This window comes from Oryza brachyantha, chromosome 3 (assembly GCF_000231095.2).
Source record: "Oryza brachyantha chromosome 3, ObraRS2, whole genome shotgun sequence".
Lineage (NCBI taxonomy): Eukaryota > Viridiplantae > Streptophyta > Magnoliopsida > Poales > Poaceae > Oryza > Oryza brachyantha.
Window position 1 is genome coordinate 12,415,888 of NC_023165.2, and position 141,124 is coordinate 12,557,011.

The following is a 141,124-nucleotide window of genomic DNA, read 5'->3' on the forward strand; positions in this document are numbered from 1 at the left end:
ACTTATTTTATATCTCTCTGTTCTAAAAATAACTTTACTTTTTTTCATTTTTGCCCCCACAAATACCTTATTTTTGATTAATCATTGCATTGGAATTTAAGAGAGTGGGGGATAAGTTCATTGGAGTTTGAGAAATCAGTTCACAAGTTCATTGCAGTTTGGAAAGTGGAGGATAAGTTCATTGGAGTTTGAGAAAATAGTTGACAAGTTCATTGCAGTTTGGGAAGTGGGGGACAAATACATTATAGTTTGATAAAGTGAAGTGTATTTTATTCTTTGATTGTATATATGGTGGTATGTGTGGGATGAAGAAAATATGAATCATTAGTTACCTCCTTGATTTCCTTGGCTACGAAATTCCAGTTATAACCAATGAGGCCAGTATCCTATCCTATATTGATTTGAACTCTTGCAGTTTGAAGCTCTGCTCTGTGGCCATTTGGCAACAGGTCTATGACTTTGAGGAGCCTTCCCAAGCTAAAACCTTCTTTGAAGGAAAATATAGTGATAATAGAGGATTTTTTTTAAAGAAAATAATCCTATGATGGCCGTGTTTGGCAACCGGCGTAAGATATCTAACCCTCTCGTTTTTCGCACGCACACTTCCCGAACTGCTAAACGGTGTATTTTTTTGCAAAAGTTTTCTATAGGAAAGTTGTTTTAAAAAATTATATCAATCTATTTTATATTTTTTAATAATTAATAATTAATTAATCATGTACTAATCTATTAGTACGTTTTCCGTCCCGGATAACTAAACCACTGCCCCCTCCTAAAGAACACGGCCGAAGTATTTTAGATCAAAGGATTGATTTCTACCGATTCCCTTGAAATTCTTATGGAATAAGCTATTCTAGAGAGATTTTGGAGAAAAATAAACATGATGTCTCATCTCATATTTTGGTTTTCATGTATCTTGAATTCCTCTATTTTTTCTATATGCCAAGCAAACAATATTCTTGAAGTTTTCCTGTGTTTGAAATCACGTAAATTCAATTTTTGTGTCATATTAGTTCCTACGTTTTCTTTTATTCATGTGATTTCACAACCGTGCGTTTGAAAGAGACATAAGTGTTCGTGTAGCCATCTCAAGGTTGTCCTTGTTACAAGATATGAAGGGTTCATAGGACAACTCGAATTTTTTGTCCAAGTGGCTGAAAACACCCACGGGGCTGGGAGCTAGGGGGTGATTGTCATGAAAAATGGCATATTTGTATTGAAAAAATAATTTGTAAATAAAACTTTTATATATGAATGGTTAGCGAGAGTTGGAAAATAAACTGCGGTGAAAAAACTCAAAATCAACTCTAAATTTAAGATTAAAAATTTAAATTTTGGCTTATAACATAACTAGAAGTGAATAGGTGGAGGTGATGAACGGTTGATATAGCTCAAGCACCGTGGAATGGCACATTTAATCTGCATATGAATCGAATGGCAGATTAGTGCACCATGTTCTTCATCCATTTACCTTCGCGAGAGGATTCCACCAACAACAAAGCTCTGCGTGACCTAATGGTCTCTTTGGTAGTGAGAGATGGAGGTTAACCAAACGGTTTCAACTCCAATAAAAAATATTGGATTGGAGTGATTAAAAAATAAAGTAGATAGTTAAGTAGGGTTCAAGCTGCTCCATAGTTTTATTTTTAGAGTTACATTTTAGGAGTTCTACAAAATACATATCCAAGATTTACGTTCTCTTACTCCAAACAGAGAGATGTTGTTTCGTGTCTGTCTTTTTTAACCTCACGGCTGTTTACACAACTATTAAGAAAAGGACGGTGGCTAGGGATGGATCCAGCCAAGGGAAGGAGAAGGCTAACTAAGAGCATCCCCAACAGCTCATCTATCCTATCCTTTATCCTGAAAATAGAAGATGAAGACTACAAATTGAGCTCCAACAGAACGGCTATCCTATCATCTATTTTTAAATGTCATCCATATTAGGAGAGAAAACTTTTATATTTGGATGATCTCTCTCCATCTTCTAAAGAGATATAGAGGATGTCATATATGAATGATCTAGTAGAGTGTATAAAGATATGAAAGATGAAACTAGTTTAGATGATCATCCAAATAAAGATATGGATGATTAAATTTGGATGAACGACTAAGGATGCTCTAACTTCTTCCTTCTTCAAACCCCTACTGTTCTTATTTCCCATCTTTTTTTTTCTCTCTCTTTGTTATCTTTCATGGTGATCTAGTAGGTAGGGAGCTTGAGCCTTTAGCATCCACGTTGGATCCGCATCTGACGGTGGCTAGTCAAGGGTGTTATATACCGACAGTCTTGAGATTTGGAATTTAGTTCGTCAGAGGCGTATTTACTTATTCGTTGATGATCTTATCGTCACTGTTAGCACTAATCATGACTTGTACCTATTTTAGAATATTTGCATTAGTTAATTGTGTTCGTGTGTCATGCACGTAGTAGAGTAAATGCATATATGTTGCACGGGTTTGGGCAGAGCGTGATGTGTTCATGCTAATTCCTTGGTTAGTGGCTGCTTGCATGGGCCAATTAGTTAGCTAGTTAGTTAACACATGCATGTGTTGTGTGTGGTAGTGGAGTAGTGAGTCTCCTAGTTATGCTAATTGCATGCAAGTAGGCTGGTGCATGTGCATGTAGGTGATTAGTGGGTGAGTGACGTGAGGGTCACGTATGCATGCGCATGAGACTCGGCCAGCAGCGTGTAAGTCACGTCGCTCGAGGCTTATAAAGCCATGTAATCATCTGTTGATCAGTAGAGAGAAAATAAGAGAATGGTGTTCGTCGCCGAAAACTTGTTGTGCGTGTGTGTCCACTCCAACTCTTCTCTCTCGCCTGTGTTGTGTGCTCGCGCAAGTTCATCATTTTCTTGGGCCAAAGCCAACAGTCACAGCTTCTGATTTAGTGTTGTGTCGAGAGAAAGATCATCTACGTTCTGGATTTACTGTTATGAACTTATGATTAGTTTCTGAGATAGCACTAAGTGGATTGATGAACTTGCATTCTATTTTACTACACATATATTAAGTTGAGGAATACATTAGCTCCCAAACTATTTAGGTCCCTGCCGAAAGAAAAAGAAATTATTCAACTCTAAAGGGCATTTTTTTATATACTTACTCTCACTACTAGAAAACTCATTTTCCGCATCGTAGGGGTTCGATTTTCGTAGACGGACATGACCTTCAGAGCCAAAACCCCGCTAGTAAAAAATGTATCCGGGGTGGAGGGGGCGGTCCGCCTGTCGTTCGCCTGCGAAGATCGATCTTCGCAGGCGCTGCTTATATGGCCCACCCGCAAAGATGCCCCCACATAGTCTTCTTTCTCCCCGAGTCAAGTTTATTCTCCCCGAAGTTTCTCTCTCCTAATATGACTTAAATATAGGGGGTTTTGAACTTCAAATCTTCGGGGGATGTTTCTGCGGTGCTTAGATCTACTCATTTCCACACTAGGTATGTAAATTTCAAGCTTATAGACCTCAATTTGTGATGGATTATGCATGCAAATATGCAAAGGAAAAGCTCCATGTTTTTTAATTTACTTTCTTTTGATATGTTGATGTTAGATGTATGTGTAATACTTGATGTCTCTTGTTGCAGTGGTTTAATGTGGTAACATAAATTCTCATCTTTTTTATTTTGCTATCACATCCACCTCCTAGTTCTAGATCTAGATCTTGTTATATAAATATGAGAGAGAATAAAATTTTTAATGTCTATTTATTTGGTGCAATCAAATAATAATTATATTAGTTTGTAATATGTCGACGATATGATTTGATTAGATTTTCCTAATATACTAATTTGGCATGTCCGTGTAAAAAAAATTAAACTAATAATATTAAGGTTATATATTTGTATGTACAATTACTATTTTTATTATAACTACTGTAGACATTTTCAAATAACAAAAATAAACTAAAAAATATTTTGAAATAAATATATTCACATCTATAACAATCTTCGCAGGCGGATGGACCGTTTGTGAAGATAGTTATGCTGTGTAGTGGTTACATCTTCGCAGGCGGACGGACCGCTTGCGAAGATAGTAAAAACGGTTTTCGCAGGCGGGTGGTCCGCCTGTGAAGATGATCTTCACAGGCGGACCACCCGCCTGCAAAGATACTTTCCCTATATAAGGCCTCGCCCGCGGCACCAAATTTCTAAGTCCAGGTGAGAACCCTAAAAATTTTGGCACCGTCAGGCTGCCAATTTTTTCGTCACACGCCATCCTCTGCCGCCACCCGCCTGCGCCATCGCCCTCCGACCGTCGTCCTCCGCTGCCATCCTCAGTGCACGCCGACCTTCGACCTCCGGCCGCCGCCACCGGCCCATCCACCGTCGCCGGGCTCCACCGTGTGCGAGCTGGGGGGAGGAGGAGGCGGCGGCGGCGTCGGGCTGAGGGAAGGAGGCTCTCTGCTTCTCCTACTACTCCCGCCGCCGCCACCGGCCCATCCACCGTCGCCGGGCTCCACCATGTGCGAGCTGGGGGAGGATGAGGCGGCGGCGTCGTCGGGCTGAGGGAAGGAGGCTCTCTGCTTCTCCTACTGCTCCCGCCGACGGCACGAGGAAGAGGACAGCGGCGCAGCCACGACGCCACTGTTTCTCATGACGCCCCACCTCCTGGCTGCATCCGCCGCCGTCGGGCTCATGACCGGCCTCGACGACCTCCTCTACGCCTACGGCCTGGTCTACCTCCCGGTGTCCACCTCCTCCATCCTCATCTCCACGCAGCTGGCCTTCACGGCCGCGTTCGCGCTGCTGCTCGTGCGCCAGAGGTTCACAGCGTTCTCGGTGAACGCCGTCGTGTTGCTCAGCATCGGCGCCGCCATGCTGGGGATGAACGTCGGGGAGGGGGGGACCGGCTGGCGGGGGTGTCGTGCGCAGTACTGCGCCGGGTTCGCCGTGACGCTCGGTGCCGTGGTGCTGTACGCGCTGGTGCTCCCCGTCATGGAGCTCAGCCAAGCACTGTACGGTTTAACTCCAATTTAATCACAAGCCTACAATACTTAGAACTAAAAAACAATGGTGGTGGGGAATTGAACTATAAAATATCTAGATTTGTTTTAACTTAACTTTTAAATATGTAGTTTTGCGATACTTCACATTAAATTCATAGTATTATTGTAAAATTGATGTTAGTTTCGTAGTTCTGTGATTTAACACTTTAAGCGTGTAGTTTTCTGATAATTTGGTTTAATTACGTACAGCAACAGCAGCCGTAGCCGGTAGCCGCAGCGGTGATGGAGGTCGACTCGTTTCTGGTGGTCAAGGGGTGGGTGACGGTGCTACGGGTGCTGACGCACCGGGGAGAGGCGGCCAAGGTGTGCCGCGTCGGCGTCTCGCCAATGGACGACAAGGTGCTCGGCTTTCGGTGCTCCAAGGTCCAAACTGGTCTTGCTGTTGGATATGTTAATTGTGAATGTGAATTTGGGAATATGAGTGATATCTGAATGAAATTGGGGGTTATATATGTGCATGTGGGGGTTATATGTTAATTGTGAATGTGATTTTGGGAAGTGGATAATATGTGAATGAAATTAGGAGGGTATGTTCAGTTTTTGCAGGATATGTGAATTTGTTAGAAAATTTTAATAACATTTGGGAGGGTATGTTCAATTTTTTTATAACATGTGGAGGATATGGTCACCTTATTAATTTTTAGCAAATTAGTTTGTACTAATTTTAGTTTGTACTAATTTATCAAATTTGTTCGTACTAATTTAGCCAATTAGTTTGTACTTATTTATTACAATTTACAATTATGTACACAAGTTTTTATTAAAACATTCTACAATTATGCATGTACTCGTCGCCAAGCTATCCTTGTCCAAGCCCAAGCCCGAAGAGAAGGAGAAAGGGCGACGGTGAAGAAGATGACAAAAACTACATTCCTCCTAAAGAAGGGGTAAGTGAACTTCATATGTAAACTGATCACCGTGATAACTATTAGCCGAGCTAATTCGAAACTTTATATATCTTCTCGTAGGAAACGGCGCCACGACGATCAAAACGGTAGCCGAAGATAAAAGATCCTTCAAAGACGACAAGGTCCCAGCTGACATAAGCGGTTTCAAGAAAAGCGAATAGTCAGCAAAGACGAAGAAAAGGAAGGGCGAGAGAAGCGTGAATAAAAAGGATGAAGGGTTCCATGTTGTTACACATGTATTTAAAGCAACAATGTACAAAAATATTGTAATATATATATTTTGGCAACACTTTTGAGTTATGCAATATATGTAAATTTCTCAGTACCAAATGCTTGATAATCTTTCAATATATGTACATAATAATCTACTTGCAAGAATTTCTATTAACGGACAAACTATTATTAAATATCAAAAATTTCTACCTATCTTCATAGGCGGTAGTTTCCTATTTTTACAGGCGGACCAACGCCTGCCTGCGAAAATTATCTTCGCAGGCGGATGGCTGCCCCGCCTGTGAGGATCGGTGATTTTCACAGTCCTTTTCGTACAGGCGGACGGCCGCTCCACCTGCGAAGATCATTTTCGGCCACTTACGATAATGCTTTTCCCAATAATGTCTATACTTTCCCAATACTTGTCAGCTTACACTATTTTAATTTTAACCATCAATAACTTTTAAATTGTTAGGTTGCAATGAATGGCAGTGGTTATACTTATCATGCCACATAATTCAATAACATAGTATACTTATAATACTTGTAGATTTATTAACCACAAAAGTGGTCAAACTTTGAGTGTGATTAGCATCCAGTGAGGACAATATTGGGAACAGATGTAGTACCCCTTTTTTAAATAAAAAAATGTTTCAAATTTAAGATAATTGTTTTAAAACAAAGTTTGTAAGTTGACACCGACTAATGATTATAGCAAGAGAGCTATGCCTTGTCAGACATCACGAATAACATCATTAGAGAGGAATGATTAGCTACGATGTCACCACCATCAGGAAATTAAAAGCGCTTTATACAACTTCTGCCTGGAAAAAAAAGTGAAAGTGGTACTTTTCCAATAAAAGCAGTAATTTTCACTAATAATGACCATACAAGAATTTGAGCTAGCTGAGGTAAGTCAAGCGTCAATGTGTACATAAATTATCTATTCGGTCCCTGTCCCCAAATCTGGACAACTAATGGTTCACACGTAAGCAAGCAAAAGCATAATCCAATCTAGCTTGCGTTCATGTGACTATGCGTTTGGCATCATCAATTTTCTTGAGATGTTTCCGTGAAACATGCATATTGTGAGCTTTTCCGTCAGCGTTCATGATGATACATCTTCACATGCATATATGTAGACTTTGTTAGTTAGAGATGAAGAATAGTAGACCGGCTTGTCATGTGATTATGTGAAGTCAAGTCCTAATATTAGCATCAAAAGATAAAGTGCAGGTAAACAACTAATGGAAAAGAATAATAAATAAATGTTATAAACAAAAGACTACGATGTCATTTAATAAACGAGGAATAGATGAGGATGGAAGGATAGCTTGTGAAAAATAGGAAGAATCTTAGGCCTTGTTTAGTTAGCAAATTTTTTTCCAAAAACATCATATCGAATCTTTGGACATCTAAATGAAGCATTAAACATAGATGAACCAAAAAACTAATTACACAGTTATGGGAGAAATCATGAGACGGATTTTTAAGACTAATTAATCCATGATTAACTATAAGTGCTACAGTAACAAATATGTGCTAATGACGGTATAATTAGGCTCAAAAGATTCGCTCACGGTTTCCAGGCGAGCTATGAAATTCGTTTTTTCATTCATGTCCGAAAACCCCTTTCGACATATGGTCAAACGTTCAATGTGACATTTTTACCAAAAACTTTTGCCATCTAAACAATGATTAATGGGTATATAGTATTATTAATAGTGCTACAAATACTCATAATTTAGGAGAAGATTTAAATGATAGATATGCTTATATGTTAAAATATATTGAGTATTTAGTTTGACAACAGGATAATACTTACGGATGAGTCTTGAAAAAATATTTTAATAAAACTAAATGCTTGTTTATTTTTTCAGATAATACGATAGAAAATTATAGTTAAAGATATGTTTTCGAGATCATGTCATTAGAATCATCAAACATTGGTATAAATTTTTATTTTCGTATAACCGCTTGTCAATCTGTTTTGCTCCTTCTAAGGCTATTCCTAGTGGTCTATTTTATTTCACAGTTTTCAAGCGTGATATGTTAGCATTTTATTTTTGTTCCATGAAATGAAAGGTCATCTATCAGTGTTTTCTTTTTTTACAGGTTCATAGACTCGATACATTATTAAATTCATGTATGAGAGTATGATCAAATGATTCAAACATACCATACAAATTGCTGCATAAGAGAAAAATAGAAGGTGGACCCGCACGGAATATAAATGGAATAAAGGTTTGGCCTAAATGGACTTTATTCGGCTTTCATTTGCTTGGAAACAACGCCACGAGTCTTTCACAAGGATGAAAAGATTCTCTTCTCTTTACTAATTAAATTCTTTTCATGTCATAAAAAAATCTAATATTAAATCCCGTCATGTTATAAAAAATCTAATGTGATAAAAAAGAGCCACTGAGAATTGAGTAAGATAAATAGAACGCTAGCTGGCTTTTTGAAAAAAGAAACGTATGTTTTGTTTACCAGCAGCGTCACACGCAACTTCACATAAAAATTGACAAAAGGGAGGCCAATTCGGATACCATCTCCGGCCAAACACGTCTTAATGTGACCGGTCATCGGGATTGCCAGCAACTCTTTTTATGAGCCAATATAAATTAAAAGAAATATACCTTACACAAATTTTTCATGGAATTATTCTATGCACGAATATTCATTCCTATCACATACTCTACTTTTTTTTTTATCTAAAGTCTTTGACTTTTGAATCCACGACTTGATTATTTGTTTTATATGAAGTTTTTACATAACTATAAATTATTTTATTATAGTTTTATTTTTTCACTTAACATACTTTATGTCTGACTTATAATTTTTCATATTTTAAAAATTAAATAAAGCAAACAGTCAACAAGTAGATTAAAAACCAATAACATCAAATAAAAAAAAGGTGAGTACCACATAAATTCTAGATAAAAAAATGTAACTATTTTAGTCCAAGGTAGTACTATCGTTATTCACATGATAAACCAGTGGGTCATCAAATTTAGCAGGAGATCGCGGGGAGCCGATTGATCGAATTGGAATCGGTTGCAAAAAAGGCTATCGTAATCGTATCCTTTCTGCGTGCGACGTGACATTGACACGTGACGTGGCGACCCTTGTGGGCTGTGTGGCCTCGCCCCGCCACCGACGGGAAGGGAAAAACAAGCAGCTGCGTCCACGGTTTAGGACCGGCCAGTCCGACGTGGCATGGGCCATCCGTCCGAGTCACCCCGCATAATCCAACACCCCCCCCCCCCCCCAAAACAAGTGCCAGGTGGAGTGCATGCATCTACATGTTGTTAGTGTATCCTCGACAACTCATCTATTCCATTCTCTATCTGAAAATAAAGGATAAAAAGTATAAATTGAGCTCTAACAGAACGACTGTCATATCATCTATTTTTCGATATCATTCATATTGGGATTCATATTAGGAGAGAACCTTCATATTTGGATGATCTCTTTTCATTCTCCAAAGAGATATAGAGAATGTCAGATATGGATGATCTAGTGGTGTACATAAAAATATGAAGAATGAAACTAATTTAGATGATCATCCAAATGAAGATATGAATGACGAAATTTAAATAAGTTGTTGGCGATGCTCTTATGAACCTGGTAGTCTGGAAAACAGAATAGCAAAAACAAGTCTCCCTTCTAATAAAGACACATCTGGTATCATAGGTTTCATACAGCGAGGACAGTACGGAGGGCACAAACGAAGATCAGCATCGACACATGGGTAGACCTGCTAATGGGTTGGATGAAAATGGGTTAAATGAGTTGGTTTTAATTTGAATTGTGTTTAGTTGGGTGCAAATGGATTGTAACTTCAAATGGTCTGGATTGGATTGGGTAATAGAGACAAATGGATTGGTATGGACTAGATTTGGTTAGGTTATTTTAGTTTCTGAATTTAACCCGTGGAGGGTAAATTGATCCTTTAATTGGATAGCTAATGGATAAGATAATAGACGTACGTGGGGCCCACATGTAGAAATCGACCAAAATTTGCATAAAGTTGTTTTTATACATAACAGATCATCCTACTAAATTTAGTCAAATTTGATAAACTTTTATGGTGTGAACGTGAGTTTTAAAATTTTAGGTCCGAGTTTATACATACAAATGGTGCATCCATTTTGCAAGAGTGGGTTGAATCCATTTTAACCAAATAGGTTGGTGCAGGTTGGGCTAAAATCAAAGTTGGATTGGTTTGGATTGGATCCCAATGAAAAATAATTGGTACAGGTTTGGTTGACTAATTAGCAAAGAAATGGATTAAAACGGATTTGGATTGGATTACGATCCTACACACGAGGCAGCATTGAGGACCGGTGTTGGCGTGCGAGGTAGCACTAAAAAGCGTCACCGGTCAGCAGCATGGAGTAGTGGTGCCGTAGCATAGAAGAGTGGTGCTGGCGAGCAGCGTGGAGAAGCGCAAAGGAAACGATACTGGCGAGTAGCATGTGGCGCCAGCGAGTGAGGAGAAAACCTGCGTAAGTCCAAACAGGAGTCCGTTCTCTAGGTTTCCGACAAAAGTAACATGGGTATTTGTTTTACTTCTGTTTATAGTTATAAGATAACATAAAATTTAAAACTTAATTTAAGTTGAATACTATGGTTTTTATAGTTTATTTACTGTATTTGTTTTTAAATTATTACGAGGATGTATATATGAAAGTTTTACTTATAAATTATTCTACCGAAATATCTTCAAAAAGAGGAACCATAGGAGCCGTACTGTTTTCGATGTGGGACTAGCTAACTATAATTGTATTTCCGAAGACGGGGAAGAACACTGTTTTAGTCCTTATAAAATGTGTCAAAGAAAATAGTCTGAACTATTATAGTAGTAACAGAGCTATACTGCATCCTGTTATTTCGCTTATATTTATATTAATCCACACAGTTTGTTAGTAATAAAATGATTTATAGTAAAACTATATTATTCATATACTTAATCATACAAAAGCAAATGATATAAAAATTATAACAACAAACTACAAAATTAATTCTAAAATGAGATATTACAATTTAAATTTTGGATTATATAAGTATAAATATAAGTGAAATGGGTAGGACATTGTCAATTTAAATTCAGGTTGTGTTCTTTTGGTGATGAAAGATGAAAGATTATTTGATTTTATGATAACTATTTAATGATATAAATAATGAAATCAACTACTATAAAATTAAAAAAATTCTAATTTAGAATTAAAAGTTGATGAATTTTTCTATATAAATAATTTAAAGAGATAGAACGTGCAAAAGTTAAGAAAAAATGTAAGAAAATCCTGTAAAAGAACGCTGCAAGAGCGAGATTTTGTCAAGACGGCACACCGCACACCCTGTCCAACTCATTTGGCCCATGTCGTTTGGCTTGTACCGATATTTATAAGCAAAGTTTTAAAATTTAGAACTTGATTTATGTTTTTTTTCGATCATGATTTATCTTACAGGAACCGATTTGATCAGTACTAGTAATATACTACGTCCGTCCTGAAATAAGATTATTTTTTTATTTTTTAATATAATGTTTTGACTCTTTATCTTATTTGAAATATTTTTACGATTAATATTTTTTTCTTACTAGATAATAAAACATGAATAATATTTTTTGCGTGACTAATTTTTTAAAGTTTTTTTAATAATATTTTTTAAATAAAATGAATGGTCAAACGTTGGACAACTTAAAAACAAAAAATAAAATTATTACAGGAGGTAGTACTTGTATAAAAGTTATCCCAACCCCACCTGTCAGCGACATAGACGTCCCGTCGCGAGATCTCGTACCGCCCACCCGGCCCCACACCCCTCCCAAGAATCCTATCCCCGGGCCCACCTCCTCTCCACGTCCCCACCTGTCAGTCACACATGCGAGGACCGGTCGGGCGGGTCGGTTACCCCCACGCGCCAGCAGTAGCCTCCTCGTCCTCGGCGCGTCCCACGCCGGCGGAGGTGGGCCCCACTCCCCTCCTCCCTGTGGCAGGTGGGCCCCACCTGGCCTTTTTAGTACTAGTACTAGGCTCAGCTGCTTCTCCGCCGCACGCCCTCGTGCCCCTCCCGCTTTGGCAGTTTCGTTCTCTCCCTCGCCCTTTCGTCACGACGCCGGCCGATGCGCCGCCGTGGGGCGCCGGGCCGCCGTTTTTGTTGTTGTCGTTCTAGGTAGGTTGGGGGGTGGGGGGGGGATTGATGGCGTCGGAGCCGGTGGCGCGGGCGGTGGCGGAGGAGGTGGCGAGGTGGGGAGGGATGAGGCAGACCGGGGTGACGCTGCGCTACATGATGGAGTTCGGGGCGCGCCCCACGGAGAGGAACCTGCTCCGCTCCGCGCAGTTCCTGCGCAAGGAGCTCCCCATCCGCATCGCCCGCCGCGCGCTCGACCTCGACTCCCTCCCCTTCGGCCTCTCCACCAAGCCCGCCATCCTCAAGGTTTTCCTTCTCTTCTCTTCTCTAGCGGAGGGAGGATGAGAGGAGTGTGTGATTTGGGCGGACGAAACAAAAACAAAATGGATCGATTTGTTTCGCGGTACGATTTTCTTCTTTTTTATGACAATCCGGAGATATTTCAGCGTAGATTTTGCTACTGTTTGGAGTAATTTGATCTGTCGTTTTTTGTGGATTCTGGAGTAGTAAATTTTTTTTCTTCAATTTTGCGGATATTAAATTAGTAGTTTATCTCCTGGTATGTTTATTTGGGGAGTTGGGACCATTTTTCTTTTTAAAAAAACTGTTCTTCGAGGATTGAGTGCTATGTCCTTAAGCTCGATTTTTTTTAAAAAAAAAAACATTTATCTCCCCGTTCTATTCCTCTTTTTGATGAGTCTTTGGGGAAGAGGAACAAGGGGCCAGTACTGTGACGGTCCTATTTGCCGGGGGAATAGCAAATTAAATTGGTCATTCTAAATTATTATATCTTTTGTGTTGCTTTTGTTTCATTACATAGATTTTTCTGAGTGGTAACCTTGTCAATTCTCGCTAACGTTGTAGAGTAGTTTAAATGCCGTATTCTTTCGTATCGTTTGCCTGAAATACATCACACAACCCAACCAAGTTTCAAAATTTTGCAAAATCTTTGATGCACTTCCTTGTTAGTTCGGTTCTTCGAAAGTAGTGTAGAATAGCTGTATTTTAGGATAAACAGGAATTTGGTATATTCCTTCTCGCCAACTTTCTTAAATTGATTTTTTTTTTTTGAAAGACAGATTGACTCCTCGAACTTATCAGCTCGAGCAATCAAGAGAGCCTGAACGTGTCAAATTGCAAATATTCTAGGAAGGACATGCTAAATATCGAGTCATTATATTCTTGTCCGGGAAAGATCCATTTGCAGGACTAACTTTTATTCTATTTCCACTGTGAAGGTGAGAGATTGGTACTTGGACTCATTTCGTGATATCCGCTACTTCCCAGAGGTGAGGAACCGGGATGATGAACTTGCATTCACCGAGATGATCAAGATGATCCGAGTGCGGCACACTAATGTGGTGCCCGCCATGGCACTAGGTGTGCAGCAGCTGAAGAAAGACCTTGGTGGCACAAAGGGCTTTCCCCCTGGCATTGATGAGATCCATCAGTTCCTTGACCGCTTCTACATGTCAAGGATTGGGATCCGCATGCTGATAGGTTAGCAGACTCAGCACTAATTCTATAGTATCTTACAAATGTCATCGCTCTTGGCACATTCAATGACATACTATCCTGGAGTTTTTTAAGTCCCCTTGCTGGCTCCTAAAGTGTGTTACTTAATTGATGATGGAAAGGGGATCTATGTACTGATTAATGGTCCTACTTAGCCCACTGATATTGCCTTGCTTCGTGGGTAGAACTGTCTAAAAGACCTTGACAATACTCAATAGCTTGGAAAATATAGCTTTTCTTCACTCTTCATACTTGGGGTATTTTATTTATTATGGTATATCATGTTGGATGCATTAGAATAGAAGACATTGTAATTTTCAATAAGTGTGTTTTTCCTTGGAATGTTTGGTTAGAGGGCACCCAATCATATCATATTTATCTTCCTGTCAGAAAATACAGTTACCACAGGACAAATATCAACCATTTATATGGTTACAGGTCAGAAAGATGAATGATTTTTCACTTTCTTTATTTTTATAATGGAAGAATTGTTCTTTTTTTCTTGATGTGCAAGTGATGTTAACATAACAAATTAATGACAATTCTCACTGGACTGTTTGTTTTTTTTCTAAGTTTTACTGACTTGCTTGATTTCAGGGCAGCATGTTGCATTGCATGAACCTGATCCAGAACCTGGTGTTATAGGACTCATAAGCACAAGATTATCCCCCATGCTGGCGGCTCAACATGCCAGTGAAGATGCACGCGCTATTTGCATGAGGGAATATGGGTCAGCCCCTGATGTGAACATATATGGAGACCCGAATCTCACATTTCCGTAAATCCCTGATTTAATGCCTGATACATGCTTCTGTTTTGATTTGATTTAATGAAATTTCAATGTTACCTATTTTTTGCCGTTAAAAATATCAGCTGACTTGCTGGTCACCTAGATTCTGTTGTCACTAAATCTTCTATGCCTTCAACTCTAATCCAATAGTCAACTAAACTGCTCTATTTGTTCAGGTGTGAATCACCCATTTGGCCTTTTTAGGGGGGCTTATTTCTGTTTGTCAGAAACCACTCTAGTTCAACTCTGACCTCCATACTGAATTAATCAGAATATGGATGTGTATTAAAACTGCTCTCCTTAGCTGCTTTGCCTTCTTGATTGCAGATATGTTAAACCACATCTACATCTCATGATGTTTGAGTTGGTGAAGAATTCCCTTCGTGCAGTACAGGAACGCTATATGAACTCTGATAAGCATGCACCTCCTGTTAGAATTATAGTTGCTGATGGAGCAGAGGATGTAACAATCAAGGTATGACTCCTTCCCAAGAATTATGTTGACTCTGAAGTGTTTTCTAGACTCAAGCGTGCTAGCAAATAGTACCAGTTTTTGCAATTTTTATTAGTATAGGAAAATTGAAGTTTAGAGCACAATAGTGATTTGACACTGTAAGTTAATTTTAAATATGCTTTTGAGTTATTTTAAATAGTATGGTCACAACTTTGGTCTTGCAGTTCTGTTCAAAGAAAAAACTGTTGCAATAGCATACTAAGCCGTGCTACATCTTCTAAAGTGATTATTTTTCTGTGCTGACAGTAATAAAGTCATAACTGTTACAGGAAATTGACGCAGTTTTTATGTGTAAAGCATCATCCACTTCTACCTTTTTTCGTTTTCTTTTTCTTTACATAGTTTCTTTGTGTGTGATAGCTTTGTTGAACCTTTTTATTTAACAATCCCTATATGTGAGATTGCAAAAAATATATTATGTATTTATCTAAATATAATAGTTTGTGTTTGTAGTTACCCAGTAAGGTATTTATGTATGCCTATTTCAGCTACTAAAACATTTTTTATGCAGATTAGTGATGAAGGTGGCGGAATACCAAGAAGTGGTCTCTCAAGAATTTTCACTTATCTCTATAGCACAGCAGAAAACCCACCCGATCTAGATGGCCATAATGAAGGAGTAACCATGGCTGGGTATGGCTATGGAATTCCGATTAGCCGTCTTTATGCTCGATATTTTGGTGGGGACCTACAGATCATTTCTATGGAAGGATATGGTATGTCCACAGTTCACTTCCTATGTCCCTGTATGAATTATTGAAGATTGTGCAACATTTTGCTCTTATTTTTATTTGGTAAAGAGAGTGATGGTTAACACCTTAGGACTTGGAGGCTTTCATCTTCTACCATGCCTTATGCCTTTTCTCTGTATCAATCTTAATAATCTATTGTGCAGAACCTACCACTTTTCACTCATGAAACATGATGCAGTGATGTTCCATACCTATCATCATTACCAGATTTATTACGATTTGCAGAAATAGGACGGTTTTATCATTCAATTGATCGGCCTTACTGTTGCCCTTGTTTTTTCTTTTCAGGAACTGATGCTTACCTCCACCTATCACGGCTAGGAGATTCAGAGGAGCCCTTGCATTAAGGGATCTGGAGGAACCCTTGCCTGAGATGTGGAAGGAAGTCAGGGACCCTTGCCTCAGTTGACCTTGCTCCAGTTCTGGTACCACTGCTGTAATTAAGATGCTATTTGATTTTTGTCATTTGCTGTGCTGGTATGCAAATATATATAGTTCCCAAGGCCAGCCAACTGTATGTGCTTCAGCTTGCTGGAGCGTGATCATAATTCAGAATCCTCTGGTTTACATTGCCATTAGAACACTCTTTCTAGAGTACTTGGATGGAGCTCAGTGATTGCATGGAAAATGTGATGTTGAATTGTCAGTTTTCACTTCTTTTCAGTGCAGCGGCTTATTTCCAGCCTCATCATTTCACTTATAATAAGCATAAGTGAAATGACATATTTATAAGTAGAAAATAATTTATGGGTAAAACTTTTGCATATGTGCTCATATCATTTTAAGAGCAAATACTATAAAATAAATTATGATTAGAAAACAATCCTAAAATCTGCATTAAAGTTAAGATTTAAAATTCCACTACAAGGTCCAACTGTCCAACATGCGTTTCCTCCTGCGTATTGGCATGTGGGAAGTTTTGCATGTGGAGCATCCGCATATTTTGGGAGTTATACACTTTGGGTGGCACGTTAGAAAATTTAGTCGAAGTCAACCGTGTCAACTTGGTTGGAATCATGCGTACTCGTCTTTTTATTTCTGCTTATGCTTACAAACTAAAATTTAAATTTGTAACGTTAAATTTGGAGTTGATTTTGAGTTTTTTATCGTATTTTATTTTGTAGCATTGTCTTTTATATTAGTAAAGACAAGTATATAATTATTTTTTATTTGTAAATGTATCGTTTGGTTTTAGCCTTTTTTTTGCCCCATGATTGTTTATGAATGGAGTTTGGTCGAAGATAAGGTTTCTCTGAGTATCGGTTGCCGTTGCCGGGGTAACTGGCTTTGCTGGGCCTGCTGGGGTGTGGTAACAGAAATTAACATGCGTATCAACCAAGTTAAAAGAAAATAAACAAAATTGATTTTTTTCAGCAAAATTTGTCTGATTTTCATCGATTTGCTCGGTAACCACGGTTACCTCTCCCAGAACGGTTAGGATATTCTCGGTAGTTTATTCTCTCTTTTTTTCTACGCCTCTCTATTATGCTTTCCAAGTCACTAAACGGAGGGTTTTTTTATAAAAGTTTTCTGTACATAATTTTATCGTCTGATATTTCAAAGTAGATTAAGTAATTAATTTTATTGCTTATATCATTAAATAGCTGTAAAAATCATATAATCTTTCTTAATTTATCCTTCAACAAAAGAACACAAACACGGTAAAAGCTGTTTAATAATATAACCTACTACTTGCTTAAAAAATGCCACATCAATAAAAACTATTATTTAAATTGCTTTTACAATATTTGCTTAAATATTAGATTGCGAATAACATTTATAATAAGAATAACCAAAACAATGAGGTTGTTTGTACGCCAACATTATCACTGTTACTGTTTCAATCTGAACCATTACTACATAAGCACCGAGGAATAAAATATGCACATTCAACAAGAACTAAACATATAAACGAGTTCATTTAGAACAAACCAAAATAATAAAAAAATGTTTTACGAATTAAAAATGGAGGATTTTCAATAGGAACTTTTCTTCATGTTTTAGAGATTGTCCCCCATCTTTTTACTTCTGTTTATGTCTTATAAGCCAAAATTTAAATTTTCAACTTTAAATTTAAAAGTTAATTTTATGATTTTTTTCACCAAAGTTTATTTTTTTTGTCAAGGCTTTTATATCGTTAAGAATATGTATAAAGTTTTGTTTACAAATTATTTCTCGTTTGCAAATATGTAGTTGGTTTTTTTCTAAACAATCACCCCCCTAACATTATCATGCCTATTGAGAGTTGTATGTCTACGCTTATTTTTCATATAATTACATGGTTATATGGTGCATCGGCTATAAGAGCCATCATTGTAAGCACGCCCCAAATTTCATGAATGAATTTCTGCAGCTTGTTTCAATTCAGCTAGAATGCAGTGAAATTACTCTTTAAGTTTTATTATCGCGGATTCACGGATCGTGGTAGCATGATGCAGGGCTAAATTTTTTTTAGCCACGGCAAGTTCATGATTTGTCGATCATTCAAGCGGCATTTTATGTTTGTGAAAATTGTTACTACAACACTAAGATACGGCTTTGTCTTAGGCGTTCCTTTCCTCGCGGAGAAGGGGTGAGGCAAAGAGTTTAAACCTTGTATTTTTTCATAATTAGTTCACCGAATTACTGAAACGGATTGTTTGTTTTACACTTGAGATAATATATATGCTTAAAAAATCGTTTACTGCATTGCTTATAACACTTAAATAACCCATGAGGACAATCCACTTAAATAGTCTAAATCAAACAAGCCACCTGTTTGGTTTTGATCAAGTTTATTTCTCAAAACAATGTTCTTTTAAAAAGGTCAAATAATCTGTTACAATAATCTAATAAATATATTGATTTGTTTCCACCTAGAATTACTATAATCTAGATTATTGCACCGGATGATTATAAATTAGATTATTATAAGCTAAAATATATAATTGACGATAGGGTAGATAATTACTTCAAACTAATGTAGGGTGGTGGGTTTTTAGAGCAAGTTCAATAGTATAGCCAACTACTAACTTCAATTCATCTATAGTTAATCTTATAGTCAATTTATATGATAGCTATCTACAAAACATAAATTTATGGTCTCACATGTCATACACGCATTTTGTCTTAAAGCCCGTGTGCAGCTAGCTATAAATTAGTAGTTCATATCTCTTCTCTCTCATCTTATCTCTTTAAAAATATACTTCGAGCTTACCTGCTCTTATTCACCCAATAATCTAAAAGGTACACCTATGATCTAAATTACAATAAGCTGTTGGTTCAGATTATTTTATTAGTCTAGATTTCGATTATTCTAATTCGAAGACGAAACTGAGACCTTTAAAAAAAGTGTATAGCCTTCATCTTAACCACTTGTTTTCCTATCAAACGGCCGAAAACAAAACAAATAAAAAGCGGCTACAGGCTAGGCGTAGACTATACGGGCTTCTGCTTCGCTCTGGTGCGTCTCCGATTCCTTTTCCGCGGCTGCGGATGGATAATGAGCTAGCTCGATTTAGCTCGGTTCGGTTTGTTATAAAGCTCGAGCTGGCTCGTTAGGCTCGTGAGTCATGCATAAAAAGTTAACCTAAATAATTTTTTAATAGGTTATACCAACAAAATTTTATTTCAAACATATAAATTATATGAAATTGTATTTAAATATTAAAGTTTGAACCAACAAATCATATGGTGAACCTATGAAGTACTAAACACATGTATTCCAGGGTGAAATCAATGAACACCGGAGAATCTTGTGTCTTTGGTCTAACTCGTTAGACTCGCGAGCAGCTCACGAGCCAACTCAAGCTTACTCGTTATCTCTAACGAGCTGAAATACTAGCTCGGGTAGAAAAATTAAACGAGCCGAGCCGAGTTTATCACGAGTCAAGTGAGCTAACGAGTCACGAGCTTCCTGTCCACCCGCGGACAGCGCACCAATATAAAAAGTCCACCCCGCCTCCCCCTCCTCCTCCGACCAACCTCCCCGGCGCCGGCGAAACCCTAGCAACCCCCCGCGTGCTGCCGCAATGGGGCGCTGCGCTGAGGCGAGGACGTCGGTGTGGTGGGACATCGACGGGTGCGGGGTGCCCGCGTGCTGCTGCGACCCGCACCGCGTCGCACACAACGTCGCCGCCGCGCTCGCCGCGGCGGGCTACGCGGGCCCCGTCTCGATCGCCGCCTACGGCGACGCCACCCGCGTCGACCCTCCCGTCCTGGCGGCGCTCTCCTCCACCGGCGTCTCCCTCAACCACGTCCCCGCCGGTACGAATGCGTGTTCCCCCTCCCCTCCCGCCCCTTCCATTGCCGCCGAAACTAGCAGCGTTTAGCTCGCCGCGTGCTACTGGCGAAGAAATCCTCGTCGTCTTATGAAGCTTATGGAGTTTTTTTTTTTTTACCCCAATTGTTGCAGGAACTAAGGATGGAACTGACAAGAGGATGCTCGTCGACATGCTGTTCTGGGCGATCGACAACCCGCCGCCGGGCAACTACCTGCTTATTTCAGGCGATCAGGACTTCTCCGATCTGCTTCACAGGCTCGGGATGAAGCGATACGGTATCCTACTAGCGCAGCCCTCAAATGCATCATCACAAGTGCTTGCTGCTGCAGCCAAGGTTGTGTGGTCATGGGAAAGACTTGTGGCTGGAGAGTTGCTCGCAAACACGCATAGCGTGTTGGATTGCAATCCCAAATTAAATGGCTTGGATGTATCGAAGTGCTCGCAGAGTAAAGCTTCTGCTGTGTGTCATAATGGTGCCAGTAATGTGAAGGCATGTAATCAATATAAGGTGAAGCCTGTTCAAAAGTATGTAAAGAAGAATAATGCAATATCGAATTCTGCAAATAATCAAGATCAAGTAATTTCGGTCGATGGGTTTTCTGATGATTTTGCTGGAAGCACTGGTAGTGATCAAGATAAGAGTTCTGTTTCATCGTCTACGTCAAGTTCTGAATCATTGGAGGTGGATCTCCCAAGTCTGCTAGAAACTCCTTTGGCAGAGTCATCAGCTCAAGAGCCTGGAGTGTCTACTAGTTCTCAACAAGTTGGACCATTGAGCAAATCCATCATTGCTGAGAAGCCTAGAACGTCAGCTGAATTTGTACCAAGAAAGGGAACTCTTGATTTCGGTCTCAGTAATGAACATAATCACCAAATGTTTATGCAATCACAACCATCTGAAGCAAAGAATAAGCTTCATTCGGAGTATGATATGGCTGAAAAGAATGCAAAGAAGACAGATATTAAATTTAGTCCTGCAAGGAATCAATTCCAGTCAAAGCCAATTCAAAGGTACGTAAAGAAGACAAGCATTACATCTAGTCCTGCAAGCAATCAGCTTGATTCAGATGGAATGCCTGACTGTTCTATGGGGAACACTCCAACTAAACTGAATCAGTTACCTGTCTTATCACCACCCAATTGTGAGTTACTGGAGGGAATAAAGGTGGATCACTCGAGTTTGCTAGGTACTTTTAATTTGTCCCAGCCATCATCTCAAGCACCAGTGGTGTCTACTCATTTTCAAGTGAAAGCACCACATGAACTGATCTTTGGCAAGAAGACACTTTGCACATCAACTGAGCATGCGTCCAGAGATGAAACTAGTAATATGGGTGATAATGTTGGCAAAGCAAAGACAAGAAATCAGCATAAGGTGACACAGCGTCAACACTACGTAAAGAAGACAAATACTGTATCTAGTTCTGCACAAAATAAAATAGATTTGGTTAAAGGATTACCTGTTAATTCTAAAGGAAACACCTTGAGTGATCCAAATAAGTCTATGTTATCAGCATCAAATTCTGAATCTCTTTTGGGGGCAAAGGTTAATTGTTCAACTCCACTAAAAAATTCTGCTCCCTCCCTGTCAGCAGTTCATAAACCTTTCACACATGATTTGCAGCCTGTGGGATCAGAATTCAGCTTTGGTAAGAATCCTAGCTTGTCAATTGACTGCATGCCAAAAGATGGGACCTTCCATTTTGGTGCCACTAATGGTCATAACAGTCCAGCATGTCAGCAAGCCCAGTCTTTGCCAGAACAACATGAATCAGTTCCTCCTAGTTCAGTTGGCCATTCTAATTCAGCAAATCCAGATGTTGGCAGTTCAGAAGCCGCATCAACTGGTTTTAATGGTGTTCCTTCTGCTCAAAGACAAATATCACCAAGTAGCTCAACCTTTCAAAACCTACTTGATATTTGCTCTGATTTCAGTAGATTGACAATTTCTCAGTGCCCTCCAGGAAGGTGTGAGAACGGACCCACTTTTCAGAGCATGCATGCTAATCCTGCTTTTAGTATGCAAAATATTTCTGGACATCCTAGAGGTCCTCATGAGATTGGGTCCATCTTTCATCCTGGTTCTGGCGTCTCTAGTGCTCTTCAGACCGTCCAATCTCCTTCCAATAATTGTACTTTGAAACCTCACTCACCTAACCTATCCTGCAACATTAAAAATCCTTGCAGTCATGGAGAGACGCAAGGCTATCCACCAAGTTCTTCTGAGCCTGAAGTTACTATAAGAAATATATTACATGCTTTGCACATACTGAAGGCTGAGAAGGTATTCCCAACGGAATCAAATATTGCAGACTGTATACGTTACAGTGAGATGAATATGTCAGGTTTTGATGTTAAGAAGGCTCTTGAGCTTAGCATTCGACATCAAGCTGTTGTCATGAAAAAGTTAGTAAACGATATGCCTTTGTTTGTTGCCAAAGATGAAAGCATTTGGAAATGTGTTAATGTGACAAATAGAAAAGCAAAGCATCCAAAAGAGACTCTAGACACAGTTCATAAGTACATATCATCCACTGATGGTTGGTCAGAAATAAAGAATTCTCAGTCAAGGTGAGGCTTTGTAGAATTCATACCTTCCTTTTGTGTTAATCATTTCATCTTATGTTCTTTGACACGCCATTACATGTTCTCCCTTTCTTGATAGGTACCAAGCTGCAACTATTTTAAAGAAAACATGCTTGCAGCAACATGCCCTTGGTGATGTCCTCCAGATTTTGCATATCATAATTGTTAGAAAGAAATGGATTTTGCCTCACTCTTCAGGTTGGCAGCCGTTGTCCATAAACACAACAGTGGTCGATGCAACTGCTGTTGCTGTTGGAGAATCTAGATCTTGATTACTTTCCCTCTGCTGATGTTGGATGGATGTTTTGATGCGCTGGTGAATAGCGACTACAAAATATCTTCAGCATCTGCGTCTTAAGGTTATCTGGATGCCGTTTAATCGTCCATCTATGCTATGGTAAGCAGTTGGACGGCACCAGAAGCTGCTAAGACTAGTCCCTTACTGGAAGATTATGCCCCAAATCTAAGGACTGCGAAGATGCTGGTTTTCCAATACAGCTATCAAATTGGGTTCTATGCCGTATCAACAAGATACACAATACACGAGGTTATCTTTCTTGCTAGTTGTGTAGAATTTCCTTCTAGTACTTGTATAGCGTATAGCAGGGCTGGGACTCTGAAGTCAAGTGGAAAAGGCCTTCTTTTCTGTTAGGTGGTTGGCTGTTTGCAGAACTCCATGCTGCTATGATATTCAGTGGAGTGGCAGTGCTTGGAACAGCAAGATTCCATTGATTCTATTCCCAGGAACTGGTGTTCTCTTAGCATGAGGCAAGCTTCTGAGACGCTCGATTGTTCTTGCTCAGAGCTGGCCGAGATGAGATTCGTTTGCCTCTGCAAGACTGCAACTGCAAGAAGTCAGGTCGGCAGCTTGGAACCGGATGGGTATATTTCAGTTTCCTCTCCTACTTTTGCTATGCTGAAAGGCTGTCGCTGGTGCTAGGTGTTGGCGGTGAAACTGTTCAAATGTTACTTTTTTTTTGTCGTGAGTTTCTCTTATATAAATAATGTATATATAATGTCAGTATCTTGGTGGTTTTTGTTTTAATGCTTTTGGGGTCTGATCGATGCACATTGCAAGTGTGCTCCTTTCTGTCTGTTCTTGGCTTGCAATCGCTTGCCCTGATTCGTTCTATCGTTCTACACATCACATCATAATTCAGCATCACATTCACAGATGTTCCATGTGCAGTAACTGATGAGAAGGGCCCAGCAGATAATCAAAATCATTTATTGATAATCTTATGTAAAAATGCGGAAGAAGCAGACAATCTAACGGGAGACTGAATATTTAGCGAGAGGAATTAATAGGCCCTACTGTCCAACCCTGCTAATCCTATCTGCAAAACACCTTGCTGTCAGGCTAAGTGACAAATGTACTGCTGCTGCTGCTGCTTGCTATGATAGCGCTGAGAGGCTGACGTCACTGCGTCGCCGGCGTCGACTTGAGCTCCTCCAGCGCCGACCTCACCTGGTCCTGCAGCAGGTCGATGCGCCGGAGGTACACCTCCAGCTCCAGGATCCGCTGCTGCCTCCACTTCTCCCCTTCCATCGGGATCCCCAGCGCCGGCGGCTCCGGCACGCCCAGCGGCGGCGCCATCCCGGCGGTCAGCATCGCGCGGACCATCTCCTTGAACAGCGGCGCCAGGATGCCGCCCTCCGCGTTCGCCGCCGCGGCGGGATCCACGCCGTGGGCGTGCGCGGCGGCGGTGGGAGTGACCGCTCCCGCTCCCCCCTGGGGGAAGAAGTGCGGGAGCGGGAGCGCGTCCTCCGCCTTGACAGGTCCCGGACCCGGCGCCGGCGCCGGCACCTGCGGGTAAGGCTGCGGCGCCTCGGATGCGTCGGCGGCGTTGACGTCGGCCGTGCGCCTGCGGCGGCCGCGGCGCTGCGCTCTCGAGGAGGAAGGGGACTTGACCTCCCCGTTGGCCGGCGCGGGGACGGCGACGGCCGCGGCGTCGGGGACCGCGTCGTCGTCGGAGTCGGCGGCGGATGGGTCGCGGCCGTGCTTGTCGGAGCTCGGGCGCCAGATGCCGCGCGCGATCTCGAAGATGGCCTGCTCGTGCGGCGAGCGGAAGGAGAAGGACTGTCCGGTGGCGCGGAGGCGGTCGACGCAGTTGCGGTACTTGCGCTTGAGGCGGCGGAGCTTCTCCACGAGCTGGCTCTTGGAGAAGTCGAGCTGGAGGCGCCGCCGCATCTCCTCGTAGAAGGGGTCCGTGTCGTACTGGTGCGACGCGAACGCCGTCCCGCGCTGCGCCGTGAACTCCGCGAACGCGCGCAGGATCACGATCTCGTCCTCCTCCGTCCACAGCCGCTGGAACAGGGGCCGCCGCTCCCCGGCCCCGGCCCCACCCGCGCCGGCGCCGCCCCCTCCCACGCCGGCCGCCGCGGTGGCCGAGGAGAAGGCCTGGGTGGTGGTGTGGTTCGGGTCGGAGGGGAAATCGATGTCGTCGGAATCCCCGTTGCCATACACGTCGGCGTCGGGGAAGGAGGAGGAGGCGGCTGCCCCGACGGCCGCGGCGGCGGCGGCGGAGGGGTCGTCGACGACGGGGAGCATCGGATTGGGAATTGGGATCGGATCGGATCGGAGATGGGGGTGGGGATCGGTCGCGGCTCGAGTCGGGATTAGGGTTTGGGCTCGATGGGGATTTGGGTTGTCCCGCCCCGCGCGCTTCACGTGACCAACCCAAGGGGGGAAAAAAATCGTACGAACGACCTGGTCCTATTCTCATCGGGATGATCTCGCCCCTCCGTTAGACGACTTGTGTGTTTAAGCACAAATCTTGGAGCAAACATATCTAAAATTAGATAGTACTAGGGTTTTCAAGAGGGAAATGCTATGGGAGGGGTTATATGTTTGGTTCGTGGATAAGGTGAGTTGGGTTGACTCTATTCCTAGATTGTAGGATGGGTTGGTTCTATTTTTCTGTTTAGTTGGATGGATGGGTTGGACTCTATTTTTTGTTTGGTGGAAGGGATAAAATGAAATGTGTTGGAACTATTTTTTTTTGGTGGAAGGGATGAGACGAGATAAAGGTTACCTCTAGTAAAATATTAAATACTAGGATTAATATATGAATAAACTAAAGTAATTGAATGTATATTTATACCTGTAATATATTTTAAATAAATTTAATAAATAAAATGAACACTCATCTGTGTGTCGTAATCATCCTGGGATGGATCCGTCCCACCGTTTTGGTGGGATGGGTTAGACCTGGAACTAGGAGGAATATTTCTCTCTTGTGTCCAACTCATCTCATCCATCCACCAACCAAACAGGGTCAGGGATGGATTGACTCTGTCCCAACCCATCCCATCCCTGGAACCAAACACATCCTAAGTGGGCATATGAGCTATGAGTATTTTCAGGGTCCTTCCACAATATATCTTCGTTGGTGCCACACCTCTTATCATGCATGTGTCCCGCGATGACTTGCCGTTGTCGGTTGCTAGCGGCTCCATCGTTGTCGTCATTGACAGCGTAGAGAAAGAGACTTGGAGAGGGAAGGGAGTTAAACAACAGAAAAAGTTTATTGTTATGTCCATTCCGCAGCACCAACGGTAAGGCCACCACGCATTTCACTCCATAGCGTAGAGAAAGAGACTTGGAGAGTGAAGGGAGTTAAACAGCAGAAAAGATCTATTGTTAACTTGTTATGTCCATTCCGTAGCACCGACGGCGAGGCCACCATGCATATCACTCCATGGTGTTCTGTTGCAGTGCGTCATTAGCACCCTCACGTGCATGCCTTTTCAATGTTTTGTATTTGTAGTTGGATTTGATTGGTGGTTAGACTTGTGGGATGTCTATGCATGCGGCTAGTTCTTCCTAATACGACTATCTTGCCACGTGTCCTTCATAGTAGCATAGGCCATGTGTTGTTCAAGAGGGCAGGCAAAAGTCGTTGTGATGGATTAGGCACGGATGAACCATATCAGCCTTCTGCTAAGTGTCGCCACATATCAAATGGTGCAGGTGAGTCTCGACCTGATACCGACAAAGTGCTTTATGATACTGACAAGATACCAGATGATGCCAACAAGTATCATATCTCGTAGACATATGATATTACTCCATTACAGAATAGGACATTGTACAATAGCAAACTCCTTTTCAAAAACATGATGATTTTGTTTGTAATACCGGGAATACTAGACTACGTTTGGAAATAAAATTTTGCTATAGTATGAACCAAAATAATACATCAAGCCTATTCTCCTAAAATTAAACCTTGGTAATACTTACATTTATGGCTTGCTCTTTTGTCTACTTTTTCAACTTTTATTTTTTGGCATGCTTTCCAAAAAACTAAACGATATATTTGTTGCAAAACATTTATATAGGAAAGTTGTTTTAAAATTATATTCGTCCATTTTTTAAGTTAAGGTAATATTTAATTAATCATCTGGTTATGAGTACTTGTGTGTTTCGAAGAGTAGTTGCTTTGAACATAAGGTTGGAATGCAACCTTAGGATTCTTTGGAACGCAAAATTTTCTAAGGATTTTTCATATGAATAAGTTCAATTCCCCTAAAATTACTTTAAAGTTTCTACATTTTCATGGTGGCCTTATCTAATATTCTTATATTCTAAAAAAATTAGGGGAGTTGAACTTATTCCTGTGAAAAAATTGATAAAATCATTGACCAAATCTATAGTTAAACCTCCAAAAATACTGTGACCTCATCACCAAAGGTCACCTCTATTCATATTCTCAGTATGCCCTCACTCACCATTGGAGCCCGAGGGCCCCATATATGAGTTTTTATTTTTACCAACAAACTCTATGCATAGGCAACACATGCAAAGCAAAATTTTGGTAGCCATATGCTACATAAGTTTGTGCAATATCCATACAAAAAGATACCGGAGAAAGAATCCATTTACTAAAAGAATTCATTTACTAAGTTGACATCACAATTACCGAAACCAAAAAGGAAATAAATTGAGTTCCCTCCTGCATTGACACATTGATGTACGAGGTCATGCATGAGGCAACATCTTTAGGGCATTGATGTAAAGCAAGGTAGCATTATAGTAAGCAATGAACAACGCTATGAAATTAATATTGTTGATTTGGATAGGCATCATGAGTGGATTTAGGTGTGGACATGGGTGAGATGGCATTAGGTGTTGCATAATGGATCAAAGACTGTGATTGAGGGCAGAGTCACCAAGGTGTAGGGGACACAACTTTGCGATTGAGGGAGATGAGCAGAGGAATTGGTGTTGATACAACAATGGTGATGTCACCCACATATAGAAGGATTGGATAAAAGGACTAAGTTGAGGGAGCGAGAGTAGTGACACCTAGTGGTCAAGATGGGGTGGAAAGTTGGTGTAGTGGACTAGAGATTGCAATTTTTTGATATAAAATATCGTCTGGTCTTGTGTGTAACTTAAAACTCAGAACTATACAACTTTTATTTTGAAGATTCAAAACATTTTATTAAAAGAAGATAAAGTTCGAAAGATTAAATACAAGTACATCGCTAGACAAATACTCTTAAAGCGTGAAACAATCCTTATTAGAAGAGAAGCTAATTAAACTAAGGAAGCATCATTTGAAAAACTAACAACAATAGAGGAGCAAATGGTAGGGCGGTATGATTTTGCTACAATGATCGCATCCTTGGTCTCTTTTGGAGTTGCGCACATCGAACCGATGAACCTTGCTTGGTTACTGCTGATAAGAAAAAAAAAAGGTGATTCCAAAATCCAATCAACCATAATCAAAAGAGAATTCAGATGGTGACGAAGAAACTTTATTTTCCCTAGATCGTCGATGGAGGTTGAGGAAGAGGTGACCATCCCTTTTGCCTCACACGAGCTTCCCAACCAAAGAAGTACTTGGGGCCACTGATTAGGAGGGATTGAATACCAACGACAATCATCATCCATCGCCATGGTAGATCTAGCTAGAGGTGAAAAAACTAAAATCCCTCTCAACCGCTACCGAAAGGGTTGGTAGAGGAAGAAGCTTGAGTATACGTTCGAGGCATTCTTTTAGATAATGGGAGTTGGATGCAAGTTTTATGTTATGGAAAATAAATTAAGAGGATGCATGTTTGAAATTTGCAAAAGCATGCATCAGCCATGCTCGCAAGAAGATGCATTTCACTAATCACTATGGCTATGGTAGAAAGGAGTATAGATGGCTACATGGACCGCTCGGATCGGCACGGCCCAAGCCTAGGCCCGTGAAAAATCAGTCGGGTCGGCACGGCCCCTATCGAGTGAGGGCAGCACAGGCCCAACACCAATCATGCAGTGCCGTGCTTGGCGCGGGCCAAATAGTTGTTCGGTGCGCTAGGGTGTTGGGCCTCGGTCCTTATGACCATCTATCTAGAAGGAGATGTGTGCAAAAGCACATCACATACAACACCTGCACCAAAGCGGGCGACACTCATCGCTGCCCCCCAACTCCAACTCCGCGACAGCTGACGCATACGGCATATATATCTTCCAAACAAATCAAGCCACGCCAAACCTGCCATCCTCTCTTCAGCCTTCGCATGGCATGCCCAAGCCAAAAAAAAAAAAAAAAAAACATTTCCAGTGATTTCCTCCGCCACAAAACCGGAAAACGAGAGACGTTAATCGATCGAGCAATGGCGCCCTCCAAGTACTCCCAGCTTGAAGCATGCAAAAAGGTCTCGAGATCTCGATATCGATATGATATCCACATCACCCCAGCAGTGCAAGCAAACCAATCCAAAACCCCCCAAAAGAAATCCTTCCAAGCAACCGTTTCAATTCCATCCCATCCCGCCATGTCCGCATGCAGCGCAAGCAACCAGCCACAGCAGCGGCCGGCTCGTACACCTATAAAACCGTCGTCGTCGTCGTCGCCGATCAGTCTCCCACATTCTGCTCAGCAGTGCAAAGAAGCCGGCCAAGAACTGATCGGCTTAGCTAGCTAGCTCGAAGTGTTTGTGGTGGTCATGGAGATGGCGGCGCCGAGGTCGAGGTCGTCGTCGTCGGTGAGCGTGGCGGACAGGGCGCTGCGCGGGGTGGCGGACCTGATCAAGCTGCTGCCGAGCGGGACGGTGTTCATGTTCCAGTTCCTGAGCCCGCTGGTGACCAACAACGGCCACTGCGCCGCCTACAACAAGGCGCTCAGCGGCGCGCTGCTGGCGCTCTGCGGCGGCTTCTGCGCCTTCTCCTCCTTCACCGACAGCTACGTCGGCTCCGACGGCCGCGTCTACTACGGCGTCGTCACCGCCCGGGGGCTCCGCACCTTCGCCTCCGACCCGGACGCCGCCGGCCGCGACCTGTCGGGCTACAGGCTCCGCGCCGGCGACTTCGTCCACGCCGCGCTGTCGCTGCTCGTGTTCGCCACCATCGCGCTGCTCGACGCCGACACCGTCGCCTGCCTCTACCCGGCGCTGGAGGTCAGCGAGCGCACCATGATGGCCGTGCTCCCGCCCGTCGTCGGCGGCGTCGCCAGCTACGCCTTCATGGTCTTCCCCAACAACCGCCACGGCATCGGCTACCAACCCACGCGCGCCACCGAGGACTTCCAGCGCAAGAACTAGCTGACCGACACGAAGACGACGAATTATTTATAACTATTTATATATTCAAGATTACGACTAAATTAATTATTTAATTGATTTGGGGTGCGCTTTAATTAATTGCTTGCAAATTCAGTTTAAATTTTTAAATTTTTACATGGGCACGGTTTGCTTGATTGGAGTTAGACACGAGTCAAAAGTGTGCAGTGGCTGTGTATGCATCATGTCAATGTGTGTTTGACTGCTTTTCATATATTATGTGCTACTTCCACTGAACATAATGAAGTCTTTTTCGAACTAAGCTTTGGTTGTAAATAAACTGTTGCTCAACAGTGTTTCCTCTTTGCTTGTAGTAAAATCGAATTAATTGCTTGTAAGCTGTGGCAACTCGTGTGATGCTTGCTTCTACTCAACAGCATATATCTGTCGCCGTCGATCAGTGACACCACGGCGGACTGGCTTGTCGACCACTGTCTGACTTGTCCGGATCTAAATATTTCTGATATCTAAATCTTATATAAAAACTATAAGTATTTATGTTACTGTTCACAGTGCTGCCTGTTTTATTAATCATTTCTCTTCAAAATTCTTACTAATTTATCCCTACATATCCTTTAATCTACATAGATTCCTCAATAATGAGTATCCTAGTCTTTTCGTCTCAACCTTAATCTATGCTAAACCATCCGAGTATATTTATATTTTGGAATAGAGATGGGACGAATTGTTTTGGGTAAAATTGGGCTTAACAATTTCCTTACGTAAAATAGGAAAAGTTATTAGTGCACGATTAATTAGGTCTTTGTAAAAAAAATCTATAGAAAAGTTATTTAAACCACAAATAAACCAATGTTCAAGTTCGAAATAGTTCATACGCAATTAGCCTTGCACTAATAACTTATCATAATTTACGCGAGTAAATTGGTTTAGTCATACAAAAGAACTCACCCTGATCATTTCGTTCGTTTACGTTGCTGCCACGCCACACCCATTTCGATGTGCTAATACATGTCAACTTTTTTTTGCCGATACTAACCATAAATCACTTTCACACTTTTTTAAAAGTTTGGAACACCTGAAACCATAAATCACTTTCACACTTAAAAAAACACTCTAATCAATCAAAACGTGAACTTTGTATTCTTGTCTCCGTGGACTGATACTGCTGTAACTTTGACCAGTAATATTTTTTAATGGTTATATTATAATAAATAAAGTGAGTTGAGTTTAATATTTAGATAAAATATGTAATATGCTTTCATATTATGACATCTATTGAAGTATTTAGAAAAGCTTTAAAAGATGAGAGATAATTAAAGTTTACACACGAATAGTGCTTGGCCACAAGTATTCAACCGGAGGGAGTAGATATGTTGCCATTATGGGCTGGGCCAACAGATAAGCCCACCAAGGCGGGGCCCAACAACCCAAGCCCACATTGCCACCCTCCTCTTCCCGAATCGCCGCTAAACCCTCTCCCCCTCTAAAACCCTCCTCCCTTCTCGCGCCGCCACCATTCGCCTCCCGCGAAAACCCTAGCCGCCTCCGCGCCCCCAAAATGTCCACGCCGCCGCCCGCCGCCGCCGCCTCCCCGGCCACCGTAGGCAAGACCAAGTCGAAGAAGAAGAGCAAGAAGCATCAGGATGAACCCCCCTCCTCATTGGCCGTCGCCGCGCCGTCGCCGGCCGAGGCCGAAGCGGAGGCGGCGGCCAAGTCCGACGGCTACCTGATCAAGCCGCAGTCGCTGGTGCCGCCGCTGGACACCTCGGCGTGGCCGCTCCTGCTCAAGAACTACGACCGCCTCAACGTCCGCACCGGCCACTACACCCCGCTCCCCGCCGGCCACTCCCCGCTCAAGAGGCCCATCGCCGAGTACCTCCGCTACGGCGTCATCAACCTCGACAAGCCCTCCAACCCCTCCTCCCACGAGGTCGTCGCCTGGATCAAGCGCCTCCTCCGCGTCGAGAAGACCGGCCACAGCGGCACGCTCGACCCCAAGGTCACCGGCAACCTCATCGTCTGCGTCGACCGCGCCACCCGCCTCGTCAAGTCCCAGCAGGGCGCCGGCAAGGAGTACGTCTGCGTCGCGCGCTTCCACGCCGCCGTGCCCGACACTGCCCGCGTCGCGCGCGCGCTCGAGGCGCTCACCGGCGCCGTCTTCCAGCGCCCGCCGCTCATCTCCGCCGTCAAGCGCCAGCTCCGGGTGCGCACCATCTACGAGAGCAAGCTTCTCGAGCATGACGCCGAGCGCCACCTCGCCGTGTTCTGGATCTCCTGCGAGGCGGGCACGTACGTCCGGACGCTCTGCGTGCACCTCGGCCTCCTGCTTGGGGTCGGCGCGCATATGCAGGAGCTCCGCCGTGTCCGGTCGGGGATCCTCGGCGAGAGCGACAACATGGTGACTATGCACGATGTCATGGACGCGAGGTGGGCAATGGACAACTTCAACGACGAGTCCTACCTGAGGCGTATCGTCATGCCGCTGGAGGTCCTGCTCACTAGCTACAAGAGGCTTGTTGTGAAGGATTCAGCTGTGAATGCTATTTGCTATGGCGCGAAGCTCATGATCCCCGGGCTGCTCCGATTTGAGAATGACGTTGAAGTAGGGGAGGAGGTGGTTCTCATGACAACCAAGGGGGAAGCGATTGCGATTGGCATTGCTGAGATGACCACGGCTGTTATGGCTACTTGTGACCATGGTGCGGTTGCCAAGATCAAAAGGGTGGTGATGGACAGGGACACATACCCGAGGAAGTGGGGGCTTGGGCCGGTGGCACTCAAGAAGAAAAAGATGGTTGCTGAAGGCCTTCTTGACAAACATGGGAAGCCAAATGAGAAGACACCAAGTGAGTGGATTCGGAATGTTGTGCTTCCATCTGGTGGTGATGCTATGATTGCCAGCATTGCTGCAACACCTGAGCCAGAGAAGCCAAAGGTCGAAGAGGAGGCAGATGTGGCTGTAGAGACCAAGGAGAAGAAAAAGAAGAAACATAAGGATGAGGCAGGTGACAATGCTGATGAGGGGAGGAAGAGGAAGCTGGGAGATGATCATCTCTCTGCTTCTGTGAGTGCAAAGAAGATTAAGGTTGAGGAAGATGCTGATGCAGTGGAAGGAGATAAGAGTGAGAAGAAGAAGAAGAAAAAGAAGGACAAGGCTGAATCTGCATCTGCCGATGGAGAGGAAGTGAAGGTGAAGGTTGAATTGTCTGATGGGGAGAAGGGTGGCAGTGAGAAGAAGAAAAAGAAGAAGACGAACAAGGAAGGAGAAGCTGGGGATGACGAAGCTGAGAAAAGCGAGAAGAAAAAGGAGAAGAAAAAGAAGAATCGGGATGCAGAGGAGACACAATAGTTGGAGATTGTAATTTTAGCCAGATCATTGACTTTGTAGGTTGCAGAATGGAGGTGTTTTCAGTGACTTCTGGCTTGTTGTTCACTTGCAAACAATAATCATTTGAGGCCTAGTTTAGCGTTTCTATATCACTATATCCATTTACTGCTTTGAACTTGAAATGCAAATTAGCAGCTAGGTCAGATTTTAAGTTTCCCATATCATGATGGGTGACTGTCTTGCTGCTGCAGATATCACTTGGTTGTGATGAATATTGTTGATCTGCTACTGTTTTTGGTCTTCTGCTTTAGCAAATGCTGCTGCTTGTTATTCATGAAAATATCTGCCTTGGTGAATGCTATTCATCTTCATTTAGTAGCTCTAGTTTTGTCGGTTGTGTTTTATTATGTTACCGATATGGTGATTGACGTTAATCTTGGAAATATAAGAGCTTTAAAATGCTAGTTTTGTTGATATTAATCTTATAATATGGAGCATATTTTTCTTAAATCTGATGAAATGCTAGGTTGTCTGTCTGCATTTCTGCAAGTGCTTTTAAGGTTATTTCATCATTGTTGGTCATTGTGTTTTATCCATTGTATTGAAACTTACAGTAGCTAAGATTGGTAGACTTTAATCGGCATTACATGTGTTCTATGACCTCTGAAACTGGCATTTCCAGATACATTGTTTCGTTCTACAACACTATCAGTTGGCTTGCAACTTTTATGTTTGCCCAACCTGTGATTCTATGTTGTTAGCTGGAGCCTCTGAGGCAATTGATTTGTGTTCCCCATCATCACAGCACGGCGCATCCAGTTTTGCTCGGCCAAGGACTGGTATTCTCCTTCTCCATTTCTGCACATTAGAGGTAATTTTACATCTGTAACAATGTTGTCTAGTTGATATTTAGAAATGGCTATTTCCTTTGATGTTTATTGAATATGTATCTGTGATCTGTACTACATCTGGTCACAAAATTCATGCAATGTACATACAAGTGACAGGACGATCAGACTGGTACAAACAAAAGAAATGACATGCTATCTGATCTTGCAGGAACAAAACTGCACTTTATTATTGCTAGTTTAGCTGAACCTTTTTCTATCAATCTGCCCTGTTTTCAGACAAGACAAGAAACAACCCTATTCTCTGCAGCAGTAAAACAATCTACAGGAACACATATTAGCTTGTTGTTGGCGCCATTTCAGTTTCCTCCCAGAACTAAGTGCCTCTGCCATTGCAGGTCCTCCAGGAAGGAGCCGAAGAAGAAGGCAGTGCAGTGCGGTTGCCGAAACGCATGTTGTGCTGCTGCTGCTGGCCGTGCCTCTTAGTTTGTGATGATTACCCAGACGGCGTAGATGATCCCCGGCAGGTAGCCAAAGAAGGAGAGCAGGAGGCAGATCCAGAACTCTTTCTGTTACACATATTAACGCGTCGTCGTCGTCAATGCAGGATTTTGCAGAGAATTGCAGAGGCGGTCGGTGGCGATGATTGGGTACTACACCTCGCAGCCGACCTTGAGGAAGACGCCGAGGGGAGGCAGGATGATGGCGATGACGAGGTCCACGAACGTCGCCGTCCTGTCCGACATCGCCGGCCTTTCCGCCATCGCCGGCCGATCACCACGAGAGAGAGAGAGAGAGAGAGCGTGGGAGAGAGAGAGAGAGGATGGGCGACGAGACGCGACGCGCGGCGCCAGCGGGGGAGCATTCGCCAGGTTTAGGACACGGTGCAACCCGATCCGATCGGTTACTGCATGGCGTTTTAGGCCTCCAGTAATTTTTTTTTTTTTTTTGCTCCTGAATCATCTCCCGATGCTGATAAAAGTTTAGTTGCGAAGTGCTACGTTTATAGGCCAAAATCTCCAATTTTCTCTTTACACGTAAAACGATCGACAGCACAGATGACCAGGGTTGGCAATACCCAGCGGGACGCGCCCTACGGGGACAGGGTTTGGGTCATTTTTTTCCATGCAGGGATTTGGGGCTAGGGTCATGAAATTTTCGGTGACGGGAACGGAGGAGAAAAACACCAGTAGAAACCCGTGGGGCCACGGTTTCATATATACTATCTCTATTTCATAATATAAGAATAAGACTTTGTATCCTTTCCTAAATTCATCAATCGATGAATATGCATGATTTATATATATGTCTAGATTCATTGGTATCTATATGAATCTAGATAATATTAGAATGTAAACGGAAGGAGTAAAATGATGGGCCAGTGACACTGAATCTTTTGGACCAAAGGTTCATTTAACAGGTAAAAGAGTAAACCTAGACCACACAAACTAACTTCCTAAGTCATTCACCATCGCAGACCAGCCAGTCCTGGACTTCCGGGCATGATGCCACCGTGTCGTTGCCCCGGCGCGTTGCCCTTGCGCGCCACTGCCTAGGTGCGTCGCCATCCTCCTCCACCTCCATTCGAGGCCCCGTTCAGGGCCAGGGATTACTTTCACCCCGTGTTTGATTTCAGGGCTAGGGCCGAGGTTTCAATTAGGAACCGAGACTATTCTTATCATACCCCATTGACAAGTCTAGACGACGACGGCGACAGATCAATAACCATCACCACAGTTTCACTTATGCTGATATATGCTTGATTCCTCAGCTTAGCTAGTGGAGAGATTAGTGCCCGCTACTGTACCGACATGCATTTCTGTCCCGAACTCTCGATTTGACACTTGGGAAATGCAGCACCTCACCTCGCTTACATCGCCATTTCTGTTCGTCCACTGCATTTGGCAAAGCAGATGCAGACACTATACTACATAGACACACAGTGTCTCCTCGCATAGAACAATTACAGCAAAAGTCTTTTGTCAGCATGGCATAAGGGTCTTGTTGTCTTTATTGCAAGGTGGATGGGCGAATGCTTAGAGAAATTTTAGTTTTAAAAAAAAACGTCGAGAGAAAAACTGGCTACTACTACCTTTATTTTGATTTATATTATAAGTTTTTCTAGCCATGTCTAAATTTTTTAATTGATGAATGTATATAATTTATATATATATATATATATGTCTAGATTCATTAGTATTCATATGAATCTAATTAAGGCTAAAAAAATATTATACTGTGAAATGGATGGAGTAATTTATAACAAGCCATACATTTGTGATAAGACAGAAGATTAGTGCCAACTAACTTCTGCTCCAGAGAGACTTTCACCCCCATTTTTCATTTATACCTGTGCTTCTTGAGTCAAAAATTGAAATTTTAACCTTAAATGTGGTGTTGATTTTAGTTTTTTTTATCGTGATTTATTTTACAACATTGACTTTTAATCACTAAGAACACATATATAAAAGTTTTATTCACAAATTTTAGTTTATAAATATATCGTTTTACTTTTTTCCATTAAAAATACTAAAAGATGACCTCCTTTTGCTATACTTACATACAAAGTTGTGTTTTATATGCTTGTATGATGTAACTATTAAAGTTGACTATTGGGAATACGATAATTTTTATAGCTAGTAACTACCTCTGTTCCAAACGTAAGTATTCATGGGCCAAATTTTGTACCGTAATACTAACTATCATGATTACAATCATTTTAATGTTTGCCAAGCCAGTGAGGTGTTTCCAAAAGGAATATACTCCACTCAAAATCCAAAAAGAAAAAGAGAGCACTTAAGTAACTAAAAGATAATATTTTGCTTTAATCTTAGTGTTTGGTAAATAAACTAAAACTATTAATATTTAGTAACGGAGCGAGTGCTATTTAACCATGTGTATCAAGTGTTATTACATCCACTAATATGTGAGGTCTCACTCTTCTACGAACCTACTTTGCCTTAAAATATAAGTTTTTTCTATAATTTAAATCTGATATGGAAATATAAATATATATATATAAGTAATATTCACATTATCACTTGTCTCATCAATTATTCCTAACTTTTTTCACATTTATCCCCACCTACCCTATCCATTTATTACTCACTCGGCTCCATAGTTCTTATCGCTTTGGATAAAAGTATGATTAACTTTTTAAAACTTTATTATTAGTGACTTGAAATTTTAGTTTGAAAACACTATTACAGTAGATGAGTCATAAAAAATATTTTAACAAAAGTAAACATTTATTTATTTTTTATATTTTAATAGAAAAAGACAACCAAAAGTAAATTTAGAAAATCGTGTCATTATCTAAATCGTGTCTTTTCTTTACTATATTAATCCCTACTAAGCAATGCTTATATTTATAATAGAATCAGTATACGGTAATGACAAGTGAACCCTGTCTCTTTCTTGCTCCAAAAGCGGCTTTGCCTTGTTTCTATCGCTCCTTCCTTTTCTCTCTTGTCAATAATAACCTTTTTGACAATATATGGCGCGCACATCAGTGACACCACACGCATCTCCTCGCTTTCCACGGCTCGCGGCAAGCATCACTTGTTAGCCGGCGAGCTCAAGAAGCTCCAGCTCCGACATTGTAGTTGTCACCTGTCACTTTGTCCGTGTTCGCAATGGCCATGCCGATGCCGATGCCGATGCCGCCGCCGGGGCCGGGCGGCGACACGCCACCGGCGGCGCCGCCGATGATGCCGATGCGGATGGGCGGCGGCATGTCCTTCACCTGGGGACACCGCGCGGTGGTGCTCTTCTCGGGGTGGCCGGGCGACCGCGCCGGCGTCGGGATGTACGTCCTCTGCCTCCTCGTCGTGCTCGCGCTCGCCGCGCTCGTCGAGGCCCTCTCCGCCACGGCGTCCCGCCGGCGGCGGCAGCAGCAGCCGGCGCTGCTCGCCGCGGGTGCCCACGCGGCCAAGATGGCGCTGGCGTACCTGGTGATGCTCGCCGTCATGTCCTTCAACGTCGGCGTGCTCCTGGCGGCCGTCGCTGGCCACGCCGCCGGCTTCCTCCTCGCCCGGAGCGGCCTGCTCGGTTCTCGCGCCGCCGCGCCCGACACCGATGGCGCCGCCGCCGCCGCCACGTCGAATGGTTCTTCTCTCCATCCATCGTCGTCAGAGCCGAAACCTTGATCATATCTTGTCCCGTAAATTCCCAGAAAAAACAAAGCTGTAACTCAAGGAGATTACATAAAACAAAATGCGAAATTGTACTGTGCAAAATTTGTCCGAGAGGAGCATCAAAATGGTTTCTTGATCGATCGTCTCTCTTTCGGTTTTCAATTCTGGAATCCAAGAACTTGTGGTTAGTGAGGCCTTGGCCTGTCTGCTTCAGTTTTGAGTGACCTCTCGACCAGTTAAGAACACTGACGTGCAGTCTCTACTCCCCCTCCTAATAATTGGCTTCGAGTCACTGTTGCTCGAGCTGCAGCCTGCAGCATCCATGGCGTCCTTGTTGGTGGCGGCCTCGCTGCTGCTGCTGCTGCTGCTGCTGCTCGCGGCGGCGGCGGCGGCGTGGGGACGGTACGCGTGGCGGGCGCGGGCGGTGGCGAGGAGGCTCGCGGCGCAGGGGGTGCGGGGCCCGCGCCGGGGCGGGTTGCTGCGGGGGTGCAACGACGAGGTGCGGAGGTTGAAGGCGGAGGCGGAAGGGGCGGCCATGGACGTCGGCGACCACGACTACCTCCGCCGGATCTTCCCCCACTTCGTCGCCTGGAAGGAGCAGTACGGTACGCACCCACCACCACCATGCTCGCTCGCTGCTCTTCCCTTATCCGCCGCCCTGTAGCTCAAACAAGAAGTCAGAAGAAGAAAAATATAATCTTTAGCTCAACGAAGAAAAAAAAAATCTGTAGCTCAAAGAAGAAGAGAAAATCTCTAGCTCAACGAAGGAAAAAAATCTGTAGCTCAAAGAAGAAGAAGAAAAAATCTGTAGCTCAAAGAAGAAGAAGAGAAAATCTGTAGCTCAATGAAGAAGGGGAGAAAATATTGTAGTAGCTCAAAGAAGAAAGGGAGAAAGAAAATATCTGTGGTTAACTGAATGAATGAATGGTTAAATTCTAGGGCAAGACATTCTGATGTTGAAAAGGGAGGAAGAAAATTTTTGAAGTTTCTGATGCTTCCATGGCTTCTTGCTAGATTAAGCCTCGAGCCATGGGGATAGGCACATAATTTGGTCTTTAGCTGATTGGTTGGTGGGGGTAAATGGACATAGTGTAAGTGTAAATTATTTAGCACTAATTATTTGTACCCCTTTTCAGTTTACAATATGTTTTGGTTTTCCTTAGGTTTATCTAGGAACGTATGTATATGTTTTGTATAGTATATATATGTCTAGATTTATTTATATCCATATAAATTTAGTGAAAGTTAAAATATAGTTGTAAATGAAAAATAATTTATGAATAAAACATTTAAAAACATACTCTTAGTGATCTAAAAACAAATGTTGAAAAATAAATTACGACAGAAAACCTTAAAATTAACTCTAAATTTAGTATTAAAAATTTTAATTTTTGGTTCATAAGTATAAGCATAAGAGAAAAAACGAGATATCTTATAACTTGAAAAGAAAAGATAATAACATAATAGGTCAAAGGGGAATACAGAGTGTTACAAAGTAGCCTGCTAGCAATAAGTACCAAGACGGCAATAAATGCAAGATGGAGAATTTTAGGCGGTAATACTTGGTCCATGGCAACAGAGCAGATATATGTGGATTAGAGCAGGTACAATAGCAGGCTATAAGCCAGCTATAAGTATATTTTAAATAGATAAGAGGGGAGAGAAAAGAGAGATGTGCTACTAATTTATAGCCAGCTGCACACGGGGTCTAAGACAAAATATACGTATGACACGTGGGATCATGTATTAATGTTTTATAGATAACTATTATATGAGTTGGCTATTAGATTGGCTATAGATGAATTGGAGCTAGTAGTTACTTATACTATTGAACTTGCTCTTAGTCGCAGCTGTTTTCTGCTCGATGACTATGAGTTCATTCGAAGTCCAATTACTACACTTTTAGATTTTGGAAATAACTAAGAACTGAGAATAGTACTAAAATGGGGAGACAATAATCCTAGCAGAAATGACCATACCAAGAAGAGAAAAAGAAAGTGGCCACCAAAGACTCCCTGTTCAATGCAGGAAAATAGCCTGAAACTGCATCTTGTAAAATAAATTTGGGTGGTTTATACGAATCTCTCTATCCTCACCACACTCAAATTCTCCGAGCTGTCTGCATGTTCTCATCTGAATGGTGTTGTAGGAGGGCCATTTCTGTTCTGGCTTGGCACTCAACCCCGGATATGCATCTCCGATTACGACTCGGTTAAGCAAATCCTTTCAAACAAATACGGGCATTTCGTGAAGAACGACGCACACCCGGCTATTCTGTCGATGATTGGCAAGGGGCTGGTGCTGGTGGATGGCAAAGATTGGGTGCGGCATCGCAGGGTGCTCACTCCAGCTTTTTCCATGGACAAGCTAAAGGTAATTAATGGTCTGCTAGTTTCTAACACGGCTTCAATTTCTGACAATTGGGACTCGAGCATCTCCTAGAGAATATTAATATTTTGTTTTCTAAAAAATTGTACTGGGTTCATCTTAAAAAAATATTGGGCATAAAAATTACACATAAAAATCTAAAAATGAATAACTTGTATTATGAACAAGTATTCTTGCCCCAAAATTTAGGACACAAGTGAGCTAATTTTAGGCATGAGTAAATATTATAAATGTATTTGGTAATCTATTGAAGACATATTTTCTAGCTCAATTCGCAAAATTTAGTTTTATGGATCAATTTTAGACATCTCTTGGAGATGCTCTAAATTTCAAAAAGTTGTAACTGCTATGTCAGAACAATCAATCTGCTACAACTTTAGCTAGGTATTTCAGAGAGCTGCAACAATAGCTATAGATTTTATCAAAAAGTTACAACTTTATCCTTGTATATGTGTGTGACATATAGGCCCAACTTGCAACAAAAGACAAGTATTGCATATGTGCCTGATCTTGGGGGGGGGGGGGGGGGGGGGGGGGACAAACTTGTCAGACAAATAAAGTTACGGCTTTCTGATAAAATCATGCATTATTCTTGCAGTTTTCTGAAGTAGCTAGCTAAAGTTGCAACAAACTGATAGTTTTGACAAGATAGTTGGAGCCTTATGAAATTCACTCTAATTTCTTTAGTAATCTACTCAACTGCTATATATTCCTAATGCCAATAATTCCTGAAATTTACTTTACTGTTCTGCATTTAGATGATGACAGAAACAATTACCAGCTGTGCTGAATGCTTGATCAAGGAGTGGGAAGATCAGGCATCTAACAGCAAGAACAAAGAAACAGAAGTGGAATTCAGCAAACAGTTCCAAGAGTTGACAGCAGATGTTATATGCCGTACTGCTTTTGGAAGTGGTTGCAAGGAGGGAAAAGAAGTATTCCATGCACAGAAACAGCTCCAGGCAATCGCCATAGCAACACTACTCAATATGCAACTACCAGGATTCAAGTAATTCTATTCTCAAGTCAGCATAAACCTTTTTTATTTTCGATTGTCACAAACTTTACTGCTTAAGAATGATTTCTTTGATTTTAGGTATCTCCCCACTAAAATGAACAGATGCAAGTGGATGCTTGAAAAGAAGCTAAAGAACATGGTAATGCAAATTATACGGTCCCGAATTGCCTCCGAAGGAAACGGATATGGCGATGATCTGCTCGGTGTGATGCTCGACGCTTGCTACCCAACAGAGCAAGGAAAAAAACGCGATGAGCTGACTCTGAATCTGAGCGTGGATGAGATCATAGATGAATGCAAGACGTTCTTCTTTGCAGGGCATGAAACCACATCGCATCTGCTTACATGGACAATGTTCTTGCTCAGCGTGTACCCAGAATGGCAGGATCGGCTGAGAGAGGAGGTTCTGAGGGAATGTGGAAAGGAAAATCCAAATGCAGACATGCTTAGCAAGTTGAAAACGGTAAGAAGCATATTATTTGCAGTTGTCCGAAACATCATACGTTTTGGAGAAGGATACGGTTTTGACCAGTGCTTCTAGCTTCTATTGTTGCAGCATGTTAGTCAGATTATTATTCGCAGTATCTCATATTGCAAGTTTGTAGTTGCAGCTAACATTGAGCTTCTATATATTGCAGATGACAATGGTGTTGCTTGAGACACTGAGACTCTACTCCCCAGTCATGTTCATGTATAGGAAACCTATCACCAACATACAACTGGGAAGACTCCAACTACCTGGAGGCACCACACTTGTGATACCCATTCCAATGCTGCACCGAGACAAGGAGGTTTGGGGTGACGATGCCGATCAGTTCGACCCACTGAGATTTCAGAATGGGGTCACAAAAGCCGCGAAGATCCCACATGCTCTCATGGGGTTCTCCATAGGGCCAAGATCTTGCATCGGTCAAAGCTTCGCGATATTAGAAGCAAAGTCGGTGATGGCCATGATCCTGCGGAAGTTCTCCTTCACTCTTTCGCCGAAATATATCCATGCACCTGCGGATATGATAACACTTCAGCCGAAGTTTGGTCTGCCCATACTTCTGAGGGCGCTGGAAGCATGAGAGAGTAGTTCTGTGTGTAGCTACCGTAGGCATAATTTACAAAAATGTGTATATACAGATGGGATTGCTAGTCCTTAATTTGGGCTTTCTGTCTCTTATCCACTAAAAGGTACACCGTAATAGGTAAGTTGTTGAAGAAAGTTGCACTGTTCAGTCTATTCTGACTCCCAGTCTCAAATTCTCTATAAAATTAATCTGGGGTGTGCCCAGATTATGTACGGAATATTTGAAACATTTGTAACAAATATGAATTTTGGCTGAACAACCTGATAACTTGTTGGTCCAGCAATCAAGCAGACAAAGATGGAAGCCCAGTAAATGCCAGATTTGGAAGTCTCTATATTGGCCTGTAGAAACGACTGAACAAGTGGACAAGAAGAGATTGTGCACTCAATGGGATTGATCCAGTAGCCCCAAATTGTCCCTTTCAGCTTTAGATGCTCAATTGGTTGCCGCAAGTCATTTTTAATCTTCAATTCGTCTGTATGTGAACAACAGATTTTTGTGGTGTGAAAATACATGTTATGCACATCTGAGATGGATGATCCCTGTATGATTGGATAGCACATCAATAATCCAGCAACTATGACCATCAAACTGATCCGCTCGGAACTAATCCCTCCGGTCATAATATTTGACGTAGGATAAAATTTAATCAAACTTTTGAAACCACCCATAGTTTCTCAGATGCTTAGATAAAAAGCGAAAAAATGTTATGCATCCGTTATTCCGTTTACCTTGAAAAATACTATCATTATACCATAAATCTATCATATTTTACAAATTTGTTTTAATGTAAAATTGATTATCGATGTTTTAAAGGTTTTACGGTTTGAAGAGTTCAGGGACCAAAAGTAAACAATTTTACAGTTGAGAGACCAAAATCAAACCAATGTCATAGATGAGAGACCAAATATGGATTTTTTTTTTCTCAATCCAGGAGGAGTAATAAAAGAACAATCATAGCTGACAACAAATGCAGGATTACTCCATTGTTAACACACTAAGAAACTCTGGAAACGGGAGAATCAAAACGCATCTGTCTCAACCAACTGGTTTGAACACTGAAGATAAAGATGGAGTGCCAGCATCACAAGTAAATGAAGATGAATAAGGGTGATAGGTTGAGCGCTAGAGGAATTCTATTACAAGTTGTTGACAGCTACAGTACTCAACCTGAGTCACTCAGCAGAATCCAATTATATTTCTAGTGCAGTCACAATGAATGAAAGAGATGCACACAATGCATCAACAGAGCCCAATCGATGCATTACCTTCTTTGCTGAGCTCCTTTTTTTTTTTTTGCCAAGTACACTTAAGATCAAGCACAAGATTGGTGGCTGTTATTTTCATTCACATTAATGTAGTATCCCCTTCAGTTCATCAAGGGGCAGAGTATAGCACACCTTGATTTGCTACTTGATGTTGATTTACCAGGATGTCCTACTATCTTCGTGGAATCATGCATGACCTCACCAATTTGCATCTCCTGTATGATTTCAATTGCATAAATACAAGCTAAAAAAATGTCTTTACTCTGAAAGTGACTGCACAATGCAAACAGACCATCTAAATGCATGCTAGAAATTTGAAATAAAGAATTCTCTGTGTCATTATTTTCCTTCTAGAAAAAGGAAGAAGTATCCCTGCCCCAATATTTGAGAAAGAAACAGCATGGCTCTAGAACATAGGCCGTGTTTGGCCACCTCAGTTAGATACCTAACCTCCTAATTTTTCCGCGCGCACGCTTTCCGAACTGCTAAACGGTGTATTTTTTACGAAAATTTTCTATAGGAAAGTTGTTTTAAAAAATCATATTAATATATTTTATATTTTTTTAATAATTAATAATTAATTAATAATATACTAATCTATTACTACATTTTTCGCACCGGATAACTTACCCTCTTCCCCTCGAGCCGAACGTGGCCATATGATAACTATGCAGGTAGGAACTACTGTAGCACGCCAGATAAAAAAACACAATAAACAAGAGGACACAATTTAAAGCTAGAAGGATGTGCAAAATGGCAACACCTGGTTCTGATGTTTCCATGTAGCAATCCTTCGTATCACACTCACAATTTCATCTTCTTTTTCTCTTAGCCTCAAAGGTTGGATCTACTCTTTCACACTATGGATAAGAGAACCCATTTCATGTATACAGTATACTTCAGTAACTAATATACAGATGATTATAAGATCAATGTTTCCGCTCAAAGTCTTTTCTTTTACATTTCCAATCACCTACTAGAATAGTCTACAAAGAGAACCAGGGTGTGGAGCTACATAGAGTGTGGACTCCTAGGAACCGGTCTAAAAAAAATTAGCTAGAGTTTATATATTTTTACCATATAGGCATTACTTTTTATCTAAACTTAAGCACCTGTAGTAACCTAAACTCAATTCTAAGCATTAAAAAGCAAATGAGTGATATTCCTATATTTCGCTGTAGATCTGCCCATGGAGAGAATAAAATAAGTTTTATAAGGACCACCTTCAGACCTTGAACAGACACCTGTATGGACCAGCCTTTCCTCCTGCCTTCTTTTATATTGATTTTAAGACAAAAACTAAATACACCATAAAAATTATAAATACTAGAAGATATGCAAATATATAAATAAATAACCCCATTTTTCTTGAAAAAACCATACACCTATAAATAATGTACCATCTTCCTTTGCACCTCTCTCCATAGTCCACCAACCTCTTCGCCATGGCTTCCCTTGGCCTGTTCTTCCTTGCGCTCTTCTTGCTTGCCATCTCATGGCTATGGGACTACATTGTTTTGCGCCACATATGGAGACCTTACATGGCAGCCAAGAAGCTCAGGGAGCAAGGAATCCATGGACCACGCTACAAGTTCTTGCAAGGCTGCAATGAGGATGTGAAGAGAATGAAGGCTGCTGCAGATGGCCTGGTGCTAGATGTTCATGACCACAATTACCTCCCAAGGGTCATGCCACAGTATCTCACATGGAGATCTCAATATGGTACTAGTTCTGCTTATATATATATATATTTTTTTTTCTCAACATGCTATTGTTCTAGTGCCTGATTGGCCATGTTTCATGGTAGCTAAGCAACCTGACTGACAATATCCAAAGCTAAATGCTCATCCTTAGCAATTTTTTTTTGATAATGGATAACATTTTGCTTCAATAGAAACTACAACCACACTCATCCTTAGAGCAAGTACAATAGTAGGCTATAAGCCAACTGTAAACATATTTTGAAGGGATAAGAGAAGAGAGATAAGAGTAGTGGGCTACTAATTTGTAGCCAGTTGCAGCACGAGCTTCAAAACACAGTGTGTATGATATGTGAGACCATATATTAGTGTTTTGTATTTAACTATTGTATAAATTGACTATTAGATTAACTATAGTTAAATTGGAGCTAGTAATTGGCTATACTATTTAACTTGCTCTTAGCAATCAATGTCAGAGTTAATATTTGTTTTTTTGGACCAATGAAATGACTTGTGCATAGTATCTTTTGGCCGTTAGAAACGATATATAAAACTGACCGGAGGGAGTAGATACAGGTCGTCTTTTGGCATATTAAAAGAAAAAGACAAACGGTATACTTGTAAACGAAAAATAATTGACGAATAAAAATTTTATATATATGTTTATAGTGATCTAAAAGCTAAAACTAGAAAATAAAATTAGTTGAAAAAAGACCTCAAAATCAACTCCAAATTTAAGTTTAAAAAATTTCAAATTTTAGGTTTTAAGCATAACGTCCGAAGCCAACAGATACGGACGATAGATTCCAAACGTAAATGTTGTGCAACAAAATTGCACATGTGATTATTTTTTTTTTCTTGGGCAGGAGAGCCATTTGTATACTGGTTTGGGGCGAAGCCGCGCATGTGCATCTTCAACTACGAGTGGGCAAGGCAGATTCTTTCCAGCAAGTCTGGACACTTTGTGAAGAACGACACTCACCCAACGGTGTTGGCGTTGCTTGGCAAGGGGTTAGTGCTGGTGGAAGGCACTGATTGGGTGCGCCATCGCCGGGTAATCAACCCTGCTTTCACCATGGATAAGATCAAGGTATTCTTATGTCTCTCTCTCTAGCGTCTTAACCTTGTGGGTGTGCTTGTGCTACAGAACTGAATATGGAGGTGCGCCCCAGAAACTATAGTAGGTTCGGTAGAAAGAACTTAGGCAACTTAAACTCTAGTGCTGCGTTGTTTTTGCCAGATTATTTCTCGGCTTTTGCACTCACGTTTTCCGAACCAGGAAACAGTGTATGTTTTGTGAAAAACATTATATATAAATTAATCATCTCATCTTTCTAAAATTAATTTTTAACTTAGTACTATTTAACTTCATCATTTATACAATTAAATAGCTATTAAAAATATATATAATTTTTCATCTACGAGAAGAGCACCCCTAGGGTTGATATATCTTTACATGTCCATTTGCAATTTCACATGACAGTTACTTGTAGTGAAAAAACGCCAGATATATATAAAGAAACAGAAAGACCAAAACCAAAATACTATCTCCGTCCCTAAATATTTGCCACCGTTGACTTTTTTATAAATGTTTGACTATTCGTCTTATTTAAAACTTTTTATCAAATATGTAAAGTTATATATATACATAAAATTATATTTAACAATAAATAAAATGATATAAAAATAATTAATAATTATGTAAATTTTTTGAATAAGACTATTAGTCAAACGTTTATAAAAAAGTCAATGACGTCAAACATTTAGGGAAGGAGGGAGTAAAAAAAGAATTCAAAATAGGACAATAGATAATATAGTATAGCCAGCACGTAAAATTGCTAAGCAATTAACATTACTGTCGTTTTCACATTGATATCCATGTAGATGATGACAAAAACAATGGTAGCTTGTGCTCAAAACATGATGAAGGAATTGGAAGGTCAAGCATCCAGAAACAAGAATGGAGAAGCTCAAGTGGAACTGACCAAACGATTCCAAGAGTTAACAGCAGACATCATATCTCATACGGCCTTTGGAAGCAGCTACAAGTTAGGAATAGAAGCGTTTCATGCACAGAGAGAGCTCCAGGAAATTGCTGCAAAAACTCTCCTGAATGTGCAGATACCAGGATTCAAGTAATATATATATATATATCTAGTACTCCTTTCTAAACCTTGTCAAATCCATGAACATGCAGCCATAATTATGGCCCATTATTCATACATATTTATTTTTCTTTTGAGTTTCAGCTACCTTCCTACAAAAGGGAACAGGAGGAAGTGGATGCTTGAAAAGAAGCTCAGGAGCACCCTCATGCAGATCATACAATCAAGATTATCATCAGGAAAAAGTGGATATGGAAATGATCTCCTTGGTTTGATGCTTGAGGCTTGCACTGGCACAGATCAAGGAAAGGAGCAGCAACACCAGCTCTGCTTAAGCATTGATGAGATCATACATGAATGCAAGACCTTCTTCTTTGCTGGCCATGAAACCACCTCACTTCTTCTTACCTGGACAGTGTTCTTGCTCAGTGTATATCCAGAATGGCAGGCAAGGCTTCGGCTGGAGGTTTTGAGGGAACGTGGAGAGGAAAATCCCAATGGTGACAGCCTCAGCAAACTGAAAGAGGCAAGAGAAAACTGGAGCAATATTTATGTTGGTTTTGTATTCCATTTTACTACCTTCGTCCCTAAATGTTCGACGTCATTGACTTTTTTATACACGGTTAACTAGTCATCTTATTCAAAAAATTTACATAATTATTAATTATTTTTGTATCATTTTATTTATTGTTAAAATATACTTTTATGCATTATATAGCTTTACATATTTGATATAAAAAATTGAATAAGACAAATAGTCAAACATATATAAAAAAGTCAACGACGTCAAACATTTAAGGACGGAGGGATTAATTAACATCTGTCTTCTTTTTTTTTCTGGCCATACTGACTCCATTTGTATCACTCTTCTAATGATGGTTCATCAACTGCAGATGTCAATGGTATTCCTTGAGACCCTAAGGCTCTATGGCCCTGCTCTTTTCTTTCAGAGGAAACCCTTAACAGATATCACACTAGGAGAAACAAAAATTCCCAAGGGCCATGCAATTATCATACCTTCAGCAATTATGCACCGAGACAAGGCGGTTTGGGGTGATGATGCAGATGAATTCAATCCATTGAGATTTGGGAATGGGGTCACAAGGGCAGCAAAGGTTCCACATGCCCTACTTGCATTCTCAATAGGGCCAAGGTCTTGCATTGGCCAGAACTTTGCCATGCTGGAAGCCAAGTCAGTTATGGCTATGGTCCTCAAGAAGTTCTCCTTCACGCTCTCCCCTACCTATGTCCATGCACCTGTGGACCTGTTAACTCTTCAGCCTAAGTTTGGTCTACCGGTTGTTCTAAGGCCATTGGATGCGTGAAGTTAGATAATCTACATATAACAAAAAAAATAAGAGAGTGAACTTTTTTACCATCCCTAAAAAAGTACCTCGAGTTCTCGAGATACCATATTTTTCAATGTAAATGTTTATGAGATACCATGTTATCTTTAAGGTACCAAAATTTTAAACTAAAATTTTTAGTACCTCAAGATACTTCTCAAATCTCAAGGACGGTAAAAAAACCATAAGAGAATTTGTATGTCTGATAATTGCCTTTATAGTGAATTCTTACAATGGATGTATCCTTACAAAACTAAATCTCTATCTATATCTCTACCTATTATTGTAAAAAATTAAAGTTGTTTTACGTGCTCATCCCTTTCGTCCATTGTCTAACCGAGGTTGTGCTCTTTACTTGGGTTGGGAACTGGCATGAAAAACATAGCGATGGATTAGCATATGATTAATTAATTATTAGCTATAAAAATTAAAAAATAGATTGATATGATTTTTAAGCAACTTTTCTGTATTTTTTAACAAAAAATTCACCATTGAGCGGTTCTTAAAAAGCATGTGCCCCGAAAATGATAGAACATAGGTTGGGGGAGATATGGTCCCGTGTGACACACCATGCTTGAATCAGTTCTAATTTCAATTGCATGGTTTCAAGGAGTGGTTTCCATCGTTCACTCCGCGTGGAATCCGTTTCGTGTAGCCTAATTTCAGTTCTCATTTTACGCCACTGGATTAAACGGAATCAATTGGGTGGGTTGAGTGTGTACTGATGAAGGAAAAATGTTTTCGTACTTGGGATGAGATTAAGTGGCAGAGAGCATGCATATATGGAGCTCTCGATCACATCCATGGTGGAACATCCGGAGGAAGAAGGCGACACTATGAACCTGTTTGGGAAGTCTATGAACCTGTTTGGGAAGCTTAAGATTTTAAGAAGCAGCTGGTGAGAAATCAGCTTCTCATAATTTAGAAAAGTTGGGTTTCCTAGCTTCTAGTTTATTTTCTAGATTCTACAACTCCAGATTCTCAGAAGTTAAATATTGTTTAGAAGAGTTTTTGATTTCGAAAGATTCTGTGAGAAACTGCAGCAACCAAAAGCTCCCCAAACAAGTCCTATATATGCTCACGAGCTAGCAGTTCTCAAGTTGGGTTTATAGAGGAAGAGACTAGGTAACATGATGGATTGAATGGGAGAGACGTCCTGCCTGGCCTAACTAGCCTTTGGCTTGGTGCAGAAGAGACAAGAGCACTTTGAACTACATATTTTTTTACATGGAGCACCACAAAGTTCTAAGTTCAAATCTTTATAGGAGCAAATTTTAGATTAAATTGTTTGAGGAACTAAGTTCTCATTAAAAGAACAATTTTACTATCTTTGAGAAAGTATCAAGAGGTTTCACTGCTTTCTATGTAAAATTTGGTACCTCTTGGTACCTTAGGTATTAGAAGATACCAAATTTTATATAGAAAAGAGTGGTACTTATGGTACCTACTCAAAGGATGGAAAAAAAGCTTCCATTAAAAAAATGTTGCATACATTTGGTTGGATATAAAGCCTGATTTGTGGGCTCTAAAAAGACAAGCTCAGCTTGAGCCCAAGCCAAAGCTCGCGTGAACTTTACCGAGCTCAGCTCGAGCTTCTAATGAACTTGGTTGTGTATATCTTTTATTATTTCTTGACCTTGTTAATTGATAAATTAATATAAATAAGCATTAACATATATACACACACAATACATTATCATATATTAACAACATATATTTATCTTGATATCTTATCTACTCTTTTATTAGTACGATTAACTAAAATATAATTTACTTATGAATAGGTCATCATTAAGATATGTGTTATGTTAGTTACCATCGAGCTCAACTATTGAGTTAGAGCTTCGTCAAACGAACTTGCTCGTTAACAACCTGATGAATGAGTAATGTGGTGAAGGAGGGAGCATAAAGAAGAAGAAGAAAGGCATTAGGATTAGGGATAACGAGTTTAGGCCATCAAATTATAACAAATGACGGATAGAGCTTCCACACATGTACATTAGATATGGCAATAGGCCGACTAGGTTGGCACGACCAGCTATGGCATGATCGGTTAGGCACGAAACCTGTGACGGACCATGCCGTGCCGACCCACGTATCGAGGCCATAGCGTAAGAGACTACGGGTCATGGCTTGTTGGCATGATCCAAGTGTGACACGTGGGCTACCGTAGGCCCATTAGTATATTTGGCTAAAAAAAGAAAATTAAGGCTAAAAAAAGAAAAAAAGTGAAAAATAGGAAAAAAAAAAGTATGGGGATAAATTTAAAAATAAATAAAATAGAAAAATATGCACATTTTCAAAAAAATATATATGCGAAAATAGGAAAATATAGGTGGGCCGGCCGGGCGATGCTCGTGTCGGCCTGGCAATAACTGAGCAGTGTCGTGCCGGCCCGGCAATAACTGAGCAGTGTCGTGCCGGCCAATGGGCTGAGGCGCCGGCCCAAGAACGGCACGGCCCAACTCCAATCATTCCCCGGCCGGCACGCTGGGACCGGCCCATGTGGCGCACGTGTAGCGTTCGCCAAGTGGGAGAGGATCCGCGTCCTCATTCTCCTTCATCTCAAAGGGGAAAAAAAAATCAAATAAACAAAAACTAAGTTTTGCTCCTCGCCGGACGTGAGCGCCGCCGCCGCCGGCTCTCTCCCCGGGCGCCGGTCGTCGTCGCCTCGCTCCCCCCTTCACGCCCCCTCCCTTACCGCCGGCTCTCTCCGTCGTGTTGGGACACTCGCTCCACCGTCCGTTGGCTGTCCCCCTGGTCGAGCTCGCCGGTAAGTGTGTGGACGGTGGTCCGCCGCCATTGCAAGGTTGGGCGTCCTCGCTCCCTTCCTACTCTTCTTCAGTTTCTTCTCCTATCTCTGGTTTGGTTTTTGTCATCACAATTCTGTGGATTAGTTTAGCCTCGGGCCTTTCGAAACTGAAAACATTTCCTCAAATCCACGACACAAAAATGCTCAATTGCTCCAGTTCAGTTTCAGTACCCTCGGCCTGAACCGCGCGAGCGCGGGCGCTGCGGATATCGCCGGAGATGTCGTCAGTGCTCAACAAGCTCAACAACGCCGCCGAGAGGGAGTCGTCGGAGTCGCAAGCCCTCATCGCTGTAAAAGCCCCCCATTCCTACCGCCACTCTCCATTGGTTCCCCCTTTCCGCTGAACCCCCTCAAACCCTAACAATCTCATCGAATCCCCCAAAACGCGCAGGAAATCCGCAAGGCGATCGGCGAAATCAGGAATGTCGCCGTCGATTACGAGAAAGACGGCAAGTCCGACAAGGCGAGCAGCCGCTCCGCACTAATCAGCTTCCAGTCGCGAAAACCCTAACCCCCAACCGCGTGATCCTTTCTGCAGGTGAAGAAGCTTGAGGAGGCGGCGCTGGAACTGGTTGCTTCGTACGTGGATTGCACGTGCTACGCCGAGGCGATCCGGGAGGTGCCTCGGGCGTACCAGCCATCTAATCAGGTGAGGGCTACACCAACCGCGGCCATTTTTTTTCCAGGGGATTATTCAAATCGGACGAATTTTGGTTAAATGGTATTTGTTGTTTTGGTTTTGCATTTGTTTCAAGAGTACGGATTTCGAAAAGTTGATCGAGGCGGAGGTTAACAAGGTCAAGGCGGACTCATCAACATCAGTAGAGAACCATCCCCTCATTCGGCAGTTCAGGGAGGCAGTTTGGGTATGTTGCGTGGACATTTGTGCTCTGGGAGATTAACTATTTTCCACTCCATAGATTATGACTTGGTTATCTCTTGTGCTAATCATTGTGGATTACAATATGGATTATGTACGTCTGTATATATATATGCACCGAGTTAGCCAGTAGCTTAACTATTAGTGAAAGTGTTACACTGAAGATGGATTTCAATTGATTGCATTTCTAGTGTGAAATTTCCATCACGTCATGTTTGGGGAAGAAAAATGTTTGTGTGTTACTTCTAATTCTTTGCTTTTTGTACAGAATGTTCACCATGCTGGCCAACCAATGCCTGGTGATGAACAAGAGGATATTCTGATGACTAGTACCCAAACTAGCATCTTAAATGTCACATGCCCATTAACTGGGAAGCCTGTAATTGAATTGACAGAACCAGTTCGTTGGTAAGTATTGTGCAACTGCTACGGCCTGGTTTTGTTTTGTAATTGTAGGGAATTTATATTGTGATCTGTTAACAAAAGAAACTTTAGGATTGAGTTGTGTACATTTGCTGGATGGCTTTCTTCATTACTCTCATTTTCATTCTAAGCACAACTTAATGTTCCCAAAAAATATCCATCATTAATCTGATTTCACCTGTTAAAGACAAATTTTTTGTCAGCTGCTGCGAGCCTTAGGCTTATTTTTCTCCAATTTTTTTCTGCTGCCCATGTTGGAGTCATCAGGATCTGCCCAAGTACTACTAATTTGGAGTTTTCATTGAATAATCATCATTGCATTCCAAGTATAATAGTGATGCATACCTTTCTAGGTTCAGAAATGGTGTGAGTTATACCAGTAGAATTCTTTCAGCCAATACTATTAGGCATGATCCTAGGTAATCGGTCCCCTAAGTTTGTATGGTCTTTATAAGTTTGCTATTCACATAATTGACTTCATATTGGTCAAACAACTACTCAATTTGTATATTTTGCTCAAAGGGATTTCTCCTAAGATATTGCATGTATAAAGCATTGTGAAGATATCTGCAAATATTTGGATTTTGTGTCGAGCTCATATGGCGTTTGTGTTGTGCAGTGTGGATTGCAAGCACATATATGAAAAGGTTCCAATCATGCATTACATAAAACACCAAAGGCCTCCGAAGTGCCCTATCGCAGGTATGCCCATTGTTTGCTTCCCCTTGTTTATTTGCTTTCACGGATGATCATTTCAGATTGTTGTTCAACCAGGTTGCCCAAGAGTCTTACAAGTAGGAAGGGTTATCTGTGATGCGCTGCTCCAAGTTGAAATAGAAGAATTACGTTCGTCAGGGCCTTCTGCTCCAAACGCTGAAAATATAGAGGATTTAGCTGATGATGAGGATGACGAAGATGAATGAAGTTCTAGAAAAGTAAAGAAAAAAAAAGATGAACCTTGTAGGTATTTTGTTCGAGGGCGGGCGCTGGTGATGTGCAGACTGTCCTTTTGGATTATTGTAGCTAGTGACAAATTTAAACTTGTGCTTGTGTTGTTGGTGTCTTTTCTGGGGAACATTGCTGCTATGTCCATTAACCGGGTGAAATATAGGGGAGGGTGATCATCCAGCCCCGCTTAGCACCTGTTCCTTTTAACCCTCTGAGTGCACTGGGCATACTTTGTGAAATGGGCAGAAGAGCAAGGTCCAATATGGTATCCGTTGCTACATCTCAAATCTTAATTATTCCATGCTGGAGAATCATAATTTCTAAGCAGCCTTTTCAATTTTTCTTTTTCAGCGCAGGCTTGAGAACCGCTTCGTACTTCAGGTTTCACTGGGAGGACTGGAGCGATGAAAATCAAACAGGTATTCTTTTACTTTTACTACATCTACTGATCTACCTCGTTTTTTCTTCATAATCATGACATGATTGGCATAAATATGAGCTAGCTTTCTGAAGGCATCGATGACTAAGCTAAGCGGTAGAAATATTGTTACACAAATCAGTAATGAGCAGTATGCTACCAAAACATGAGGCCGTACAATGCCCACCGTCATGTTATACTGAACTCAGGTCAACATAGGAGCGCATCAAGCAGGATAAAAGCATGCTAATGATATTAATGCTCTAACAGTAGCAGAACCCTCTAATGTTCCTGTCATAGCTTACAGCTTACAAACGTATAGGTAGTTCCAGCAGCGACAAATGTCACAGATAAAGTTGCAGTGACAACAAATGCAGACGAGCAGCTAGGTAACTAGGTCACATGAAAAGAGCTCCAACGCCTACAACTAAGACAAAAATTTCAAAACACTCGGTCCATCCGACTTCTTGATACTCACCATCATCTGGAGACTACCCACAGCAAAATCTGGTACAAAGTTAAAACAGTGATTAGCACATTTGTGGGTAGAATAGTCATAGGTGAGGATTTTATGCTCTGTGGAGTATCACTAACATGTGGCTGGAAGCAATCCTAGTGTTACTTCACCTCCAGATAATTTTGCAAAGCAGCTAACAGATCATAATATCATCATATCCATAGTTGAAATATCAATCACCCTGCCAACAACAGGCCGCTCATGAACCTGCAGGACTTTTAGTTAAAAAGCAGCTTACATTAGTAGTACATGAAAATTACTCATCATAAAACACTCACTGTCGCACAACTATTGCCCAGGGATTTCGGCACTTGCTTCAAGGACTGGAGTGAATAGTTGGCATCGTCATGATCTAATTCTTCTCTTGCTGGAACCTTCTCCGTCAAAGAGATGCCAAATATTTTGCAACTATTTGTGCCAAGAGCTTTGTTATCTGGCCCATCCTTTCCGAATCGTCCTGGGGAGTCAGACTTCTCAACTGTAGTTTGTCCATCTGCCACTTCTCCAGAAGCAGGATAAGGTTGGAGAGGTATTCCTTGCTCTGCTCTTTCAGTTCCTTCAGAAGGGCCAAACCTAACACGTCTATCATTCTCGTGCTTGTCCAACTGTCCATGCCCAAACTCAAACCTGGGCATCTTTGAATTTGCCTGCTGAAACATTAGGACAGACGGCAGCGATGACGATTGAGATGGAAGAGCTGGTGGTCCATGGAAGGCAGCAATTCCAGGTGTTGTTCGTGCCATTTGTTCATGGCAGGGTTCCCCTTACCGCGCAAGCCGTCAAAACCGTGGTACCGCGCTCCCGCGGATATCACACGGTAATCGCAAAAACCGCAAAAACCGTGATGAATTTGAATCCAAAAAATTTGAATTTAAACTCGCACGGTTTTCGCGGCTTACCGCGCGGTTTGCCGCGGTTACCGCACGGTTTGCCGCGATAACCATGGTAACTACTTGCTGGAACAATACATGAAAACGGCGGGTACCGCGGCTTCCCGCGTGGTTTTTTAGCCAAAACCATGTTTACCGCGAGAAAACTGCGGTTACCACGAGGAGACCGCGGGTGTGATGTTACATGCAAAAAAACTTTAAAAAATCAAAAAAAAACATGAAAAATAGGAAAATATTTTGTGACTATATTTATAACATAGGAAAAATAGGACATGTCATAAGAAAAATAAAAAAAGTTTCACATGACATTTTCTAAATTCTTGATATTGCAACATATAAATATACACCGTCATATCACCCTTATCAAATAATTCACACCAATAACTTCATTTTAATTGTTGCGTCACAACTATACCTACTACTATCCATTATTACGAATAAAACTATTATATGTACTAAGATGCACGTATAATTTTTCTATGTACATATTTTATATATATCCAACGTTGTATATTTGTATTTCAACATTATGTACCCTAGTGTCTAGTGTAATTAATAATGGCTCAACATAAAATATTCTTGACCATTTCCTATAAAATATTACTTGCAATATGCTATTTTTTAATTTTGTTTCCCGAAATACTTGTTTATGATTTTTAATTACGCCGGAAATACATTTTTTCATTAATTTTCTTGACAAAACTACACTATATATCAACATATACAACATATATTTTTTATTAAATTTTCTCAAATTTTTTAAATTCTCCTCAAATTTAAACTCGGTTACCACGGTTTACCGAAGCCGTGCCTCCGCGGAGGGCACGGTTACCCGTAACGTAAACCCTGGTTCATGGCACCGGGTGTACGAGGACCATCTTGTTGATGAAACCCACTACTTCCCACAGACACATCAACCAAAGTTGTTCCTCTGTACGGACGGAATACTTCTTGACCTTGCAAGACCCTTTGGAGCCTCCGAGACTCCCCAGAGCCTGAGCGATGGTAGGAAAATCCTGGGTTTCCAAGTGATGTTCGTCTTGGAACCCCTCTACGATGTTGTTACTCGCATCATTGCAGCAACCCCGCTCATTGATGTACTGTAAATGCCTTGCTTCACGTGGCTGAGTAGCAGCAGCAGTAGCACCATGAGACTTGAAACCCAATAATTCTTGACCTTGCAAGACCTCGTGGAATTGGGTAGATTCTACAAAATAAAAAAAATAATGATCTATATTTTATATTAAAAACATATATATATATATATATATTATTTATTATTATTTATCAAAGCATGTCGTATAATATTTACATATTTTTAAAATATAAATTAGTAAGACTACAATACCCATCAAGAAAAAAAATTGTGTATGTTAATATCTTCACAATCAACTTGATTATACCATTCTATTATTGTTAGCTTTCAAATAATAATATACCAACATGTATGTGCACATAAACAAAAACTACTCTAATCAGGTAGTATTTTTTTTATATAAAATTAGTGAAGTAAACAAAAGTATCATTACAGATAACATGTGTTGTTGCTATGGGAGATATCAATGTGTTGCAAGTTGCCAAAATGGTGTTGCACTAGGTGCCGACCAACATGCACTACTACTATGGATGATGTCAGTGTATTGTTAGCCATAGAGTTGGTACTGCACCAGCCTCCTGCCAATGTGCCTTGTTGATGACGATGTGAGCTGCCAGCCTCGCTGCTTCTACGAAAAAGTTTATATTGTGTATATAATCTCTCCTAATATAGGAATAGTATATTAGATCTTATCCATCCCAAATTAGTGATACTTACATGAAAAAAAATTATTTAGGAAGGAAAAAAATTAATTAGTTATCCTTCCATGATAAAATGTTTGCTTTTCATATCAAAGAATTATGCTAAAAGGAAACATTTACTTGCCATAGGGAAAGATGATCTGGATCGTTAAACCATAGATAGTCGTTTTGGACCATCAAATGTGTCACACAATTATGATGAGTAAAACAAGTTAGCACACTATAAGGTAGATTCCTTAATGGTGAATTGCAATATAGTTTTGGTTCTTGAAACCGATAAATAATGCATGTTTCAAAATTTAAATTTTAGCTACAACTGATAAGCCAGCAAGTAAATGATATAGCTACCAACTTACTAACTAATAAATTATAAGTATTCATAAGTTGAGAAACAAACTAGTATTTGAAAAAGAATGCCCAAACAACCTACATAAACATATAAACATATAAAGATTATATTGGATTGAGCCCCCTCCCAACTAGGCCCTAAGAATCACACCTCTTCCCTAGGCCCTCAATCAGCCTTGATGATGATATGTGGGTCGATGATACTACATGCATCATTGAGTATCATGATGATGACATGTGGGTCCATGATACTACATGCATCATTGAGTATCATTTGAGTCAACTCGTCAATTATCAATGAGCATCCATTAGTTGGAAGGAACATTCATATCGCGGAAAGGTAGTGTTTATATTTGGTGGCTTGCGTAGCGAAAATTTTTGTGTGGTCTCGATGAGACATCACTCCTTCAGATATATACAATAATCATCCGCTGATCATTCAAGGTCCAATAAGAGCTCGTGCATGTTAATTAAATTTAGAGGTGGACTCGTTCCTAAGTTCTTCTTTATATGATTTTAAGAATAAATTGCTACCTAATGATTAGGGGTGGACAGAATAGATTGCTACCTAATGATTAGGGGTGGACAGAAAGCTCGTGACTCGTTAGCTCGCTCGACTCGTGACAAACTCGGCTCGGCTTGACTCGGCTTATTTCATTTTTCTAATGAGCCGAGCTAGCATTTTAGCTCGTTAGAGATAACGAGCCAGTTTGAGCTAGCTCGTGAGCTGCTCGCGAGCCTAACGAGCTAGACCAAAGACACGCGATTCACGGCGTTCATTGATTCCACCCCGGAATGCATGTGTTCAGTACTTCATAGGTTCACCATGTGATTTGTTGGTTCAAACTTTAATATTTCGATACAATTTCATATGATTTGCATGTTTGAACTGAAAATCTGCTTATATAATCTATTGAAAAATTGTTTAGATCACTTTTCATGCATAGCTCACGAGCCTAACGAGCCAGCTCGAGCTTTGTAACGAGCCGAGCCGAGCTGAGTTTTTAGCTCGTTACGATGACGAGCCGAGCCAGCTCGTTATCTTAACGAGCTAGATCGAGCCGAGTAGAACTGGCTCATTATCCACCCCTACTAATGATTATATTATGATTAGTAACCATGGAGAGTAAAATGAAACACTTAGAGAGGGACTTATAGGCATGGAGGACTAGCAAAGACGTACAAGTCAAGAACTCAAGATGGAGGTACAAACCAAAACGACTTGTAGTATGATTCGGAGTCCAGAACCAGTCCGCACTAAAATGGGTGCCTAGGTCACATACGTACTCGGATCGGATTAGGACGTTCTTTATATGGATGGAAAGCTAAGAAGGTAACATTTCCAATGGTTCTAGTCATATGTCCAAACTCATTACGAGTCATCAGAAATTGACCGAACAAGTTGACATCTAGAATCTGTTCTAGTGGTGTGTCGCCGAATTTTGGCTTTTGCGTCATTTATCATGTTGGAGCCCATTAGATTTACGTCAAGGAGTGTTTGCATGACCCTGAACTCCATATATTAGTAGCCACCACCATATTTAGGGTTTAGGTTTTGCTTAGATTAATCTATCAAAAAATAGTTTTGTCGATCCTTCAGTTTGTGAGCTTAATCATTCATCTGCAATTCGGTTGTAATCTTTCTTGTTCTTGTTTGTGTTCTTCGATTCATAAGCCGAGATTAGCCTTCTTGGCAAGGTTAACTGGGTTTCAACACAGTTGATAACAAAAGCGTGTTCATTCAGCAGCCGGGTCGACTTGTGGCACGACTCCACTAAATCGATTGTTTATTAGAACCTTTCGGAAAATCGAGAACTATTGTCCACATCAGGTATGGGCATAGATAGGCAAAGATATTCGATGGTAATGCTAATGATGGCTAGCCATGGCGGCCGATTGGTCCGTGGCATATCAGCAAAGCTCTAGACTTGTGAGCAGCTCGAGCTTAGCTTATCCTAAGCTTGATTTGAGCTTGGCTCGAGCTCCAAACAAGCCAAACTTGAGTCCAAGCCAAAGCTCGCATGAGCTTTGCCGAGCTTATCTCGATTTTCTAACAAGCTTGGTTGTGTATATTTTTTTATTTTTTGACCTTGTTAAATACTAAACTAATATCAATAAACATTAATATTAGCACACATTAGGAACATCTATTTATCTTGGCCCCTTATCTACTCTTTTGTTAGTACGATTAACTAGGGAGTAATTATATTTTTAAGGGGTTATCACAAAGATATAAGTTATATTATTTACCATCAAGATCAGCTTCAGCTATTGAGTTGGAGCTTGGGTAAACAAACTTGCTCATTGACAACCTGGTGAAGGAGTTATGCAAAGGAGGAGGGAGCATGACGAAGAAGATAGGTATTGGGATTGGGGAAAATGAGTTTGAGCCATTGGATTATAACGAACGACGGGTAGGGCGTAACCGCACACATGTACGCTAGACATGGCAACTGGGCCAACCAGGTTGGCATGATCCACATCACAATTGGACATTTTCAAGTTTTTTTGCAAATAATAGTAAAAATATATGAGAAAATAGCAAAAATATAATTAGGCCGGTCGGGCTGTGCTTGCTGGCTTGGCAACAACCATGCAGTGCCATGCTGGCCCTACCTATCCGGTCATTCGTGGAGTGAGAGACTGATAGAGGATCCACGTCACAAATTTTGTCATTCCTTCCAAAAAGAAAAAAAAAATAAAACACAAATCATTGCCTCGCTCCTCCCCGTAGACTTCGTGCTACGTCACGTTTGTACTCACCCCGTAGACTTCTCTGCTTCACGCCTCCCTCCCTTCCGTCGGCTATCTCTGTCGTGCTGCTTCACGTCTCACTCCCTTCCGCCGGGCTATCTCTGTCGTGTTGGCCCACTCTCTCTTTCGTTCATCCATTGGTTGACCCCACACTGGTCCAGCTCACCGGTAAGTGCATGTACGGTGGCCTCCACTTCAAGGTTGGGTGCCCTCCTCCCCTTCCCGTTCTTCAGTTTTATCTCCTCTCCTTGGTTTCTGTCATTACAATTTTGGTGGATTAGTTTATAAATCTGCTAGATCTACTAAATGCCGCCGTATTTTTGGTTGATTTAGATGGAACGAAAGGTGGAATGGCCGATATAAATTTGTAGCATCTACTCCCTCCGTTCCAAAATATCATCTCGAGAATTCAAATTTTGTACCACCATATAAGGATTACTCCTCTGATTTATATGTTTCGCATCTTGTCAATGACTAGTGTCTGTTCTAATACTACAGTGTCATAATATGCTCGATAATACATTATAAAATAATAGTGTTTAAGGTATTATTTTTAAATATAAAGTGTTCAATCATGAAATATTATTTAGTATGAATAACTCGTAAGATAGTACATGAGTGGTTATTAGCAATAGTAACACGAAAAACTACCCAGGTGTGATAATGAAAAATATAATAGCTATAATCTTATTTGCCACTAAATAATATATGTCATGAGATGTCAGAATTATTTATAATGTACTATAATTATCGGATTTATAACAAATATCACTCACTTATTTATAATGTACTATAATCATCAGATTTATAACAAATGTAACAAAAGTGATAACATGTTTCACATAACTCCACCTTTTCTAAATATCAAGTAAATTTAATATTTAAAATAATATTAAATACTAAATTCACATAACTCACTGGTTTCACATAACTCACAATCTTTTCTAAGATCAGCTTCTAATGTGAGTTCTAAGCAAAAAAAATAAAAGGTAAGCAAGTACAAGTTAGGAAAAAAATCAATAAAATCATATTCTGAATTTGGAGTTGACTTTTACTAAATTTTGAATCAAACACGACACTTTGGCTATGTTGCACATAGGCGCGCTCAATTTTTGAGAACAACTCAAATAACCTACATATATCATTTACTAATGTATTCGTAGATAACCCCTTCCAACATACTTTTTTTTAGGCTCTTCCGTACTCAGCTTTAGATAAAAAAGTGTTCCCATATTTTAAGTTTTACAAAGAAAATGGCATCATTGTGATGATCGCATTTGCATGTCTTCCTGAACATCATGTGCTCTATTTTCTAATTTGTCAAAAATTAGTTTAATCTTTATACCTTTGGCAATACAGAAGTATTGATATCAACTTGCATTTGATTTGGCACTACGACTGAGTATTTCATTATTGAGCCCAAACAGATGACTACCTGAAAGAACCAATTGCTTGAGTAGGCCAAAAAAAGAAGCAACTAAATTTAATAACATTATAAATAAGTTGATGGCTTGATGTGGTAAACTAATTTACCTGCTTTTAGCTACAGATCCTACTAAATCAAACAATTTTCATTAAATTAAGTATCATCTTGCAATAAAAGCCTAGCCAACAGAGAGTAATATGCAAACAGAGATTCATGGAGATGTCGAGTGCAGAAGTTATCAGCAATGATTTCAGCATATCATCATCCATAGTTTACTGCAAAAGCATGGACAACATGCAGAAGAGAAAAAAATATAGAACACCACAGAAATAATATGTCTGATGAAGGGAATAATTTGATTCACTAGGTAACCATTTAAAAAGCTAGAACAACCAATAGCTACAACTTACATATTATCCAGGCCGGTCATGTTCTTCCTCTTCTTTTGACAAAGTTTCGATTTACCATGCTGTTAAGATTGAAAAGAAAAATAGTATTAAATAGACTATACATAAAATGAGCGAAGGATACATTCAAATTAAATAATAAGTTTTCAGCAAAATGACCTTTTTTTCTAAATGAAAGGAGGTGCAATGACAAAGTTTTGACTATCTCTAAATGCAAACTTTAGAATCAAATCATTACTTTCTCTTTAAAAACACTTTCTATTTGCACATTCGTATAGACTTCTCAACAGAATGCTCTACAAGGCTAAAATTTATCGATTTCAGTGTTATTAGAAACAACTAATTCATTTTTGTTGTTAAATGAATACAAGTTGTTGTCTTTGCCGTTTTCTTGTCATCTCGACATAGGTCCCTGTTTTTCTTTATCTCATTTCTTATAAAATGATCAAACATTCTAAATTTCTGTTGCTAACGCGGCATCATTGCCGCTGCCAAAACCTTCAATCTTACTTTTTCCTAGGTTTATTTTATTGTCTGAATTTTCCTAAGATTCTTTTTGTTGTCTAAATTTTATTTTTTCTAGAACTATTGGGGAAGGAGGCAATATTACTAACTACTAAGCTAATTGCATTATTGCACGATAATATAGAGTTTTTTAGTTCTTTCTTTTATGGGTAAAAGGAAGTTAAATCTTGGAGTTGTACAAGGGAAGAAAAGGAAGTTGAGCCTTTTAAACAAATAAAGAGCCGCTGATGGCTGACCAGGGTGTGGACGAGGTGGCGGCAGACCCGACGCAGAGGAGACAACGACGCACCTGGCATAGAGGCGACGACGGATGACCAGGTCGTGAAAGAGGCAGTGGCGAACCTGGTGTATCACAAAATCTATTTGGTTTTGACAAATTGTGGTTTATCCTTTTCGTAGAAGTACATTCTACGTTCCCAGCTCCCAATCTCTATAGTTGTATTTTTATCCATGCTTGAAATTATATTGGCTACTGCTTGTACGTGGAGTTTAATCTTGCCTCATATGTACATGTTATTGGTAATAAAATTATGATTATGATTTATCTAGAATATTATATTCTTGGTTCTCGTTGCATAGGTAAAAATATTCATGCGTAGTGCGATGCACTTTGCACATTACATTCAGAATTAAGCATGCAAGGAAATAATTGACACTTTCTTGATCAACACCTAACTTTCTTCATGTCTCTTTGTTTGTAATTGTTTCACTTTTTTCAGTAGCTTATTGTCAAGTTTCTTGACAGGTATCGTCATCAGCAAGATTGTTAAAAAACACCATATACACCTATGTGGAAAAATGAAGCTATACTTTCATTATATTTGCTAACCTACAACCAAATTGTCCCAGAGCTGAACTGATTGACATGCGGAATTAGATTGACAACTTGTGGTTTCAGAACTTCAAACATATTACAAAATTGCTTTTATTCACGGTTATTGTTATTTCATATTTTCTATACATGTAGTAATATCCTTATTATGAAGAGAAAAGCTCTTTGAGTACAGGCTGCGGCTGCCCAATACGTAGAGGAGGCGGTGAACAGGAGATGGAGGTGTCCAATCCGACGAGAATGAAGGGTGTAGAGGGACAATGATGAGGGTGTAGGGCAGCGGCGGACCGCGGACCCGGTGAAGTAGGTGGTAGCGAGGACAAGCCGTGAACATGTGACATCGATGGCTAGGATTCGGGTATGGGCAACATACGTGTGACGGCGATGGCATGGGTTCGAGGATGGACAAATGAGTTGAGGAGGCGGCTGGAGAAAGGGGAGTCAGATCGATCGTCCAATCCGGTATAGATGATTTAGGCTGTTGGATGCGTCACATGATGATGATAAGTAAATCATGTTTTTGCACTATATGGTAGATTCAAAATCTTTTATATTTTGGAACCATAATTCAAAATTCAACATTTGAGCACACGATAAATTTAACTATATGCCAGGATGCCACTCCATTTAGCTGGCTTTAACAAAATACCATCCTCTAGCATGGTTTTGTAAAAATGCTACCCCTATCTAATTTTCTTAACAAAATACCACTCCACTATATTTGAAGCTGTATTCTCATTTTTTTCCATCCAAAAATACACGAAATGTCAAAAATGCCCCTCTCCTATAATGACCTAGATAACGAATGCTGTGCACTCTGGACAGAACAGATCTAGCTCCTCAGCCACGGCCGACGCCGCCGGAACCGTGGTTCGCCGCCGATCTGCCGCCTCCTCCCGCCGCCGGCTTCCCCGGCCGCCGCCTCCTCCTCCAGCCGCCGGACCACTGGTGACGCCGCCTCCCCCGGCCTCCACCCCCCCCCACCCCCGACCGCCGCCGCCGCCTTCCCCTGCACTGCAGCCAGCTCGCCTCCCCGCCCGCCCCCGGCCTGCCCCGGCCAGCTCTCCTCCCCCGGCAGTGGCTGTCGTCGCATTCACGATCTAAATCAGAATAGGAGAGGTGCATGTTTGACATTTCACGTATTTTTTGGATGCAAAAAAAATGAGAATACAGCTTCAAATATAGTGGAGTGGCATATAGTTAAATTTCTCGAGCAATCTTTTGACTTAACCTTAGTATTCGCTAAACATTTAGAAATGCTTATATTTTGGAACGGATGTAGTATATGATGTACTATTGTTGGTATCCTCTGTAGCTCTGCTTATTTGGTACGATTATGCCATTCTCTTTTCCATATCTACCCACTCTGAAGTTTGCTACACATGAATATGGGTTTTGTCTGTTGTCTGATAGGTTTGATCTATGGCATAGCACTTGCTTTTGTTAGCCATTAGATTGTGCATATGATTCTGATTGTTGCATTCCATCTCTGAGCAAATTTTGAATGCTTATATGTTGTTTCTGGCGTACTTAATTCCATTTGGTTATGTTACTCTTTAGTTGTGCTGTTGTGCACGCTATTCCGCTTGTGTTTTTATCTGACCAAACTTCCATGGCCTTGTGCCACTGGATTTTGCACATGTTATGGCACTGACTTAAATCATCCTTTATTGGACCTTTTTACCATAAAAATTTGCTATGTCTTATGAACCCTATTCTTTGATTATTTGTTGGTTTATTACTAAAAGGAACATCTGGAAATGTTTGTTCACCCTTGTCGTCAGACGTACTGCATAGTTTTAACGATCTAACACCTTCTGTGCATTTATCCATTCTGTACAAACTACTTACACATGCATCAATTTTTTCCTTTTCAGATTGGAAGTGATAGCTGCTTACCATTGAGTCTTGACTCCCTTTTGTTGTTGTCACAATGTCGGGCCTGCTGAATGTATGTGCGACCTTACAACCGAATTATTGTGCTTTCAGTTGATATCCCTAATTTTCCAGTTCTATTTTTTTACTTGCTGTCTCTTTGACTAGTTTGTTTATGCTGCATCTTCACATAGATAACAAGCAATAAATTCATCTTTTAACTCTTCATAATTGCTCTCTATTATAGCATATCATTGATTTATTTATATTTTATACACATTTATTTTCTAAAATTGTGCTATTGTTCTGTTTCAGTATTCGTTTTCTTTACCATCCTTACATTAGTTATGTTAGTTGAAACTCTTCATATGAAAGTTCAAGCCTGACAGTTCACATAAGAATTACGATGGTAGCAAATATTAGCATATATTGTCTAATCAACCTATGCATGTGCAGCCGTGCAGGCACTGCACATTATGAGCTATTTCTGTACTAGGTAGTTGGGTTGGGCATTATTTATTTATTTGTTATTCTGTTGCTTAACCCAGCATGGGTTTGCTTTTGAAGATAGTTGTGCTTCCATATGGCCTGCTTTATTATTTCTTTTGACAACTTGATGTTTTTCCCTGGCAGTCAAACCTGAACAATTCTGCATCAAATCTTCAAGATTCAACCGGAAGGCCATTTACAGCATCCTTTTCTGGTCAATCTGGATCAGTTTCAGGGGGTTTCCATCACTCTGGTGAGCTTATAATAAAATAGCTTGGTTAATTTGTTTGTGCAATGCCACATTCATGATATAAACCTTCTTGGCTTTTTTCAAGGCTTGCACAACATGCATCCAAATTTTAATCTGCCACTTGCTCAGAGGAATGCTGCCATGAGTGGCCTTCCATCCTCTGGGGTTCAACAGCCTGGAGGGAGCATATCTGGGAGATTTAGTTCAGCCAACCTCCCAGTTGGGATGTCTCAGGTTGTAAATATTGATATTGCAATTCTATTATTTATGCTGATTGCGTATGTAAACTAAGGCACAATATTGCTGGTTGAAATGGTTGCGTAATCTTGCAATGCTTCTATTTTCATTGCAGATTCCTCATGGGCATTCAGGAGTCAGTGGTAGAGGAATGAATGTTGGCGGAGGTCCAGCATTTAGTAGTAGTCTGAATATCGGTGGTACCATTCAAGGCTTATCATCAAACTTGGGTGCTGGTGGTAGCCGGAATTCTGTTCCTGGGATGTCAGTATCTCCATCTTTGGGAAATTTGGGTCCTAGGATCACTGGTTCTGTAGGAAATATTGTGGGTGGAAGTAACATTGGAAGGAATATAAGCTCTGGTGGTTTATCTGTTCCAAGCATAGCATCACGCATGAATTTGAGTGGCAATGTTGGCAGTGGCGGTCTAAATGTCCAAGGATCCAGCAGGATGATGAATGGCATTCTTCAGCAAGGTAAATATTGAACATACTGCACAAATAGGTTGAATTTATTACTCCATAGAGTCAAATACTTTTATGTGGTCATCCCTTCAGGACTGCTTCTCTATTATTAACTTTAACACAAGTTGTTCTTTATGTGCTATGCTGTTTTTTAATCTTAGTGAGTTTTCTTTTAGGTACAGAGTTCCCCTCTTTCTTGACATAAAACTTGGGCATAAGTAACAAGTGCTCAAAAATACCCCAATGATATACATTTAATGATTTTTTAATAATGTTCCTAAGTAACTGCCAATAGTTTTCCTTTAAAGTTAGTATCGTTGTGCTGTTAGTGAGCAAATTGAAAAGTTTTGATAAGTGGGGATTATGACCATAAACATGAAAAACCTAATGCCTGAACTGGCTTCACACCTAAATCACGTAATCACCCATACCTCAAGTTTCAGCTTCAGCTTGATGAAGTATTGACCACAAGCTATCTGCTGGAGTAATTGGTGCCTTCACTGTGTATCCAACACTATACAGCTTATGTGTTATCATCTCTTTTGTGTTCCCTTGCATGGAAAAGTTACTTGCAATATTGCCTTTGTAGTGTAGTAACCATGGACCATGGTTAAGGCAGTAAGGCGGCCTAAGGCAACCCCACACTGCCTTACCGCCATAGTGGTAAGGCGTAAGGCGAGGCGATGCCTTAGACAATTCCAAACTAATAAGGTGGCAAACAAAATAATCTAATATGATAACAAATCAAACATGCATTTTAACAACAGTATAGTACATATTATAATACCTATATATACCTTGTTGTTGACCACCCTTGAACCCACAACATAGTAGCAGATGAAGGAGCAGAGCAGATGGGATGTAGAAGAGGGGAAAGAAAGACCAAAAGAGAGCAGCAGAGGAAGGATCAGAGCAGAGGAAGGAGCAGAACAGAATCAGAGGGTGGAAGGGGAGAGAAGAAATTATAGCGTACCCATTCAATTTTGTCCATGTAGGCCTACGATGATGGTGCAGTTGCAGAGGAGCAGAGCAGAGGAAGGAGCAGAACAGGATCATTGCAGGCAGCAGATGGGATCGCCGCTAGGGATGGAGACGTCGCCAGGGATGGATCGCTACAGTCTGACTCCAGCGATTCTCTCTTCTGTTACTTTCTCCCTAATCTGGTGGGGTTTGGCGTGTAGGGCCCCCTTTCACCCCAAAAATTGGTGCTTCTGTTGTCCTATTTCACGTCCAAGGGTCCATCGCCCCAATTTTTTGCCCCCTTTTGGCCAGATTGGGCAAAAAATCACGCCCTCGCCTCCCTATGGCGTCTCAGGACACAATATTGACGCCATAGTGATGCCTTGGGCAAAAGGCGGGCGGCATACTCAATCCTATAAGGTGGGATAGACTCCCTGACTCCTGCCAGCGCCTTACCGCTATAATGACGCCATAGCGACACTATGGTGACGCCTTAACAACCATGTTAGTAACATTCAATTGAACAATCTTAGCATTCATTGCATTCTAAAAGAACACCAACCTATATTGGTTGCATCGACAGGAATTAAGATTATAAATGGAAATACCAAAAGTAAAAGCATTTGATACTGGAATATTTATTGCTTAATTTGATAATTGCTAATTTTGTTTATGGTATTATAATATGATTTATGGAAGTAATATAATGCTGATAAATGCTTGGAAAGTTTATATTTTCTATAGCTGTGATGTCATGTCTCTGTAATAGTTTACTATTTAACAAGAGGTATATTGCCTCAGCTTATATCTATTCTAGTGAAAGCCTGTTAGTATTTTCATTCAGCCATTTTTCTTTTAAATCCCTGGGATCAGGATCACCTCAAATGATGAACATGATGGGAAGTTCATATCCGACATCTGGAGGTTCATTATCTCAGAACCAAATACAAGGAGGAAATAATTCCCTTGGTTCCATGGGGATGCTGCATGATGCCAGTGACAATGCTCCATTTGACATGAATGATTTTCCCCAATTGACTGGTCGGCCTAGTTCTGCTGGTGGCCCACAAGGACAATATGGTAATAATTTCAAAGATATTATTCATTAACTGGGAGGACACCTTGACAATTTTCCCTTTCTATGAATAGCAGGCTCACTACGGAAGCAAGGAGTTGGTGTTAACACCATTGTTCAGCAAAACCAGGAATTCAGCATTCAAAATGAAGACTTCCCAGCTTTACCTGGATACAAAGGTGGCTACAGATATACTATTTCTAGAGCTGTCTGTTTATCCAGTGAGGATATCTTGATTATACTTGTTGTATTGTGCAATATCTTTTTAGTAGTGTTACCGTCAGCTGCTTGTCTATTACAGTTTGTTGTCTCAACTTTCAACTGGCCTTTGCTAGCTTGTTATAGAGTGATGTGTTACAAACTCCTATTTTCTTTGACATTTCATCTTTTATGAAAGACTGACATCTTTATTCTCATGCTACTGAATGGTTATTAGTCCCATTCATATATGATATACTTGCTGTGGCATTTCAACCTTTCGTTGATTTAAGACAGCCTAGGAATTAGACTATGTGCCAGAAACTACAATTATGATATTGGAACAATTGGGATTGCCACAAGTCATCATTAAACATCAATGACTGACAATGAAAATATGCTAAACCATTGCTGGGAGAAAGGATCCATCTGCAGCCTCCAAATATCGGCAAATGTCCTAGCAATCCCATTGTCTCTGTTTCCATTGCCAAAACAAGTGCACTTGAATTTGGGCATGAAATTGTAGCATATGTTGTTGAAGACATGATTTTAACATCCACATGGGTGAAGCTTTTGTTTAGTTTTTGACGATGGTAGTAAAGGGTTTTATTGTCGCAACTCGTACATAGTTTTTGGTACTCTCTTAGCTTAACTGGCTATTGTGTTGTTTATGACTACTGAAATGGTCATACAGAGAAATGAACCAGTAGGCAATGCATAATGTGGTATAGAAGCTAAGATGACCATGCAGAGAAATTGTCACACAAGATGTTAACGGCCAATTCAATTGGGCAAGTGTACAATCATACCTGTCACGGCAGTAAACTAACTGAAGGGAAACTTAGATCTTCTGACCGATCTGATTCAACCCAAAGTAGATCAAAAGTATGTGAGAAAACGCGAATTTATTTTTGCCCCATGTGCCCAGCGGGGTTACATGTTTGAGGCAACTGCGATTGAAGCCTTGTGGCAACTCCAAAAATTATGGGACTTGTTTGGGAAGGTTTGTGATGGTGAAAATAATATCTGTAATCTTTTTTGCAAATTTTAGGACTGCAGATTTCCTTCATACAGAAATTTGCAATAGTTACTAATCATATTTGAAGATATTTATTCGAATACTATTTACTGCACGTGGCTTGATTTTGGATTCATGGAGCTTGTGGACTAAATTTGAGGATGTTCTCGGATAATACCACTTAAAAAATTTAGATGCATATTTGGTACTAAGAGTTTATGGTCATAACTGTCAGTTTGGTGGCACATGGGCAAGCATCACAGCTTTGTTTTATATTGCATATGTTGGTGTGCCGAAAGTGTTCTTCAAAGTCTGAGCATAGCTTTTGAATCATCTTGCTAGAAATTTCTTGCCATTTTTATGATTGGGTTGCTTGTTGATTTCTTTTGTCAGTGTCACGTATTTTGGATGGTTGTCGTCTATTTCCTTCCTTTTGAATATATTACTTGTCACGTGTTTTAGATGGTCATAACCTGCTACTTGCCTTTTGAGTTTATTACATGATCATACGATATACTTCCTTAAATGCTGTTTTGTTTCACATCGCACTATCATAACCGATTCGTTTCTTTGCCGTTTGCTGAGTTGTGCAAAGTAACTAACCTTTTTGAATTATCAGGTAGCACTTCAGATTATGCTATGGAGTTGCATCACAAGGAACAACTTCATGACAATATACCTGTTATGCAAGCACAGCAATATCCAGTGCATTCCTGTTCTGAAATCTGAATTTTCCACAATCTGTTCTCGGCATTTTTAGTTTTGTTTGACAAATTTGCACATTTGCGCAGATGTCAAGGTCAGTCGGCTTTAATTTAGGAAGTAACTACCCATCAAATCGTCAGCAACACCAGCAAGGTGCTAATTCAGTAAGTACTTTTGGAAATTCTTAAAACTCGACAATCAATGTCTACCGCATTTACCATGGTTCTGATCAGGCATGTATCCAGCTCGGCTCGGCTGTTTTGACCCTTTGATGCAAGTAATAATAATCTCAATTATGATTTATCAGGTTCAGAATGCTGGTCCCCAAAATATCGGGCTAAGACCGCTAAATTCTCCAAGTCAAACGTCTAGTTTGGGATCATACGAGCAACTTATCCAGCAATACCAGCAACCTCAGACTCAAAATCCTTTCAGATTGCAGCAGGTGTCTTCAGCTACACAGTCATATAGGGATCAAAGTGTAAAGTCCATCCAGGCAGGGCAAACACCACCTGATCCATATGGCTTGATGGGATTGCTGGGGGTTATCAGGATGAATGATGCTGACTTAGCATCTCTTGCTTTAGGAATAGATTTGACAACGTTGGGTTTAAACTTAAACTCACCAGACAATCTGTACAAGACATTTGGCTCTCCTTGGTCAAATGATCCAGCAAAAGGAGAACCTGAGTTTCATATTCCAGCCTGCTACTCTGCTGAGCAACCTCCACCGCTGCAGGTAAGCTGCCAATCATCGCACACTATTCTTTAAGCTGTATAGCTTGTTTTGCTTTTACCATCTTCTATTGGATGTTGACTATAATTATTTCCTAAACTACTTATTCTTAAACATACTCAGAATCTATTGTCTCAGATGTGTCTGCTTCATATCTCATATATATTTGTAACATATTGTCTTTTGCAGCCTATACATTATCAGAAGTTCCAGACATTAACGCTATTTTACATCTTCTATAGGTACATCTACAATGTGTTCCACTGAAATTCTGTTAGGCTTGTCCATTAGTTGCAACAAATAATGTGATTATCATTTGGTTTTGATGAAAAATTACCAATTTTGTTTGTTTTGCAGCATGCCAAGGGATGAAGCTCAGTTATGTGCTGCCAATGAGTTGTGAGTACACAGTTTTGCTTGTCTTGTCATTTACATATCTTGTCACTAGGGATTGATTTAATGATTTTGATTTGCATAGTCCTGCCATCCATGTTTATTTGTGGAAAAGTCCAATGCATATGTGCCCTGAGATAATTCTCAAAAACCATTAAACTAGTTGCTGCTTAGACCATTGGAGCTTGTTTCCTCTGGTTACACATGACAAATCCTTCTGTCTTAAATGGGTGCAAACTGAGCTCATACATTGCTTTGCAACATCAAAGTTAACAGTGACAATTAGATTGGTCACAATGTCACATCATGGCCATCCGTCCACCAAAATTTCATAATATAAGCTGAAGTTGATAATGGGTGTGGATAGACTGGACTGAAGCTGATCTATATGCTGGGTGGGACCTGCATTGTGGTTTAGTTTAGACCAGCTTGGATACTGTATGGGACTGGTGGACTACCAATTGTTTTTGGGATTAACTCTAAATTACACCCCTCAACATCAATTGCCTTGAAAGGTACACATAGGACTAGTTCATAGTCTGAATGAAATACTATTTACTGCACAACATGAGAACATGTTCCATAATCCTGAATTATTCTAGAGTTTAAGCCTTGAAATGGCAGTGTCAAACTGTTTGGTTTTCCATAACTATTTTGTTCATTTCACCTTTCAAATAACAAAGCTATCTTTCCTATTAATTCATTTTGTTGATATTTAGGTTTGCTTTGTGTGCCTTGAGGCTTGAGCTAACCATTTTAGGATATTGGCCACAGATTACTTCCTTATAATTTTATTAATATCTTATACTACCTCCGTCCCAAAATACTGGTTCTTTCTAAAATTGTAAACCTGTCCCAAAATAGTTGTCATCCTAGAGCACTAATTGTCCCATCAAACACCTCTCAGTTATTATTTTTTCTTTATCATACCACTAACTACCTACTCACCCTTAATCATACAATATTTAATAAGGGGTATTATAGTCTTTTCTTCTCAAACCTTAGTATACACTAAACAACCTAGAAAGACAAGTATTGTGGGGCAGAGAAAGTACTACATACCTCAAATATGAGGAACCTTGCCCACCATGAAATGCAGCGCAGCACAACCAAATACAAAATGGAGCTTAAATCGTCCTTTACTTCTAATACTGTTCAAATGAACCATGTTATCTGTCCATGCAGGTATAGTCGAGGATGGTTTTACCACAAAGAAGTGCGGTTGTGGCTCACCAGAATTCCAAATGTTGAGCCTCTTGTCAAAACTCCTCACTATGAACGAGGATCTTATGGTTGCTTTGACCCAAACAACTGGGAGACAATCCGCAAGGTTTGATCATGTAAAGTAGTATCGTATGAGATTTTCTTTGTGCATAATTGCGGATTATGATTGCATATGTCTCTTTGCAGGACAACTTTGTTCTCCATTATGATCAAATAGAGAAGCCAGCCATCCCTTCATCCCAAAATGTTAGGTGAAACATTTCTGGGTAAGTCCATCCAGAGTTCCAGATATTCTCCAGTTCTTATGTTCAGATGCCTCCTGCTCAAGTTTTAAGCGGGAGGAAAATACTTTTGTTTGTGCTGATGCTAAATGTTATTAACCAGTTATCACACCTATGAAACTTTTCTGCCTAATTAATACTCTGTATTTGTTGTTTGAAAGAAGATATCATCTGTGTTAAGTTTTTGTTCTAGATAATTATATTAGGGTTTTCTGCTGACATACTTGAAATCTTACTGATATCTAACCGCACGAATTAAGACCTCAAGAAAACTTTGGTCTCATGTGCTTATTTGTGTTTGACTTTGGATTAACTCATTACTGAGAAATTCTACCTTTTGCATTTTAATTTTATTGTGTAGCTTGGAAATAACATCGCTTCCTCTTTTTTTGCTTTGACAGGACAGTGATAACTCTGAAGCTAGACCATGCCGATCTACAGAGGGGAGACTGCAGAACAAAAGCATGAATGCTTAGCCCTTGTAATTAAATTAAAGTGGTGAAGGTTTCCTTTAATCGTTTGGAGCTTACATCAAAATTTCCTTAGAACTAAACTTTTAGGAGTAAGTCTTATACAGCTTCTTTGTCAGTAATGCTTTTGGTGACCAAAGTTAGTTGGAAGATTCCGTTAAAGCTGGATTGATTAATAGATAGATGATAACTAGATGGATAGGCACACAAATTGGGCCGGGTAGAATTTTATTGGAGTGTTTGTTTTGCTACCCTACCAAGAGGAGTAGCAATTCAAATTATAGAGTTATTGCCTTGTGTAACCTTTTTTTTTTTCTGTCCAGCTGACTAGGAACCTGAAATGAAATGATATAGCTAAAAATTGTGAAGTGAGAATTGGTTATAGTTCATCAACCTTTCCCCAGTTTATACCGCTATTGCAGAAATTTCTAAGATGTAATTGTATTTAAATGAAAAAAAATACAAAATTATTTGTAAGAGAAACCGTGAAGCTAGTACACTGCCGTATCTGGCCAAAGGATGGTTAATAGGACCTCGTCCTACTGAGGTGCGGACATGTACTAGATTTGTTTTTTCTTCAATATTAGAAAATATTTTTATGATTTTTCATGAAAACATTACTATTTCTAGAAAAAGAAATCCGAGATAAGCGCTCTTAACGACATTATTATTTCTAAACATATATTTTTTTATCGTTGCTATGACAGGATTGTAGTTTCATAACTGCACCTCTTAGATGCTAATGAATCTGGTCACACATATAAAACATATTTAGAGTCTATTTGGTTTGGAGAAATTTTAACTCATAAAAATAGAAAAAATGGAGGAATATAAATATATGCCTACATTATTCGTAAGAATTTTTTTAAAAGAGGTTTAAGTTGATGAAAATTTTCCTATCTTTTCACTATATAATTTGAAGGAAAGAGAAGTTTTGTCTAGTTTTCCTATACTTCATTTGTATAAATCAAATAGCTTTCATATATATAAATCTAATATTTAGGAATCCAATGCTTGGTTTTTACTCCACAATGAATAGCCCCTTAACATTGATCTATAGAATAAAGGAAAATTTACAACCGTGCTATTATAATTTTACAAATAAATAGCCCCTTAACATTAGAATAAAATAGCATATATGCATACAATGCAGCTAACGACGAAACCATTTCAAAAATAATACGCGCATGATGTTTCATTAACATAAAATTTTAGCCAACAACTACTTAATTAGAATTGATGTTTAGGAATGGCAATTGTGCTCATGGGTATGGGTACCTGTGGGTACCCGACCCGACGAGCATGGGTATGAATGTCATTTTTTCATCCGTGGACATGCTCGCCCGCGACCCGACTATATAGTGGGTAACAGCCGGGTTTTAAACTTTATCCGCGGGTAATTTGTACCCGACCCGAAAATTAAATAAAAGATGTTTAATAGACCTTTTATGTTCTGACCCAATTGGCCAATTTAGAAAATCATATATATACCAAAATAAAAACCCTAAAACTCCATCCATCTTTCCATCCTATCTGTTCGGTCAGCCACTCAGCCGTCAGCGTCCAAGGCAACAAGGCAGCAACTCAGCAAGGCCATCCTCTATTCCTCGGTTCCTCCGGAGTCTGGCCAGTGGCGGGCGAGAGGCCGGCCGAGCGATGGGTGGCTAGGCGGCGAGCTGGCGGCGAGCAGGCGGCCGAGAGACCGAGTGGCGGGCGGCTAGGTGGCGGGTGGGCGGCGAGCAGGCGGCTGAGTGGCGGGCCGGCGGCGAGCCAGCGGACGGGCGGCCGAGCGGAAGGGCTGGCGGCGAGCAGGCGGTCGAGCAGCGGGCCGGCGTCGAGCAGGCTGCCCAGCGGCGGGATGGTCGGCAGTCGGCCAAGCGGCGGGTATCTACCGGGTACCCGCTGGGTACCCGGACGCCCGGTGAGCACAGGTTTGGGTATAAAACTTTACCCGCTAACTAATTCGGGTACAGGTTCAGATATGGACGGACGGGTATTACGTCGGGCATGTTTGTGCTCCGCCCGTATCTAACCCATTGACATCCTTATTGATGTTACTAGATATGTATTGAAAAATACTTCCTTTATAATAATTATACTTATACTAATAGATTAACTTTTGATCAAACTGTTATCCTAGCAAAAAAAAAAAACCAAAACAAGCCTTATATATTCTGAAAAAACCGGAGGGAGGAAAACGTAACGCAGCCAGTTGCAAAACGGTGCTTAAATAAATGTAATAACAGCAAATCAATTTAACTTGAGTTACTCTAGGATCGGAGCCGGTCACGCAGCCGGCATGCATGCAGCTAGCTCAGATCACTCTCGCCACGCAACGCCCGATTCGATTCGATCCGATCCGATCCGATCCGCCTCCCCGCCAACGTAACGTACATCCATCATCGACGGCCTCCTCTATATAAAAGCCCGCGGCCCGCGCGCCCCTCCGCATCCACCGCCGCCGGCCACCGTGTCCTAGTAGCTAGCTAGCAACGCACCCACGCCCGCCCGCCCGGCCAGCCGTCGCCGGCGTCGTGCGTACGTCCGTCCTAGCTCCGCATCTCGATCCGCAGAGCAAGTATATATGGGTCTGCCGCTCGAGCAGTGGTGCGGCGGCGGGAAGGAGGAGCCCGCCGCGGCGGGGTGCAGGACGCCCGCCGGCCACCACCAGGGACGCGCGGCCGCGGGGGAGGCGGGATCAGGAGTAGTAGTAGCTGCTGCTGACTGCCCGGCGGCGCCGAGGAAGAAGAGGGCGGCGCCGGGCCCCGTCTCGCAGGAGCTGCGCAGGGAGTTCTACTCCGGCGCCGACATCGACGCCTTCTTCGCCGCCCACAACCTCTAGCTCGCCGACGCCGTGCTTGCATGCATGCACGTACGTGCTGAATAATGAAGACACGGCCTGCAGATAGCCGTGTGTCCGTGCAACAACTGAATATGCGTTAGCTAGTGCCGTTTGCTTCCTGATGGTGGCCTTCTGTTTACCGCGACAAGATCAAACGCCATGTGACATTACGTATGTACATTATATTACTAGTAACCAGTTTCAGTTTCTAATTTGAGCTTTTGTGTCCTATATGCATGCATGGCCGTGATAATAAAACTGCAATTGACAAAAAACAAAAACAAATGGCATATTACAAACAAAGAGTAATTATGAATAAAAATTTTATATACATGTTACTATAACGAAAAAAATCCAAAATCAACTTCGAATAAATTAAAAGTTTAAATTTTAGTTTATAAGTATAAGCAAGAGTGAAAAGACTAACCATATTCTCTTCTACTAGTGTACGTATGTTCGCAATTGTTGTTAACTGCCATATATACGTACGTACGTGTTCTCCTGCTGCTGTATATGTGCCTGGATCTGTCAGTGTCAGGTGATCTTACCTCACCTGCGTTGTCCATGCCTAATTGCTACAGCTTGTAATTTACCTACATGGATGGAAAATATACCATTACGATCGATTAACCCAGTGCATGTCCTGATGCCTACATGCATTTATATATCTTCCGATCAGTTAGTGAAATCAACCATTAATTCTAGTTACGTTATGTATATACACATGCACTTTCTTGTACGTTGCATTTCATAATTAAGAGGTCCAAACGCAACGCCAATTAAGCATTACTGTTCAGCACAAAACTATTCCAATTCCCTTCTGATTTGTAGTTTGTGCGTACACTGCTTGATGGTTAATTAGATAGTCCTCTGTTTCATATTATAAAATATTTTAGCGATGTCTAAATTCATCTATATATATATTGTTTAGATTTATTAACATTAGTATAAATCTAGATGATGTTAGAAAGTCTTATTTTTTGAAAATAGACAGAGGTATAGCTATACACATATATATATATATATATATATATATCACTCGATTGGTGTATCACATGTAAGATGTCAGCAGATCACATTCAAAACCGATCGATATATATGACCCTAGCTAGGCCAGCTTGTATGATGTGTCCTTAATTCGCACCTGGTTGTCCTGTACTTTAGTCTTAGTACTGTGGTACTACACATTTCCAACTGCAACTACTGATCACTATCGTTTCTACTAGCAGCTAGCTTTGCCCTGGAACTGGAAGTCTGGAACAAGAGGCAGAGCTCTCCATCTTACAGAGGCATCCAAAGCAGAGGAATCTATAGCAAACGTACAAAATACTTACACTACACATATGCTTTTTGCTTCTCAAAAGAAATAAACCTAAGAATGTGATGTTACCTGCTCCTCTGCTCTCCTAATATAAATACATTTCTTGAACTGTAGAGTTAAATTAGTTGTAAGAAAAAATAACTTAAATGTCCATCATAAAATAAAAACATTATATGGAGCGAGAGGTAGACGTAGACGGTGGTAAAATGGACAGATAAATTTGAATATAAGTTAATTAATTGATAGAACAACTCGTGCTTTATAGATGCATTCTTTGTGGGAAAAAATGAATTTGGAAAACTTATTATGCGATAGAGGATTTATAGCACTAACATATGTCCTATTCACTCCTAATTGTATTTATTCTGGGGTGGAGGATACATGCATGCAGGGAAACTAGCTATGATACGATATTAACTTTATCATGCTATGAGTGGTACGAGCTTTCTACTGGCCTTCAGCTGCTCTCCAGAGCACACCAGGCCTGGATGAGTGAAAACTTTACACAAAATATTCAGGTGCTCTACTCCATATCCTGTACTAGTTAGTACATGCAGAGACAGGGAGTCAGAGAGAGAGAGAGAGATTTGCACATGCTGAGATATTCTCCATGAAGCAGCAGGCCACCAGCAGGGACCATTTTGCCTGGACCTGGGGTACCTGCTTGAGTAGTGCACTTGTGCATGTGAAGTGGACCCATTGCAGACTTGCAGTGAGAGATGTGCATTCCCCATTGGCCAAGCAAAGGATAAAGATATGATCTTGGTTGTACATTAATTATTAGAGGACTAATTAGCAGATCATCTATATCCTAAAAATAGATGATATGAGTAGAAACAGGAGTTCCAGCAGGTCATCTAATCCACAAAATCCAAAAGACAGCCCAAGGATATATACAACTAAGGTGTTGTAGCAGTGGTAGGGGTGAAAACGGTGAAAAAGAACTCTTTCCTATTTCCATTTCCATTTTTTTTGTTCGGAAGCGAAAATAGAGTGGTTCAGATGAAAACGGAAATGATATCGGCGTGTCAGAATTCTGGAAACGATACCACTGAAACAAAAATATATGGATATCGGTCGATAAGCGAAAATACATATTGAAAATAACGATATATAGCATTACATATAAGGATAAGTGCATTATAGATTGACAATACCAATTCATACTCACATCATATCAGTTAATACTATACTAAGTATAGTATAGACAATCAACAAAACTGCGACGATATAACAAACGATACCGCTGAAGAGTGAAGACGAGAGGAGTAGAAGAATATGATGAGGCGGCACTGCAGCCTGTACGGCTCAAGGAGGCCCTTGTGTGCAGCTCCTATTGTCGCACACGCTCGTCGTGGCGCCCGACCCAGCGCCCCGATGGCTGCTCCAGATAAGCGAGGCACAACAGTTTGTGGTGCCTAGACGCACCTCAGGACGATCTATGACCTGCGTCGACCTGGCGGTTTTGTGGTGCTTTCGGAAATTTTTGGAAATTTATAGTCCAATATGGAATTTGGACTGAACGGTTGGAGAAAAAAATACATTACTTCTTCCATTATTGTTTTTGGATAACTTTACTATTTTTGTTTCTGAGAACTGCTAAACGGTCAGAAAAAATCCGGAAACGGAAGCCAGTGCGGCCAAGAGTTTTCAACCCTGGCAGTAGCATCCTCCCCTGCAAGCGTTGCGTACGCTATGGTCGATGCAAGCTGGGTATAGCTAGCGGTGGGGACAGGATCGATGCTAGTAGCTGCAGGAGTAGTAGCAATGCAGGGACCAGCGCGCGAGAGAGCGGTGGGTATGAACGTGCATGTGATCGATGAGACTATGCACACGGCAAGTTAGCTGCAGTAGCCGACGTACGGCCAAGAGCAGGTCCAACAGCTATAAATATATTTTAAAGAGATAAGTGGAAAGAGAAGTGAGGTAGGCTACTAATTTATAGACAGATGTACACGGGCTTTGAGACAAAATATATATATGACATGTGAAATCATATATTGATGTTTTGTAAGTAACTATTATATGAATTAGCTATTAGATTGACTATATATAAATTAGAGCCAATAATTGGCTATACCAGTGAACTTGCTCTAATCCAATAAATGAACGGCAGCTTGTGTCCTTTGTGGGACATCATGCAACCTAATCAATTGCATCCGCGTGTATGTTATGTATGCTTGTTTTGTAATACTGCACGACAGCGTAAACAGGGGAAAAAAAAAGGTGAAAGGGTCCCGTCTTTTCGCTCACGTGAAATGCTTATAATAAGTCGAAATTTAAATTTAGACTTGATTTTAAGGTTTTTTTAGTAATTTATTTTTCAATACTTGGACCGTTAATAACATGTATAAAAGTTTAATCATAAATTTATTTGAGCGAAATAAATTTCAGCGAAATTGTTAGCATTTATTTTCATGAAAAGAAATATTTCCTCCTTCTCTAAATGTTCGACGACATTGACTTTTTATACACGTTTGACTATTTATCTTATTCAATAAAGTTATATAATTATTAATTATTTTTATATCATTTCATTTATTGTTAGATATACTTTTATGTATATATATATATATAGCTTTATATATTTAGCAAAATTTTTTAATAAAAAATCAACGGCCTAATACATTTAGGAAGGGAGATAGTACATACTTTCTGTAGACAGAGTGAGCGCGCGCTCTAGCCGGCCTCTCTGAGTTCTGCGTGGAGTACTTCATCGTGTCTGTTGGTTGGTTTGTTAGTTAGTTAGTTGACTTCTCTCGTTTCTTTCCTGCGCATGTGCTACTGATAAGACGGCTGGCAAAATAGATCGACAGATGGAAATTTAAAGGCATCATTTTTAGGTTTCTTTTCTACGTCGATTCCCGGCAAAGATACAAGTTTTTCGTGTCCAGAAAAAAAAACCATTTGGAAACTGATTTTTTTTGGGACAATCACAGTCCAACTTCTCATTGCAGAAACTACTTTCTCCGTCCCACAATAAATATATTTTTGCATAGTTTATGTTCAACGTTTGATCGTCCGTTTTATTTTTTTTAAAAAATAATTAGTGTATTTATTGTTATTAGATGATAAAACATAAATAGCGACGGACAGTTCAACATAAACCATGCAAAACTGCAGTAGAAATATTTCTAGTACCGAAGTGGTAATTAACTACTGCGTAGAGTATAGCTTGCTAAGCCGAAATGCCATCCATGCATCAATTAATGTAGAATGCATATCCTCTGCTGCATTACTGCTCACTGACCAGTGGATCCCACAGGCTGCAGGAGCAGTACTATAGATGATCTTAATTCATTAATGTATGCAACGGCTAGATATATATCATGGATGATCACCTGATGATCAGAGAGAGGAACTGAGGTCAAAGTGAGAGGTGGATATGCAATGATGATCGATCGAGTTGGTTTGTACCCTGTCCTTTGTGGCAAGACCCCAGCCTTGCATTGCATGGCAGCTCGATCCTATTCCTGGCCCTGATCTGCACCTTTATCCGCCTGCATGCTCTCTCATCGATCGCCTCATCGACAAGAGAAAAGAGAACTACTCATAAGTACTCACCCTACATTGCTAGCTCTACAACTATGCATGATATCTCCTCAGATCTCAATGATCAAAAGATAGAGCACAAATATATGCCTGCCTCTTCCCCTTTCTTCTCTAGTAGCTGGCTCTCCCTCGCTATAGGATCTGAGTCTCTCTCTGCAGCTAATAATTGAAGTGAAGGTCATTTGCGCAGAATGACGACCTAAAGCTATATAAAGCTAGTATACTCACGTGTGGGCCCATCACATATATGCATGCACGAAAAATCATCTGCTGGAGCTACAGTTGTCAAAAAGCTCGAAGCTCGTGAGCTGCTACTCGTTTTAGACTAGGTTCGAGCTCGGCTCGAGCTCCTAATGAGCTGAGCTCGAGACTAATCTGAAGCACACGAGCTTTCTTGAGCTTCTCATGAGCTTACCTATATATGTTATTTTTATTTTTTTATTTGATAAAATAATAGATTGAGGATAAATTATTACATATTTAAATGATAAATTAATTTGTATTAATATTATATATTAATTTTAAATCTCATTTATAATTTATTTAATATGGTTGACTTAAAATCAAAAAAATATCATCAAAATACTTATATCATATAGTCTAACCGAGCTCGAGTCGAGCTTGTCTAAGAGCCTGAAAGTTTGCTAGGTTGGATTCGAGCTCGGTTCAAGCTTGTGTCGAGCTCGAGCCTAGATAGGTCAGCTCGCTCGAGCTCGGCTCGTTCACAGCCCTAGCTAGAGCAGAGCTGAGTTAGGTACGGTATTATATATACTCTCTCGAATTTTCTTTTTATTTAACGCTATTGATTTTTTAATATATTGTTTGACTATTTGTTTTATTCGATATTTTTATACAAATACATAAGAAAAATATAAGTAATGCTTAAGGAGTCTTGATAGCGAATCAAGTCATAATAAAATAATTAATAATCATATAAATTTTTTAAATAAGATAAAATAGTCAAAAGATCGTAGCGTTAAATGGGAAAATTAAAAGCGAAGGGAGTATATATATAGCGTACGTAGGTGTGGATCGACAAGCACCAACTTGTGCACTGCAAGCTGATGCTGGACCTGGATCAGTAGTGGAGACGTGATGTGGCCCAGCTGCTACCCGCCCCGCCCGGACCCAATATATCGATCGGTTCATCAGGCTACCTCCCTCCCATCCGCTCCTACGTGCAGTGCAGCACCTGTTTCCTGTGAAATTCCTTCCACAACCCGGCGCAGCAAAGAGGTGATTGTCGGCTTAAAAAGTTGCTTTTTCAGAGAAAGATATACTTTTTCGCCCGTTCCAAAATTACAAATATTCATTTAAATAAAAACCATAAACACGGCTGGTTCCTTCAGCAAATATTAAGGTGGTGTCAAAAGATACCATTTTGATCACTTCGATGGTCGATTTTTTGACTTTTGAATGGTTTAGATTTCATTCGATTTCCAAGCTTACGGTTGGCTGGGGACCGAATTGCTGATGTGAAATATTTATGGGAATCAACACATAAATGCTTACATTGTGGTGCAAAATTTGAATTTCGAAAATGCTTATCTGAAACGAATACTCCCTTAGGGTATGGTAAAAAGAACATCTTATGGAAAATTCATAAAAAGTAACTCGATCAAGGAGTAGCTACCATAAGGATTGTTCCCTTGAGAGGTTATAAAAATTTACCATGGGCCATACCTGGGCCACATGCACCTGATGAAAAGCCTTTCATTGTGGCCCAGGTTTATAGCTTCAAATCTCAGTACAGTACTAGGTCAATTAATTCACAGCTCTTCACTAGACCATGATTAAACTTGTGTCAAAATAAACCCATGTAGGGCAATTAATTAATTAAAACTGATGATCCACTACAGTGTTACTAGCTCTTGACTATTACTGCTACAGGACAAACGGGTCGGGCTTAATGGAAACAAATTAAGCCCACGGATCAACCCAAACAGTCGAGCCAAAGCCAAAGAACGGGACCAAATTTTGCAGTAATGGACAAATCAAGAAACGACGAAAACGAGAATAATGAAAGGGCCCCCAAAAAATAAAGTCAAATATAATTATATGTGTGCATGACTGAATGCATATGATGATGAGGCCCAGGATTAATCAACTAATAATTTCACTCTTTATTTAACCACGTGCATGCATGGCCCATCCATCCATCTCTGTAATATTCTGTACGTACCAACATTACCATGTGTACATGTACTTTACATGTGTGGCGAATTAACACTTTGGTTTAATGTTACATTCACTTAATTATATTAATATATATGTCCTGCTCAACACCAAAATATATAGGGATAAATTTAGGGTGAAAGAATAATTAAGCAACATGAAATGGAACACTACTAGCATAGTAAATTTGATGTTGTAGTGTTGGAGTGGTGACATTTTTTTTTTGCAGTGATTAACGGCTGCTTGCTTTGTTACTTCGTTGGTTTTGTTGATTGATGATTAGGTTACCGACGTGCCTTAGCACCAGTTGCTTAGGCCATGGACGTCGACGAATTGGACCGCGTCGTCGACGTCCTTGCCGCCGCCGCTGCCGTCGTAGAGGCACTGCACCGGCAGGGCGCCGGCTTGGGTCGTCGTGGCTGCCGCTGCGGCCTGGAAGGCGCCGTCGAAGTAGTCGGACCACCTGAGCTCGTCGAGCACGCCGGCGTAGTGGCCGTCCGCCACGGGGTTGGCATTGTGGCCAAGGTCCAGCCACGGCTGCTGCAGGTTGGTGGCGGCGGCGGCGACGCTGGCGCCCTGCTCGGCGTCGGCCGCGGCGGGGCTGAGGCCGGCCAGCGAGGTGAGCGTGCTGGAGCTGGACGCCGAGGGGACGACGACCGCCGGCGCCGGGACGCCAGCGCAGTGCGCCAGCGCGTCCATGTCGAAGGCGGCGCATCCGGCGGCCGCGGCTTGCTGTAAGCTGTTCAGCGTGTGGTAGGCCGACGGCGCCGCCATCCCGTCGCCGGCGACCTCGGGCCAGTAGTCGAGCGGCATCTTGAGGCCCTCCAGCTGCAATGCGTCCACGAGATGAGGCGCCTGCTGCACGCCCGCGGCGGTCGTCGGTATCAGCTCGGCGTCGCTGAACACCGCGCGACAGGTGGCGGTCGGCCTCGACGACGCCGCCGGCACCACCACGCCTCGCGCGCCACCACCGGCGGCGCCGGCCGTAGTCGTCGCCGTCGTCGCGGTGGACGTGTCGGCGAGCGGCTTGTGGGTGGCGGGGTCGATGCCGCGGTCCCGGAGCTTCTTCTTGATGTACGAGTTCCAGAAGTTCTTGACCTCGTTGTCGGTCCTGCCGGGCAGCTGCGCCGCAATCTGCGACCACCTGGTGCACGCGCAGCCATGTCCGTCAGCCAGCCGGCCGGTGGCCGCCGGTGCAGTGCAGCAGCGAGCAGATGGATTGAATTGAATACATAGCACAGAAGCGAGAGAGCTGTACATACTTGTTTCCGAGCATGGAATGGAGCTGTATGATGAGGTCTTCTTCCTCCTGCGAGAACGTGCCTCTCTTGAGGTCTGGCCTCAGGTAGTTTATCCACCTCAACCTGCAGCTCTTGCCGCATCTCTCAAGGCCTACCACACATGATCGACCCAGCCAGTTCATAAAACCGAATTAATTAGCCAAGATCGAACACCACTGAACAAATTAAATATAGCATTGCATGGTAGAAAGAGCAACACAGATTTAGATGTTCTTGCTAGCTGCAGGAAGGAGAATCATATCAATCAGTGTACGTGCTCCATAATGCAGCACGAATTTGCGTGCGTGTGCAGACCTGCAAGCTTGGGGACGGAGCTCCAGCAACCGTGGCCATACTTGGCGATGTGGTTCATCAGCTTCTCGTCCTCCTCCGGCGACCAGAGCCCCCTCCTCAGCTTCTTCTTGTGGCAGCACGACTGCTTCGCCATGGCAGCTAGCTAGCTCTAGCTAGATTCTATCGATCGACCGAGCTAGCTAGCTCGCTAAGCTAAGCTAAGAGGCCAGGTAGGAGAAGCAGCTAGCCGCGAGCAGGTATAAAAGGGGAGGGGGAGGAGGAGGAGCAGCTGGGCGAGCAAGCCAGCCAGCTCATCATCTCAGCTCAGCTCAACGAAGACGAAGAAGAGGAGGAGGAGGAGGAGGGGCGGAGGTCGCTGTCAGGTAGGTGCCGGGACGCACAGTACAGGCTGCTGCTACAGTGCGTGCATGCCCTACTACCACTGCATGCTGCTGCCAAGCTTCTCTCTCGATCTCTCTCTGCCTGAGCTGCCTTCATGGCCGCTGGCTGGTTTGCTGTACGTGCCAAGGGTAATTAATTACTCACTCCATTTTAGATTATAAGTCTTTTTTATTTTTATCAAAATCAAACTGCTCTAAATTTGATCATTAGCATTTATAACACATAACACATATATTATGAAAATATATATTTAATTATAGATTTAATGAAATTAATTTGATATTGTATATGTTATTGTATTTGTCTAGAAATCTGGTGAAACTCGAAGTAGTTTGACTTTAGTTAAAGTAAAAAAACAAAACGAAAGGAGTAATTAATTAGTGCTGAGAGACCTTGCATGGCATGCCATGAGAGAAATTGATAATTAAAGCAGGCCACCATGGATGGATCATGATAAGGCAAAATCTTCTTCACCACTGCCTCCGTACCTTGTTGTGGGGGCAGTTGCATTGACCTCTCCTTTTGATTTTTCGGATCCCCTGGCCGACGTGCCCCTGCTTTTTTTTTTCTCTTCTTTTCTGTAGCTTAATTTCTCACTCATTGCTTAGTTGTTGCAACATTAGCACACCTTTTTTTTTCCCTCTTGATATTTCCTACGAAACATGCTTGGTTACCTTTTTCCTCTTTTTCTTCTTCTTCTTCTTAGTGATTAGGGTGGTGTTTTGGGACAAGGACTTATTTTTAGTCCCTTGTCCCATCGAATGTTTAAACGCTTATTATAAATAGTAAACATAGATTATTAATAAAACTCATCCATAATCTTAGACTAATTCACGAGATGAATCTATTGAGCCTAATTAATCCATGATTAGTATATGTGATGCTACAGTAAATATGCTCTAATTATGGATTAATTAGGCTTAAAAAATTTGTCTCGCGAATTACCACTCATTTATGAAATTAGTTTTTTTATTAGTCTATATTTAATACTTCAAATTAGTGTCCAAACATCCGATATGACATAGGACTAAAAAGTTTAGCCCCATCTTTGTTGATATCTCCTCAAATATCAGTGGTCTGCTCCGTTGTCACTGAATTTGTCTTCGGCCCACAGTAGAAAAAAAACAGACCGGGTCGGCCCGTTCTAACGGTCGATTCAACAGTCGAACCGCTGGTATTTTATCTATTGATATTATATTTAATTTGCATTTTTTAATATTACAACCATCACATATTGGTAAAATATGTATATATAAACCAATATATCTATTATTACATGGCTACACCATAAAAAGAGATTTCTAGTGCGGCAACATAATAAATTCATAATGCCATAATGCCATAGAGCAAATTAAAAAACTGGTTTGATTCTCAAAAACTGCCACCGGTTCGCTGGTTAACCAAAATACCGCCGAGTTCACTAGTTTTTTTACCGGTTTTATTGTAGAGACGATTTTTTAGCCGAACTGAACCATCAATATCGTTGATTCTTGTTTTTGCCATAGATATATATGTCGCCACTGCCACTGGGGGAGGTCGAGGCGGTCACCCGTTGAACCTCTATCGTCACTACTAGGGACATGAGAAGTGGTAGCACTTAGGGAGCCATGCTAGAGAGGTGAAGAGGGAGAAGGGAGAGAGGAGAAGAGGACAAGGGAGAGACATGAGAAGAGAGGGTTCCAGATGAAGAGATGAAGAGACTTAACGCGCCCGTGATGTGTTGACTTTTGAGGGACTTCGGCTCGCCCATGTGGTCATGACAATTTAAATAAAAGACTAACACTGATGAGTACTCTGGAATTTTGATATTTTGGTCCTTTTGAAAAATCCTAATTTGATGATTTTGGATGATTTGCTCAATTTGACCCCCTTCCCCCCCATTTGGTTGGTACTATGGGGGCATCTTAGTAGAATGTGATGTGTACGTTTATGGATAGATACTTTAGAAATGTATGGATCAACTTAGAGTAATATGGTATGTTAGATCGCTATGCCTAACCGTATATTAATACCAATCTCCTATTTGTACATGTCGTTTGATAGATTTATGTGGATATGACATTAGAACATTGGTTGTGAAATTAATGGATTGTATTCATAGGAATTGATACCATGTGAGCTCCTGCTAATTGTTTTAAAATTATGGGACCGTTGTGTTTTGAACTTATGGTAGTAATATTGTTTTGTCGATTCGAAATATAAGATGTTTAAGAAGGACAAACAGGAATATTATGCCCGTCAGCTACCGCCTCCTGATACTCCCTGTACAATGTGTTGGTATGGCGATGAATGCGTGTTTTGAAGTAGTGATGATTGGGACACATATAACCAAAGGTTTTGGATATGTTGAAACTACGCCTATAGCCCGGAGAAGCTGAAGCCACCGCAAGGCGCAAGCCAAACCGAAAGGGAAGAAGGGAAAGACGAAGAAACCTGCTGAGGTAAGAAAATGAATAGTTTGTGAACCATCATTTTCAGTCCATGAATGGTTGAATGTTTTGTAGGAATCGAAGTCGTTCCCTCTGTTTGTGATTTTGTGGAATGAATTGATAAGAGATGGATGCGGACGACATTGACATAGTGAAGACTTGGCGTGAATAAGATTGTGAACGCATCGAGCGATGAGGCGACAAGAGAGGCTTGAGAAGGAGAGACGAGACGAGCTTGAGCTTAGAGTGTTGGCTTAAAAATGAAGGTATATGTGTCTGTGTGTGTCTATATGCATGCTCCTGTAGTTAATTACCGGCCGGCACATATACAAATGCATTAATTCGCTCATGCTTTAGAAGCATCGCTCTCGTGATCTCTTTCTTTTCTGTGAAAACGAACCGACATTATTTGTGATGTGTCTCAGGCAGGCACCTGCATCTGCGCGCGTCAGGCAGCATCGATCCATTCATATTCACACATGCCACTGTTTCTCTCTCACACACACAATACATATCGATGCTACGAAGATTAATTAATGCATACATAATTAATGAGCTATATATAGATCCAAAACTAACAAACTAATACTATAACATCAAGATCATATCGAGGCAGGCATGGCAAGGCCAACGAAAAGGGCATCGATCGATCCATGCATGAACACAGTGGTTGGGATGGAACAGAGGCGGCCTGGGACTGTGCATGCAGCGTGTCTGCAGTTCGATCTTCGAGAGATCTCACATCACCTGCCGTACGTGTGAAGTGTCAACACTTCAACGCACCTGTAGCTATCTCTGCTTAATCAGCTAACCACACAGACACACTGTGCTTGCTTGCTTTTGCATTGCTGGCCACAAGCCACTGTTCCCTTTCTAGCCAGCCTTTTCCCCTAACCGTTTCGAGCTAGCTGGGTGTGTAGTATAGTTAACTGATATATATACATAATGCTTATGTTTAGCAGAGCTCTACCTTCTAAATCTAACTTAGGTAATTAACTAGCGAGTCGAGTTTAAAGTGAAGCTATATAGTGGCATGAGCCTCACTTCACTTTTCTAATTTGTTTCTTTTTTTTAAGATCATGTCGCCCAGTTCCCCTCCCCTTTTGGACGGCGGTGAACCATATTGGATTATATAGCTTCAAAAATAATCATATATGGATACAGAAGCCCTATCAAACAGATCCCCAAGCAAACCCGTGTACAACTTATGCTTCTTTTTTTCACTAATAATACGAGTTCACTAATCTCACATGTATATTCTCTCAGCTTATTACTGCTCCCTCCGTCTCAGAATAAAACAATTTTTCAATTTTTGTTATAATGTTTGACTCTTTATTTTATTTGAAAAAAATTATGATTAATTTTTTTAATTTTTATTAGATGATAAAATATAAATAATATTTTATGTGTAACTATAAAAAAAATTTAATAAAACTTTTAAATAAGACGGATGTCAAAGAGTCTAAGTTGTTTTTTTAAGAACAGAGGAACAGAGGAAGTAGTTGCTAGCTAGGTAAGGGAGCTATACGAAGTGAGTTGTTACCTTGTACATGATGACCAGGAAAAAGAACCTCTCATGCATATGCATATGTATGCATGCAGCATTATATATATTTGACGTGAAATGTCGAGAGAGGGGCTATATATGGCTATACGTCCTGTACCCCGACCGTACGTACATCATACCCAATCATGCATGCACGTACTTACTCGCTAGGCAAGCGGTTGACTTCTGCCTCTTTATTTTATTATTCGATTTATTAAAATAATATATAATAATTAATTATTTTTGTTATAACTTTATTTATTAAAAAATTTTAAAATGTCTTATAATTTTACATATTGTATAAAGTTTTTACGTAAGACGATAAAACGAAGATCTAAAAGTCAACAGCTTTAAATTAATAAAAAAAATTGTAGGAAGCACATGTGTACAGTACTTATACATGGCGTAGATAGCTAGATAGAAAGCGTTGAATGTTTGATCCAAATCCGTGCATCACGTACGTACGTACGTGGTACAGAGACGAACGTACAGTGTAGTTAGTAGTAGCATCGATCTGATGCAGCATGAGTTAACAGGTCCTTGATTTGGACCGACGACGTACGTCGTCGTGCATGATAGCTGTGCATTACCTGCAAGCCATGCACATACGTCGTCTAACCACTCATGCTACCTTACCTAGCTACGTACTTTTGTGTAGTTGAGTATACCCGAGTAGAGTTAGTGCATCTAACCAAAAGTACACTTGCCATCACACCGGCTTTCCTTCAATTTCTTTTTCTGCAGTTTTTCTTCGGCAACGTCTTTTCGCTTCTGCTTACGTTTATAAGTTAAAATTTGATATTTTTTAATCTTAAATTTAAAGTTAATTTTAAGGTGTTGTTCGTAGTTTATTTTTCAGTCTTTGTTCTTAGATCGATAAGAAACATATACAAAGATTTTATCATAAATGATTTTTTATTTGTAAATATATCGTTTGGTTTTTTACGTAGAAAAGGCATCCGATCACCCACTCTGTATATTGAACTTTATGCTGCCACCCTTTGCTATATGTATGCAGCTTTTAATTTATTTTTATTTGACTACTAGCTAAATACATGTCGTTTGCTATGCATAAATAATGTGAATTATACATGTGCTAGAATTGTTGGAAATAACTAATTCTGAAGTTTTTACACATTTGTGTCCCCATAGATGCCTTTGCATGGTAAACCTGTATTTCAGAGATGAAACAAGATTGAACCAAGATATTTCGAGAGTTTAAGACCCTTTAATAGTTAATTAATTAAACATCTACTAAGAGTAAATTAAGGTCAATGGTAGAATTTTACGAAAATGTTGTTAATGTACTTCCCACCTTTTGCTACCACATCATGTTTATTTAACGTATATGATTTTTGGCACCCTCAACTTAATTTTAGAAACTGTATAGGGGTGTGTTTCATGTGTGTGTTTAAAATGGGTGAATGAAATAAACTCTTTAAGGAAAAAGTCAAATATATATTCCCTTGAACTTTGCATGTAAGTCTGTCCAACATTACCCGAGGACATCTAACTCCCTTTACTTTACAAAATCTTCCATTGTCTAACCCTCTGGAGGGGTTTGGATGGTGGTTTTGGGGACAAATGATGCACACACAGAATTTACTTATATTGACCATGGTAAAATGATGTACATCGTTGGTTACTGAAAATGACTTTTTTTTTATAAAAGGGAATTTTACAAGTTCTTTGCTAGCATATATACTATTATGGACATATTGACAGTTGAGTACTTTTAATATCCCCATAATAAATACATTTCTGAACAAAAGAGGTTTTAGCTAGGACACGCGCAAAACAACTAAGCGCCTCTCAATTAACCTACAAACTCTTGTTCACATATAAATGATTATTATATTAATTGTGACGCGCGCATTCATTTTGTGATATGGGAAATCGATTGGACAGTTCATGATTTAATGGGCATCCTAAAACACTTTTGTTACAAACAGAAATCCGTGTGGAAGATCACTGTATGCTTGCTTAATATGTATATTGCCTATACTAGCTAGATAAATCCATTAAATTCATCATATTTCAAGGTTCTATTTCCTGCTATCAAGCTTTAGTTTATATATTTATTAACCCTATTAAGATTTTAATTGATTTTAGTTAATTGAACACTTTGTTTTTCCCCAGTTAAGTATTATCTTACTGAAAATATTATAATCATGTGTATGATTGGCATGCGTTTAAGTGCGTTGATAATCGGTTAACCCTGCATTATTATGATGGAATAATGCTCGGGCCGGGGTCCCTTGATCCAAATACTGGAGCTGGCAGCAAAACGACGTTTGCATTTATATCTTTTTTTTTTTTTATGTTAGGTGCGCTGCATTGTGTGCGCACAAATTATTGAGGAGGCAACTGCTACGTAGTACTGTACATATATCGGTCGTTTGTACATGGAATTCGGACATGCATAGATATTTTAATTACCCTGTCGGCCGGTGCCGTGTATGTACTCATCCATCTAGTTTTTAACACCAGTTTTTAACGGTGTTGACTTATATATATATATAGCCGTTTATTTTTTTAAAAAATTATACAAATACATAAAATTCTAAGTCATGTTCAAAGAGTATTAATTTAGTAATAGATCCAAATATAAAAAAAATAATTGGTAATTATGTAAACTTTTTTGAATAAGAGAACGTAAACCAACAGGCATCGGATAAAAGAGAGCGGAGAAAGTACTACTGTACACACATACATGCATGTACGCGTATATGCGCTCTTATGACTGCATATATGCACACGTACGTACGTACTTAATTCGTATATATCTCAGCGAGCTAGGGTTTGTATTTATGATCACACCCAACTCTTTCTTTCTTTTGCTATAGCATGGCTCACGTGTGTTGCAAAGGGATAGAAGAGAAAAATAAAAAGAAAGTGGCCGGGCTTTGGACCCAACGACCTACGTACGCCATATATGCAACTTTCACATGATTAACGGGAGGCGATCCATCCATCGATCGATCGATTATTGGCCACTCTGTACGGCGCTAGGCTTGGCCTTGCATTGCATGTGTCGACCGACGAGGTTTTTCTCAGTGCGTATCCTCAATGTATCCATGCATATAGATAGGACATATATGGGTGATTTTTTGCTATTTTAATTTACATAATATATAAAGATAATAACGGATATAAGCTAGTACTCATGGATCGTATTCAGTAGTTCTAACTCTCTCATAAGAGAGGAAAGAGAGAGTAGAGAGATAATGTATTTTAATTTATAAGAGTAGTCCATATAATAGTTAAATATAACTCGTACTATTTTACCTCCTAATTAATACAAAGGTAAAGAATGTTATATAAAGATATAAGGACCACTTTTGTCTCACATTATAAATACCCTTACCGTCCAGGGTGAGATAACCATATCCATATCCTGACAGTAACCGTGATAAACCAAAATAAATAAAAATGTATTTTTAAAAAATTTTAAATATAGTGTGCTATTGATCCTAGGCAAACAGCGATAACCAATGGTTTAGGGAATCTTATCAAGGATCAGGCGACCAAGCCGTGCGCACGCAGGTGCACATGTAACTCATCATGACATTTACATGTATGGTAGCACGAACAATTAATCATTCAGTTTATTATAAATATTAAAAAAATAGTCATGTACTCTTCTTGTCCATAAATGTAAACATTTATATGATTAAAATTTGTGCATAGATTTATATACAAATATAAGCATTTTATGTGAATACAACCAATCAATCTCTGGTCTTCATCCTTAATCTCTTAAAAAAAACCTTAAATGCTCATAATTGAATGGAGGGAATACCATATAGTGATATGAATCTAAAAATAAAACATCTGCATTACATGGAATCCTTGGGCAACTTTGGTATAGTCTTCTACTTAATTAAGTCCTATTCGAAACAGAGGTTGGATATAAGCTTATAAGCCACACACAAGATGAGAAGGCTATTAGGATATGATTGATAAGTATTAGCTATCACCATAAACTTAATAACTATATTATTTAATTTTCAAATTAAAATAATTTTTATTTATAAATATGCTAGCTGTAAATGAGGAAACAACTCCTTCCAATAAGCCAAAAAAACACCGCTTTACGCCCTGTTTGATTCAACTTAGGATTATTATAATCTGACTTATTAGAAGTAAGATGAAATAAATAGATGAATTATTGTAACAGATTATTATAATCTAGAGCTCATATTACTGTAATCTGATAAGTTTATCCAAAGGTACTTTTTTATATTATTGGATGGTTTTAGACCCACTGTCCTATGATACTTTAAAATAATTACCTACCTTTATTATTTTTTATAATAATCCAACTTACAATAATCTGACTTAATAATCTAGATTATAATAATCTCTAGCTGAAACAAGCAGGGCCTTAATTAGACCATGTATGTTTCAGTTATAGATTATTATAGTATGAATTATTGAGCTAGATTACTGTAAACTGGATTATTATAAGCTTAAGCAAAAAGAATAACAAATGTGGGTAACTAATTTAAAGTATCCAAGGATATTGAGTCTTTAGCCACTCAATAATCTAAAAAAGTACCTTTTGGTGATCTTATCAAAATATAGTTATCTGAGCTCCAGACTATAATAATCTATTACAATAATCCATATGTTTGTTTCAGCTTACTCCAAATAAGCTATATTATAATAATCCTAAGCTGATTTAAATAGGGCCTTAGATTATTAGTAGTTCGGCTTGGCGACGATAGTAGATAGCTTGTCCTCTATGCGGTGAAGGGTCTTGTATTTATATTGTTGGATATTCACGTGCTCTTTTGAAACTCATAGATGAGAAAGTATTTTCATGCATCACTCGGTTGGATATTCACTATTTTCTCACATATCATCTAAATAGTCATTAAAGAATTGATAAAATTATATTAATATGAGATATATCACTAAAAGCATAGAAATTCAAATTTAACTTATATGTCGGACAGATTTATCACAAACATCTAGTTTATTAATTCTGTGAAGTTCCCTTTGATCCTACTTGTCAATCCTCTCTGTTTTATATTATAAGACATTTTAGCTCTCTGTTTTATATTATAAGACATTTTGGCTCTCACTGAATTTATCTAGAGGACATTTTAGTAGTAAAATTTAACCAGTCAAAGCTGAGGCTACAGTGTTCTTTCGACATTAGGAAAGAACCCCCGGACCATGCATGGTGCAATGAATCAGACAAGGAACACCTCGAAGAAGATACGAGCTCAACAATTCAAGATCTAGGAAAGCTCAACTAGCTAGATGAGATATAGGAGTATCTAGCAAGCCTAATTAAAGTTCAGTTTAGTTTCCCGATGATGGGATCTATTAGCTGTACCATGTTATGATGTCACTATATGTAAACTATGGATAAGTCATATGGACCATAGCTATGGGTGTGATGTTTACATGATATATGTAATTAAGTGTGCCTCTTGTTCTACAAGAAAAAGAGAAACATGCATTAGTACACACATGCTACTCTCTGTGGTCGATCTCGATACTTGATCTAGGACATGATTTCATTAAATATTAAAATTTTGAGTGTAAATTTTATATCGGTATAAGTTTATAATTTAGTTGTTAAGCTTATGATATTACTATATAAATTTTATATCGGTATAAGTTTATAATTTAGTTGTTAAGCTTATGATATTACTATATAATTTCCCGATACATATTTACTCTGTTTTGTTTCAAATTAACTAAGTATTTGAGTTTAAAATGTTTGATTAAAACTTGTTGACCGAAGAGAGTTTCTCAGTAAAAAGAATAGACAGGGGTAGTAGAGGTGGAAGAATGAACTTATATGTGATTAATTCTTTTCCAGTATTTTCCAGTATATCCCAGTTATATGTGTATATATGATTGATGAAGGCAAAATATTTTATTATACATGTATCATGCATGTTCCTGTCTTCGTCCTTTTAAACGTGGGTCAAAGAGACGCATTTACGATTTTGTGAGCATGATAAGCGTATATGTCTACCGTATAATAATAATAATAATAATAATAATAATAATAATAATAATAATAATGATGATGATGAAATATATGGCCTGGTGGTCCTTTCCCACTCACCCAATTAAGTTTTAAATTGTGAGTTGGCTCAAGGGTGCCCATTTTCTTCTTCATGGTGGTAGGATCCGGGTACTTAATTGATAGCATTTCTGTTGATATATAATCTCCTTAACTAGATGAGATTTCGTGCATTACCGTGTGATATTATTCAACTTACTAATAAATTAACACCACACTAGCGACAATCTATTTACTAATAGAGAAAAATTGCATGCATGATCATGACGAAAGAAATCTGAAGAACAAAATGCTATGCATCAACAAATTGGAGCAAGTCATGATCCGGCAAGTACACAAACATAATCAATATAAAATTTATTTTGTTGATAATAATTATTTGATACACTCATGGTCACCAACAGGAATGACCCAGCATCCAAATGTTTAACAGTGGCTCGGTGAGAGCCAACCAGTCTGCCATGAGACACTGGGGAAGTTCTATCCCAAAGAGAGAGAGAAAATGGACAGATTAAAACTCTTTATTCCTTCGAGTAATTCGTATGAGCGGCAATTTCTCTCCAAAATGATTGATGAGTATGTAATATAATTGCAATTGAATATAGACGGTATATATCGATCAGGTAGCATAGATGATCTGAGTCTTCAAAGAGATGTCGATCTGGATCAACGGGTTTGACCGAAGCTCCTAATTGATCGATATGTTGATGCAAGCATTAATTGGTTGTCAACATATACCCAGTGGTGATAGAATAATGAACAAGTTGAGCAAAATGGTCGTTAAACCCATTTTCCTTGTAGCCAAGGCATTCAAGCAGCAGCCAAAAAAATGCGGGACTACACGTACATATAACTCTGGAGCATCACGACTATTAAGGGCATGCACATTATACTCTGACTTGGCGTTTGGTTATAGCTTACCACATCAGAGTCGTTATGTTAGATGGGCGAGGACCATGCCCTCTACAGGCAAGCGTGCTTTGTAGAGGACATGAGTGGCCTTGTTAGAGTGAGCCTTCGTGTGGGCTCAGGAAGGAGTAAGAGAGGAAGGTGCCGATGAGGTGACAAAAACTTAGGGAAGAGACTCTGAGGACAAGGTCCTCTCTGATGTTGAGCTTCACAGAGAGGCCCTCGTGCCAGGAGCTCATCGGAGCCGCCCTTGATCCTTCTAGTCAGATAGGCCGCTGGCCTACCGCCAAGCTTGTCGCCTCCAAGTTCATTAGCCGAAGTCATCCTTGAGCTTTTTGCCTCCAAGATCATCTACTAGACTTCATCCATATCTAGCAACCCACGGCTAGATCCGCTCTCATGCTCCACCGGCAGAGGGAGGAAGACAAGGGGCGCGTCGATGAAGGGGAGGAGGACCGTTGGCTAGGAAAGGAGGGAAGGAGGCATGCCATTAGCGGGAGGAGGATATGAGGGGCACCGACCGATTGAGGAGAAGAGAAGATGTGTCAACCGACGTGTTGAGTCGTAATTGTTGTTTGGGACTCTTAGGAAGATAGGGGAGAGGAAAGGTGATGAGGGGCTGACAAATGGACCCCCACATAGATGTAAGTTTATGTATTTTTTTTGTTATAGGCTCTAAAATGAAAAATATTTAAATGATTTAGTTAATATAAAATATTATGGAGCTGATAGATAAATACGTAAGGTCTAAAATAAAGTGTGAATGAGTTATTTGTATTATAAAGCTAGTTGTTTTTAAGGAGCTCTGTCCTATACGGCATGTTGAGACCACTCATACAAGCAGTCTTTTATCATGGGTGGCATTAAAATATCTCTGCATGGATAAAATTTGCCTTTTAAAATTTCAATTTAGTCATTCATGTAAAACGATTATATCTCTAAATTAATCTGCACTCTAACAAACTCTTCATGCTCACTCTTTCAATCCTAACAGGTAGTTACCACTATCTAAATTTTGAAAACTACGACACCTCCAATAAACTCCCATATCCACTTTCTATATCCACTCTCTCCATTTCTTTAGAAAGTGTGCTTGCATAATTGTGGGACCCACATATAGCCATCCATCTTGGTGGGAGGGAGATTTGCCAGATTTAGCTATTGAAGGCAAAATAATCAAATGGCGTGCAAATCATATCAATTGTCTGAAAAAAATATTTTTCTAATATAATTACTAGAAATTTAGTAGAAAAATCATTTGGTCATTCTTTCGAAGATGCTGTTAACATGCCAGTGCTGGAGTGGGCCTGCGACGGATGGTCACGTCACATGGTATACGTAAGTGCTTTTCTTTGCTGCACGATGGCATGATCTGATTAATTCAATGGCTAAAAAAATAGTGATAATTGAGGATTGAGCTTTATAGCAATTGCGCTACTGAAATGGATATATAATAAGGGAGGTGATATTTACCGAGCAGGTTCCGTTCAAAATGTGTCCACGCTTGTGATTAAATTTATTGGCGACTCCTCTGGCTCTATTATAATTCTTGACTATGTCGTTTTGAATAAGGGTGTGGTCAGATTTTCAACATTTTGACTATTAATTACTTTTAAAATATGTAGTTTGAAACTAATATGACAATACGTACTTTAATAAAAAATATCTGTTTATATCTTAATAGAAAATAACAGTTAAAGATAAATTTAGAAAACCGTGTTACTGTCCAAAAAGATAAAAATTTCCAAACTAGAGGAATTAACAAATAAGCGTAGACAAGAGCCGGCCGAAGCAACAGGTACAAACTTGACAGAAAAAGAAAAGGGTTAGGATAAAAGATAAACGGACGGGCCAGATTAGATCATGACATGGACACTAGAAGCCTCGGTTCCCACTGGGCCTCAGTCAGGCCCATCATCCACGCGACCATGTGGACCGTGGCCCGCTAATGTAACCTTGACGAGATTTTTTGCGATCGAATTATAGCACATCTTCCCATGCTTCTCTTGCAAAGCATTTCGTCAGCAGCACCTCGATCTCAACTTAATCTGTGGTTTTATTATTATTGTTGTTATCAACTTGCTCTAATCAATCTCTAAAAAGCAACGTGCTCCTGTAGTTTTCCCAAGATCTCCATGCTTTGATGAAGTTTGTATACATGCATATCTTTGACAAGAACAGGCCGGGCTAATCTTCCTACTAATTAATTATTTGAGCAAACACCGAGCTAATGAAAGTTAGCCGTCCATCCATGTCGGTCGTCTCACGTCCTAATTAGTAATTTGGAGTCGACGTAAAAAGCCAAGTAGTGTGCTCCAGTACGAAGGAGTAATAATATCAAGGAAGATTACCAAAGTGCACACGTACTTAGACTTAGATCAGTCTCAATACATATTTTATGGGTATCATACACATTAAATATGGTGTCACATCAGTAAAATTGTTGACTTGGCAGGGTCATTGAATGAAGGAGTTTCATGAGATAAAACTCATTTGGCTCGGTTATCTAGTTTACAGTATTGCTAACTATGTCGTGAAACTATATATTGAGACTGGTTTTATACTTTTTTGATTTGATGCGAGACTCCGGCCACTTGTCCACTACTGCGCAGGGTTTAATTTGTTAATTCAATGCTTTGATGGGGAAGTAATCCGCATACTTCTCTTAAGAAAAAAAATTACATTTTAGTTGGTTCATTGGGCTATGTAGCCCATAGGGTTAGCATCTAATTAATTACCTGATTAGAGAGAGTGTGTGTTGTATTATTAAGGGCACTCTCACAATGTAACCCAAGGTATGTTTTTGATATAAACTTATCAGGTACTCTTTCCGTTTAATATTATGCGACGTTTTGGTTTGTCTTATAAATCAATTCTATTTAAACTTTATTATGTTTATTAAGAATGGTGTAGCAATATTTACAACATCAAGGCCTCCTTCATTCGCTCCTTTAGATTTTGGATTTTGATGATCATGCTTCTTAATTGCTAAATGTTGTATTTCGTGTAAAAATATTCTATATAAATATTTCTTACTTAACCATTCGAAAGAAAAATCTTAACATTTTTAGTTGTAAATTTAATCACTTATACCCACAAATAACTACAATATAAATCAGATGATCCAATAATCCAAAATCTCCAGAAGAAAAGAACACCTCCTAAATCTAACACTGATTATATTTTCATACTATATTTATTCTGTGTTAAAAATATTATTATGTTTCTCAATAAATTTGATCAAACTTATATACTTCTAAGTTGCCTTAAAAATACAAAATGCCTTATAATATGTAACAAAAAGAGCAGCATATATCTAGTGCAAAGTAGAAAGATTTAAGTGATCAATACAAGAAAATTCTACTCCCTCCTCTTTCATCTATTTGAGATTGTAACAACTTCAACTGGAGAAATAATGGCTTATTTATCGCTCTACAGTCTACACACTCCCATTTTTTTGTGTTATTTCCATTTCTACAGACTAGAGACTGTGGTGCCCTGAACACTGTTCACTAAAATTAAATGAAACACAGCTACGACAACAGCTACAGAAGATGTCAACAAGGAGCTTTAATCGAGAATAGTGACATGGCATGCCACGTGGCACGTGATCCTTAATTATCTGGTCCAAGACTTATCATTATCACAAAATATCCTGCAACTGGATATAAAGATAGCAACAAAACAGCAGTAATTAAATAGTACTTGTAGTATATGCTTCTGGCTCTGTTTTTTTCGTTGATAGTCTCCACGGTAACAATTTTACCAATATTCTGTGACTCTACGAATATATTAAAATACAGTTTTTTAGTATAATGTAACTGCATGGAAGTAGTTTTCACTACGAATATTCTATGTACATATCGAAGATGTTCACGTTCACGTAGCACCCCACCTATATTTTTTATTTATTTTATGTAAAAGTTTAACCCGAAGGTAATATGGTTGGAGTAAATTAGGTTTATAAGGCCTCATCCGTTTCCCCTCTTCTTTAACCCTAGACTCTCTTTTTTTCGTACGCACGCATCTCGAACTGATAAACGGTGTGTTTTTTGAAAGTTTTCTATAGAAAAGTTACTTTAAAAATTCAGATTAATCTAATTTTCTAATTTTTTATAGTTAATAGTTAATTAATCATATATTAATCCATTACCATGTTTTTCGTGTTGGCTAATAACCAAGGTGCCTAAGCTTGCCTAAACATATTTAAACTCTCTGTGTAGCACGTTCTAACCAAACAAACACTTTTCCCTGACGGATCGATGTCGAACCAAGACTCACGCTAAACCAAACTAGATAACTAATGGGCTATGATATCACACTTTCTCCTCCCCTCTCCTTTCACGCTTAGAAGTGTCACTGTTTTTGGCCCCAAACCGGACTTGGCTTATGGCCAGAAAAGTCTTTGTGCCCCCGTTGTCAATAGGAGGAGGAACCAATGCCATACCCGATTGTCGTTAAGGTTGTTTCCTCCCATCCGTGCAATAGTACGTTGGCAACACCACCTCATGCCATCGCTAGCTAGCAGCCTAGCACGAGACGACGAGGAGCTGCGCCCACCGCATCCACTACCTCCCATCACCACACAAGTTGCCAATGTCACCTTTGTAACATCCTAAACCCAAACTCGCATAGCTCATTCTACACGTTGGGTGAGCTCATATTCAATAGCACCACACTTGTATTATACATTCGTCGTTGAAAGGGTTAACCCATAGGTACTATCATGGGGTGAACTAGGTATATTGGTCCAAACCTATCTAAACTTTTCATATGGGACTAATACCACCAATCAAAAGCTTGGGTCTACCGGGTCGAACTGAAACGAAAACATTCGGGCTAAAACACAACCAATGGGATGGGGTATTACACTCTCCCTCTTTAGGGTTCGCCATCAACGGCTTACCACTACTCGGCAAGTGAATACCCATGATCTCACTTGATGTCATGGCACTACGATGTGTCCCTACACAAAACACCACGTATGCACACCCGTGCAACGTGTGTTGAGACTCCGATACCACCAGTAACACCATAGCCCCAAACCCACATAGTCCACTCTACACATGAGTGGACCCACGTTCACATAGTACTCCGCTTACACTTTCATCCTTTACTTCATATAAAAGATTTAACCCGGAGATACTATGCTTAAGGTAAACTAGGTATATAAGCTAGCAAAGGCCGAAATATTATTCCATATGAGACTTATCCTACCAATCAAACACTTGGGTTTAAACAGACTGAACTAGAACGAGAACACACATGGGCCGAAACGCAACCAATGAGATAAGGTATTACAACCTTATCTCGCTATCAATGGTTGAGCACGAGAAGAGGAGGGAGTAGCCACCAACGCTGCCAAACTTGATAGTTGCATCAACCATCCCTGCACCTCCACAGAGACGAGCTCACCATCACCAACGACTGGCGTCATCGTAGCTTCTTGAGTGCCTTAGCCATCCCCTTTGCTAGTATGGCCTATGAAATGCCTAAACTCCATGGCCACACCCCACTGCCTTGTCTCTGTAGGTCACTGGTGGCCATGTAGCCATGGTACTACCTTGGTAGGTGTTGTCGTTACGTGTTGCACGGCTTTCTGGAGCGAGGAAAAGGGAGGTGAGATGTGTGGGCTGCTATAGGGTTGTTGTCGCTCACATGAGATGATGCGGGTGTGGGGAGTTTCGGCTTGTAAAACTCAGATGGTTTTAGACTAAGTTTATGAGATTGTAATGTTATATTTTAGGACAAATCTATTTGTATCATTTCTCTATCTTTTAAGCTAAGTATTTGAAAAATTATGGATGTTCAGAAATTAAACGGTTTGGCAAAACCTTACGATAAACATAATATACAGTGAATTATCTAAGTAATGTTGATGCAGATAGTTTCTAAAGAAACCATATAGTTTAAAATAATCATGTATATAGGAGGTGATTGTTTACAAACGAGAAATAATTTGCAACTAAAACTTTTATGTATATGTGTTCTAACGATCTAAAGCTAATGCAGAAAAATAAACTACGATAAAAACACACTAAGACCTATAATCTTCCTCAAATTTAAAAATAAATATAAGTATAATCGGATAAGAAATAAATGATAATTTATTTATGGTTCACGGACGGCCAGGTACGTCTTATTTCTTTATACGGTCTGAACACACGCGCATTCTTATCCCCTACCCTACGACAGAACTAACAGCATCATAACCGTGCTTGTCTCTGACTGGCTTTAATATATCGGTCAGATCAAGCTAGCCTTGATTTGCTGACGTGGCTGGCCAACCGCTACACAAATTACCCAAGCTAGCTGATGACTACCTCCCTACCATAATAATCTTATTTTTTATTTTTCCGTGTCTAATGTTTGATAATTCGTCTTATTTAAAAAATATATAAAATCTTTAAAAAATTAGTCACGTATAAAGTACTATTCATATTTTATCATCTAGTAATAATAAAAATATTAATCGTAGAAAAATTTTAAATAAGATAAATGGTTAACGTTGGATATGAAAAACGAAAAATAAAGTTATTATGGGATGGTAGTAATTAACTAAGCATATGCTTGGCTAATCATGGTGCCACACGCTAATCCAGTACTAGTAGGAGCAGTTCCATGGATTAGTTTAGCCGATGTACGTTGTGTGCACAGCTCCCGATGCATGGAGCAGGCACGGTCAAAAGTCCGGCGGAGTCAGCAAGAAGCAGCTCTCTGTCACTGACAGGTCAATTTTCGGAGGTCGTGTCTTTCGCGGCATCCCGATGAGAAAGAAGAGCATCACCGTAGTCTCTTGCCTTTTGCTTTTCTGTTTTATTGCTGTAAGTTATAATTAGAATTTTTAATTTTAAGTTTGATTTTAATATTTTTATCGCGGTTTATTGTTTAGTTTTGTCTTTTAGTTTCCTATAAACATGGATATAAAAATTATTTTGTATGTGCAAATATATTATTTGATTTTTTTTCTTAAAAATGTGACAAGATGACACCGTACATACTCGTGAGACTAGGGTTGCGCTCGGCGTGAGTGATGTTAACCGGTGTGGAAAACACAGTAATCGACTGATACATGATTAATTAATTATTAATTAGAAAAATAGATTAATTTAAATTTTTAAAGTAACTTTTCTCACGAGAGAATATAGTTTAGTAGTTTAAGAAACATATCCATAAAAAACGAGAGAACATAATTTAGATATCATGCCAAACGAATACGGGCTAGGGCGAGGAGAGAAGAGAGATCAAGATCGAAGAAGAGAAAGGGAAAAAAGTGAAGAATTAAAGCTGCGAGAGGCCGACCGGAATCATGGCTGTATTTTGCCATCAAACATGGCGTACTACGAATCATGGCATGCATGTATGATAGTTGATACTCGTACGTACTGTTGTGCTGGCTAGCTAGCTATCTATCACGGGAGAGTGATCAAAGATCAATGAGCCCGACTGAGTAATTAACTTGTAGTACTACTTTAATTTAATTGGTATTTTTTCTGTTTTTATTTAATATTATTGATTTTTATTTACGTTTAACCAGTTATTTTATTCGAAACTTTTATATAAATATGCGAAGTTATATGTCATCTTTTAAAGATCCTTTACTAATAAATCAAACCATAACATAATAATTAATAATTATGTAATATTTTTAAATAAGACGAATGATTAAACGTAGAGCCGATGGTAAACAATGTCAAATAAAAAAACAAAGTGCGTACTATCTTCCTGGATCGATCGGGTCAAAGGGTGACTAAGGCATGCAAACTAAAGCTAGTTACTTTAGTGTCGTTAAGCACCATATATTACTGTGTGCAGGAATTCCAGTACTAGAATGATCGAGCTAAACTCTAAAGATCCAGCTTAATATATATGCAGCTATTTGTCAGAGTGTGTTCAAGTTACAGATGTATGCCTTTACAGATAAATTTTGGCTTGATATAGGAATATATAGAGTCACCGTATTGTTAATGATTTTTAGAGATATTGATAATAATCTCACAGCTTACTTTACTTTTCTTCTAGAAGAGTTACCGATATTACAGTATCAGTCATGGTTTTTAAAAGTAGGATCATGATGAATATTGTTAATATCGGTCGTGATTGCATATATATTGCTCATTACGACTATAATAATATTGATATTCTTGGTTGCGGTACATTATCAATGTATTGTCACGACTATCTTTATGCCTGTGATAAGATGATCCTCTATCGGTCATGGACCGAACTGTTTGGCCATATCTACACCGGGTGTTCATATGACTCGTTACAGGCTATGTTATCCGTGATAGAGTTGTATTGACCCATTACAAGTATATCGTATCCGATGGGTTTGTTCCGTAGAAGTGAATATATCGTATACTTTAAAATGAAGGAGCAAGAGACAACAACTAATTGTAAAAATAATGAACTTGCTCTCAATATGCAAGGGAGGACTTAGAGCAACCGAGAGGCAGTAATAGCAACTTTCCAAAAGAAAACACACACACAGAGACTCACACAAACACTCCTAACGTGGTGTTTGGACTTTAGACAAACCTACAATGTCACTTTGAGGTTTGCTTTGTCCACACATGACCCACTTAAAATATTTTTGTCGTCAAGGTTAATTGAGAAGTACTCCTATAGTGCCATATAAATAAATTAATCCCTAATTGCCCATTAAATTAATCACGATCGGTGACAGCGACGTAATGAGATTCTAGAGGAGCAGCTTAGAAATAATTAACTACCCAATTTAGTCAAACAAGGGTGATGGGTTTGTTGCTGGTGATCGTGGAGCTGGTCTCCCTGTGGGCCAGTCCACATGGCAACTGTAAAGCAATTAATTTGCAATGCGTACATGCAAGAATCATTTGCAGAGATGACTTAAACATAGTGCGAGTTAGACAGATCCCACATCTCAAATGTATAAAGAAGTCCCTTCTCGTAGACTTCAAAGGCACGAACTACGGCCCCACAGGAGGTTATATGAGGGGTCTTGAAAACTGTCGTGACGCTTTGGTGACGAAGGTCACCGGAGTGACTATGGAAGGATTCCGTGGTAGTCTCAGACTCCCTCTAACTCAATCAATAGTTTGCTTTCGTTCAATTGTACCTGGCCCAAGCGCCTATCTATTTAGTACTTCAATTTTCATGCACAAAAAATTCCTATCAGATTACTGTTAACTATGGATATAATTGAAGATGGTTACAGTAAGCTAGACCATCTAAGACTAGAACTGCAGCTATTCTTGAGCACAGAGGTGAGAGGTATCGCCTTAATTAGCTTGATCAGGACAATATTATCATCTTGATCAGTTGCTGACAGTGATGATCGATGATAATGACTTGCCGGATCGGAAGTTGGAACTGATAAATACTACTCCGTGTCAAACCGTAACCAATTCTGTCTTATCTAAAATATAATCATTTTTAAACTCTTTATCCTATCAATCACTATTCATATATATATAATTATTTCCACTTTATATATGCTCACATACTCTCGTACTTCCAACCATGGTTTATGTATTAAGAGAAATTATAATATTTTTAATAACTTTAATCCTTACTAAATAACCGATATTTGAAATGTTGCAGGGAGTACAGCAGATGGAGATATTGGGACGGTAGTTTAGGGTTTATAATTAATTACATCGATCTCCACTGGCGTGATACGTACTCCTAAGAGTTTTTTTTATCACATTTAGGTGGTGTTTCACGTCGGATGTTTGGACATTTGCTAATTATGGATTAATTATGTTCAAAAAATTTGTCTTGTAGATTAGCTCTTATTTATAAAATTGTTTTTTTATTAGTTCGTGTTTAATACTTTAAATTAGTATCAAAATATCCGATGTGACATGGGGCTAAACAACCCCCTAATACAGCGGATACCATCGACCATTTTGAATGTGTCACTTCGCATATAAAGGTTGCACGTTGAATTTCGGCTAAGAGTTCAGACCATTCAAGTCTTGTGTTCAAATTGTCCATTTCACATTTATATGTCTCTAGCTTGTGCCTGCAGATATTTTTTGAATCCGAGTATTTAACTGACAAACTATTTGAAGAAAAAAATAAACACAATGGTTTTTACAACTTATTACTTCTGAGAAATGTAGCGTGTATTTGAAGGATAATTTAGATTCAATGTCAGTTTTGGAACAAAAGCGTTTTATTTACATTAACATATATTATATTAATGCATCGAGGAAAAACACATAATTCAAGCTAATATATATGGTTATATTCACCCCAAAATCAGTATACCAAACTATGTACTTAAAAGCTAAAAAAGGGCACAAGTGAATCTGCATGGATATCACATAAAAATATAAAAAAATGAATAAGACAGCGCAGGAGGACTGATAAATATATAGATAATTCTGTTTTGTTTTGCAGTCAGAACAATATTTGCTGCTCATTCGATATAAAATGAGCGTATTAATGTTTGTTCCAGCTTGATATTCCTCTTCATAATTTGTCTTCGTTTTCCAAGTGGTATTACCTAAGCAAATAAAAAATTATTTATAAATAAAATTTTTGCATATTTATTCTTAGCGATCTAAAAGCTAATGCTAGAAAATAAATTTTATTAAAAACCCTTCAAAATTAACTCTTAATTTTAAGGTTAAAACTTCAAATTTTGACATATAAACGTAAGCAGAAACGAAAAGATAAGACGTAAGCATTACTAAAACAAGATGGAACGATTAACTCATCGGTTGACTTGTGGATAATTATTAATCTCTTCTTCATGGGAAGGCCGGATGGGGTCAAGATTAATAGGCGACAATGACGCCGATGACAGTGGAGTTCATTTTGGCAACTTGGGCATCATCAAACAGTCTATTTTCAACGTGCTAAACTGGCAAAAGATTCTATAAAACCATAGGCATTACGAAAAATGCTGCTACCGTAGAAAGACGCACATGCGCCAGCTTTGACGGCTAGCTGTTCTCAAATTAATTAAGGATAGGATTTACTGTCATGCATTTAGTGATTGAGAGATACTACTCGTTCCACAAAAACCGTAATTTATTTCTAAAGTTCTAAATTTGTTCAAAAAACTTAATTTCTTGATTTGAGTTTATTTCTGTATTTCTAAGGGTTACTTCACCTAATCGATTAATTAAGGTCTGTATATTCAACTTGAGCTTAATTAGGAAATACAACCAAGACTTTTTTTTTTGCAGGAAAAAGTGTTAATGAGAAGAACCGTAGTCATCAATTTTATATTCATTCCTAATTTCTGTGAGAATTGCTAGAAACAAAGTATTTCTTTGACAAAGAAAATACCAGATTAGTGCAGCTTTTCTTTAGAAGGATTGGGCTTAACTAGAGTCTAGAGTTAGGACTGGTCATATGCACGCCCAGTTGCCCACATGTGTCATGTGTGCTGACGAACCTCGTCGTTTTGATTTTAATAAACATAAGTGAAACCTTATTAACGAGTACAAAATAATTTACGGTAAAACTTTTTTATATATATTCTTGGGAATTTAAAATTAAAGACTAGAAAGTAAACTACGACAAAAACCCAAAAATCAACTTCAATTTTATGTTTTAGAATTTAAATTTTAGCTTTAAGCATAAGCATAAAAAAATTATGAGAACCCTAGCACTATTATACTGTCCATCATACTTAGGGGCTCAGCCATATGTCCTTTACAATACAACATTTGTGGAAAAAAGGATGCCCATGAACATGCATAACAAAGTCCTACTCATATTACTTTTCTGCATTTATTCCAAAATTAAATATTCACAACAGTATAGTCTAGATATGATCTACTTTAAGTTGTTAATTCATACTGATAAAGACATAAAAAGATTTTACAGAGATCAACTTTAACTAACATACGATCAACATCAAGCGAAAAAACACACATATATACAATATATTCATGCTCAAATGATGTAAGAATTGAAAGTCTCATCATACATGCAATTAAGTATCATCATCCTCATTCAGGAATGTCTTGCAGGGTTTGGTAAGCAACTAACACCTCAATAAGTCCACACTCTTAGTCATCTGATTATGGTTTTATAAACATGATGATGTTGATGATAAAACCCATGATGGATTGAGTTTTGTGATGAGGCCAAATGTGGGGTCCCATATATGGGGGCCACCCATCCTGCTGGTCTGCCCTTCTTTTTTTCCCCTTTACTTTGACTCTCACAAGCAGCGGCTTAGCACCAAATCCAATCAAGCAATGGAACAAAAGGCGCAAAGAGATGAAGTAGCTTGTCTTTGAGAGGAAACTGGTGGCAGTGGCAGTAGAGTTGTAGTGTAAAATAAAAGGAGCTAAAGTGGAATAAAAACTGTCTAAAGACAAAAAAAAAAAGGCAGTGCCCGGTGCACACACAAACTCTACCTCAGTGCACACCATTTATCATATGGGCAGAGCTCCGGTGTTCCGTGACCTCGGCGATCTCCGACGGAATCTATTGTTAAATTGGCTAGGGAATGAATATAACGCTAAAAATTAAGTAAGATTAGTGTATTTCGATATCAATGTGTCAGTGAACTAGTTTTTCTAGCTCTGATATGGTTTATCGTGATCCTCCTAGCCCACAATACCTGATATCTTCCCTAAGTGAGAGGTCATGCTAATTAGATTGAAAAATACAAAAAAAGGGGAAGGATACAGTTACATTACCTAAAAAAACCAAGCAGGGAAATATGGGGCACACTTTTAAAACAAAGGGAGTATCCTCAAGCATCAACTAATGGTAGAGCAAAATTGAACCAAAAAGGTCTTTATAAGAGAAACAGAGATACATTGTCCAAATTTAACAAAAAAAGAAAAAAAAAAACCAAAGTACATTAGGCTCGGACTCGTTGTGCCCTAGTTGAGGATCTCCCCATCTGTCCGGGGGCGGAGCCAGGGGCATTTTATAGTGTTAGATGATACCAAGGATTTCTTGCAATCTCCATTATAAATTGATGTTTTTTAATATATATGCAATAATCCAATAATATAATAGAGGTAACACCAATGCCGTTAAATCCTAGCTCCGCTCCTGCATCCGTCCACCCTCCGGCCTCACTCCCTCTCTCAAGGTCTCCGAAACAATCCGCAATTAATTAAATCCTAATTAAAAATATTTATCTTAGTTCGTGCCATGTATATAGGTAGCCTAAAAAATGGCAATGAGATTTAAAAATATAGAATCTAGAACCCTGTTTAATCCCAGATTTTGTATAAAGAAATAAACATAACCAAATTGTATAAATTGTTGTATTATAATAAATATTCACACTTCATAATTTGTGTACACATGAGTATACTAATCATTAAAGCGTTATACCAAAAATTTACATGAGAGAGTACGCTTTGCTTCGTATACAACAAACTAACCAAGTACTATAATATATTATATTGATATATAAATCGTTGATTTGCCACGATAAATCACCATGTAAAGGCCAACAAAACCATCTGCATGAAAACTTTTGTTGCCAGCAACCGCATTAAAACACCCACTTGACCTTGCATTGCACAGCTCACACTGGTCAATAAAAAAAACAGTGGAGCAACATGCCCAAACACAATAGCCAAGCCATGTAGATGAAAGCCCAATTTTAACAAAGAGAATATTTCTTATTAGATCCAAATAAGCTCATCTAATGTATGAATCAAACACTAACACTAGGAAAAATAGGATGGCTTCGACCCAACCTATCCAAACCTTGTAACCAAGCGTACGGCCAAAGAAAGAAGCCACGTTTGCCCCCTATGGTAAGTTAACTTAACCTCTTGTTTTTCGCGCGCACACTTCTCGAACTACTAAATAATATATTTTTTTAAAAAAATTCTATAAAAAATATTTTAAAAATTCATAATAATATATTTTATATTTTTTAATAATTAATTAATCATGTACTAATCTATTACTACGTTTTTTCGCCGAATAACAACTTACATCCCTTCTCGCCGAACGCGGCCTCAGAGAGCCAGGATATAAGTAGGTACACAGTCCCAAACACAAGTCCACTCCAACCATTCCATGGAGGAGAGCTTGGGAACAATTTACCACCAACAAGAGCCAGCAGAGAGAGGATACAACCTTCTTACCTAGATAGTGATTAGTGAAGCAAGCTGGGTTAGACAACAACCAGCAAGCTTCATCATCGCAGAGCTGCTGCCCGTAGGAATCAGACGCTCGACTGCGGCAAATCCATATCCGGCCCGGCAACAAGGTGATTTCGCGTTCACGAAATAACTTCAGATCAATGCATAATTTTTTTTCTAGCCTCAAACCTGTCTCTCTCACACACACAGAAACACACCAAGATTAGCTTCTCTCCAAGTAGCATCATTAGCAAGAAAGTTTGGCTATAGTCGAAGATCTAGTCGTACTAGCTAGCATGAAACAAAAAAAAAAACGTCTGAAATTTTGACAGCCGCATGCGATGTTTTGCAACCTTGCTAATCAGTACACAATTAATCTTGATGTTTCACCTAATAAAAAAACTGTGGGAGAGGGAGTGGGTGAAAAATATATACATGGAGAGCAGAGGGAGGAGGAGCAGGAGCTCACCGGAAATCAGTAGAGGGAGGATGCGAAATTGGGGGATCTGAAATTCTGTACTTAGAGGGGGAAGGGGAGTAGCCTGGTGGTGGCCTGAATGGAGGAGAGCTGTCGTTGCCGCCGTCGATTCTGCCATTCTGGGCGGGCGCCATGGCTGCAGGTGAAGGGAGGAGCAGAGATGCCGGGGAAGAAGACACAGCCTGCGTGTCCACTCCTTGGGTCCCAAAATAAACAAGATTATGATTGGATATTGTTGAGAAGGAATAATAATAATCAGTCTCTTAATATGCTGACATTTGATTCAAGGGATCCATTGTAACATAGGAATTTCATTTTTTTTAATAGAAAATGTTCAGTTTCTTTAAATTTTTCAATAATTTCTCCTAATCAAATAGGTCTTTGGTAAAGTTCCATAAATAATAGTTAGATATATTAACTTCTTAAGATGTTTTGGTAATCCGTAGATTTATATAAATACTAATAAATCTGGGCAAAATATAGAATATTTTTATTGATCTATTCATAAATTTAGATAGAGCTAAAATATTTTATAATATAGAACTGACAGTTGGAGATAACACTAAAGCGCATCCTATCAAAGGTTCTAATATGGCTTTATATTAACTCGTGCACCTGTGGACCACTGCCAACTAATAAACCACATCATGACACTAAATGAACTTCCGATTCAACTATGCATACATGTTGAAATTGCATAAATGAGCAGGCTAGAATCATGACGCTAACGAGATGACAGGAATTAAACTTAATCTTAAGAATGTAAAGGCGTTGACCATAGATCCAGGAGTATGGGTGATGCTAAATCCTCAAATATCGATTAAGTTCATTTCAGATGTATGTATTACGCTCAGATGGTGTAGAGAACTTTTAGGCCCAACACAATGGAGTGTGATAGTAACATGATGACGCAATAGTAAACTACTGCTTTGTTTTGGTGATTTTTAATTATAGATGAAACATTTAATTTTTAATAGCTATTTAACAATGTAAACAATAAAATTAGTTACTATAAAATTAAAAGTATATTTTAAAAAGATTTTATAAAAGTATATTTTAAAAAGACAAGATGTCGAACTTAACTTTTATAAATAGCAGATCATATTTATGTATTCAGCCGTTTAGAAACCATGCACACGTGTATTAATAAAAAAAACTCTTTAAAAAGTATTATATAAAGAACACAGCCAATGTTTGACGAAATGAGAAATTGTCATAATCCCACTAGCCGGCACACACACACTTAACTTGTATTCCGTACTAATTTCAGTGTTGAAAGCGCGAGGCGTCGCCGTCTCCCTCCGCCGATCTCCGCCGCGCCGCCGCCCCGCCCCGTGCCGCCGGTGAGCTCATCCCTAGCCTCGTTCTCTTGCTCTTCTGGATCAGGAGGAAGCGCTTATTCTCCCGCTAGGTTGGTCTGTGCGTGCACCACCGGAGGTGTTTGGGTCGGGTGGAGAGCGAGGTTGTCGACTGGCGCGGGGAGGAGGGGGGTCTGCCTGCTCATGCTGCGGACCGGCCGGAGCCCTCGGCGACGGGCATTGAGGCGCGGGGCGGAGGGGGCTGCTGGTGTGCAGGCTGGCGAGGTAGGGTGGCGGAGGCGCGGGGAGGGACTGGGTGGGAGTAGCGGCCAGCCATGGGGAACAGCACCTCCAGGGTCGTCGGCTGCTTCGCGCCGGCGGACAAGGCCGGCGTCGACCTGGAGTTCCTGGAGCCGCTGGATGAAGGGCTCGGCCATTCCTTCTGCTATGTGCGGCCACCTGCGGCCGTCACCGATTCGCCGGCCATCACGCCGTCCAACTCCGAAAGGTACACGCTCGACTCCAGCGTGCTGGACTCGGAGACCCGCAGCGGGTCCTTCCGGCAGGAGGTTGCCGACGACCTGGCGGCCGGGTTGCAGAGGCCGGCCAAGAGCTTCTCGGAGACCACCTTCCGGACGATATCGGGGGCCTCGGTCAGTGCGAACGCTTCATCTGCCCGGACAGGCAATCTGTGTGTGTCCCTTGCTGGTGATGTGCAGGAGCCTGCTGCCACGTTCGAGAGCACCGCATCATTCGCCACTGTTCCATTGCAGCCGGTGCCGCGGGGATCAGGGCCGCTCAATACATTCTTGTCAGGGCCGCTAGAGAGAGGATTCGCGTCCGGGCCACTGGACAAAGGTGCCGGGTTCATGTCCGGGCCATTAGATAAAGGAGTTTTCATGTCTGGTCCTATTGACAGCGGCAACAAAAGCAATTTCTCAGCACCTCTTTCGTATGGTCGGAGGAAGGCTGGCCTCGGACAGCTTGTGCGTAGCATTAGCAGACCGATGAGAAGTGCGCTGTCAAGAACATTTAGCAGGAGCTCACAGGGTCCTGGTTGGGTCCAAAAATTTCTGTTGCATCCTATGGCTCATCTAAGCTTGTCGAGGGATGCAAAGTGCACGTCAGAAGGTTCACATAATGGCTTGGAATCTGGGTTACCTGAACCTGAGTATAGCGTAACGAGGAACCTGCAGTGGGCTCATGGCAAGGCAGGAGAGGATAGGATTCATGTTGTTTTATCTGAAGAGCAAGGGTGGCTATTTATTGGAATTTATGATGGATTTAGTGGTCCTGATGCACCGGATTTCTTAATGAGCAACCTATACAAGGCCATTGATAAAGAACTGGAAGGACCTCTCTGGGTTTATGAAGACAGTCCTGAAAGGAGTGCTCATGCATCTACTCTTGGAGAGGATGAATCAGCTGCAGCTCCTCATGACCTGCCTAATGGAGGTGACATTCAGTCCCATACTGAAAATGTTAAACCAGAACAACTTGCTGATCTTGAAAAAGAAAATATATCCAATGGGAAGATAAGTGATGATGGTGATTTGCAAGTTCAGTCGGGCTTGAACACCGGTGCGCAGAGAGATTTAGTATCACAAATTTCAAGTAATCATAGGTTAAATGCTGGTGAAATAGTTGAGGAAAAGGTGGGGGATGATGTGGGGAATAATCTCCAGGGTACAGAATCTTATAACTCAGGCAGAGATATTTCAAATATAGATGTAAACACTAGCTGTAGTTGTACATCAGAACATAGTACTTATTGTAATGAAGATGTCAAATCATCAAAAGAAATCAGAACAAGCAAACGACTTTTTGAGCTACTTGAGATGGAATTGCTTGAAGAATATAATAGAAATATTTCCAAATCGTCACTAGAGGGAAGGAAAGGGAGGAATTTATTTAATATGCAAGCAGGAACTACAGAGGAAAGCTCTAGGGATATAGCAGAGCTCTCAAGGTGTTCATTGGCAGAATCTGGAGAATGCCTTGTTGATTTTGAGAATGATAAACATTCAAGAAGAGACGATAGTGTGCTTGGGGTTGATCCAAAAGAGTGTAATGAATGTTCAATTTCATCATCATCATCAGGGCACAAGCAAATTCTGAGAAGATATTTGTTTGGGTCAAAGTTGAGGAAGTTGTACAAGAAGCAAAAACTATTGCAGAAGAAGTTTTTCCCTTGGAACTATGATTGGCATAGAGACCAACCTCATGTTGATGAAAGTGTTATCAAACCTTCTGAAGTCACTAGGAGATGCAAGTCAGGACCAGTAGACCATGATGCTGTATTAAGGGCAATGTCCCGGGCACTTGAAAAAACCGAGGAAGCATACATGGACATAGTGGAAAGGGAGCTTGATAAAAATCCAGAGCTTGCTTTGATGGGTTCATGTGTGCTTGTGATGTTGATGAAGGATCAGGATGTATATGTTATGAACCTCGGAGATAGTCGAGTTATCTTGGCACAGGATAATGAGAAATACAACAACTCAAGCTTCTTAAAAGGTGATTTAAGACATCGAAACAGGTCAAGAGAGTCACTTGTCTGCGTTGAACTTGATAGGATATCTGAGGAGTCACCAATGCATAATCCTAACAGCCACCTAAGCAGCAACACCAAAACTAAGGAACTGACTATTTGTAAATTAAAGATAAGAGCAGTTCAACTATCGACAGACCATAGTACAAGTGTTGAGGAGGTATGTTTCTGATATTTGATTGTTGCATATCTTTCATTTGATACTAGTGTATTCTGTCCTGCATGACAATTTGGTGGTTTTGATTCATCCGTCAATCATGCATATTATCTAGTTCTTTATTGTCATCTTTTTAATCTCCCTGAAAATCTCGGTAGGATATTAAATTGCCGTGTGCCTGAGCTACAAGGTATTGTATGTGCGTGATGCTATATAATGTGTCCTTACAGTGAATTTGATGGTGTTGATTGTAGTCTGCTTCTAAAAAAGAATGTAGATTTGACCATACTACTTGGGTTAAAGTTAATGGTAAGTAGCCAACAGAAGACAATAATTGATTATTTTATTTGGAAAAGAAAAATATGATAGTTTCATAGTTATACTGTATGCTATCTTTGTCCTGGTCAACAAAAATGAAGCTTATGAGCTATCAGGATGGTCTAGATTATTACTTGTCTTTCTCTCATGACATGTCAAAAAATGAATTGATTTTCATTAGAAACTTATATGCATATGTTTGTACCTGGAAACACAGTAGACCTACTCTTGTTGAGTTTGTAATGTTTGTTCATCTGCTTTGAGCCATACTTGGAGGATGAAAGCTGCCCTGGGCAGGTCTTTTTTGAACTTGGCATGCCGCATGCAAATTGAGTTGTCCTAGGATTACTAAATAGTAATGCTATATTTTGTTAACATGAATCATGGTTGCCGATTTATACTTCGAAATTCCCCAAAAAACAAATTTGTTTCAGATTGACCAGAGCCAAACTCAGGTACATAAAACAAGATTCTCATTCCGTATACCTTTTATTTAAGAAAGACTCTATTTTTTAACTCTGTCTCTTTGGGTCCTCACATAAACATCCTTTCAATAATAAGAACTTATTTCTTACGAATCTGTTGGCAATGCCACCTTAATAGTACTTTGGCCCTCTATTTTCATCTCAAGAACATTTCTCTCGATAGTTTTCTTAATTTTGAAAATAATAATTCAACTTGCAAATACACCTTCTGAAAGAATAAATAGTATTTTTTTTTCAAAATGTCTTTGGAGGCAGTGATAAAGCTATTCTGAATATTCAGGCATGTTATTTGGAACAGTGTCCTGATGTGTTGTTTATTACGTTGTGATGTAGATGATGTAGATGAAATCAAGCATATGTATGGACTATATATTCCTTGGAGAAATCATCTTCTGTGTTCTGACTAACTGTTAGAACAGGATGTGAAATGGGCAATGTAAATTTTGTTTCATCTTTCCACAGTATGAATCCTTCATTATTTGACGTTTGGAGAACTAAGTTTACTTCTCCCAACGTCAAATACTTTTGACTAGAGGAAGCATCTGGATTGAAATACCTAGGTTGTTTGTTTAGTTTTTGCATTTATAAAGTTAGGCTTACCATTGTATCTTGTAGTCTACTTTAAAGATGATAGTTATTTGACTGATTATTCTATCTTGTTCATTGTTCTTTCTATGTTCTCTGCAGGAAATCTCGAGGATCAGGGCAGAACATCCTGATGACCCTAAATCTGTATTTAATGACAGGGTGAAAGGACAGTTGAAGGTTACTAGAGCATTTGGTGCAGGCTTTCTAAAGAAGGTAGCTTATAGAGTTTTTTTTAATGTCCATGGTTGTTGTTCACTGCTTTATGTCCAAGGTTCTCAAAATCTCTATTCAAATCTTGAATAGGGTGGAACAGTTTGATCCTTGGTAGAATCTTAATATGTTAGTATTATGGTCAATTATAGATGGGAAAGTGTGATAGGTAAAATATGAACCGCCTTTCTGCAGCACCACAAAAGCAGGGGCTATATAGATATTCTCAAGTAATTATATGTCAATTGTTTATTATTTTTTCTTTTTGCGATCAATATAAGAGGGAACTGTAGGGGTTCTGTACTTTTATTTGCTTTGACTTAACATTATAACATCCTATATTTTTTTTTTCATTAGGCATGCAAACCAAACAGTGGTGAGGTGTCCTGATGCACGCATTACAATTGGCTTTTGTTTTTTCAGACTTCAGTGATTGTGTTGAAAATCTGAACTGTCAGTATCAATATAACAACAGAAAAGCAATATGGCACCATCTAATCAGACAATTGAAGATTAATCGTTAATGTAAATTATTTTTCCAGGGATTTTAGTTGATGTACTTATTAATTCTTTTTGAAATGTGGTCTTTAACAGCAATCCTAGAATATGGCACACATTTGTAATCTTAGAAATTCACAAAGGTGTTTTCATATATGTTGGAATTTCAAATATCATATTACAATTTAGTATTCTATCATGCAAGTGGTTAAGATATCTTCTTTGCATGTTGCAGCCAAAATTTAATGACATGCTACTTGAGATGTTTCGCATCGACTATGTTGGAACATCATCATATATCAGCTGCAACCCTGCTGTCCTTCACCATCATCTTTGCTCAAATGATCGGTTTCTTGTCCTGTCCTCAGATGGGCTGTATCAATATTTCACCAATGATGAGGTAGTTTCACATGTTGCATGGTTTATGGAAAATGTACCAGAGGGTGACCCTGCACAATATCTTGTAGCTGAGCTGTTATGCCGTGCAGCAAAAAAGAATGGTGAGTTCTGTCTTTATACAATGTAGCATGTAGCATTTGGTTCATACAAATACATGGCGCTTTATTCTGAGTACATATTCATTTTATCTATGTCATCATTGAGAGTATTAGGCTAAAGTAGAATCAACTAGATCTCTTATGGTCCATGATATCTAGAACCTAACAACAGACTAGACTGCTGATAGTTTTGTTATTAGTGCCTCTTTACATTTCTATGTTAATATGGCTGAATTTTGTAATGTCATTGGATGCCATCTGCTCATTCTGTTTGATGATCTACACCATAGTTGCAATTGCTGGGACACTTTCATGCACTGCCTTGTTACCTTTGAACCCTTCCTAGTTCTGTTGAAATTTTTGAAACAATTCACAGTCCTATTAGGACTCTGAAATTGTCCTACTGTATTTACAGGAATTGAACCAACATTTCTTTACCATATGAGCTATTTTAGTAACTCCTGGGGAATTCCTTTTGTCTTGAAATATGATATGTATGTTTGTGTGAGCTGAATTGTATGTAGCTATTTTTTCCAGCTTTGAAGTATTGTGATTATCATTCTCCAAAAGCTAGTCCTTTTATCTTGGTTATTGTATGATCATGCAGGCATGGATTTTCATGAATTGCTAGATATCCCTCAGGGCGATCGCCGAAAATACCATGATGATGTTTCTGTTATGGTAATTTCTCTTGAAGGCCGAATTTGGCGCTCTTCTGGATGAGCATCAAGATGAGACTTGGTGTTCCTTGCAGCCTCGCTTAGCGTAGTGAATTATCAATCAGAAAAGGGCATCATTGTCTTCAGTTTTTGAACTTCTGTTCAAATTTCATTTGGCAATACATGTTCCTTTTCTGACTTAACATTTTGGATTTGTGGTGCATGCTTGACCAGTCCAAGGTTCAGTTATACAGGTTTCTTGTCTCTTATTTGTAAAAAAGGTTCATTTTTTTAGTAAAAAGGGTTCATTTTTTTAGTAAAAAGGGTTCATTTTTGGTGAGGATTTCTCTTCCCTGTGCCCTCGGTTCCCTTATCTTCTGCATATTGTGTATGTTTGTTGTTTCGTCCCTTCATTTGCAAACAGGGTATGGGGCATAAGAATTTGTGCATTATACAACTGCACAGCATCACTCCATCTGTAATAGTAATAGACCGTTTAGGGGCATACGGCCGGAGGTTGTGCACTGCACAGCAGCCTCGTGCAATTTGATGCCCATTGTCACGCTTTCCTTCATGAGCCAATTTGGCTGTTTCATCTGTAATTTATTTGTTTTCGCAAAATCTCAGCACTCTACTGAGGTCACAACTTACAACACTCTTCTGATCATTAATGATCAGTGCCTTTTTCATTTAATTTTCTGGACTTAGAATTCTTATCTTGATCATGTGTGATCAGTGCTCTTTCAGTTTCTTTTTTTTTCCTGGGCTCAGAATTCTTCTTGGGAGTTGCTACTAGAAGAAGAAGCAAGTGTCAGCAGTGAATATATGAGACCTCTGCTATTTGGTATGTTCTGATATCCTCCCCTGTAGGAAGGAAAACTGGAAATGGAAGACTTTTTTTTTCTTTTTGGGCAGATGGTCACTGCATATTCGTGCAAATTGTAGATTAAATATATACATGTTTGTTGCTATTTTCCTTTCAAAGGGGTAGTTTTCGGCACTGTTTGAGCTACCTGCTCCTTTGGAAATTCTGTTTAGGATAAGTTCGTGGTGACGTCGATCAATTATTCCTCTACTGAAAATATTGGATCCGTTATGCACCAAACTTAATGCTGTACAAACTTTAGCGTGTTTATGCAGTGGTGTGCTATGTCCATAATTTTGTTCTTGGGGTATGATTAATGGAGGACAGTTTGAGCAGTGAGTGAGTTGTTAGTACGATTGACCAAGTATGTACTTCGCCCACTAGAAAGTTGTACAATTTACTTTCAGTACGATCTCCTAGATAATGTACTGTAGTACTGCACTAGCTGTGTCTGACAGATGCATCTAAACTCTGTTGTTAGCAGCATTTTAAGTCCAAGTCTGTGACGCCCTTTTTGAAGCTACTTATCAGGATTGTTGTCATTAGTTATTTGCTTCACACTTTTAAAGTACGTTTTCTATTAAAAAAAACCCTTATAAGTACTCCATTCATTCTAAGAGGCAATTATTTTTAGGATTTGGATGTTGTTTTAAAATATGAGCATTTTTTATACTATTCATAATACTATTCTTGCTATTTGTTATATCAATTATTTATTATTAAAATTATTCATATTTCATCCATCCTCCTGTATTCATCCATTCCTTATTTATTGAGGAACATTCTAATTGCTTTCTCTTATCCTTTATCTCTGCTAAATAAACTAAAAAATACTTATGTTTTGAAACGAATGCAGTATTTGGTAAGTTTACCACTAAAATATTTAATTTATCCTTATAATTAGATAGATTATACGTTTCAAACGGAGTGCTCATTCCGAACTAAAATCCAATCTCATTCTGAACTAAAATTCCGTCTCATATCATGACATGTATTCGGAAGGGCTAATTTTTGGATCTCTTCCATGCGCTGTGAAAACAAACAAAACGAATTTGGCGTTAAGATTGTGAAGCTAAAAGATACAGTGACACACACTGCCTCCAAAATAATCAAATTTCAGATCACAGAATTCAAGACTTGAACGAATTAATATCCAGGGGTGGCAGAAGTCGTCTATATCTTGCATAAAAATTCAGAACGCTTTGACCCCAATCGTTTGAAAAATCTGCGCATATCTTGCATGTTGCAGCTCCCAATCTCTGAAACCGCAGAAGGTCCAGCCAACTGGCAGAATCAAATTTCGCTGTGCTCTCTTTTACTAGGAAAATCCATGGACGCTTGACGGATTAGCTGGTCTTGTTAATTAATATTAATGGGATCTTGGATCCCCAGCTGACTTTGCACTAAGCAAACGCATTCGAGTAGGCATTACGCTGCACGGTTGCTCACATAGCTAGTAGAATAATATTGTGAACTAACTCACTAATTCATCACTATCTTTGTGCTATGATCTTGCCCATCACTAACATTATTATAGTATAAAAAAAATCAACACCGAAGGAAAGCATCAATACAGTTGGTATAAGTAGTGGAAGAAAAATTTAGCATTATTTTTCCCTTAATTATCGCATTTTTCCTATATTAATCGAAGTACATCACACTTTCCTATATTAATCGAAGCATATGTCAAATGTACAAGAAAAAAGGTGTATATATATATATATATATATATATATATATATATATATATATATATATATATATATATATATATATATATATATATTGACGAACTGCACTGTAATCAAGTGTAATATTAATTTAATTTGGAGAAAAGAAAAAGGCATCGAAAAATATCCCAATGGTCGAGCGAGAAGAAGAAAAGTCAAACGATGATGCAGCCGTAGCCTTCGGCCTCGTCCTCGTAGACGACGACGCCGCGGCCGCCCCCGACGCCGGCGGGGGCGGCGGCGCACTGGCAGGGGCGGCAGGAGTTGCAGCCGGGGCAGCACGGCGACGGCGGCGGCGGCGGCTTGCAGGGGGGCTCGTCGGGCTTCTTGGGAGGGTCGGGCTTCTTGGGCGGGTCGGGCTCCTTCTCCGGGCCGACGCTGACGACCTCCGCCGCGAACTTGGCCTTGCGCAGCTCGCTCACCACCTGCACCACGTCCACCTCCCCCACCACCGTCATCGTCCCCTTCTCCTCGTCCGCCGCCAGCGACTTGATCCCTACCCACCCACGCACGCACGCACATAAATTATTAAGCTCCACCCACCCACCTCGAAACCTTTAATCATCTCAGGCAGCAGCGGCGGCGGCGCCATGGAACCTGGGATCTTGGCGACGATGGCCATGGCGGCCGCCTTGCACTTGGGCCGGACGATGTCCACCTTGAGCACGATCTTCTGCAGGTCGCAATCACCACATGGTGCAAGATTAACTAACTAACTAGGGCTCTAGATTCTAATTGCAATGCATGTCACTCACTCCCTACGCGAGCTGACCTTGGACATGGCGATCGACGGCCGACGAGGAAGAAGACGACGGAAACGAAGGCGAAGGCGAAGGCGAAGAGGAGAAGGTGAGCTACTTACTTCAGCTCAGCTCGATCGATCGGATAGAGAAAGAGGGAGAGGTGTTGCGTGTTTCTCACTATTATTGAAAATTGAATCCGTGGATCGAATCCCAGAGCATCACTTTTCCACTCGATTAATTTATCGCCGAAATGGGTCAACAGCTTCAACGAATTCATTGTTTTCTTCTCTCTTCCTGAGCAGTGTACTCCAATAGATAACACATTTCACATTTGTTCTTCTCCTTCTCACAGCCGGCGGTGTCAGATCGATCGTACCTTTGTAAATATTTTGTTTCTGGTGATTGATTCGATATGAATCAGTGTTATTGTTTAATAAATGGATCAAAACAGACTGTAGCAAAAAAAAAATACAGCTAGTTTTTTTTTTTGGTCTCAAGCCAGATATTGTGATCTTAAAGAATCAGTACTTGTTTATTAATTTCGAGTGATCGATGATAACGATTTGTCTCAATCAGCCGCCTCTGACATTTATTTAATCTTCTCCCTACAATGTGTTGTACTAGTGCAAAGGAGATAATATAATAATCTTCAATGACTCACCAATTCCTTATCTTTTTTTTTTTTTTTTGCTCAAGAATCCAGATGCAGTGCCTCTCGACGTATTGTTAATTGCTTCGAGAACGTGGACGCACGTACTTCCTCTGAACTCATCAGAGGTCAGCACATAGGACTTTTGATTACGTAGAGGTTAAGCCTGTGGAAGCACTGTTCAGTCAGCAGTCACTCTCTCAGAGGATGAGTAGTATAACACTTACAGATTAGGATACTATTAGAGAGGTGTTTCAGAACATTTTCTCTACACTAATCTCACGATTAATGCCACTGAAACATCGTGTCTCCAGGGCAAAGTTTGCATAAATTTTTGGTGATACGAAAAACCAACGAAGAAACCCGGCCCAAATCAAACCAACGGATAGACAATTACGCGCTGAATTTACTCGCACTTATGGGCTGAACCAAATGGGCCGAAAGCGCTTGGAAAATGGGCCGAACTTAGGCGTCTCTTTGGGCTGAAGGAATACGGGCTTCTCGGCCCCCAAAAGTTCTCCTCGCCGGCGGTTTCGTTTACGAGTTCCACTCCGAATCCCAAAACCCTAACACAACCCCGCTCCACCGCCGCCGCCATGGGAGGAGGAGGAGGAGGAGGAGGGCGCAAGCCCCGCAAGTTCGCCACGTTCCGGCTGTTCCCGCGCGCCGGCGCCGCCGACCCCAACGACCGCGTCTTCGTCCGCGTCGACAACAACGACTACTCCGTCCCCGGCTTCGGCGACGACGAGGACGCCTTCGACCCCTCCCTCTCCCCCGCTGCCGCCGACCGCTTCTCCTCCGGCTCCGGGCCGCTCCCCGACCACATCCGCCGCGAGATCCTCGAGCTCGGCCTCCCGGACGACGGCTACAACTACCTTCACCACCTCCGCGAGCTCCGCCCCTCCGCCGCCGCCGCCGCCTCCTCCTTCGTTCCCAACCAGGATGCCCCGCCCCTCCCCCTCGACGTCAAGGTCGCCATCTTCCCTTCCAATGAAACCCTAATTTTCGCTTCTCCTGCTATTCGGTTGTCTGGTGCTTAGGAAGCTGTTGTTTGGTGCAGGCGTATGATGCCAGTAGGGTGCGGATTGCTTCCGGCAAGGCCGAGGATGAACTGGACGAGGGGAGGACGATGTGTAAGGTGGCCGCGAAGACGGCGCCCCTGAGGCGGATTGAGAGGGCCGTCGACCCTGACATCGCGAGGTTGCTCGATGAGAGCGATGTCTCCCATGGCGGGTCAGAGGATGAGGGGCTGGAGGAGGATTTTGTCGTCATGGCAAACCGGGCCGAGGACGATGAGGAAGAAGAAGAAGAGGACGAAATGGTGGATGATGTGTTCTTAAGTGATGTTGAAGAGGAAGAGGAGTTGGAGGAGGATGAGCCCAAACAGAGGGTGCGGCGGTTGCTGGATGAACAGTTTGATTTGGTAAGATTCTTGGACTCCGTGATCTTTCATTTTGGTTCCATATTCAGCGTGAGAGTGTTGCCACGAATACACACAAATATTACTGGGCAGTTTTAGTGTATCAATATCAGTGTTTATCACCTTTTGATTATTCCGAATTGTATTCCTGCTGTTATGGGAAATATGTGTTTTGTGATACGGCAGTATCAGACTTAATGTTAATTAAACAGTGTGACTTACCATCCTTTTTGTTTTTATAGGAGCATATTATAGGACTGGCCTTTGTGCCCGTGTTGCTGCATATTTTTCTGTGTGTTTATTATATGACTATATGTTATCGGTGTGTAGATGTGAAATTTTTTTTGTTCAAATCTCATGCTGGTCATGAAACTAATTCAACATACCATACATGATGCTGTACCTTATATTACTCTAGTCACAAGTGCATGTTGTTTTGGGCATGCATCCAGTTAACTTCCAAAAACTTGAGTGTCAATACGCTCTACGGAGTACATTTGTCTCAATAAGTTCGTTTGTAGTATTATTCTATGTGGGGACTTATATACTTATTGCAATAGAAATCAGTAGTCAAAGTAGTGTTCTGGAGAGTGTAGCAGCGACTGGAGGGAATTACTTATAGATGTCTGATCAGTCATGTCTTTTTCTGACTATAAGTTCATTGTGCAATGTTTGACTTGTTTGTTATGTGAATTGCAAATGATATTCCCCCAGTTCTGACTTATTGTGAATCAATTTGCAGCTGGCTTTGGAAGAATATGGTGACAGTGATGATGATGATCAAGGTGTTAGAGATGGTGAATGTGAACTGCCTACTGAGGTTATCGATGAACTGAAATTGTTCCATAGTCAAAATGTATCTGTTACAGAAGAATATAGAACACCGGCAGATTTTGTTCGTAGAAAATTGGATTTGAGCACTGCAGAAGATGTGGATGAATCTGCTAATGTCATCCAAAAATGTGCCGAATATGCTGAAAGGTATTTAAATGAAACTGCAGAAGAGGAAGAGGTTGTACTTGTTTCAGAAAGCAGTGATGAGTCTGAAGTGTGGGACTGTGAGACTATTGTTACTACATACTCAAATCTTGATAACCACCCTGGAAAAATTCAAACACCAGGAAGTCCTAAGAAAAGGCTCCCTAAAGTTTTTCCTGGAGAAACAGCAACAACAAAAGATATCATCAAGCTTCAAGGGAAAGAGAGACTTCCAGTAGAATACCTACCTCAGAGGAAAAGAAAAGGTGAGAAGGAGAAGGCAAAACCAACAGAAGCTCCAAGTGATGAAGATTTTAAGAAAGGAGCTCAAAAGGAAACAAAGGAGGAAAAGAAAGCAAGAAAGGTAATAAAATATATTTTTTTCATAAAAATGGTAGAAAATACCAGGTAAACATTTTAGTTTTGTTTATTTAATTCATTTAGAGGCTTCAAGGATGGCCAAATGTATGTTGCATTAAACCACCAACCTATGTCACTTCGATTAGAATTAAGAACTTGAAATATTGGTCTCTTTATATTGTTTGTAGCTTAATTTTAGTATAAATCTATAAACTTGTTCTGGATAAACTAGTGTTAATTTATGGTACATCAGCAGCCTCCTAGCTATTTACACATTTCTTGGTGGTTATTTAATTGCAAAGTGTTCTTCAAGATTACAATATGTGCCAGTTGAAGCAGCTTTGTTATAAAATGGTTTGTAGATCTACTTAATATGGTGAAACATTTTTTCGTTGCAATACTTTGTGGGTATATCTGAACACCCTTGGCTTCTGGCCTTTTTCTTGGTACACATGTAGGCGGCAGTGAAAGAAGAGAAGAGAGAAGCACGAAAAGCAAAGAAAGAGCTGAAAGGCCTGTACAAATTTGAAACACAGAAGGCTCAGAAGGTTGCTGCTGTTACAGGGCCAGCTTCTATAAGGCTAATGTAAGTTGGCATGCTTGTTGCCACGTCGTATGAATTGAATATATCTAAAGGTTTTGACTTCTTGCTGCTGGAAGAAATGAAAAGGAGCTCAGCTGGGCTGTCCCTAGTTAAATAGTTCAGCGATAGTGTTATGTCCAGTGAAATGTAGTATTTCATGAGCTTATTGCAATTTTGGAACAACCCGAACAACTTTTGTTTGGGCGTTAAATCAGCATAAAAGAATTCAGCAGCCAGAAGATATTTGAGGCAGCACATTAAGTGTTGTATCAACTTTTAAACTTCCAACTAAATTCTAATGCATTAAGATGATCTAAGGAGTCCCTGCTGATGTATTTCTAATGCATTGAAAATATTTTAAATTTAAAATATTTTAGGGAAAATTGCAATGATACCATTATAATTTTGCGAAATCATAGATATGCTATCATGTCCTACATGTCATTGATTCGTGTGGTCCTTACATGTGATAGAGATATCAGTGGCATATCTCTAACTTTGCAAAATCATAATGGCACGGTTGTAAATTTCCCTTGATTTTATTAGCAAGTGAACTAAGATCTAGTTGGCAGTTTCTTTTTGTTTGATGTTGTAAAATCAATTTGGTTTGATTATTGCACCGAACTCTGCTGTGCGCCACATGTTCCTTATTAGTTTTGATGTAAATACTTTTTAGTTGATAGATACAAACATTCTCTCTACTCTGTACAGTGAACTGACCTTTCTTACTGTAACAGGTAATAGTCCTGTTGATCTGAAAGCATGTTCCGTTGGGTAACCGCGTAATCGGAGTCTTGTTGATCTGTAAGCATGTTTCTTACTTAACGGCGTAATTGGAGCTGAAAGGACTAGGAGGTCCCCGTCCTACAAGGTAGAGCAGCAAGATACTGTCATACTTTCCTGGGTCATCTTGTGCCATGTTTGTGGTTTTTGTCGACTAGATACCCAGCGTATACTACATATTGGAACTTACGTACCACCTTTATGAGAAATATGTCGTGTAATGTAAGGCCGTAGGTCATGTAATGGACACAGCGATGTCATTTTGAATGTGATTTTACATTGAAGGTAACTAAGATTTTCATAATAATCTGCAGATATGCATTGCAAATTTCTTTAGAAAAGGTGTCCATGAGCATGGGTTGTAAGCAAAGCTTGTTCCGGAAAATGCTTGGTACCATCAAACGTTACAACGTGGCAAGTTACTTTTTAATGTAAAATAGCAATAATGTGGTCATGCATTTGAAAATTGTAGGGATAGACCCTTGTCCAACGAGAAAATTGCATATCTAGCATAGGTAAATAATGATTTCGCAGAAATACCATTGTCCAGATAGGCTTTTTTAAAATACCCAGATAACAGAGGGTAACATGTCAATTTTGTATATTATGAAATTTGAGAAATGTTTATTTCATTTGTTAGGCTTTTTCTGATAGATTTGTCGCTGGCACCAATTGCAATGGGAGAAAGAAGAGAGAACAAAGAGATGGCTCTGTTTGAGAAAAAAGCTAGGGTAGAAGCAGCAGATACGCCCCCACGCCCTCCCCATGACGTCGCCGACCGTCTGGAAGTTCCGGATCCAGACGGTCGGCGACGCCGCCTGGCGCGTGGGCCCCGCGGCGCCGCCCAAGATCGCCATGGTGAGGTCACGCCCGCTGGTCGCTCCGTCGCCCTGCACGGCAAGCTCCACTGGCTGGTTGAGTCGTTCGACATGGCGCGGGAGAAGCTCCGGCTGAGGGAGACGCCGGAGCACGTGGCGGCTTTGGACGTGGAGACGGCGCGGATCAGCGTGCTGCCCGGCGGCAAGCTGTGCGTCTTCGCCATGGGGAATTACGCCAGGAAGATGGACATGTGGGTGCTCGACGACTACGCCGACCACCGTCGGAGCTGGCAGATCAAGAAGCGGATCGACCTGTGCCGGAGGAAGCGCAGGGGGCGGCGGGGCGGCCTGTCGCCGACGTTCTCCATGTACAGGCAGGACAGCCAGGCGGAGGTGGTGCAGGGCGCGGCGGAGGAGGGCGACGAGGTGTTCGTCCACGCCCACGGGAGGGTCAGACGCGTACAACCTCCGGCGCGGGAGGTGGCGGGGCGGCAACAACGTCGCGCAATCGGTCGCCGGCAAGGTGCAGGTGTCGGTGGTGAGGCACGAGCACGGCGTGCTGCCATTGCCGCACGAGGTGCGCTTCGGGGCGGCGTCGCGGGTGCTCTCCCGCTCCCGGTCTCTCCATGCCTGGGGGCTGGGGCCAGTGTTGCGACCGCCTCTAGCATATTTTTTTAGTTTGTTACCTCATGTTAATTGGGGTGTTAATTTGGGGCAAATGCATCTCATGTAACGAATTTTGATCCTATACCCTCCAAACTATTTTTCATCCTACAAAGGTGGAATACTCCCTTAAGATATTTTAGGAGTGCCGAGCGATATATATTATTTATATAGAGATAGATTTATTATCTTTATATATTTGGAAAACAACGCTAAAAAATCTCCACGACAATGGAGCGTGGATCCTCATGTGGGTCCTATAGTTGTGGAACCCACGTGTCAGCCTACACTACTACATGTCCCATTTATCGACAATGACAAACAAAATGTACGCAGTGTGTTTGATCTATATTCCCAGCAGAGGTCAACGACCAGAAAATCAACTTCTTCACTGTCTCGCACTCTCACTGACAGTTTTTCCTTGTTTCAGATTACAATATCAGCAAAGCTGAGTTTTCCTTTTTAAAGAAACACAACATAAGGTACACTGCCAGTGCTGGCTTACATCCTAGGAATTGTTAGTAAATACTAAATAAGGAGCAAGGAGGTTGTGCAAATAGCAGAATGACCATCTTGGTAGCCAGGATATCATGGGGAATTTATCCATGGATGAACCAGCAGTATCAACGAAAAAACAGAGATTCATGATTGCTGCTGAAGACCTGCCCAATTTTCCCAAATGCTTCTTAAACACGCCAATAAATGAACCATGGACATGGGCTTCAGAAGCAATCAAGCAAAAGCCATAGCCAACACATATAGAGGGTGAAATATGGTCAAACTGACATGCTTGTCCTTTAAAGGAAATAGTACCAAGTTAGCATCCTATTGCATTTCACCTTATCTGCGCATGACACGGAACTTTTCACGCTTGCGGAAACGCTCAAGCAACAACTCATCGGTAGCAGCTTCTCTCCGTCCTGCACCATCTGGTTTGTTACCCCCTATTGATTTACCTCCAGTTCCATTACCCTGTGAATCTTGATCTTTGTACAGTTCAGGATGCTCTGCATGGAAAATGAAATAGCTTAGCACTTAAACGAGACATGCTATCAATGTGATGTCACGGTTATTGTTTCTAAAACAGAAGAACCCAAAAATGTTATTGCCACCATGGTTTCTCCCATAAACGTGAATTTTTCTGCAGCGTAGAATGTTTCACAGGTTATTTGCCATTTTCATTATATAATGATTAATCGATTGCCTCTATGTTAATTTAAAAATCAGGTATACTGAGGGTAACAATGATCTGTATTAAAGACAGTTTAAGATCAAAACTCTCATATTCAATCTGAATACTTCTACTGTAGGTCCATTGGGTACCTCTGTTTTCTTTATATGGCAAAATGTTCTTAACAAAAAGGATATCTTAAGACTAAAGTTATATTCTGTCGATAATCTGGATCGGCAGTAATAATACGGGGTGGCTAACGAGACACAAAGATCAATGGTAAGTTGTAGACAAGGGGGAGTTACACAGGTTCCTCTAGGTATGCGAGATAACACCCTACTCATGCATGTATATTGTATTTGGTGGAGAATAGGTCAACAATGAGAGCCGATCTAAATATGTTGTGCCTCCCAATGAGACGCCCTGACCCCCTTATATACTAAGGGACATGGTTACAGATAGAAACCTAATCGGTCCAACCCAGCCCAGATACGGTATAGGACTAGCAATCTCGGCATATAATCCAGATATAACCAAACTCTAACAGACCTAGTACAAGATAATGTTGTCTTCCTTGTCTGATACCCCTTCCCTACAAGATAGGTACAAGTTTAAGGATACCCCATATACGGGTATCCCACATATTCACTATACTAAAACTGGAAATAACGGCTGAGATGGAAGTGTTGCTCTGCAACCGTTCACAAGCTAGCAGTAGAACCTGGCGATTGAAGTGAATCAAGACGCAAGAGGAATATCTTATATGCAAATTGCCCTTAGGAGGATCTGTTCATGGCTTAGATTTAATGCCAATTATCAGCTGTTTGTAAAGTTGGCATCTGATAAACTGATGCACATGTCCTGCATATATCTATTATTCATAAAAAAGAGGACCCAGTTATGTTGTTGGTGTGCTCTATGTTGGATCTTCTGTTGATATATCTATGTCAATAAGTGCATGTGATTTACTCATTTGTATGATTCTTTTTAACCAACTGCATTGTCTACAAATGTGTTTATGTAGATTGCAGGAAAACATGTTTCATGTTTTAGATTTGAAGATAAATAAAGTATAGTACATATATTATTTGAGAACCAGTGCAGCACTAGAGGCGAGGGCATTGTACTAGTAACAAAATTTATGTATCTCTACGTTTCAGATGGACTTGACCTTTCTTCAACTTTATATGCTATGTAAATATAAGCTAAATCTAAAAAGTATATACTTTTACGAATTTTCCATTGCCAGAAATCAAAATGACAAAATTAGAAACATGTAGCACTTTATGAAGGTGATCCTGTTTATTAGACCGCTAAAATTGTCTGGTGCATAATGTGACCTACAATATCAGACAACCTTAAGGCACGACAGTTTGTGGTGATGTCACTACAAACATAAAACTAGCTAGGTATAACCTGAAAAAGTATGTAAACAAACCTCTTCGCAACTTTTCAGCGTAATCTTGTCCACGATGGAAATAGTCAGCATTATAGCTTGACGGAATGTTAGCATCTGATTTTGCTTTACCGGCAAGCCTTTTCTCTTGCAGCATCTTTTTAGCTGCCTCAGTTTCTTCAATGTTTCTTAACTTGTACCTGCAACAATCAAAAAGATGGTAACACGAATCTGTATATAGTCGCATGCCCTGCTCTAAAGTAACGTGTGACTCTAGTACCAGAATAATAGTGCAGAACATAGCACAAAACCCTTAAGAATATTAATGAGCAAGAAACTTTTTGTTGCACTGAATCTAAAATGCTGACAGTACAATAATGAGTTGTTGACAATTCACAGATCTTCCAAATCAGTAACCATAATTCAAGCACACCATTATATGTATGGATAAGTTTAGATTGGAAATAACAGCTACAGGTTTGTCGACCACACTGGACCATTTAGCTTACCTATCAATCCCTGTGTCCAAACAAGTCTCAATTGGATTATTATATAACTCTGTTGCATGCATCTTTTACTATAGCTATCTGTGTCACAAATTCACAACTTGGAATGACTATCAACCAGATTAACTAACACAGTGCCAAAAAAAAAAAAAAGAAGCCAGATTCCTGTCAAACAAGAAGTATAATAGTAGGCTATAAGCCAACTATAAGCATATGTGGATGAGAGCAAAAATGAAAAATAAGTAGTGTTGGCTCTTATGCAAGAGCTAGCTCTACACATACTCCAATATATATGGATTAAATGCTAGGTAAGAGAAAGAGATATGAGAAAAATAGTGGAGCTAACCTTATAGTTAATCTAGTAGTTGCCTCTACTACTAAACTTGCACTTAGAGAATTTTGTAGGTTCAGTTATCAATTATGTAATAAATATCCATATCAACAAGTCCAGCCCATCTGCACATTTCCTATGGTGCGTTGCAGTCTTTTAGGTTCCAATATAATATTCAAGACTACCTTAACAAGCTTTCAAAAACATGAACAAATGAAAGCGCACAAGAACTTACTCAATAGGCAGCTGAATTTCAGCAATGCCGGTGGTCCACTGTGTAGAGCTCTCTTCCGAGTTCTTCTTCCTAACCTATAAGCAGAAAAATTGATTGGCACTGTCATTACATCGCACAACGCATCGAAACCATGGATAATCTAGCCTTTCAGGAGTACATAATACATTGGAGTCAATTCATCCAGAAACCTTGAGGTGATCCGGTACGGTGTAGAGCTCATCGACCTGGTCTTTCTCCTCCTTGTCTTTCACATCAACCTTCTTGCCCCTCTTCTTCAAGAGCTCGTTCTCCACATACCTCAACCTTCAAAGATCACAAGCAGCTTCAGCAATCCCGGAATCAAGATAAATGAAGCAACGCGGATTTGGCCAGAAGGATGACACATGAAGTTAGAACGCACATGTTGGGGTCCTCGATGGTGACGGCGGTCTCCTGCGCGAAGGTGTCCTGCAGGACGAGGTCCTCCTTCTCGGCATCCCCGGCGGCCGCTAACCCACCACCGCCGCCTCCTCTCCCGCGAGGAGAGGCCCCGTCGGGAGGAGCCAACGACGCGCCGGCAGCGGCGGGGATACCCAGCTTCCTCTCCCGGAGCTTCTGCATATACTTGATCTCCTCCAGAGCGACGCTGCGAGGCGGGCGAGAGAGAGAGGCGTCAGCGAGAAGCCCTTACCAGAACCAACCGAGAGGTGTGGGGGGGGGGGGGGGGAGGGTACCGGCGGGCGTCCTCGTCGTCGGAGTGGTCGGCGGCGTCCGCCTCTTCGAGGTTCCGCTTGCGGAAGTTCTTCCGCATGGTGGGACGGCGCTGGGGCTGGGCTAGCTCGTGCTGGTCTCCGGCGAAGTTTTGGGTAGGGTTCCTCGCCGGCGGCGAGGTTCGCAGATGGGTCGAGGTGGGATTTTGGATCGGAGGGTTCGATTTTTTTTTTTTCGTTTTTTGCCAAATCGAAACGGGTCGTCCGGTCGGGGTGAGCGGAACCCGGTTCGGTGGCGGAAAGGTGAACCGTGGGGATTAGGGGTGAAAACAGGTCGGGTTCGGTCGGATTTCACCTTTCCGATATCCTAACCCACATTTTGTAATCAGGTTCGGATCTAATACAGATATTATCAAATACGGATACAATCACAGATAATATCGGATACAAATACGATATAAATACGTACCAAACGGATACGATATAAATACGTACCAAACGGGTATGAATATTTATGCAAATCGGGAGGCGGCAGCCGGACGCCGCCTCGGCGGGGAGACGCGGACGCCGGACCGGAGGGCAGACGCTCGAGGCAGCCGACAGGAGGCGGAGGCCAGACAGAGGCTGGCGACGGCGGCCTGTGTGCGACAGTGCGGGAGCTGGGAGGAGATGAGCCGATCTGCCGATGTGGCCGTGTCGCCATGTGCCGATGTCGCCATGTGCCCGTGTCGCGTGCGTGTGTGAGCAGCATGACACCGTCCCGTGACTCCGTGATACTGCGTGCGTGCGTTAGGTTAGGTTGTGTTTCTGTGTTGTGTACTTGTGTTGGGCCTTGAAGCTTTATGGGCCGAAATAAGCAAATGTTAAACCGGATATTAATCCGGGTATTATCTGGATAGTATCCTCCCGGATAATCCGTATTCGTCGGGTATTGCCCTCCCGAACCTGAACTCGTATCTGCAAAAAATTACCTGGATTCAGCTCCTAATCCGCGTAAATTACCGGGTACCCGAATATTTGACTCAAATATGTTCCAAATTAATATGGACGGGCGGGCGGGCGGAAAATATCCGCCCCGTTTTCACCCCTAGTGGGGATGGGGTCTGGACCGCTCTTTCGCTGGCATGTGGTTCCAACACAGCAGAGGCTGGACCTGTGGGATCTGGATCAGGTGAAGTTATAACTATGACGGTAACTTTTGCAGTCATTTCATCCATCCATTGAATAATGAATCAACGGCTAGATGGAGAGCTATTCTCTTTCTTCTTTTTTCTATCTGTCCTGAAATTATCTAGTAGTAAACCTAAATTATTTTATTCCGAACTTCATAAATTAATAATTTAGTAATGGTAAATCTCATATCAATAGAAAACTTTTTAAAAAACTCATATTATCATACATCCGTCATAAAATATAATTATTTATGTGTTTCTCAAAATATATCTGGACATAGGGACAACCATATATATTATGAGAAACACGCAAAAATACTTAGGGGTTGATCGTTTGGCTTTTTCGAGAAAAGTCAAACGGTGTTTTTATAAATAAAAAATAATTTATGAATAAGTTTGTTTATATAGATTTTTTGAATAATCTAAAAGCTAAAACTGAAAAATAAAATACAATAAAAAAACATCAAAATCTACTCTAAATTTAAGATCGAATAAATTTGGGCTTATAAATATAAGTAGAAGCCAAACAATGTGAGGTCGTTATATTTTATGAAGGATGTATGATAATCTGAGTTTTTTAAATTTTTCTATAGATATGAAATTTACAGTTACTAAATTATTAATTTATGAAGTATAGAATAAGATAATTTAGGTTTACTACTAGATAATTTGAGAGTAGATAGAAAAAAGAAAAAAAATAGCTCTCCATCTAGCCGTTGATTCATTATTCCATGGATGGATGGAATGACTGTAAAAGTTACGGTCATAGTTACAACTTCACTGGATCCAGATCTGGACCCGTGGGTGGAGTTTCCCAGCTGTCCACTCATCGGATTTGAATCAAAATTTTCTCGTTGCTGTTCAAACTTCAAAGTTTCAAACTCGAAAAGGGTTTGAATGATTAGTTGTAAACTGTGACCCTGCTTCCATTAATCAAGAGTACAACCTTGATCTCAAAAGTCTACTAGTAGCATAGTACCTCCTACATAGGATGATCACTAAATTAATTTTCAGAATAATATTTTAAAAGCGTGAAAACTATATAAGTAATTTCGATATTAGAGCATAGTTCATTTAAATACTTGAGCTAATTAATGACAAATCGATGGAGAGCCTTTGACCTAGTATAAAAATTGGTTAATTTTATTTTTAAAATTCCAACCAAGAATTTAAATGAAAGTTTGTGACTCTAATAAACACCAAGTTGTATACATTGTCTAGTTAAGAAACCACTAAACTAATAAGGATGTATTACCAAAACCATGTCCTTAATTATTTTTCAAGCTACTCTAGTGGTTGAGCCATCCAAAATAACTTCCGTGTATGAGAGTAGAGCAACTCTTTGCATCATTATCCAGAGATCTCTCACGAATCTCCTTAATATATGGAAAAAGGGTGCCACACGATTCTTCTTCTTATCATCAACAACTCTTTGGAGTTGTTATTTGGTAGTTGTCATTGCAAATATACTTGTCAAATGCATCAACCTTCACCGTGGCTCTCAAGTAGGCATGTGTTCAAATATAAAGACTCACCAAAAAGGTTAGGCCCAAGCTTAGCAAGGACACCAAGGCCGTGTTCGGTTGGGTAAAGGTAAGTTAATTTATCCTGGTGCGAAAAACATAGTACTAGATTGATACATGATTAATTTATTATTAATTATTAAAAAATAAAATAGATTAATATGATTTTTTAAAACAACTTTCCTAAAAAAAATTTATAAAAAATACACCGTTTAACAGTTCGGTAGGCGTGCACGCGAAAAAGGTAGACGTGTACGAAAAACGAAAGTGATAAGTTAACATATAGGCACAAACGAATGCGGCCCAAGGTGTACTTGACTTATTTTTTGGCCTACCCAAGTTTCAAGGTCAAGCCTGAGACCATCCTAGTTCGTGGGACCAGGCTTTTTCAGTCTAGGCTTAGTTTGAACAAGCTTGCTCATAATTGAGCTCAACTAATCGTCCCCTTTTCTCTTTGGTGAAAATAATGTCTATATGTCCATATAAATTTGCTATCAGCAGAATTTTGATTTGGAGTAAGCTGGAAGTTTATACCACCATGCCAAGTGGCATCAATTGGTAACCATGCTCAACATCTCTTGCGTCTTTCCGAGGTAATCACTAGATGTGTTTTACATAATTGGCATCTTTTTGCATATGTTAGCTCGGATGTTCGATTTAGAGGTTGTTTAGATGGGGCTAAACTTTTTAGTCCCATGTCATATCGGATGTTTGATCACTAATTTAAAGTATTAAACATATACTAATAAAAAAACCAATTTTATAAATGAGTGCTAATCCGCGAGACGAATTTTTTGAGCCTAATCAATCCATAATTAGCAAATGTTTACCGTAGCATCACATAGGCTAATCATGGATTAATTAGGCTCATTAGATTCGTCTCGCGAATTAGCCCAAGATTATGGATTGGTTTCATTGATAGACTATGTTTACTATTTATAATAAATATCGAAACATCCGATGTGCCCAGGGGCTAAACTTTAGCCCCCCTAGAAACAAACACCCCCTTATGTTCAGCTGAATATCAATCAACCTCCTCACTTGGTGGAGGCACTTCGCCACCTTTTCCCTCGTGCTCACCTACATCGTCCTCAGCAAGTTGTCGACTCTAATGTGGGTGACTAGGACAATCCAAGGATAATTTTTATTAAAATATAACATTTTATCTTACAATTTTCAGGACCATATTTTTTTTTACATACCCGTGTCACCACATGATATGCCGATCTGAATTACCTAGGGGCTTAGTTCTAATTTGTTGTTTTTTGGCTTCCTATTATAATTTGTACTAGAGTGGACGGCACGCGTTGCGCGCTCTGCCAGCGCATCTGTAATTAGGACAACAAATCATCACTTTCCCAATTGGGAAGATTTTATATATTAATCAACATTTATAAATATATTTAATCTACAAACAATATTTGCATATCAAAATGTAATATTGATATCAGTACAACATAGTTTTTATTTGAGTAAATGTTGGATAAAAACATACAATTTTTTATGTGCTTGCATCTACTCTTCTCAGGTCAGAGCGTAATCGTAATCGAAACCATTGTTTCAAAAGCTTGTATAGAAAGTAAAAATGGGGCCATATGGTTCTTCAAATCGATCGAATTGATGTTTTAATAATCATTGTGGCTACCTTTCTGGAGGAATCTGGGATTCTTCGCTTGCTGATGTATAGTTATTAACATTTGCCATCTTATCTTGGAAGCAAGAAGAAAACATGTAATGATCTAAGTGACAATTGGTAATGGCATCGCATATAAAGTAGTAGCAATCTGTGTTAATCATATGCATAAATATGCAAAACCAGGCTACAAGCCATATTTGTACTAAAGATAGGTAGGTATTTATACTAAACCAATTTTGTGATCGAACTATAAAAGAATATAAATCAAATAAAGTCGATAACAAAATAATGTCATTGTGCAAAACCAGCCACACGAAAGAAAACCAGCTAAGAAATGTTTTAGGTTGGTATGAATGACATGTCAGAAGGGAAGAACTTAGATAAGATGCCAGATCAAGCAAATTAGCATTAAATCTTACTACTAAGGCTGATGAAATAGATATGTATACTACCCTTTAAAACATAAATGTATATAGACTAATATTTCAAATTTATTACATGACATTTTAGTGAGAATTGAGCAAATCTATAGAACAAAAGAATTCGGAAGAATGAGATGTCGTAGAGCTTATACTCTCGGAATACTTTTATTAATATATGCTTGGAAATAAGCACTTGACTGTACAAACAGAAATACATACTGACTTCCTATAAGTCACTAAATGAGCATAATGGACCATGCGCTGCTATCTAAAGTTTGAATGGCAATTTTGGAAAGTTTCCGAAGGTCAATTGATTGTTTATGAAGTAGAAAAGCCTCGAGCAATTTGGGAAAGTTCAATTTGGAAAAGTTTAGGAGGCAATAAGGTATGAAATCAAGTTCATGAATAATCTACCGAGTAGACAGCAGCAGTGTAGGCAGAATTCACGGGACTTACCGCAACTACAGCCCACATCCACCCAGTTCAAGACAATTAACAAAAAATAAGGCTTTCCAATCTAGTATTACCAATGGCCATGGTAGTATGTGTGACTCTGCAACTAAAATGAGTCAAATGAATTAGCTTCTAAGTAATGTAAGTTAAGATATTGTTCCATCTAAAAAAAGATTGATTCCTGTAGGATAGCCAATAAATTTAACTAAAGTGTAAGCATCATGTGTATTTTAGAAATGCAGTTTTATCAGTTACCTCATGTAGTCCAGATTTATAAAAGTATAAAAATAAGCTGGAGCCAGGAAAAATCATGCAGCATAAATTGTGATGAAGACAACCTAAAAGCAACCAACTTAACAATAGGGTTGCACAATAACAAACCTACAACAGATTAAATGCCCAGAAATAAATATCATTCATAACAAATCAATAAGTCTGTAAACATATAATAGGAATGCAAAATAATAAATTGATAAATATCTGTAGTAAAATAGTACCTTACCATTGTGGGCAACGATAGCAAAGATCATTAATTGATGATTGCTAGTTTACTTGGAACAAATAACAAAAATCATATTGATTAGGAAATTAGACACATATTTCAACTGTTGTGTATGTTCTGCTACCACGACATGTAAACGATCATATATTTCTAATATCGAAGTAAGCTTGATGTGGTAGTGTGCAACAAAATTAGCAGAAACAACAGACTGCTTGTTTTATTCAGTAAAATGCAGATAATAGCACACAGATTAATCCATCACACAAACACAGATTTCAGGTGGTACCACAACGTAAAATTTGAAGGGTCCCTTCATAAATTTTGTTTATTCATAAATAAGTGGAAATCGATGCAATCTGTTTACCTGATATGACACTGATAAGAACAATCAATGGTAGAATCAATACATGGTTGACCTTTTGCAGTACCTATCCTTCTGCATCGGAGGAGAGAATGGATGAGCTTGCGCTAAAGCACCGACCATTCCTGGCCATCCACATCGTCAAGCGCGGTGAGTCAGTGTCGGCCGTCAGCAGGTGAGGCAACGGGCGGTCGGCGCGTCGGGGGCGGGGTAGTTGTCGGGCGGAGAGGCGGCGATCGGCCGGCGGGCGTAGAGGCGATAGGCGGATGGCGCGTTGGGAGGGGGGGTCGTTGTCGGGCTGACGTTGCGTAGGGTGGCCGGTGCAGCGTGGGCAGCGAGTCGGGGGGGCAGCGGAGACGGCGGCTGGCCGGCGCGCTGGGGGTGGGGACGGCGTATAGGCCCTCCCTCGGCTGGAATCGTCGCCGGGTGGGGGTGGATGGCACGAGCGGAGGATGCGCCGATGCAGGAGGCGGCGTGGGGGAGGACGGCAGGGGGAGGGGGAGAGATGGGTAGGGTTTGTGAAATATATGTTTTTCAGAAAAGCCGCTCTAATTTATGTTTTTAAGACCCGCGGTCCTATTATCGGAATTTTCTCTCCTTCGCATAGGATTTTCTATTTTGTGGAGGGTCTATAAGTAAATATGCAAAACGTGAGAATATACTCATAGGGACTAATAACAAATAACCAGCGACTTATAAGAAATTAGCAACTACTATAAGGGCTTTTTTGCAAAATGGCCGGAAAAAGGCTGGGGTGGCGTGTCGGCCTCCGCCAGTGGCCACGCCAGCGCAGATTGCTCCGGAGGCCTCAAAATCCCGCTGCTTTTAAGTGTTGTAATGTTGTAAAAACTGATCCAAATGTCCAAACCAATTCAATCAGATGATTATACTCTCTTTATTCTAAAATAACTTCATTCTTCACTCACCACACATATATCAACAAAAAAGCTAGAATATCCTTCACCTTGTTAATCCCAATACAATTATTCCCTACTTTATCCATTAATTGCTTTCACAAGCTCCAATGATGATTACCTACAAATAAAACTATTTTGCAACAAGCTAAAATAAATAAAAAGATATTATTTTAAGATGTGGCGGTAGCTTCCAAGAATAGGGCCCAGGGCCTTTCTATCATCTTAATAGGCCTGGTACCTTGGTGGGGCGGGGGCCGGGGATGTCAAGAACGACCCTGGCCCCAAAATCGAATCGGGGAATGTGCTCCCCGATCCTGTCCCCAAACATCGATGGTGCGTGCGGCGTTGAGGCACATTAGCGATAGAGAGATGAGAGAGGGTGTGAGGACAGAGTTTTCTGTTTAAATAGAGTAAATGCCCAGTAAACTTAAATTGATGATTTAATAGGTAATGAGCCAATGACCAAAACTTTTTTACTTTTATTTAATAATTTTGGGACCCCGCAGAATCCTCACGGGTGAGTTTCATTCCTCGTCCACGTCCCCAAAAAATTCAAAGCCTTGGCCCCAAATCCCCGTGGGGGAATTTCAACCCCGTCCTGACGGGGATTTTGCTAAGCCTATGTCTTAACCATCTCTAGTACACAAACTCATATCAAGAGGAAGGTATCAGACAATTTAGGGCTCAACAAACCACCAATGATACCAAATCATGCAGAACGATTTCCCACGTCTTCGAACGTGTTTTTGTTTGATAGAACGGATTATAAGGGTTTGTTTGAAAAAAAATTGGGTTAAGTGTCACATCGAATGTTTGACCGGATATTGGAAGACTATTTTGATGATTA

The 141,124-nt window shown here is 40.2% G+C and overlaps 16 protein-coding genes, 1 non-coding gene and 1 pseudogene across 28 annotated transcripts; 12 read left to right on the forward strand and 6 right to left on the reverse strand.

Annotated features, from left to right (window-relative positions):
• Nucleotides 1-4,509: 4,509 nt before the first annotated feature.
• Nucleotides 4,510-5,188, forward strand: LOC121053799 (purine permease 1-like; the record flags this gene model as incomplete). Its single annotated transcript, XM_040521608.1, has 1 exon — nt 4,510-5,188. A coding segment is annotated over one exon (471 nt), but the record flags the coding sequence as incomplete, so codon positions are not given.
• A 7,025-nt stretch (nt 5,189-12,213) lies between these two features.
• Nucleotides 12,214-16,479, forward strand: LOC102700877 (pyruvate dehydrogenase (acetyl-transferring) kinase, mitochondrial-like). Of its 2 annotated transcripts, none has more exons than XM_015834196.2 (6): nt 12,214-12,574; nt 13,507-13,768; nt 14,381-14,513; nt 14,901-15,048; nt 15,599-15,803; nt 16,128-16,479. In XM_015834196.2, the coding sequence occupies exons 1-6, from the start codon at nt 12,338-12,340 to the stop codon at nt 16,184-16,186; spliced, it is 1,044 nt and encodes a 347-aa protein (XP_015689682.1). In that variant the 5' UTR covers nt 12,214-12,337; the 3' UTR covers nt 16,187-16,479. The 2 variants fall into 2 exon arrangements, with proteins under 2 accessions (XP_015689682.1, XP_006650124.1); XM_006650061.3 differs by having other exon boundaries at nt 12,215-12,574; nt 14,381-14,561.
• A 3,370-nt stretch (nt 16,480-19,849) lies between these two features.
• LOC102715002 lies at nt 19,850-23,756 on the forward strand. The gene is made up of 3 exons (XM_015834425.2): nt 19,850-20,084; nt 20,233-22,672; nt 22,767-23,756. The coding sequence occupies exons 1-3, from the start codon at nt 19,850-19,852 to the stop codon at nt 22,957-22,959; spliced, it is 2,868 nt and encodes a 955-aa protein (XP_015689911.2). The 3' UTR covers nt 22,960-23,756.
• A 145-nt stretch (nt 23,757-23,901) lies between these two features.
• Nucleotides 23,902-25,393, reverse strand: LOC121053915 (probable transcription factor At5g28040). The gene has a single exon (XM_040522446.1). The coding sequence runs from the start codon at nt 25,236-25,238 to the stop codon at nt 24,108-24,110; it is 1,131 nt and encodes a 376-aa protein (XP_040378380.1). The 5' UTR covers nt 25,239-25,393; the 3' UTR covers nt 23,902-24,107.
• A 3,902-nt stretch (nt 25,394-29,295) lies between these two features.
• LOC102701151 (protein DMP2) lies at nt 29,296-30,503 on the forward strand. Its single transcript, XM_006650062.3, has one exon. It carries the CDS (start codon nt 29,630-29,632, stop codon nt 30,221-30,223), a length of 594 nt encoding a protein of 197 aa, XP_006650125.2. The 5' UTR covers nt 29,296-29,629; the 3' UTR covers nt 30,224-30,503.
• A 1,195-nt stretch (nt 30,504-31,698) lies between these two features.
• LOC102701427 (H/ACA ribonucleoprotein complex subunit 4) lies at nt 31,699-33,896 on the forward strand. The gene has a single exon (XM_006650063.3). The coding sequence runs from the start codon at nt 31,761-31,763 to the stop codon at nt 33,549-33,551; it is 1,791 nt and encodes a 596-aa protein (XP_006650126.2). The 5' UTR covers nt 31,699-31,760; the 3' UTR covers nt 33,552-33,896.
• Nucleotides 33,897-37,927: 4,031 nt separating this feature from the next.
• On the forward strand, nt 37,928-38,652 carry LOC102715286 (copper transporter 4-like). Its single transcript, XM_040522021.1, has one exon. The coding sequence runs from the start codon at nt 38,014-38,016 to the stop codon at nt 38,524-38,526; it is 513 nt and encodes a 170-aa protein (XP_040377955.1). The 5' UTR covers nt 37,928-38,013; the 3' UTR covers nt 38,527-38,652.
• Nucleotides 38,537-43,130, forward strand: LOC102701706 (cytochrome P450 709B2-like). The gene is made up of 5 exons (XM_040522020.1): nt 38,537-39,119; nt 40,664-40,887; nt 41,661-41,911; nt 41,999-42,383; nt 42,559-43,130. Exons 1-5 carry the CDS (start codon nt 38,837-38,839, stop codon nt 42,988-42,990), a joined length of 1,575 nt encoding a protein of 524 aa, XP_040377954.1. The 5' UTR covers nt 38,537-38,836; the 3' UTR covers nt 42,991-43,130.
• Nucleotides 43,131-45,706: 2,576 nt separating this feature from the next.
• Nucleotides 45,707-49,744, forward strand: LOC102701987 (cytochrome P450 709B2-like). The gene is made up of 5 exons (XM_015835030.1): nt 45,707-45,986; nt 46,831-47,054; nt 47,849-48,099; nt 48,214-48,595; nt 48,963-49,744. The coding sequence occupies exons 1-5, from the start codon at nt 45,710-45,712 to the stop codon at nt 49,392-49,394; spliced, it is 1,566 nt and encodes a 521-aa protein (XP_015690516.1). The 5' UTR covers nt 45,707-45,709; the 3' UTR covers nt 49,395-49,744.
• Nucleotides 49,745-51,985: 2,241 nt separating this feature from the next.
• LOC102702266 (E3 SUMO-protein ligase MMS21-like) lies at nt 51,986-64,046 on the forward strand. Of its 8 annotated transcripts, none has more exons than XM_015834230.1 (10): nt 51,986-52,188; nt 52,390-52,517; nt 52,619-52,690; nt 52,766-52,876; nt 52,983-53,093; nt 53,376-53,515; nt 54,150-54,232; nt 54,305-54,743; nt 54,830-54,897; nt 63,800-64,046. In XM_015834230.1, the coding sequence occupies exons 2-8, from the start codon at nt 52,446-52,448 to the stop codon at nt 54,451-54,453; spliced, it is 738 nt and encodes a 245-aa protein (XP_015689716.1). In that variant the 5' UTR covers nt 51,986-52,188; nt 52,390-52,445; the 3' UTR covers nt 54,454-54,743; nt 54,830-54,897; nt 63,800-64,046. The 8 variants fall into 8 exon arrangements, with proteins under 8 accessions (XP_015689716.1, XP_015689718.1, XP_040378683.1 ...); XM_015834232.1 differs by having other exon boundaries at nt 54,835-54,897; XM_040522749.1 differs by lacking the exon at nt 63,800-64,046 and adding an exon at nt 55,713-55,798 and having other exon boundaries at nt 52,385-52,517.
• LOC107303761 lies at nt 55,555-57,514 on the reverse strand (annotated as a pseudogene).
• A 1,163-nt stretch (nt 64,047-65,209) lies between the features above and the next one.
• LOC102715562 (probable NOT transcription complex subunit VIP2) lies at nt 65,210-75,156 on the forward strand. 3 transcript variants are annotated; one of them, XM_015835446.2, is made up of 15 exons: nt 65,210-65,511; nt 66,270-66,343; nt 66,901-67,009; nt 67,092-67,240; nt 67,359-67,719; nt 69,541-69,747; nt 69,817-69,921; nt 71,578-71,663; nt 71,750-71,827; nt 71,971-72,402; nt 72,589-72,641; nt 72,757-72,798; nt 73,978-74,122; nt 74,203-74,282; nt 74,704-75,156. In XM_015835446.2, the coding sequence occupies exons 2-14, from the start codon at nt 66,326-66,328 to the stop codon at nt 74,269-74,271; spliced, it is 1,854 nt and encodes a 617-aa protein (XP_015690932.2). In that variant the 5' UTR covers nt 65,210-65,511; nt 66,270-66,325; the 3' UTR covers nt 74,272-74,282; nt 74,704-75,156. The 3 variants fall into 3 exon arrangements, with proteins under 3 accessions (XP_015690932.2, XP_015690930.2, XP_015690933.2); XM_015835444.2 differs by having other exon boundaries at nt 65,212-65,511; nt 74,699-75,156; XM_015835447.2 differs by having other exon boundaries at nt 65,212-65,511; nt 69,820-69,921; nt 74,699-75,156.
• LOC121054063 lies at nt 66,929-67,009 on the reverse strand. Its single transcript, XR_005811529.1, has one exon. It is a non-coding gene; the product is annotated as a small nucleolar RNA snoR35 (small nucleolar RNA).
• Nucleotides 75,157-84,602: 9,446 nt separating the features above from the next.
• LOC102715838 (myb-related protein Hv33-like) lies at nt 84,603-86,448 on the reverse strand. The gene is made up of 3 exons (XM_040522239.1): nt 86,253-86,448; nt 85,920-86,049; nt 84,603-85,801 (listed from the first exon to the last, which is right to left on the reverse strand). Exons 1-3 carry the CDS (start codon nt 86,383-86,385, stop codon nt 84,955-84,957), a joined length of 1,110 nt encoding a protein of 369 aa, XP_040378173.1. The 5' UTR covers nt 86,386-86,448; the 3' UTR covers nt 84,603-84,954.
• A 25,125-nt stretch (nt 86,449-111,573) lies between these two features.
• LOC102716113 (protein phosphatase 2C 32) lies at nt 111,574-120,740 on the forward strand. Its single transcript, XM_040521867.1, has 5 exons — nt 111,574-111,760; nt 113,381-116,119; nt 117,607-117,720; nt 118,451-118,715; nt 119,320-120,740. The coding sequence occupies exons 2-5, from the start codon at nt 113,744-113,746 to the stop codon at nt 119,433-119,435; spliced, it is 2,871 nt and encodes a 956-aa protein (XP_040377801.1). The 5' UTR covers nt 111,574-111,760; nt 113,381-113,743; the 3' UTR covers nt 119,436-120,740.
• Nucleotides 120,741-122,040: 1,300 nt separating this feature from the next.
• LOC107303763 (heavy metal-associated isoprenylated plant protein 43-like) lies at nt 122,041-123,015 on the reverse strand. Its single transcript, XM_015834426.2, has 3 exons — nt 122,739-123,015; nt 122,564-122,639; nt 122,041-122,462 (listed from the first exon to the last, which is right to left on the reverse strand). Exons 1-3 carry the CDS (start codon nt 122,745-122,747, stop codon nt 122,122-122,124), a joined length of 426 nt encoding a protein of 141 aa, XP_015689912.2. The 5' UTR covers nt 122,748-123,015; the 3' UTR covers nt 122,041-122,121.
• Nucleotides 123,016-123,848: 833 nt separating this feature from the next.
• LOC102716395 (protein LTV1 homolog) lies at nt 123,849-127,795 on the forward strand. 2 transcript variants are annotated; one of them, XM_015835268.1, is made up of 5 exons: nt 123,849-124,329; nt 124,419-124,781; nt 125,521-126,120; nt 126,575-126,702; nt 127,437-127,795. In XM_015835268.1, the coding sequence occupies exons 1-5, from the start codon at nt 123,955-123,957 to the stop codon at nt 127,438-127,440; spliced, it is 1,470 nt and encodes a 489-aa protein (XP_015690754.1). In that variant the 5' UTR covers nt 123,849-123,954; the 3' UTR covers nt 127,441-127,795. The 2 variants fall into 2 exon arrangements, with proteins under 2 accessions (XP_015690754.1, XP_006651428.1); XM_006651365.2 differs by lacking the exon at nt 127,437-127,795 and having other exon boundaries at nt 126,575-126,706.
• Nucleotides 127,796-129,292: 1,497 nt separating this feature from the next.
• LOC102716671 (protein COP1 SUPPRESSOR 2) lies at nt 129,293-133,574 on the reverse strand. The gene is made up of 6 exons (XM_040521868.1): nt 133,316-133,574; nt 133,003-133,227; nt 132,791-132,905; nt 132,603-132,676; nt 131,573-131,730; nt 129,293-129,970 (listed from the first exon to the last, which is right to left on the reverse strand). Exons 1-6 carry the CDS (start codon nt 133,390-133,392, stop codon nt 129,804-129,806), a joined length of 816 nt encoding a protein of 271 aa, XP_040377802.1. The 5' UTR covers nt 133,393-133,574; the 3' UTR covers nt 129,293-129,803.
• Between the last annotated feature and the right edge of the window lie 7,550 nt (nt 133,575-141,124).

Coding starts and splice junctions, on each gene's coding strand:
- LOC102700877 (XM_006650061.3), top strand. CDS start 12,338: ATGGCGTCGGAGCCGGTGGCGCGGGCGGTGGCGGAGGAGGTGGCGAGG. Junction 13,769..14,380: donor TGGGATCCGCATGCTGATAG/GTTAGCAGACTC, acceptor GCTTGATTTCAG/GGCAGCATGTTGCATTGCAT. Junction 15,804..16,127: donor CATTTCTATGGAAGGATATG/GTATGTCCACAG, acceptor TTTTCTTTTCAG/GAACTGATGCTTACCTCCAC.
- LOC102715002 (XM_015834425.2), top strand. CDS start 19,850: ATGGGGCGCTGCGCTGAGGCGAGGACGTCGGTGTGGTGGGACATCGAC. Junction 20,085..20,232: donor CCTCAACCACGTCCCCGCCG/GTACGAATGCGT, acceptor CAATTGTTGCAG/GAACTAAGGATGGAACTGAC. Junction 22,673..22,766: donor ATAAAGAATTCTCAGTCAAG/GTGAGGCTTTGT, acceptor CTTTCTTGATAG/GTACCAAGCTGCAACTATTT.
- LOC121053915 (XM_040522446.1), bottom strand. CDS start 25,238: ATGCTCCCCGTCGTCGACGACCCCTCCGCCGCCGCCGCCGCGGCCGTC.
- LOC102701151 (XM_006650062.3), top strand. CDS start 29,630: ATGGAGATGGCGGCGCCGAGGTCGAGGTCGTCGTCGTCGGTGAGCGTG.
- LOC102701427 (XM_006650063.3), top strand. CDS start 31,761: ATGTCCACGCCGCCGCCCGCCGCCGCCGCCTCCCCGGCCACCGTAGGC.
- LOC102715286 (XM_040522021.1), top strand. CDS start 38,014: ATGGCCATGCCGATGCCGATGCCGATGCCGCCGCCGGGGCCGGGCGGC.
- LOC102701706 (XM_040522020.1), top strand. CDS start 38,837: ATGGCGTCCTTGTTGGTGGCGGCCTCGCTGCTGCTGCTGCTGCTGCTG. Junction 39,120..40,663: donor CGCCTGGAAGGAGCAGTACG/GTACGCACCCAC, acceptor ATGGTGTTGTAG/GAGGGCCATTTCTGTTCTGG. Junction 40,888..41,660: donor TTTCCATGGACAAGCTAAAG/GTAATTAATGGT, acceptor TTCTGCATTTAG/ATGATGACAGAAACAATTAC.
- LOC102701987 (XM_015835030.1), top strand. CDS start 45,710: ATGGCTTCCCTTGGCCTGTTCTTCCTTGCGCTCTTCTTGCTTGCCATC. Junction 45,987..46,830: donor CACATGGAGATCTCAATATG/GTACTAGTTCTG, acceptor TTTCTTGGGCAG/GAGAGCCATTTGTATACTGG. Junction 48,596..48,962: donor GCCTCAGCAAACTGAAAGAG/GCAAGAGAAAAC, acceptor CATCAACTGCAG/ATGTCAATGGTATTCCTTGA.
- LOC102702266 (XM_015834230.1), top strand. CDS start 52,446: ATGTCGTCAGTGCTCAACAAGCTCAACAACGCCGCCGAGAGGGAGTCG. Junction 52,877..52,982: donor CGTACCAGCCATCTAATCAG/GTGAGGGCTACA, acceptor ATTTGTTTCAAG/AGTACGGATTTCGAAAAGTT. Junction 53,094..53,375: donor AGTTCAGGGAGGCAGTTTGG/GTATGTTGCGTG, acceptor CTTTTTGTACAG/AATGTTCACCATGCTGGCCA.
- LOC102715562 (XM_015835446.2), top strand. Junction 67,720..69,540: donor GAATGGCATTCTTCAGCAAG/GTAAATATTGAA, acceptor CCCTGGGATCAG/GATCACCTCAAATGATGAAC. Junction 71,664..71,749: donor TGCAAGCACAGCAATATCCA/GTGCATTCCTGT, acceptor ACATTTGCGCAG/ATGTCAAGGTCAGTCGGCTT.
- LOC102715838 (XM_040522239.1), bottom strand. CDS start 86,385: ATGGCGAAGCAGTCGTGCTGCCACAAGAAGAAGCTGAGGAGGGGGCTC. Junction 86,050..86,252: donor CTCCGTCCCCAAGCTTGCAG/GTCTGCACACGC, acceptor CATGTGTGGTAG/GCCTTGAGAGATGCGGCAAG. Junction 85,802..85,919: donor CATTCCATGCTCGGAAACAA/GTATGTACAGCT, acceptor CGCGTGCACCAG/GTGGTCGCAGATTGCGGCGC.
- LOC102716113 (XM_040521867.1), top strand. CDS start 113,744: ATGGGGAACAGCACCTCCAGGGTCGTCGGCTGCTTCGCGCCGGCGGAC. Junction 116,120..117,606: donor ATAGTACAAGTGTTGAGGAG/GTATGTTTCTGA, acceptor TGTTCTCTGCAG/GAAATCTCGAGGATCAGGGC. Junction 117,721..118,450: donor GTGCAGGCTTTCTAAAGAAG/GTAGCTTATAGA, acceptor TGCATGTTGCAG/CCAAAATTTAATGACATGCT.
- LOC107303763 (XM_015834426.2), bottom strand. Junction 122,463..122,563: donor CATCGTCGCCAAGATCCCAG/GTTCCATGGCGC, acceptor GTGGGTGGGTAG/GGATCAAGTCGCTGGCGGCG.
- LOC102716395 (XM_015835268.1), top strand. CDS start 123,955: ATGGGAGGAGGAGGAGGAGGAGGAGGGCGCAAGCCCCGCAAGTTCGCC. Junction 124,330..124,418: donor CCCTCCCCCTCGACGTCAAG/GTCGCCATCTTC, acceptor TGTTTGGTGCAG/GCGTATGATGCCAGTAGGGT. Junction 124,782..125,520: donor TGGATGAACAGTTTGATTTG/GTAAGATTCTTG, acceptor ATCAATTTGCAG/CTGGCTTTGGAAGAATATGG.
- LOC102716671 (XM_040521868.1), bottom strand. CDS start 133,392: ATGCGGAAGAACTTCCGCAAGCGGAACCTCGAAGAGGCGGACGCCGCC. Junction 132,906..133,002: donor ACCATCGAGGACCCCAACAT/GTGCGTTCTAAC, acceptor TGATCTTTGAAG/GTTGAGGTATGTGGAGAACG. Junction 129,971..131,572: donor CGCTGAAAAGTTGCGAAGAG/GTTTGTTTACAT, acceptor TTTTCCATGCAG/AGCATCCTGAACTGTACAAA.